We start from the raw sequence: 144,179 nt of genomic DNA on the forward strand, positions 1-144,179 counted from the left end.
TTGTTTCCCAGTTACCATGTGGGGATAGATGGATGTTTATGGAGACCCTGGATTGTGTGTGTTACTTTTTTCAGGAATATTGATTGACTTTGAAACTTCATGTCTCTGGTGTTTAAACAGAAGCATTAAAAATAGTGTGTGCTCTGTGTAGGGTTTTTTTTAAGATTTATTTTTATTGCTGTGTATGTGTATCATCTATCTATGTGCACTGTTGAGTGACTATGTGTTTACATATTTTAATCTCTCTTGAAGCCCAGCAGATTTGTGATTGCTAGTAAGATTTTTAAAAGTTATCCAATAAATTACAAGAAGAGACAGGGTTCTCTGTCTCTGAATCTTTGGATATTTATTTCTGTAATTGCTTGTATAACTACAATAAATGCTTGTATAAAGTTTATTCCTAATTTTATTTACTTTGGTGTTTTCTGCATAATAAAAAAGGGTTCTTAGTGGATCACCAGCAGGTTGGCTGACTTCTGTTGTCACGTAGCAGTCTTTGCTTGGATGTGACATATATTATTTTTTCTTGGAATGGACATGGCTACATATTGAGCCCAAGGATTTGTACCTTGCAGACAACTGCTCTCATTAGGCTACAGCACAGGCTCTGGCAGATGACCTGTGTTTCACCTTTATATGCTCAGTGGGTGATGTAATGTGCACACAGAGGGGAAAATGGGCAGTAAACTGGAAAAGTAAAGCCATACAGCAACACCTTCTTCCTCTTCATTGGTGACTTTTGTCACAGATTAATAATTGAGTTTGGGGGGGGGGGCCTGTTTGTAAGTGATCACAATTAGCCTCTGAAGACTCTGTGTGAGCCATAGAGGCTACTTTTGGTTTTAGGCTAGGGAACATGTGAAAAGAGCGCCGAGTTCCTGGATGGGCTACCAGGAGTCCATGTCCAAAGCAAATAGACAAGTATTGCTGATTTCATTGTTTAATGGTCTGCTATGGTGGCCAAGGGCCACCTCCAGAGATAATGTTCCAGATGAGTGGGGTGACACATCTACTATGGGAGGCTGGCTTCATCAGCATGCCAGCATGCCATTTGGAGTAGTGGCATGCCGAACAGGTGGTGCTGGAAACCCAGCCTGACGTTCTGGATGGATACAGGCTGTACAGCTTGGGCTGTGGGTCATCTTTGGGGTTGTGGCAGGGCCCAGATGCTGTGATAGCTAGAGAAGACCTTGAAATAATAATCCAGGGTAAGGCTCTGAGGCTTTCTGCAGTACATCACACCACAGTTACCTATTTAATGAATTTTGTAGCACAGTTTCAACTCCTGGCCCTGTGCGTGTGAGGCAAGCTCTGTGCCACTGACCTACACCCCCGGCATAGCACTTTTCAATCTAAATATCTTGATATGAGTTTCTTGAGTCTGATCATTTAGAAGAAGTAGATGATAAGCCCATTTTATATAATAAGCCAATTTTATATTACAATCAAAACATCAAATTATTATTTATCTACACATATTTAGAATTAATTGTTTGTCTTGTACATTTTGTGCTTGCTGCAAAAGGGAAACCTATTATCATGATGCATTTTGTAAATACATCCTGATATGGAATACATTAAGTGACTTTTCTTCCAAGGCTGATCTGTTAGCTGAATTGAAAGTTGAATGTGAGCGGTCACTCTTCCCATAACCCCTACCTTGACGCGTAAGGAGCTACGGAAGCTGGCTCAGGGCAGCTACATAGGGAATATAGTTAACTATTTTGAACTGTATAAATAATTGCTTTCCTGTACTTAAAAAAAAAAGACTTGAGGCAGGTGGTGTAATCTCAGTGGTAGAATGCTTGCTTGTTTAGCATGTACAAAACCTGAGTTCAACCCCTAGTATTCAAACAGCAACAAAGGAAGCTTAAATGTCGTTCTCACGGCCAAGGGTTCTTAAACTTAAGCTCTTTCTACTCCTGACACCCCTTTTCACCCACGAAATGATTAAGGAAGATACCCAGGCCTCCTCCTGTTTTGTGGCCGTTTTTATTTTCATCAGAATTCATAAACCAAATTGCTATTTCTACAAATGTTTATAGTCTATATCTTTTCTTTAAATCCCCCTTTTTACATTTATTTAACTTTTTTTTGTCGTCATTATGGTATTACTATGTAATATATCCAAAGAGCTAATCTTAATTTCGACTTTTCTCTTGAGTGATGTTTTCATAATGTTAGCGTGTTCCCTGCCAGCTTTCCCAGGAAAGAATAGGTTTGCTGAATTTGCACATCTGAATGTCTGTTAGGTTTGTCATTTGTTTATCGCAATGACAATGCTGTCTGAAGTCAAATATGTGCATGTACATTTATATGTGTTCACAAGTGTGTTAGAGTACACACACACACACACACACACAGAGAGAGAGAGAGAGAGAGAGAGAGAGAGAGAGAGAGAGAGAGAGAGAGAGAGAGAGAGAGAGGGGGGTATGTATGTGGAAGGCAGACTTTGATGTCAGATGTCTTCCTCTAACACTGTCAACCCTAATTTTTGCCTGGAGCTTGCCAATTCGGCCAGATTACTGGCAAGGACCACCCCAGGACCAGCCTGTTGCAGCCTCACCAGTGTTGGGGTGATGGGTGGGTGTGTGCTACCTTGCCTGTCTTTCTTGACATAGATGCTGGAGATCTGAAATGGCCCCCTCCTGTCTGCAGAGCAAGCACTTCACACACTGAGCCGTCTTCCTGGCCCTGGGCCTGTTTTTCTCCGCTCTTCTCTATCAGCTGGCATTTTCTTGTGTTACAGTTTTGGACTTCATTGTTTTTAACTAAAGGAAGATGGAGCCTAGCCTCTTGTGGGTATTTTAAGTTTGCTGTGCCTTCCTGCTTCCTAACTTCTGGTTCTTGAAATTCAAATTGCCCTGAGGTCATATCTAAACCTGGGTCTCTTGCCCTTAATACAATTCCTCATGGTGTAGTGACCCCAGCCATAAAGTTATTTTGTGGCTACATCATTACTGTAGTTTTGCAACTGTTGTGAATCATACTGTAAATGTTTGGTGTGTGACTCCTGTGAAAAGGTGGTTCAACCCCCGCTCCCCCCCACACACACACAGGTTGAGAACCACTGCCTTACATGGTGAGCCTTTTGTGAATCGTGCCAGATTGCTTGTCAGTTCTCCTATCCTCTCAGTCGTATTTTTATCTCATTGCTTTGTGTTGTTCTAACTGGAGTGACATGAAATCACGTTAGTATTTGTAGACTGTGTTTCTGCTTTCTTTCTCCCCCCCCCCACCCCCCGAGACAGGGTTTCTCTGTGTAGCCTTGATTGTCCTGGACTCTCTTTGTAGACCAGGCTGGCCTTGAACTCACAGTGATCCACCTGCCTCTGCTTCCCCAGTACTGGGATTAAAGGCATGCGCCACCACGCCAGGTGTGTTTCTGCTTTCTCACCTCCATGATTAGCCCCCCTACTCCCACCTTTAAAACTGATTTTCATCTTTGACCTTTCTCCTGTGTGTTTTGGGAGGCTATAATGAATGCTACACTGACATTCCTAGTTTGATCTTCGGTGTTAACCCATTGTCATTTGATTTTCTCCAGTGTCTAACCTTTTGTTGTCTCCAAAGCAGGTTCATCTTACATATTTTTGGAGATATGGCTTCATGTGCCCCTGGCTGACCTTGAACTTACTATAAACTTAATGATGACTCTTAAGTTTTCTGATCTTCCAACCTCTGCCTACTGAGCACTGGGGTTCCCGGCATGCACTGCCACACCCCATTTGATTTAGTGTTGAGAATGGAACCCAGGACTTCATGACCACCAGGCAAGCACTCCACCAACTGCCCTACATTCCCCAGCTCAGCGTGTTTTAAATCTATAATTTTTCTACTTTCTGATAATTTTTTTTCAGACACATCTGTCCAAGCTCCTTGTCTTTTTTGTCACCTCCTAAGCTCCTTTTAATGCTCTATTTTTATTTCATGGAGAACTTAAGATGAGATTTATATAAAACATCATAATTTGGCTACTTACTAACAATAAGAGAAAGCATATTTTTGCACACTGTTAATATAAAAAATAGCTATCTTCTGGGCGCTCAATCTTATCAGCTATTATTCTTAAGGCTTTCTAGCCATTATTTCATTTAACTCTTCAGACATATGAGGTCTAGTTGCTCTCATTTTACTAAGGAAATCAATATTTTAAAGGGATGTAAAGAAAACCGGAGGTCAACACATTCCAAAGTTAGTGTCGAGTCAGAATGTAGCCGTTCTAACCCCTGATCTCCCATTACGCTTTCTAGCTCTTGCATAAGTAGCTTGAGATTTTTATTTTTAACCAAATATGTAGAGAAATGGCACTCTCCCCTTTGCTACTGACATTTATCATGGCTTCTTTTAGTCCAATTTCTATTTATCCGCATCTCTATTAATTCAACCTTGTAATCAGAAATTAGCGGGTTTGTCAGGTAAGAGAGCACACAGATGCTTATGGAGTTATTCTAGTGTGCTCTCTCTTCCTCTCCTCACCAATACGTCAGTCTATAGACCAGTTACAATATTATTTATCGCCTGAAGATATTACGTAATGGCATTGGGTTAAACCCAGCTGAATCCCCTCCTACGTGGGCCGCTCTTGCGAGTGCTTCCACTCCACTGAAACTCTCAACGATGCCAGACACCCAGTCAGGTGCCTAGTGGGTTTATCACAGTTCAGGGAAAGTAACCGACACCAGGGAATATCCACAAACCAAGCTGTTACCTTTAAACTCATCGCAGACACTCGCCCTCCAGGCTGAGGACTCGTGGGCCTTCCCAGAATGCACCGCTGCACAGCCTGCCTCACGGCTTTGAAGACGCATCTCCTCAGGGCGCAGGAAGGAGGTGAAGAGAGCGAGGGAGTAAGAACAGGTGAGGAGTCCCTGCAGGCGCTGCCCACATGTCCTCCCAGTCATGTGTATGCAGCACAGACCCACACAGGACCGGTATTTCCAAGGCCCCACACCTGGTCAGGTCAAGTTGGGTCCCATGTTCCCTAGAGGCCCAGAAGCCCTTGAGGCCCATACTGGCCAGGTGGATTTCTAGCCCTGTACAGGTCAAAGCGGAGTTCCTTTTCTCATAAAGGCCCAGGTAACCTTGGGCTCGTGATGGCTAGACAGATTCCTGACTCTGCACAGGACAAACTTGTGCCCCTAATCCTTAGAAACGCAGGGATTCTTGGGCCCACACATACCACACAGGATCCCTGTACCCTACAAGCCTAGACCCTGTGTCTATACTGCCCAAGAAGGGCTCCTGTTCCTCACACAGGTAGGAGCGATACCTCTGGCATCTCACAAGCTAAATCTAGCACCCTGCAACCCCTTCCACTCCCTCACCCCCTCAGCCCCCCAAGACTAAAAGTCCTTGTGGTTGCACAAGTGGAACTAGGGTCCAGTCTCAGGCCCCAAGTAGGGTCAGAGACAGTATAGCCTCCTCTCTCTGTAGGCACTGTGCACTCAACCTTCCAAAGGTCCATTAGAGATGTCCCGGGCTACAGTGTCTAGGGGTCTGTGTCTTTGCCTGCACATGCCTTGGGTTTTGTGATGTGAAATGTTATTGAGTCGCTTGTCTTCATCTAGGTCAGTGGATCTTACTCAGATTTCTCCTGAGTGCTAAGACAGAGACTTTAGCGGGAAGCCTTGGGGACTGGCTGGGGGTGGACCAGATTTAGTTTTGCCCTTACATGCCATGTCAATGTCTTTGTGCTTCCAGCCCTAAAGGCTCCATCAGGGAGCTCTGCCTTTCCTCAGTTCATATTCTCTCTGTGCCACAACTCCACACACACTGCAGTTATCCCTTTTTGCTGAAAATGTATCAAGATCTAGGATGTATGTTCCAGGGACACACCACAATTCTAGGTGCTGGTACCCTTGAGGTAAGCAAGACACCCACACTCTTGCTTGGAGTCCCAGTGTAGCGGCCTAAATCATTCTGACACTTGCTGTTTACCCAACCTTGTCTTTCATCTCATCAGAAAATGGTTTGAGGATGGGAGGTGTAGCTCAGTGGTGTAGACCCTAGATATAACCCCGCAGGGCCTCATCCCAGTTGTGTTCCCTAAAAGAAAGAAAGCAAAATGTTTTAAACTCATCTGAAATCACTGAGGAAAAGTCTAGGTGGCTTATAGAGTTGTAGAAATGGTCATTTAAGCCATTGTAAATCAACAGTGGGTAAGAAAATCAACTTAGGAGATTTAGACTTTTTTTTTTTTTTTTTAACTAAAGCATCCAGAATTGCCACTTGACCAGGATAAATATATTGCGTGTGCGTAAAATACCTCTACAATAGTAACAATCTACCTTCTTTACATGATTACGACAGTGGTGTTTTGCCTCTGAGTAACTCTGTGTTTTACATTGGATTTTCATAGTGAAGGCATGCATGTGTTTGCTTATCTGACCCATTATGATCAGCACAGAACATTTCTGACAAGTAAGGAATGGCAGAGCTGCTTGAATGTGTGAGTCACTGTGCTGGTTGGCAACTCCGGAAGCTATGAGCCATCTTTGTTACTATGAAAGTGTAAGTATGTGTGACCTACCTCTTTTGTTGTCTAAGTATGTGTCCCTCTTTTGTAGCCATGTGTGGAGCACACGGCTCTCTTTACTCTGCTTTGTCTCCACTGAAACCCAGTAGAGATATTCAGTACTAATTTTCTGGCTTTCTAGTTATTACTTTCTTGGGAAGCTTTGAGGATAAAGGGATTTCATTAGTGACAGTCTGGGAGTTTTTGTTTGGTCTGATGCTAAGGATTGAACCCCTGGGCCCTGCACACGCTAGGCAAGGCTCACTATGTAACTCCGGCTGCCCTTGAACTCAAGATCTTCCTGCCCCCACCTTCTGAGTATATGGCTCATTTAAGTACTGATGAAAGAGGGCTCTAATTTTAACTCAAGTTTAAAGTATTTAAAACTTATTGCTATAATTATTTTCACATATTATAGTCTTACTTATCAATAGATTGGCTGATCAATTTTGATTTTTACAGATTTTAAATAGCTAAAACTTTGTGCCATATTTCTAGAAGAAAATTTCCCAATGTATTTATCCTATTCAATAAATGGCCAGGATGCTATGTTGTATATGGGCCTGATAGACAATTTAACATCGTCAAGCAAACTACTTTTATATTTTCCATACTTACTAATGCCATAACTGCTATGACACAAGTGCAGTAAGTGTATAAATTAGTAAATATTATAAGTATTTATTTAAACACTTTATAACACTCAATGTTCATAAGCTTTGGTTTTGCATCGGGTTTCCTTTTATAAAGGCAAGATTATTTCATGGAAACATCTAAAACGAGATAAACAAATATATATCATCCTACCCTGCAGAACACTTCCCACCACTGCTCAAAGGAAAACAGATGAGATGACATGAGTATTTCTACGTCAAAGCCAGTGTCATGAAACAGATTTTCCTTATTGAAGGTTCCATGAAAGGCAATAAAGAACCCTTCATAATCAACGTGCTATGTAGAGTTCTGTTGACATACCTTAGAGCCTTCCAAAGCAGCGGGCCCTGCCTTACTGTAGTCATTTGGCCCATTGATAGGCTCAAGCAAAGGTAACTTCATTCGAGAAACAAAGCTGCAGCTCAAAGTAAGCAGAGAGCAGGGACTTGGTCTGTGTGTGGCCTGGAACTTACCTACCTTCATACACATAGGAAGCATTCAGAAAATAGACTCACAGAGGATGAAAGCATAGTGGAAAGAGGGAAGCACAAAAGGAAGACTATAAAGCATCAAACAGAGAGGGGAGTATGGGTACCATGAAATAAAGTAACAGATGATGCTGTCATGGGTAACAGTTTGTTTTTGTACTATAATCCTGTAATATTTCTTGGGGGAGATTTGAGCTCAGTATTGACAGCCTAGTAGAGGCAGGGCACATGCATACATTCCCCCCCCCCTCTCTCTCTCACCCACTCACATCCATGCCCTCCAATCAACTTGTATTACAGCAGTAATTCATGCTGTAGTAGTCAAGAATGACACATCTAAAAATGTGGCTATTTTTAGGGACGTGACAAGGAAGAGAAGGGTAATGGAAGAGACAGTGTCCTAGAAGAAATGGTAGGGGCTTGGATAAGGAGCCATCCATGGGGGACGATGCCAGGTCAGAGTGAGTACTGTCTCTGAGTCAAGTACAGGGGAGATTAGTAGTGACACCCAGTGGGGAACAAGGTGGGAATCACACTGAGTGGCAAGAAGTAAGCAATCATAGAGGTTCAGATGTGACGCAGCTGGCATAGAGAATCAGTAATGTTGGGGCTGGGCTATATTTCAGTGGATGGAGCCTTGCCGTCATGTGCAAAGTCCTGGGTTCTAGCCCCAGCACTAGACAGACAGACAGATAGAGAACAGACGATAGGTAGATAGATTAGATAGATGGATGGATAGACAGACAGACAGACAGACAGACAGATAGATGATAGATAGATGCTCAACTTTAGAGCAGGTAGCTTTATAAAGGGTACAGCCTGTGTGTGTTGGAATCCATCTCAACACCATTTTCAGTCATCTTGGGATGTTCGGGTTACCACAAATGCTTTAAAAGCTCCAACGCATCAGAGCAAGGGGAAGGTTTAAGTTAGATCTCTCCACCAGGGTCTGGAGATTATCAAAGAGTGACATATCTCACTGAACAGCCACAGTCGTCAAGCTCCCTAGTGGCCTCTGGCATAACCACAGCCTTTGCCAGTAAGAAGTCAACAGATAGAGTATCATGTTCTTGGGACTAGTTCCTGGGTGATTCGCATCATGACCCTTGGTTCAATTTATGTTTTTCATAGTGCTCTTTGTTTTTTGTTTTTAATCTCATCAGAGAATCTATATAGGCTGGAGAGAGGTATCCGTTCTTAGGGACCTCTGATTTCTCAAGGTGTGTGTGTGTGTGTGTGTGTGTGTGTGTGTGTGTGTGTATAGGTGGCACAATAGGATATGGGATAGGAAGTGGAGTGAGAAGAGGGAGGAAGTAGATCATATCGCCTCAAGGTCAGGAACACTGTGTTAATCTCTGTACTCCAAACCTCTTGTGTTGGGTGAAAACGGGTCAGTCACTACAATGTGTTTTGTTTCCTCGTCTTATTCACTTATGACATGGCATTGAGTACCCAAAACAATTTATTCAAGCACTAATCCCTCTTAACCACCCTTCTCTCCTACTGGCAAGCGCTTAAGCAATTCTCTTGAGCCCATCCAAAGCACACGATGCTCTGGCACAAGTCAGGGAGAGGGACTGAAAACGCAAACCCTAACTAGCTCTATCTACAAACTGAGAACAGGCAAGGAATTAGTTATGTGAGGAGGAGAAACTTTATCTGCACTCTTTTATCTGTTTTTGATCCCATAGTAGGTTGTCTGAGTTCTTTCTTTAAAATCCATGTCTCGTACATCATGCTTTCATGTGGGATTTGAAGTGGTAAACATTGAAGCACCTGTCTTCTCAGCCGTGTTGGAGCATAAGAGTATATGCACCCCACAAATACATATGGATGTTTTCCCTTTATTCCTGAGATCTGTAACTCCTTCAAAATAGATGCTGCATCTGGCACATAGCATGAATCTAATAACAATTAGCCAAGGGAATAAGCTAGTGAATATGACATTCAGAGGCCAGAAGTGGGTGCAACATGGAGACTTTATACAGTTGTCACACTCGAGATTTAACTGGATAAACTAATTCTAGATACACAAACTAAAACCTGTTACAAAATAACATAAGCATAGAAGCCTCTACATTCAATGCATCAATCATGATTGCTAGCTATAATTACAGCTTCCAGTCATATAGTACCATTTAGGAGTTTATTTTATATAGGCTGACTAATATTTTGCAGCAGTAATGATATTGCTATTGAGACTGTTTTTCCATTCAGAAATGTGAAGGTCTGATGAGCTAAGTGATTTATCTTTAGTCACACAATTAATAAAAAATAAGATCCCTTTTTATGAGTACCAAGTAGGCCTTAGCAGCCAAAATTTTCTAGAGGAACCAAGTTAAACCATGCCTTCTTTAGTCATGGTCGCCACATATGGCCAAGGGCTGTGTGCACAAATGACTGTGACCATTTGGCCAAACACTGGCCATTAGAGATAGTTGTATTGACAAGATGCATACATGAAGATGTGGTCTGGCTTACATATAACAGCACAGACAGAATGTGGCCAGAGTGATGCTAAGAGTCATTTCTGTCAAGTCCTCGGTGCGGGGCCAACTTAAGTCTTCGAGGGAAAAATTTTCCCACCTCTTGGCAAAGCCCTAAAAGAACTAGCCGTCTTTGTGATCTGCAATAATCTCTTTACGTTTTGAGAGAGTCCAGCGGCTACCTTTGGAAAAGCCAAATACTGTGGTAGAGAGGAAGAGGTGAGATGGAAAATATACAGAAAAATAAACTTCTCTGCTGCCATTGCACTCCAACGCTGACAGGAACGGGTCATCTTAGCCCCCGGGGGATTCAGCAGTGGGCAGGCCAGGCAGAAACCCCAGCCCCAGTTAGAGGAGAGTAGGTAACTCAGGGGGGAAATGGTACAGGAGAGTTGGTGGGTTTGTGCCAAGGGAAGAAAAGGGTTTGCCAGGGAGGGTGAGCGCGTAAGAACTATCTCTCCTGGGGCTCACTGATGGTAGACGGACCTCGTGGGTTATACACTAGACAGCCTTCTACCACCAGGCCCGGGTAAGTGTGGAAACTGGGTAGAGTGAGAAGAGAAAGATGACATCCAGGTCTTATAATCCTTTAATTCACTTGAGGATTTGTGTGAGTCAAAATGGGAGAGGTGACTGGTTTTGACATATACGGTTTAGCTTTTCTATTCTTTTAGCGTAGATGTTAATCCAGGGACAGCTGTCCATTAAGAAATCCCATGGTCAGGTGTGATGATTCAGTGAGTAAAGGTGCTTGCAAGCAAGTTTGATGACCTAAGTTTTATTCTGGACCCCATGTAGTAGAGAGAGAGAGAGAGAGAGAGAGAGAGAGAGAGAGAGAGAGAGAGAGAGAGAGAGAGAGAGAGAGAGAGAGAACTGACTTGGGCAAGTTTTCTTCTGACTTCCGCACATACATGGTGGCACAAGAACACACACATATTTGGGGTTGTTGTTGTTGTTGTTTGGTTTTTCGAGACAGGGTTTCTCTGTGCATCCTTAGCTGTCCTTGACTCATTTTTTAGACCAGGCTGGCTTCGAACTCACAGCAATCCAACTGCCTTTGCCTCCCAAGTGCTGGGATTAAAGGCATGTGCCACCACACCTGGCCTTATTTGGGATTTTGAGACAAGTTTTTCTGTGTAGCTTTGGCTGTCCCGGACTCGCTTTGTAGACCAGGCTGGCCTCGAACTCACAGAAATCTTCCTGCCTCTGCCTCTCCCTCCAGAGTGCTGGGATTAAAGGTGTGCACCACCACCACCTGGCTATAAAAGTATTTTTAAAGTTGTAATGTAGTGGGAATCGTGGTACGAATGTGCATTTTGTTGCATCTTGCAGGGGTGGCACATATATGTGCACTGCAGGCTTCTGTCATTTTGGTTCAAAGCCTTGTCTATGCGCAAACCTTAGCATCTGCAAAGTGTGAAAACATGACAAGACTAAACATTATATGGAAACAAAGTTTGTTGACAGTGACACTCGAAAACATGTGCCCAGTTAGATTAGGAACATTGGCAGGAGAACACGGGCCCCTTCTGCCTCTCGTGCTCTTTTCTGGGTTCAGAGTATCACGTGCAGCACAGCTTTCTCCTGCCCTTGGCTCCTGAGCAGAGCCTTTGGTGCAGTTCCCGCTGAGTCCCAGCATCCATCTTCCCGTCCCCTGCTCTTCAGAGTTCACGGGTAGCCCTCCAGAATCAGAACTGGACTCGCCTCTAGTTCGTCTGTTTCATTCTCTGCTTCACTATGTGAATGGATGAAGTAGGTAGTCACCGCACTAAGACCCAAGTCGACATTTGACCACTGGCTTGTTCTCTGTGTAAGAAGAACTAGGCAGCTTTGTAACATGTCTCCCTTTGGCTCCCGGAAAACTCCTCCACTAGAAACCTGCTTCGTTGTCTACATTTCATTTGTCAGAGATGTGATAACCATTTTCTAAAATGCTCTCTACAATAATTAATATTCTGTTTGACTTCATGGCTTAATATCTGTTACTAAAGGTTCAAAAGATAACCTGGATTTACTAGTGCCACTCACTCTTACAGTTCACTCATAAATGAAAGAGCTGGGTGTCACTTAAGCCATGGCACCCCACAGGCACCTTGTTCTGTCTGTCATTCTTTGGAGGTTCTCTCTTCTATTGACAGTAAACAATTAAATACACTGTAGTAGGGCACACATGAGAAACTAAAGAAAGAAAGGAAGTCCCCGGAGATACTTTCAGGGGCTCCTGTTCCTGTTTGTGGAGCACCCATGCTCTGGAGTCATCTTCCCAGAGATGGCACAGCGAAGAACACTGACACATGGCTTTTCAGTTCCAGGGAGGCCAGAAGTGACAGATCCTCACTCTTCTTGTCCCCTCCCTCTGGTGTAGATTGTGCAGTGTGTCCCTGAAGAAGACTGAGACTTCTCCTTCACAGTGACTCAAAAAAAAAATCAGGAAATGGTGCCAGGGCTGAGACTCGGTAGTAGACTACATACTTAGGCTATACAAGTCCCCAAATTCAATCCTAAGTCCTGCCCCAAAAGACAGTAGCTACTAACAAATTATTTTCATTATATAGGATGTGTTAAAGTATGTCTAGTAATTCCTGTATGACGCAAACATAATATTTCATTAGGAGATAATAAGAATTTTATTATACAAGGGACAAAAAAAAAAAAGTGAGTCTGTAATATTCTTCTGGCTTATTTAACGAGGGCATGAAGGACCCAGAATATTATTTAGGAGAGTGGTCTTCTCTCTGATGTCTCTGGAGTGAAATGAGTGTGGAGTTGACTACTCCTGGGGCTTTCGAGCAGCTGGGCACTGTGCTCAGCCCCTGGATAGAGGCACTGAAGGCATGGCCCTTGAGGGTACAAGGCGAAGCAAACGCGGAAGCAGTTAAGCTGAGCAGCTGGTGTGGGACACATGCCTAAGGACAGCAGGACTGCTGGCTAAGGGATCCTGGGAGAGCAGCCAGAGCGAAGGGCGCAAAGGGCAGCCCCAAACATCCATGTCATCTTGGTTTCCGGAGAGGGAAGGGCGGAGGACATCCTAGTGCAGGCTACTCTTGATCGCATAGCGGGAAGGGCATGGTTTAGCAGCAAGAGCGAGGGATGAGAAAGAAGGAAAAAGACTTTAGCTAGGGAGGTGAGCAACGGAGCAATGGGAAATTGGACTAGATCTGGAAAGCCATGCCAGAGAGCCAAGTGAGTCCATAGCAGTCCCCAGAGAGCCAGCGAAAAGACCTTGACTGACCACCTACCCTTCTAGTGTGACCTTCTGGAGTTCAGCCCTCATAACTAAAGATGCTTGTTTGCCTTGGCTTTGTGAGACAGAGTCTCATTCTGTAGCACAGGCTGGCCTGAAACTTATTATGTAGCTCAGGCTGGCCTTAAACTTTGTTGATCCCCTTGCCCTTGATATGCTGGGGTTACAGGCGTAAGCCACCCACACTCCTAATAATGTGCCCACTTCACTAACTTTTCAATAGAAAACAGTCTGCAGAAAAAGAAAAGTGTAGGAAGAACTGACTGACAAGTGTTGTATGAAAGGGCACAGTCAGTCCTCTTTCTGTGAACTAAATCCAGCAGGAAATTTTGAGAAGCTTCGGAGTTGCTGTTTGTTTGAAACTGGCATCTCCTTTTCTCTACTTCTGGCCCTTTTAAGTTTTTCTGTCATTTATCAGCTGACAGAAAAAAAAAAAAAATGAAAGGCTTCCCTGAGTTGGAGGCAGCTGTGGCGCTCTTGGGATCTAGTCTGAAGAAAACGTGGTGTTGCAGAAGTGCCCAGGATGCCGTGTTTGGTTTACCAGCGTACATGAATCAACTTGTTGGAGCTCTCTTACTGTCAAAGCACCTTTAAATAACGTAAGCCTAGAGCCAGTTCATCTCCACAAGAGAAAGTGGAGCTTCCCCCTTCTGTCCACTACCTCATATAAACCCTAACCATGTGTGCACACCCCCTCTAGAAACAAGTGCTTTGAGCAGAGTGGCCCCGTCCTGATACCTACAAATAGGGTCGTTTTTCTTTTTGATGGTTGCTCTTTGAGGCTGAAGCCAAAACAAGGGGAATTACATCTTACTTCTCTAAGAAGAAAATATTGTCAGAGTATTTAATTGTTTATTTTGATTGCTATATATTTTTCTCTAAATAGATTTTGTCCCCCGTCACTGGAAAACAAGCAGAGAAACCACATTCTGTGGTCTAAGGCTCCTCCTTCGTGGATGAGTCTTATGGTGTAGTGGTAGTGTTAGTGATGACGGCTTAGTTAGCCAAAATCCCTGCCGGCATTTGCAGCTACTAGAGTGTACTGTAAGTTGTCAAACCAGCTCACAGCAGATCGCAACCTGTCGACAGTGTTTCGAGTCTCTCTGTGGCTGGCTAAGCCCCTTCCCTTTAAAGTGTAACAGCAAAACCATCTTGTTCCCAGGCAGACTAACACCTGTGTATACCAAAGGCAGTGACGATGAGGCAATGGATGCATTTGTAATTCAGTGTCTCACCAGACTCCAGGGTTTGCTTCTCCCAGTGGTTAAACAGGAAGTGGCATCCCGTCTGGAAGAACCTGAAGGTGCCATCCAGTAGCTTTGCCTCACGTGACTAACTGCCCTCAGTCAGAAATCTTGACTTGCAACTTTCTAGGGTGGGTCTCTGCAGGAATGTCAGGGCTTACTTATAGATGAGGTGTGTTGCTTTCTGACGAGAGCAAGGCTGACTGGAACAGGAAGGCTGTCTGCTCCTCACAGGCCGAGGGGCATCTTGTGCAGACTGACGACGCTTTGGGAAGGTAAGTGCCAGCTCTGTGATGGTATTAGCGAACTTCCATACTTTCTCCCCCCCCCTTCTCTCTCCTCCCTCCCTCTCCCTCCTCTCTCTCTCTCTCTCTCTCTCTCTCTCTCTCTCTCTCTCTCTCTCTCTCTCTCTCTCTCTCTCTGTGTTAGAAGAGAAGAAATGAAACTACTTGTTTTTGTTGTGGTGTTGTGGGAGAGATTCAAAAAGAGGGCTTTCAGCCGCCTGCCTGGAGGCTTTGAATTGAGCAGCACTCAGCAGATGTGAGGAAACGTGGAGTCCGGACTTCTGCTCCGGGCTCGCCCTCTTTGCTGTTGGCTGATTCACAGCTGCTCCATTAAAGAGATGGTGAGAGTGGCTTAGGCACTGAACTCACACACAGCTGGGTTTTGGTTATTAGGAAAACCTGACTCAAGATGACATGAGCAGTGTGGCCTCGGTACTGGCTGGGTAGCCTGTCGGATCCATTCCAGATCATGTCACAGCACCTTCAGCTTAGAGCTGGCAGAACTTTCCCATCCTAGTGACAAACTTTTATAAGTTAGTACTGCCATTAGGAACATAATACTCCTTGTCATGCCCCAAAGAAACTAGCTGGTTTATTAAAGCAGCTAGCCTCATGGAACAAAACAAAACTTTATTTCTCCTAAATTGAACAAAGCCTTAGGAAAGAAGTTCTTATAAAAATGATCAATTTCTGGAAAATCTTTACACAGCTCTAGGGAAAGAAACATTTGGGACTCTCTAGGTGGTGGATATTAATTCACTTGTTATTCATTGATGTTCAGTGTCCCTCTTCTATCTCTGCCTCTGTTTCTTCCCCCTGTCTTTCTCTGTGTGTCTCCCTTGATCTACCTGTCTCACTGAGGAAGGAACCCAGGCCCTTATATAAGCTGAGTAAATGATGTGTCACAGACCCACAGCCTCGGCTCTTTAGCTACTTTTTCCACCATGCCTGAGAGTCCGCACTTTTAACTTTCTTCCTTTTTACCCTCCTATAAGCCTTCTTTTGTTTTTTACCTCAAGAGGGGAATTTCAATTCTAATGTCATCCATAGGATTGCTGGGCAAAAGAAAAATGCTTTGAGATAATAGGCACATATATGGGTAATAACTGTATAAAAGATTTGTAAAATAGCGATCCAATTGATTAACATGGTTTTGAAGACAATTCTTGGTAGTGTATAAATTTGTTATTGATGATGTATTAGTTCTAAGCGCCAGTTAGTTGTATTGGCTACCATTTCTGTTATCCGCTCCTTCCTGCATGTATATGTATCTTCTCATGTAATTAATAGAGATAGGGCTTATAATGAGCACCTTCCACATGAGAAAATTTAGTTTCAGGGCTGGAGAGATGGCTCAGTGATTAAGAACACTGGCTGCTTTTCCATAGGTCCTGGATTCAATTCCCAGCACTTATGTGGCAGCTCACAACTGTCTGTAACTCTAGTTCTAGGGGATCCAAAACTCTCACACAGATATACATACAGACAAAACACCAATGCATGTAAAATAGATAAATAAATCTTTTTTTAAAAAAATAAGAAAGTTTAACTTCAGTGGGGTCTAGCCTGGTTTAACTCAGTGAGAGAGCAAAGCTTTGTTTCTTTATATACCAAAACACAGGCTTTGAACATCTTCCATTCCCAATTTCATTAGCCTTCCTGTGTCGTTAACATAGAGAGAAAATTTCAAAACCTGTGATAACATTTAAACATTCTAACTTGAAATCATTACATTTTTTTTTAAAAAGTAGTGTGAAAAGCAAAACTTTGCCTTGTGGTATTTGTATGCACACCTAATTTTAGTTGGCTCCTCTCTGCCATCTCTCTGCCCACCCTCCCCACTGTCCCTTTCTGCCCTTCAATAATTCTGTCTTCATGTCCAATTGTCCTTATTCCACCTTTAGTCCCTTTCCTCTCCATAGACCCCTCTTAACTCTCCGGCCACCCAGTCCACACCCAGCCCCACATGAATGTCCTATGTAAGTGAAAACTGAAACTAGACTGTGCATCTGAGGGAAGAGGCAGTAGTTGTCTTTCTGAGTCTGGGTCACATCACTTAATGTGATACATTTTTAATGACACAGTTTATTTCTAACTATGTGTGCATGCGTATATGCCTGTATGAAGGTATCTGCCTGTAAGTGTAGGTACCCATGGAGGCCAGTGGTTGGATTGGCTAGAGATGAAGTTATAGGTGGTTGTGATCCACCTGAGATGGGTGCTGGGGAACTTGGCTCTTGTGCAGGAGCAGCATGTGCTTTTAACCATGGAGCCATCGTTCTAGTTCTTCCTGAAATTTTCTTTATTTTATTTTTCTTTACGGCTGAATAAAATTCTGTTGCCAATAGTATCCCATCTTTATTGTCCATTCATATATTGGTGGAATCTAGGCTGGTTTCATTTCCTGGACAGAGCAGCAATGAACAACAAAGGCATGTATGGGTCCCTGGCTGGATATAGCATCCTTCGGGTGTATGCCCAGGAGCAGCACAGCTGGGGCCATATGGCAGTTCTAATTTTAGCTTTTTGAGCAACATTCACTCTGATTTCAGTAGTGCAAGGTTTCTCTTCCCCACATTCTCACCAGTATTTGTTGTCATTTGTTTTCCCGTCGGTAACCATTTTGGCTTGGGTAAGATGGAATCTCAAAGGTTATGGATAAGGGTTATGATTATTTTTAAGAAATATTTATTGGCCACTTGTATTTCTCCTAAGAGCTGTATGCTCAGTCCTACAGGCCAGTTATTAATTGGCACATTTTTGTAGTATTTTTGCAGTTCTTTATATATTCTAGACATTAGCCCTGTCAGAAATATATAGCTTACAAAGATTTTCTCCCATTCTTTATACTGCCTGTTCATTTTACTAAGAGTTTTCTTTGCAGTGAAGCACCCCTTCAATTCCATGCAATCCCATCTGTTAATTATTGGACATATTGGGGCCATGTAACAAAACTTTCCAACTTGGTGTCTTATAAAAACACAACCTATGGATTGTTACAGAGTGGGGTGGAGGTGTGGTGTGCTGGGCAGAACACACACAGGGAAGATTTGAATGTGAGTCACGGTTTCCTGCTACCCCTGGCCTAGCCAGGCCAGTGAAATTCTTTCAAGCCTTGATTTCTTCATCTGTAAGCATATTATTTTAATGCCGATTGTGTCAGTTTGGGTGTTATGATGAACAGGAAGGCAGACATTAGACGTCTCCCTCATGCCTGGTAACTGTGGCTCATGGTAAATAGTACTTCTCCATTTTGTGACCATGCGTGAAAGCTCTCAGTGTGCTCTAGGCTCAGGAGTGCATGCGCAGATGCGTGTGCGGGGACAGGGTGGACAAACCTGCCCCCGCGGAGCTGGCTGTCCAGGCGTGCTGCTTTTTGATAGTCTAGGAAGTTTTTGAATGCCACATTGTGCTTACTGAAATCCTTCTTAGTGGAACTGATCCATCCTTGAAACTGCCTCAGAGAAAGGTAGCGAACAAGTGAACGCTGCATTCTAAATCACCCTCAAAGCATAGTAAAGGCCAAGTGACAAACTTAAATATAAGATATTTCTTTTCTAAAAGTCAGGTTGCCGTGTTCATCATTGCAAAGTGACAGATCAGGAAAGAAATATTTTTATACACATACCACACACACACACACACACACACACACACACACACACACACTTCTGATGCAAGTTTTCCCAGGCCCCAAAGCCATTACAGAGGTACTCCTTCTAGAAGCTGGCAGACACACGGCAAAAGGGTGCCTGCAGCTCCCACACACCAGCTTTAGGCCAGGAATTCTCCAGTGTAGCTGAGAGAGGCAATGTGACGAGATACACACACACACACACACACACACACACACACACACACACACGGGGGGGGGAGGAGAGAGGGGGAAAGGGAGACGGAGAGGGAGAGGGAGAGGAAGACTTTCACTGGTCTGAATAGGCCCCAGTTAGCAGCAAGTAGTGACTTACTACAACACCACAATATCGTCAATAATTGACACACACACACACAGACATATATGTGTGTGTGTGTGTGTGTGTGTGTGTGTGAAAAGATAGACTGTGGACAAGAGGGATTGCTGCATTCACAGGCAAGAAGGCTGCATTTGAATTTATTTGAGTGGATCACTTGGCATAAAGACAAGTTGTTTGGGACCAGCAAGATGGTCCAACACCTGTTCCAACAGTCTGACTGACTTTGCCCCACATAGTAGAAGGAGAGCAGTGACTCCTGAAATTTGTCCTATGATCCCATACATGTGCACTGGGGTATATTTAAGAGTATGTAACACACACACACACACACACACACACACACACACACACAGAGAGAGAGAGACTGAGACAGAGAAAGAAACAGAGAGACAGAGACAGAGAGACAGAGACAGAGAGAGACACAGACAGAGACAGACAGAGACAGAGACAGGGGGGGTGGTAAATGTAATATGTTTTAAAGAATAATACTATTTTAAAAGATACTGCGGGAAACTCCCTCTGCAGCCTGCCATTTTGCTATTCTCCTGTCTCTTTGAAAATCCTCCACGTTGTGTGTACCTACCACACTGCCCTCACACAGCCCAAGTTCTCCGTGGGGTTTTCTGTTGACAGCCAGTGTATTCCCCAGAATTTTGTAGCACACCTGAAAACCTAAGAAAGTCCAGTGATGCTAAAGTGTAGCTGTGGGAAGCGGAGAGTGTGGTCTGGGTGTCCTTCAAACAAAATTTACCTTTCCTAAGCATAAGAATTAAAATGGGGCCAGGCGTGGTGGCACACACCTTTGAATCCCAGCACTTGGGAGGCAAAGCCAGGCGGATCTCTGTGAATTCGAGGCCAGCCTGGTCTACAAAGTGAGTCTAGGACAGCCAAGGCTACACAGAGAAACCCTGTCTTGAAAAAATAAACAAAAAGAATTAAAGTGGTTTTGTCTGGGTCTGCATGCTTCTCAGATATACAGTTGAGGGCTTTGGGTTTGCTCTGATGACCATTTGTTTTCACCCTCTCATTGGCATTACTGCTGGAGAGTCTACAGGGAAGGCTCATGCTGGTTTTCCGATTTAACGGAAAACTTCCCTTTTACTGTTCCCTAAATGCATTCATTCTTTTCTTCATTCTTTCCAATAGTGGAGCTCAAACCCCAAGGTCTAGTACATGTGCTTTGCCCTTGAGCTATACTGTTCTTCTGAATCTCTCTCTCTCTCTCCCTCTCTCTCTCTCTCTCTCTCTCTCTCTCTCTCTCTCTCACACACACACACACACACATACTTCCTGAGATGGACTAGCCATGTGTCTAAGGTTGCCTTGACCTCACTATATAGCCCAGGTCTGGTATTTATTTAATCTTCCTGCCTCAGCCTGTTGAGATCTAAGAACTGACATATGTACATACATACATACATACGTACATACGTACATACATACGTACATACATACATACATACATACGTACATACATACATATCACTACCATCAACTAAGATTTTTTAAACCAAAGTCCTCAATTTTCTCTGCTCAAGATTGACATATACAAACACAACCTGTATGTATATGTTCAACTAGAAAATAAACCCCAAAGACATGTTTATTTCTCATTAATGGGAAAAATAAAAAATCACATGCAGGCTGCTTAGGTTAATTTTTAAAAATCAGTTATTATGCTAAGGGATTTGAGAATATTATTTGCTATGTCCACATTGTAAAATGAAGTACTTTATGAGGAAAATTTCTGTGATTAAACCATTTCCCCACAGGGTACTTGTCTGCTGGAACAAGGCCCATTTGTCTTACTTCGATTCCTTTCTCAGGCTCATTTCATTGGACAGACAATAAGTACTTGTTGGTTAGATTGAGCCTGACGTGGGCTAGTGGCAAGCTAATCATTTCATGATTCAAGCACAAAATTCTCAGAAAAAGTTTTTTTATTCCAATGAAGATTACTTGAGTTCAATATCTCACTTGGCTTCAATTTCTTCTCTTCAAAGTTTGTTTTCTTGTTCAACCTGGGAGTAAAACTATAAAAACGTAAAATATGCTGATGCAAAGAAAGCATAAACTATACTCATCTGCAATGTTTGCTATGCACACTGCAGGATCTTTGCCATATTCTACTTTGGGTCAAAGTTACAGACTTTCCTAATGAACTCGTCCTGTTCCATTAACTGCCACTGGCCTTACCTGGACGGATTGCAGCAGCAATCCACTTCCAGTGGCCTTCTAGTCATGAACTGTGTGAGAACAAGAAAGACACGTAGCTCCCCGAAATGATGACTGCAAAATAGCAGGCAACTGTGTGTCTCATAGGATATACCATCGCAGTCACTTTCAGACGTCTTTAACCATAACTGATAGTAAGAAATATTTTCATGCAAGTGGTACTTTAGTTACTATCTAACCCACTGCCCTTACACACACACACACACACACACACACACATTTCTGAAATAATATCATAAGGAGACACTTGATACACAGACCTTAACTTTTGTCTTCCTTTGAACTTTATAAAGTTGCTCTACATGGAGATGGCTCTTAACACTGAATATGGACATGAAGTCACCTGGGAACTTTGACGGAGGGGTGCAGCATGCCAGTAGAGTGGACTGGAGATTATAGGGACATCCGCGGATATTGGTACTTGTGACCAGTGATCCCAGTACCACAGGAAATTGGGAGCTCTTTGAATATGCATGTGGAAAGAAAGATTGTTGCCCTAAAATGTATACAGATCTATCTATTGGTCTAGATGTTGCAGGCAAGACAGAATAACATCTAGGCCTATGTGGGTCTGACAATGAGGCTGGCCTAATAAAGATGTTGCTTAAATGTGAAAAAGGCACAAAGCAGATTTTATAAACTGTAGAGAAAGCATGGGGCTGGCAAGATGGCTGAGTGATAGAAACACTGTCTGAATAGGCCCTGAGTTTGGTCCCTGGAACCCGTGGTGGAAGAAGAGAACCATTCCTGCCATAGTCCTCTGACCTCCACAAACACGCCACACACTGATCACATGCACACCATACATACCATACTACTAGTGAAATATATAGTATAAGTGATAAAAATATAAAGCATCTTATTGCTAATTGCTGAGTATACATTAAAATGATATTTTGATGTATTTGGGTTATATAAAATGTTAAAAATAAGTTTCAGTTTATTTTTAATTTTAAAAGATAAGTAAAGCTACATGTGACCTCCATTTCGTCTTTTACTGAGCAGCATTGTTCTCCATGACAAAGGTAGAATATGTTTATGACCTTGGTATGGCCAATGGTTTTGGACTATATTATAATGAAGAAGTCCAGTTTCTTGAAGTATACCACTGAGAGGGAAAGACGAACTGCAGAGGGAAAAGAGACGTGTGTCTTCTATATAGCTAACAGACCCACATCCAAGACATGCAAACAAACCAAAACATTTTGATTGTTTCCAGCCAGCACACACACTGAGGCTGCATTACGACAATTTCATTCATATTTGGCTCATACTGGCCTACCCCCCTTAAACAGATCCATTCTGAAAGGTCAATACAGAAATAAAAAGAGCAAGAGTCTAAACAGGTGCTACACAGAAGGACAGCCACATGCCCGAGAACACGGAGCATTCCCAGCATTGTTAGCTGCCGAGTACTGAAAATGGAAACCCCCATATAACACTTCTGTATGTCTGCGCCCCAGAAAGGCTTTTTCCTAAGAGTCCAACAGAGTGCTGGCAGAACTCCGAGATACTTCAGTGGCAGTATCAGTGGACACATTTGGATACATTTTTTTGTTTAGATATCTATTGGACCTGATTATGTGAACAATTTATGCCCTGGCATTTCTGCTACAACACATATGAATTATGGACATGTCTACATATGCATTTATAAAGAAATAGCCAAGAATATTTATATATATATTGGCATTATTGTTATAGCCCTAGACTCAGGACAGCACACATTTGCACCAATAACAGTGTGGGAAGAGAGTTTACAATAAAGTCACAGTGAAATATGAAACACCAGTGAAAATGGGCCACACGGATGCATCTCAGTCCTCACCATTGAAGGAGTCCAGACACCAAGATGGGGATTCAGGGTGAGTCTGGTTAGCAAGTTCAACACAGGCAACATAACCTGTGGTGCTGGGAGTCGGGATGGGATAGATGAGGACGGTGGAGGATTGTGGGACAGGGGCACAGAGGGAGCGACAGGACGTTGGCAAGATGACCATTTCCTATGCTTCACAATAGTTACAGTGCTGATCCTGGCACTGCTCAGCCAGAAACCCTCATCTAATTGATCTAGATTAGGGAAAAGCATAGTCCTAAAATGTCTGCCAGCAACTCGCCTGCAGAACTGAGGCTGAGAACCAGTCTGTGAACGTCCTCTACTGTGAACAAGCCCTCACTATTAAACTTGTATGCAGGATCCTCTCACACAAGTTATCCTGACTTGAAGGGCTAGTCCACAGTGAGAAATGCCGGTAATGTAAGGCTCCATGGTGCTAAGTGCCTGGGAAACTGCACGGGCACCGAATCAGCAGCCTGTCAGCTTAGGAAATGTTGCCCTGTTTAAGGCCTGTCACTCAGGTGGCCATTGCGAGGCCTAACTTTTCCAATAAACCTGCAAGTCCGGGTCTCTGTGAAAATTCCTAAGTGTTTTGTTGGCTTGTTTTTGTTTTTGTTTTGTTTTTCAAGACAGGGTCTCACTGTGTTAACCTTGGCTATCCTGGACTCGCTTTGTAGACCAGGCTGGCCTTGAACTCACAGCGATCTGCCTGCCTCTTCCTCCCGAGTGCTAGATTAAAGGCGTGCGCCACCATGCCCGGCAAAAATTTCCAAGTTTTAAATGTTGGCTCACATCAAGTTCTGCCATCAACTTGGGAGCTAGAAGGCAACGTATGCTGATCTTTGTATAACATAACATTACATTTCTCTTTTCTTCTGCTTCTATTGTGGTGTGAATTTAAACAGTGCATCTAAAATATGCACTAAAATACATGCATGCATGTGCACACGCACACGTGCTCACTGCTGAAGTAGAACAGCATTGCATACCCTCAAGGTAATTATCACCTTGCTTGTTTGGATGCAATCTTGGGAAGTTACATTGTGGCTCAGAAGTCCATTATATTAGCATTACTTTTCACATCCTGGGGAGGAGGAATACCCCAGCGAGGCAACTACCCTGTAACTGTCTATGAGGTTCAGTAGGTTCATGGTCTTCCCCAAAGGGGAGATGTTGGGTAGACCTCTGACTACTCTGAGGCCCCCCATCCCCACCCACAACCCAGGGCAATACCCCATTAAAACTTCATGTTCTCATGGTAGGGAGGGCTGTCTGTGCCGTCTGTGCTTCTAGCTTGCAGGTTTTAACCTGTCAGGAAGATCCATTCAAAACCACTTTCTTCAAAAAATCATAAAAAGTTGTAATAAAAACTGATCTTCTGAGCTGGGCATGATGACACATGCCTATAATCCAGTATTCCTTGGGTTAAAGCAGGAGGGTTGTGAGTCCCTGGCTAGTGTGGGCTACATAGTGAGATACTGTCACAAAAGCAGAACAAAACACAAACAAGAAACCAAACAAGCAAATGAAAACAATAATAATAATAACAACAACAACAACAATAGTAATAAACAAACCTGTGCAGTGTAAAGCTATGCAAATCAGTTTGATGAAAGGCAAAACGAGGCACTAAGAGGTCATATTTTGACCCTTAATACCTGACTTTGACATTTGACTCAGTTTTCTCAATTTGGGTCTGTGCCTGAGCGAGTCCCTTCTGCTCTCTGGGCTTCATTTTTCTTCTTCAAGTTGTAGGAGTAATTGTAGGGTGCAGCGCAGGAACACCATGGGGAACTGGCACCTGCAACGTGCTGTACGCTTGGTTTCATTTAATGACCATCTAGCAGTCTGATTCCAAACCCTTAGCTGTAAAACAGGTTTGGATGGGCAGCTGACTCCCATCTTGTCCTTTCCCTTGTGCCTTGTATCCCAGGTTTACGAGGGCTTGACCTCACCTCCCATTGTCCAAGGACAGCCAGCCCCTACTAGGGCAGTAAAGAACTCAGACAGGAGGGGCCTGGACCTAACGCACTGGCCACTGAGCCTGCTAGTTCCCCTGGCTGCTTTCTGTGGGAAGTGAGAGTGAGTGGGGGAGGTAGATGAGAAGACCTAGGAGGCCTCTGTAAGCCGCAAAGTGCCTACGGACTTCCTGATGAGCTGGAGGGAGCTTTCTCGGACAAGTGGTGGCTTAGCAAGATTATCAGAAAGTATGAGGATTTGGAGCCCAGCCTGAACAGGTCTTTTATGCCCAGAGTTCCTGAGACTTCAGGAGTTGCAGACCTATATGGGGCTTCTCTAAGCAGGCCCACCACACATTTTATAGATGGCCCAGGACCAGAGTGCCAATGTCAGCTTAAAGCCTTCAGCTCAGCCCTGTGCTTCCTCCCAGCTACTGTTTCCTGCTTGGTATCCAGTGTGTGTTCGTGCTCCTTTCCATCTCTCTTCCCTGGGAATATGAGGTGATGTCACTTTGGGGACAGAGGCCAGACCTATAAAGATGTCACACAGGACCCTTCTCTGCAAAGCTCACAGTCATCACTTGTAGCTGCACCTTCTGACAACTTTATATTCTGGCAGAAAAAAAAATTCAAGAATACTCAGTAAGCTTTATTTTATTTTTATTATTAATGACATGTGTGTGTGTGTGTGTGTGTGTATGAGTGTGTGTGAGTGCGCGTGGGCGTGCATGTGCAGATGCAGGTGCCCACCAAGGCCAGAAAAGGGCATTGGATCCCTTGCTAATTTTGCCCACCCTTTTATGAGTGTTGGAAGCAGAATTGAGGTTCTTTATGAAAGCAAATGCTCTTAAACATGGAGCTGATTCTTCAACTGAGGGACATCTAGGTTGTTTCCACATCCTGGCTATTATGAATAGGGTTGCTATAAACATGGTTGAGCATATGTCCTTGTTGTGTGATGGAGCATCTTTCAGGTATATTCCAAGGAGTGGAACAGCCAGATCTTGAAGTAGCCCTATTCCCAATTTTCTGAGAAAGAGCCAAATCGACTTTCAAAGTGATTGTACAAGTTTGCACTCCCACCAGCAATGAAGCTGTGTTCCCTTTTCTCTAAATCCTCGCCAGCATGTGAGGCCACTTGAGTTTTTGATCTTAGCCATTCTGATGGGTGTAAGGTAGAGTCATTTTGGTTTGCATTTCTCTGATGACTAAGGACTTTATGGATTCCTTTAAGTGTTTCTCAACCATTCGATACTCCTGTGCTAAGAACTGTCTATTTAGCTCTGAACCCCATTTCTTTTTTTGTTTTGTTTTTTGTTTGTTTTGTTTTTTGAGACAGGGTCTCTCTGTGTAGTCTTGGCTATCCTGAACTCACTTTGTAGACCAGGCTGGCCTCGAACGCATAGTGATCCACCTGCCTCTGCCTCCCAAGTGCTGGGATTAAAGGTGCAATTGGTTTTGTTGTTGTTCTTGTTGTTTTTAAGATTTATTTATTTATTATTTAATACAGTATTTTGCCTGCATGTGCGTCTGCAGGCCATAAGAGGCCGCCAGATCCTCATTATAGATGGTTGTGAGCCACCATGTTGTTGCTGGGAATTCAACTCCGATCTTTGGAAGAGCAGTCAGTGCTCTTAGCCTCTGAGCCATCTCTCTAGTCCCTGAGCCCCATTTCTTAATTGGGTTATTGGATTTGGTGGTGTTTAATTTCTTGAGTTCTTTATATATATTGGATATTAGCCCTTCGTCAGATGTAGAGCTGGTGAAGCTCTCTTCCCAGTCTGTAGGCTGTCACTTTGTTCTGTTGACGGTGTCTTCTGCCTTACAGAAGCTTCTCAGCCTCATGAAGTCCCATTTATTAATTGTTGACCTTAGAGTCTGGGATATTGGTGTTCTGTTCAGGTAGTTGTCTCCTGTGCCAATGAGTTCAAGGCTATTCAGTCAAAGAATGGATAAAGAAATTGTGGTACATTTACAGTATGGAATACTACTCAGCTATTAAGATCAAGGAAATCTTGAAATTTGCAAGAATTAAACTAGAAATGATCATCCTGAATGAGTTAGCCCCAACCCAGAAAGACACACATGGTATATACTCACTTATAATTGGATACTAGCCCAACATGGATGTCCTCTGAGAGTCTTCACTCATAGGGGATTGGAACAGATGCTGGGATTTGCTTGCTATTGGGACTCCAGGTAAGAGAGGTGTGGAAGAATATGGAAATAGAAGGACCCAGAGGGTCCTGGAACCATACACGAAGACCATCAAAGCTGGTGGATCTGGACCCAGGGGGCCTGCACAAACTACTGTACCAACCAAGGACAATGCATGCAATAAACCTATACCCCCCTATTCAGGTCTATCTAATGGACAGCGCCTTCTCCACAGTTGTGGGGAGTGGAGACTGGCTCTGACATGAACTCTGGTGCCCCCTATTTGACCACTTCCCTTTGTTGGGAAGTCCTGGTGGCACTCAGAGAAAGGAGAAGCAGGCTATCTAGATGAGACCTGATAGGCTGTGATCATATGTTGGGGGAGGGGTCCCCTTCTGTCACACGTCTAGCCTAGGGGAGGAGAATAGGGTGAAAGAGGGAGGGAGGGAGGAACAGGGAGATACAAGTGAGGGGATAACAATCAGGATGTAATCTGAATAAATTGTTTTTAAAAACAAACAAACAAACATTGAGCCAAATCCAGCCTCAAGAGTTTGTTTAAAGATGCACTTTTAGTTTAGTTTATTCTTTTGAATGCTGGGGATGAAACTGAGGCCCTGGCACATGCTAAGCACATATACTGCCTATGACCTATATACCTTCGGTCAAAAAAAATTTTTTGAAAAGAAAACATAGGGACATCTAGACTCTATATCAGTATTGATGGAGGAGTAATGAGAACCTCACATTGCAGAAGGGGCCTCGGTAATGTGCAAGATGTGCTGGGCTGGGAATTCCCTCGGTTAGCTCAGCTTTGCCTCACATTTGTACCAGCTGATTTTCATTAGGAGGCAGAGCCCAGCAAGATAGAACAGTAATTATATAAATGCATGTCAATGAAATTGGAGGATTACCTTTTTAAAATACATGTACATCTGCAGATTCTGGCAACCTGGAGAAACATTTATTTCTAAGTAATAGGTTGCTTTTAAACAGAATACTCAAGTTTGTTTGTATTTTCCCCTTGCATCTTTGTAAGCAAAGTCTCTCTCAATTTAAAGCAATAGATTTGCCCTTGTCCAAGTGTACTGAACAATAAAACACATCCTCTAAACTCCCGGCCTTTTAGATCAATCCAGCATATATCTTCTGTTCCTCCTGCCTGCACCTTCTTAAAATGGGAGCTTTACGCTCTTCTCCTCCTGAAGTGGATTCTTGCATTAAAACAAGCTCTTTCCAACCATACCTTCTTATTCTCCCTTGGCAAATAAATCTCAATGGCTGAGGCCACAGATGGAGGCAGTAGCTGCCTGACCACAGGAGAGAAGTAAACAAATGGCAAGGTTCTGCCTGAGGAATGAGAGAATGTGGACTGTCCCCGGAGAAGTCCAGCCCTGGGACTGTCCCCAGAGAAGCCAAACTCTCAGCCCACCAATACCAGAGATTACGGTCAGAAGAAAATCATGTTTTCATTTTCTAACTTTTCTAAGGATTTAGCAGACCACAAAGAAAGTAGCGCCCTTCTCTTTGTCTCGCCTTCCCTCTTGGTTTACACCCAGCACATCACTCACACCCCAGGGTAACTAGAGTCTGCCATCTTGTTCCTTCCCAGCAGGGCCCTTCACTCTTCGGGGACAGCTGGCTGTACTGCAGGAAACCCTGCCTATAGCCATTGCATAAGCCCATGTTCTAAAATATTAAAACCGGGGACTTACTTCATCAGAGCACGTTAGTAATCCAGTCCCTGAAATTGACTCACTTCTTGTGTATCTGGGTCTGACAACAGACAGACATTTCTACTTCCTGCTTGACTGAGGTGTGTCCCCACATTCTCCCCCTAGGCCTTTTTCTCTTTTACAAAATGATGCATTTGATGGCACCATCCAAGAAAATGTCATATATATAATAAAAGTCTTCTTGCCCTGAAAGCATGTGACTGTCAGGTCATTCAAAAAGTTGTTGCCAAGCAATGCCTGCTACAGTTGACCTAAATACAGATCTGGTTCTTCTCGCAGACCCAAGACGATGGCTGGCCTTTGAGCATTGGGAGGCCACAGTGCCATCATTGAAGAGAGGTGGGTGTGAGCACAGTACTAATATGTACAGCTTATTGGGCACTTATTACACGCAATCAGATGCTACAACAGAGCTAGGTCGCCGAGAATGCTTACATTGTAGATATTATCCTATGTGATTTAGATAGGTGGCTTCATTTAATCCCAACCCACATCTTACAAAATAGATACTACCGAATGTACTTTAGAGATGAACAATTCAAAGCTTAGGAAATGCCACTTGTGCTAGGTTGTGTACCTAGAAAGAGGTAAAGATGGATAGATGACAGTCACGTCTCCACATTTGTACTCCTAATAAGCTACTGGGCCTTGGTTGCTGTATGCTTGGCCCTTATAGTCTATTTCAGTGTTCTGGGGTGGAGAGGTCTGGGCACCCCCATCCCACCTGCTGCAGGAAATCCACCAATTAGAATGTTTGAAACTGCTTACACTGTGACATGCAGTCTGTCCAGGACTTGATCCCAGACGTTTTGCTTACCACGGCTGGCGTCTATTATATAGGCTTCCCTTACTGTAAGAAGAATGTAAAGTCAGCTATTGATGCCCAGCCTGAGAGATATGGTGACTATGATAGGGCTGGAGGGGTTCCCCTCCTTTATTCTCTTTGAGACTCTTGGTAACCATAGTGTCTAATCTTAGCATTTAACGAAACTTGCAGCTGAATCTTTCCCATAGCCAGTAGGTTAGAACAGTCAGCTGCCATCACAGGTAGCATCCACCCAGCACTGTAGTGTGTCCGGGTCTGCCTGCAGAGAAAATCACCCTAGTCCTGTAATCGGCCTTTGCAGGTGAGCAAATGAGAGTTCAGAGAGATGAGGCTGCCCAACTTGACTCAGTCATTCAGTGGCAGGTCTGGCCCTCAAGCTATATTTCCCCTGGGGCAGGGGGAGGCCATATTTACATTTTAAATCTCTTTTAATTTGGAGGTTCTATGAAAGCCGTGTGTCAAACACACTTTCATTTTTTTGTTGACTTATTTTCTGCTTTTCATGTTACCCAACAATTACCAGCTCGCCTTTTATATGGTGGCCTTACTGCCTGAGTCCCCAAGTCTTACCCAGAAGAGAAGGACAGCACCCTTGAGTGGCACACAGGGATCTTTGAGGACAAGAGACTAAATAGACGTGGAGTCTCTCAGGTTAGGAAACTGAGGCAGAGCCAACTGACTCACCTTTGGTCCTTTGTGAGTCACAAGCAGCAGGTTCCTAGTCCCCTGGCTCTGCCCAGCCCACTCTCTTGTGCTGGGAGACTAAGAAACACAATGACCTGTGAAGTAGGTGTGACTCACTAGGCAAGGGAGGGCCTGCAGGAGAGGGCCACAGTGTGGGAAGGAAATGCTGACAGACCAAGATGTCTGAATGCCCTGACACACTGTCTAGTTGCCCAGGTGCTAATTTACATTTTAGTCTCTTGGATGGAACAAAAGAGAAGACAAGAAAAGGTGATTAGTGAAGTTCTGCCTTCAAGAGTGGCATTGCCAGCTCCGTGAGCTTTCTCAGAGTCCCTCTGCCCATCTCTTCTTTGAGCTGTAATATTTACATCCTCCTGAGACTGCTGCTTTGTTCTGGAACCTGGCTCTGCCCACATCCCATTGCATCATGCCTGTTTTTCTGTGGGTTTCTATTCCTGTTTCCAGACTAAGGCTCCTTACCTCCCTCAGTCCTGAGTGGGCTGTACCAGTATTTGGCCAGGTGATGGTGGGGCGGGGATGATGCAGGATTCAAGCAGGCAGGAGGAAAGCCCTCAGGAGGAGTGTTTGGGAAAGCTGCCTGCAGGAGCTTCAGGTCCTGTCTGATTCTGACTCCAATTATTGGTTTGTAGGTAGATCCTAGAAGACAGTCAACTAAGTCAGTAAAGAAGCACATTTTAGATTTTCTCTAAAATTGTTAGAACACAAGTTTCCAATAGTTATTAATCCATGTGTTTAAAAGGAGTGTGATAAATGTTTACATAGGTAATCGACATGGCTTATTCAAGTCACCCATCAGTTTTTGTATATGAAATATTCACTTTAGAAGTTAGCATCTTATGAAAATATTAATGCAAAATGGATCAACTTAGTAGACCTATTAGTTAGGGACCTGAATGTGTAGGAAATTACCAGCTGCTGGGGTTTCCTTAGATGAAGCAATGAAACAAGATTGTTTGATCTGAACTCTTAAATAACCCTATTATAAATAATCTTATATTAAGTCAACAGTAGAAAAAATTAAATATTTAAATAAGCCAGAATTGAAGGATGTCCATTTTACAGATGGGAACACTGAGATCAGTTAGTTGTCCAGAAGCTCATGGCTGGTGTAATGTCAAAACACAGCTGTGGTCCCACTGGATCTAAATTCCCAAGATTGGCCATTTTATTATTCTACCTCCCATGGTAAATGTTAGCCATTTGCTTGCTGGGTGCAAAGTTCTAGGTGCAACTCTGGGCCAGTAGAGAGTAATGCCTGTTTTTATGGGTCTTGTAATATAGGAAGGAAGGCAACTAGACTCAAAATCAAACCAGTGTACACACAGACGGTTACAAATTCGATGTGAGTTGTGGGTTGGGGGAAGCAGGGAGCTCTCCAGCATCTCATAGGAGTCCTTCTTTTGCTGAGCTTTGGGGCAATGGGGCAGTGGGGTCCTAGAGAATCTGGATGGAGGCTTTCCAAAAACACAAGAGAGATGTGATAGAGCTGGAGTGGGAGAAAGACATGTGGGAAGAGTGTACTAGGCAGAAGGCATGCGTGTGTTCTGAAGCCACAAAGACCTGTCTTTTCACTCAAGGGTGAGAGAACAGATCCACTTCCTGTCACGGGTGAGTACAGGGCAGGCACTGGGTGACTGGAGAAGTCAACAAAGCTCTCAGCATCCAGGGAAGTGCTCAAGCATCTTAGCTCCAGGAGACTCTGCAGGGAGAAGTGGGGCTCCAGGTAGGAGAGAGTCACTGTGGGCAATAGGATTCTACTGGAGCCTTGCCCAGGCAGCACGTTTCTGCACAGAGCCTTTCTAAGCAGTCCGTGTGATTGACAGACATTTCCTGAAGTCTTTGACACAACTTAGAGAAGAGAAGAGAGAATCACTTGATCCTGGAAAAGAACTTGACTCCATACAGGTTCCAGGTATCTAACTGACATTTTAGTGGGTTATTAGTTTTACTAGAAAAATATCATATTGTTAGTAGTGAGTTATAAAAATGTCCCTATGGAAAGCTTGGCTCATGGACATTAAGTTTTGGAATTTACATGAATAACCTCAAGTCATCACCAGAGCCCCAAACAGAGAGAAGAAAACTCCAGGCTTTTGATTTGTCAAAGAGACCATAGTCCTCTTATCTAATATTAAAGATATATAGATGATGCCTTCACCCATCAGGGTGGGCTGGACTCATGAGGGATTGGCCTGTGGGAAGAAGTCTGCAGTATAATACATGGGGATGGCAAGAAGAAGAAGAAACAGTCGCTACCTTAGTGACCCACAAAAGATTTAGAGGGCTGGGATACAGAGAGGAGTCCTGAGGGTGCCGCAGAACATGCTGAAAACCGCCAGGAACTTACCGTAACATGGCCACTGGGGTCCATGGGAGAGCTGTTCCTCAGAGGGAGCTAGCTCACTGGAGACCTCATTCTGGAGGAGGGGGCACCCTGGCTGCTAGGGAACCTGGACAACTTCACGACAGACTCTCCAGAACCTAGAAACAAAGCCCCATTCTCTCTAGATGTATCTCCACTGCCTGGGACCAGATGGCAATGGGGACCTATATCACAGGGTTAGATTTACTTTTCCAAAGGAGGCAAAATGATGTTTGAAGTGGAGAGACCTAAAGTCATAACTGGCAGAAGCTTCATACAAGAAAGCCTACAGGCAGAGTAAGGCCTTAGACACCCCTCACTAGGTAAGAACAGTAATGGAAACCTAGGTTCGCAGTTGATTTGTTAGGAAAGAAGCCCTCTGGCTTATTTTTATTAAGCTTGATATTTTAGATGTATATTACAGATACACGTTCTTGAATAGAGAATATTTCAGATATTTTATCCCCTTGTGTAGCTTGTGTTTTGATTCTCTCCCTGGGATGTTTTGATGAGTAGGTATCTCCAGTTTTATAATCCATTTGAAAGCAATACAAAGAATAGTCCATGCTCATGGCTCCTTTATAGTCTTCCCTAAATAATAATTAGAGTTAAGGCCTAAGATGCAACACAAAGACTCGGTTCCATGCCTCGGGTGTGATGGGTGCTCATGTCTGTTGTATAGACTAGCTTAGCTGTGACCGGAGCAGAACTAAAGACCCAGTTGGCCTGAAAGGTTGCTCTTGTCCTGCCATGCTCATCTTCAACTAAGAGAAGGAGAGAGCAAAACCAGGGCATGCAGCCTCATCTATTGGGAAGTGACCTAAATTAGTTCCATTCCTGTGTTATTCATGTGGCTGTACACAGCTGCATCTCGCAGAAGGGAGGCTGGGAAACGGTGCCTCACCTGCAGGGCAGCCACATGCCCAGGAGTGTGGGCTGGCAATGAGGTTATGGACTAAAATGAAATGAGTGGGTATGTGGGCACGTTCAGGTGCCCATCGAGGACATCCGCCAGCGGCACTGCAGTTTTGTCGTATGTATTCTACACGTTTGGTTTTTAAAATCTCTAAGTCTAAACTGGAATTCCTTGTGGCTTTAAAGGAGTATAATTCAAATGTGTTCTGAGAAGATTGCTTTAAGTTGTCTTGGGTTTGGGGGGTGTGTGTAAGTTACCTGCTTCTCTATAGGAAATATAGGAGGGTCCCCTCTCGTCCTGATTTTTATTTTCTCCTTCGTTTTGCAATGGCTATAAGCTCAAGCAGTTACAGTTGTGATTTCTTTTGTTACTAGTGTGTGGGGAGTGTGTGTGTTGTCTATGTCTGTGTGTATATGGTATGTGTTTAGTGTGTGTATGTGTATGTATGTGTAATGTGTGTGTGAATATGTGTATGGTGTGTGTAGTATGTGTGCATGCATGTGTGTAGTGTACGTGAGTGTGTGTATGTATAATGTATGTAGTGTGTGTATATATGGTGTGTGTGAGAGAGTGTGTGTAGTTTGTGTGTGAGTGTGTGTGGTGTGTAAGGTGTATATGTGTGTGAGTGTGTGTGGTGTGTAAGGTATGTATGTGTGTGAGTGTGTGTGGTGTGTAAGGTATGTATGTGTGTGAGTGTGTGTGGTGTGTAAGGTGTATATGTGTGTGAGTGTGTGTGGTGTGTAAGGTATGTATGTGTGTGAGTGTGTGTGGTGTGTAAGGTATGTATGTGTGTGAGTGTGTGTGGTGTGTAAGGTATGTATGTGTGTGAGTGTGTGTGGTGTGTAAGGTGTATATGTGTGTGAGTGTGTGTGGTGTGTAAGGTGTGTATGTATGTGACTGTATGGTGTGTAAGGTGTGTGAGTGTGTGTATGTGTATATGGTGTGTGTAGTGTGTGTGTATAGTGTGTGAGTGTATGCAGTATTGTTTGTGTATGTAGTGTGTGTGAGTGTGTATATGGTGTGCATGTGTGAGTGTGTGTGTGTGGTGTGTATAGTATTTGCATGATGTGTGAGCATGTATGTGTGCATCGTGTGTGTAGTGGATTATGTGTGTGGTATGTATGTATGCGTGTGTGTAGTGTGTGTGTGAGTGTGTTTGTGAATGAGTATGTATCTATGGGGTGTGTAGTGTGCAGATGCATGTGTGGTGTGTGTGTGTGTGTGTGTGTGTCCACATGTGCACATTAACAGTCACAGTACACTTCTTTAAGGGTTAGGTGTTTATGTCATATGCGTGGTCCTGCTTGTTTACCTGCAACTACCATGACTTTTGCTGCTTTGAGAGAATGGACAGCAGCTCTGTCCCAGGACTGTCCACAGGAAGCAAAGAGCTGCTATGATTTTCTTTGCACCTTATCTTAAAGGCATAACCAGTTCCTTGGGGCTGAGTGTGTAGAGTTAGTATCAAAGAAAACACAAATCAGTAATGCAGACAGACACGTTTACCCGACCCGAGACCCAAATTGTAAGGATTGTTTTGCAGTTAATAAAATTGAAGATGCTGGTAGATAGTGACTTACATATCATTCTGACTATAGTATCACTGCTATAGTCAAAAAATATATCCTAGCTCCAGTCAGTGGCTCACGGCTCCTGAGGGTCTGCAGGAGGGAAGCCCCGTAACAGCTGTAGCTGTGTCCCTGCCGTTCAGCTGGCGTTCTCTTCCTAGAGAGCCTGTCCAGCTATGACCTGCTGGCTGCCCAGGCAAAGAGCAACTTCTAGTGACCACATAAGAAATCCATGCAGCTGCTTCTGGGAGAATCCCAGACAGACATGCTGAAGAACTGTTGGTTGGGTTTCTTCATTTGGTTTTATATCTGTGTTGCACAGGCTGACCTTGAACTCCTGAGCTCAAGCCACAGTCTTGCCTCAGAGACTAAAAATCTGGGAGTAGACAGGACCCTGCTGTAACAAAAACTGTTAACAGTTTTGTTTAACTTCCAGAAAGTCTAGAGTTAAGCCAAACAAGTATAAGATCTTAACATGGGAGTAAGTGGGCTTCTCAGAGCCACTCTAAAAAAGGTAATGGGTCACAGCCAAGACCCCTAAGTGACAATATTGTGATTTTTAAAGGTTGTTCTCCCTCCTCATCTCTTCCCACCATGATGATAATGGGCTGAAGCTGAAAGCCAGCCCCAATTAAATGTTTCCCTTTGTAAGAGCTGCCTTGGTCATGGTGTGTCTTCACAGCAATAGAAACTCTAATTAAGACACACACACCCTGAGAAGCCACCTCCCATCCTCTCAAGCCAGCAGTTTCTATGGAGCTGTTTATTCTAAACATTTCCAATCCATAAGCTCATAAAGTCCATGCTGTTTGTATCTGGGTCTTTTACCTAAGGTAAATCTTCAAGAGTCACCCACATTACAGCATGAGTCATTTAATTTTCTTGCTATCTAGGAGTGATGGGCAGTCTCAGGAGCAGTGCCTGGGGGCTCTGGCTTCTCTACAGCCTATCAGTGTTTGTTGGGCTTTATTATAACCCTCAGTGCTGTGAAGTGGCAGTTTGAGTTTGTGCTTCTTTTATCGATAACGTCAAGCATCTCTTCTTGTGCTTATGAACCATATACATGTCTCAGCAGAAATGTTTATTCAGATACTTTCTAAAGATGGCCAATTTGTCTGGCTATTAGTGGGTGTAAGGATTCTTTCAATATTTGAAACATGTCCCTTATCAGACATACTTTTCAGACAATCTCCTCTTCCCTGTAGATTGTTTGCTCATGGCCTTGGTGCTGTCCACTGATGCATAGACAAACTTTGATCTTTTTTGATCTACTTTTTGTCTTGTGGCTTCTGCTTTGGGTGCCATCTCCGAAGAGCTGGCTGGAGACAAGTTCACCAAGATTCACTCTAACATAGTACTCTAAGAGTTGCATGACTTTGGCTCCCACATTTCAATCTGTGCTTCATTTTGAGTTCTTGTCTTTGGTATGAAGCAAGCATTTTAAGACCCCTGAATCTGCAGTCATCAGGGTTTGACAGCATTCTTTCTGTCTTCCAGTAAGTTGTTTCTTTTGTTGGATGCCTTTCTTTTGTGTTTCTGGGCATTAAAGTTTCTGTTGTTTTCAGCAGACCTGAAGTCACTGCTTGCTTCTAGCATTAAGATGGGACTTACTCCCATGTAACCTATAAGTTGCTTGAAAAGGTCTTTTTCTCCCAAGACAGAAGAATTCCTGTTGCTTTGAATTGTGTTTTAGGGGTAAACAACTTATTTTGTGAAGTAATTATTAAACATTATTAGAAAAAAAACCCAAATAATTGCATTGCTGTTTGCTCCCAGCCCTGGTATTTTAATTATTCTCAGAGCCAATAATGCCACAAATCCACAGAGGCAAACTTCCTCCCAAATGTGTTTGTCTTTACATTCACACCTAGTTCAGATTTGGATGATGAGACCAGGCCTGGTGAAAGGTTTTAGCTTGGGTTGATTTCTAAAATCTCTAAGAACTGGAGATTGATTCAATGCCTATGTTTACCCTTGTTCTGAGCTGTACCTAGGCATGAAAAGGTGTGTAGCTATGTCGTGGGTGGTGGGGGAGGTGTGCTGATGTCAAACCCAGGGCAGAGCCTTGAGTGTGTGACAGAAGTACTTTACCACTGAGCTACATCCTCAAGCCTACACACACCTCTCAGTTTCCTCTATAGGAAATTTTATCAGATGCCAGAGAAACTGAGCTCAACTCCTCAGTTACTTTACCAAATAGGTTGTTGGCAAATATTAATGCCCCCAACTTGTCCCAAGAGTGCCTAAGTCTATCAAGTATCACTGCCCTTCCCTGGTTCAGACCACAACAACTCTGGCTGGGCTGTAATCTCCCTGAAGTCTAGCATCCCTTCTTCACCTTTTTTATTAATATTTTATTTTTTACATATACAGTTATATTATTATACATATATAAAATAAACTACATAGAGCAAGAAGAACCACAAAACAATCAGGAATTATATTAATGCTACATTCATAGTGTTTTGGCTATTTGTATTTGGCAACCTTGAAGAAAACATTTTCCTATCTTGGTGAATCTAAAATTCTGAGTGTAAATCAATATCTATCCTATCTCATCTCTATCAACTTAAAACATCTATCTAGACCTAAAAACATCTTAACCACTAAACAACTAAGCTTAATTGTGAAACTAACCTATTTGGTCTTCAACCCCCATCAGAGACTTGAGAAGGAATAAAATTAGTTACCTGAGTGAACAGGAAGAACAGGTTAGCAGCCTCTAAAGTGAAAATGACATTTTGCTGCCTGAGCAGTCACCCATAACTCTCTATAGTGTTGGAGCATCATCTTCAACCTTCTGGCCCAATATATCTGACAGACATATTTGTGAGGCAGGAACTACTGAGGACTTCCTTACCCTGTCTTGGTAGAGTTTGACCATCAACGCTACCTGTATCCAAGCTTGCCTATTTTTAGGCAGAATTCTGTCTGTGGTTGAAATGAGGACATTTTGCCCAGTGGTTTGTTTGCCACATTTGAAGCCAACTCCATAAGGAGGTTCTTTGATGTTCATCATCTTCTTTGAGGTAGGCTGAGTGTTGCCAAGAGTTAACTTGCCTTATTGTCAAAGAATCTTTAAAACAATAAAAACATCTTTAAATGCCATATTCTGTAGGACTCTGAAGTTTTTGAAGACCAAAAACCTACCTAACCAGCCCTAAGGGACATGGGGTGTCATTCTCTTAGGTTTTCTTCTGGCTGATTTGGGACAAATAATACCTTTTGGGGGGCCCAAATAAAATTGGGGAAATGGTTAAACAAGCTGGGAATAGCATTTGTGGTCCAGTTTCTAAATGTTGAGAATTTCCAGGCTTCATAGAAGGGTGTGACAGTCTGAAATGCTGGACCAATTGGGAACGGAAGTTTTCTTTGAAGCTGTCTTGGGCACTGTCCTCTTCTGACGAAGAACAGCAACTGAAGCACTTGGTGCTGGATCATGAAGGATGCAGGATGTCAGTGTCCATCATGCTGAGAGGAACGAATCCTTTCAGGTCTGATCCAGCTTCAAAGTCTGATTCTTTTGTTCTGAAAACATATACTTTCTCACACGTATTATACAATCCTAAAATTATAAGTGTATGAGGTGTGTGGGATGCACAGAACAATTAAGGCTCTTAGCCTGAGCAGCAGAAAGACATCTATAAATCTTCATCCATGCCATACGAAGAATGGCATCTAATCCTAAATCACAGGGATTCTGTAACTAATAAGAAGCATTGTCTATGCATAGACATTCATGTCCCAGCCAGTCTCAGAGCTATTCCCATGTAGCGGGATTAAGGATATAAGTTACCTGCTTGTTCTGCGGTTTTAATTCTTTATATCCCAATTGTAGTCCCCTCTCTCATCACTGCTTGATCCCACCTTCCCTACCTCATCGCCTCTCCCTCCCTCCCCTAGCCCTCAGAAAGGGGGCCCTTCTCCCCTAATATCTGATTTTAGCTTATCAAGTCTCATCTTGATTCACATTGGGGAACCAGAGGCCATATCATAAGTAGTCCCTACTCCCCCTATTGTGGGACCCACAAGGAGACTGTGCTGCCTATGTACTGCCACTGGCTAGAGTGTCTAGGTCCTTGCCATGCATGGCCCTTGGTTGGTGCATCGTTCTCTGCAGCAACCCCCTCCTCTACCCGAACTTTTTAAATGTATATTTTATTTATTATAATTTATTCACATTACCTCCCAATTGTTATCCCTTCCCTCTTATCTTCCCATTGCCACCCTCCCTCCCTCTTCTGCTTATTCCCCTCCCCTAGCCTTCTGGAAATAGCCTATTATGTCTCATCAGAATGGCCTCATCCCCTTCTATTCTGTGCCCACTAAGCTGTCTTGCCAAGGGGTAGTGACCAAATAGTGGGCACCCGAGTGCATGTCAGAGGTTCATCGGCAGTTCCTCCCTTCCCCCCAACACAGAGAATCAGCAGTTCATTGGCTACATCAGAAAAAGGGATCTTGGTTCTCTGAGTGCATTGTCCTTGACTGGTGCATGAGTTTGTGCAGAACCCCCTGTGCCCTGATCCGCAGGCCTTAATGGGCTCCCTGGGGAGCTCCTGCTCCCTCCTGGACCTTCTATTCCCCGACTCTTCTCTACAACTCTCAGCATTCTGCCCAAAATCCAGCTCTTAGACCCAGTATCTGTCCTGTTTAACCCCCCACTGGGTGGAGTTTCTCAGAGGGCATCTATATTGGGGTAATATCCACTTAAAAGTGAGTATATACCATGTGTGTCTTTCTGGGTCTGAGTTACCTCACTTAGGATGATCATTTATAGTTCCATCTATTTGCCTGCAAACTTGAAAATTTCCTTGTTTTTAATAGCTGAGTAGCATCCCATTGTGTAAATGTACCACAGTTCCTTTATCCATTCTTCAGTTTAGGGACATCTAGGTTGTTTCCAGATTCTGGCTTTTACAAATAAAGCTTCTATGAACATAGTTGAGCAAATGTCCTTATTGTATGGTGGGGCATCGTTTGGGTTTATGCCCAGATGTCTGGGTCTTGAGGTAGAATTACTCCCAATTTCCTAAGAAAGCATCAGATTGATTTCCAAAGTGGTTGTACAAGTTTGCACATCCAGCAGCAGTGCAGGAGTGTTCCCCTTTCTCCACATCCTCACCAGCATGTGTTGTCACTTGGGTTTTTGATCTTCTTCATTCAGATAGGTGTAAGATGGAATCTCAGAGTTATTTTGATTTGCATTTCCTTGATGACTAGGGATATTGAGCATTTCTTTAAGTGTTTCACAGTCATTTGATATTCCTCTGTTGAGAATTCTCTGTTTAGCTCTGATCCCATTTCTTAATTGGATATTTGGTTTGGTGGTGTTTAATTTTTTGAGTTCTTTATGTATTTTAGATATTAGCCCGTTGTTGGATGTAGGGCTGGTAAAGATCTTTTCCCAATCTGAAGGCTGTTTCTTTGTTCAGTTGACAGTGTCCTTTGTCTTTCAGTTTCATGAGGTCTCATTTATTAATTGTTGATCTTAGAGCCTGAACTGTTGTGGTCTGTTCAGAATGTTGTCTCCTGTGCCAATGAGTTCTAGGCTCCCTCCCACTTTTCCTTCTAACAGATTTAGTGTGTCTGGTTTTATGTTGAGGTCTTTGTTTTGTTTTTGTTTTTGTCTTTTTTGTTTTTTGAGACAGGGTTTCTCTATGTAGCTTTGGCTGTCCTGGACTCCCTTTGTAGACCAGGCTGGCCTGGAACTCACAAAGATCCACCTGCCTCTGCCTCCCAAGTGCTTAGATTAAAGGCGTGCACCACCATGCCCAGGTCTTATGTTGAGGTCTTTAATCCACTTGGACTTTAGTTTTGTACAGGGTGATAAATACGGATGTATTTGTTTGTTTGTTTGTTTGTTTTTACAAGTAGACAACCAGTTAGACCAGCACCATTTTTGTTGAAGATGCTGTCTTTTTTCCATTGTATGGTTTTGGCTTCTTTGTCAAAAATCAAATGACCATAGGTGTGTGGATTTATTTCTGGGTCTTCAATTTGATTCCATTGGTCAACTGGCCTATTTCTATGCCAGTACCATTACGTTTTTATTCTGTTGTCTATAGTACAACTTGAGATCAGAGATGGAGATTCCTTTGGAAGGTCTTTTATTGTATAGGATTGTTTTAGCCATTCTGGGTTTTTTGTTTTTCCATATGAAGTTGAGAATTGATCTTTCCAGTTCTGAAAAATATTGTGTAGGTATTTTGATAGGGATTGGCACTGAACATATAGACAGCTTTTGGTAGGATGGCCATTTTTACTATGTTGATTCTCCCAATCCATGAGCATGGGAGATCTTTCCATTTTCGAATATTTTCTTCAATTTCCTTCTGCAGAGACTTGAAGTTTTTTTTTCATATAAGTCTTTTACTTGCTTGGTTAGAGTTACACGAAGATATTTTGTGTTATATGTGGCTACTGTGAAGGGCGTAGTTTCCCTAATTAGTGACCAATGATTGTTGGATCCTTTTATTGTGGAGTTGGTGGTGATTGTGTGTGGCTGTGCCTGGTTTGGTTTTGCTATTGTGAGATTATCTATATACTGTGTTTTCTTGGGTGTTGGATTCTTCCTTCTACTGTCTTTTATAGAGCTGGGTTGGTGTTTAGATACTGTTTAAATTTTGTTTTGTCATAGAATATCTTGTTTGTTCCATGTATGGTGATTGAAAGTTTTCCTGGATATAGTAGTCTGGGTTGGCATCTGTGGTCTCTTAGTGTCTGGATGACTTCAGTCTGAGCCCTTCTGGCTTTCATGGTCTCTGTTGAGAAGTCAGGAGTAATTCTGATGGGTATGCCTTTATATGTTACTTGGCCCCTTTTCTATGCTGCTTTTAATATCTTTTTTTGTTCTGCAGATTTAGTATTTTGATTATTATGTTACAGAAGGAATTTCTTTTCTGGTCTAGCCTATTTGGTGTTCTGTAGGCTACTTGTATGTTCAACGGTATCGCTTTCTTTAGGTTGGGGAAGTTTTCTTCTATGATTTTCTTGAACACCACTTCTTCATCTTTTTCTTTTTTGCATCGCTGAAGCCCAACGGAAAATGCAGATGTGTTGGCGGGACTCTTCATTTGACATATTGCATGATTTGGCAGCTCAAGTTAGAGAGTCTAGTGGGATGATAGTCCATATGTGCACCCACCTTTCTCCAGATGCACAGCTGTGTTAGTGTGGCTGCGAGGGTTGGCATCCCTCTGGCAGGCCACTTCTTTCAACCCTAGGTGCAAGGTTGTGAATCTAAGGACAGATTGACCTATGTTTCTGGTGAAATATTTAGTTTCAAGATGCTGGAATCAAATGGCCACTACCCAGATGGTGAGGTTAAAACATGCTGGTGATGTGAGTAAGTGCACACTCCCTGGTAAACAACTTCTAAGGCCTCTGTTTCTGTTGAAATCTCTGAAGTGGCAGTGTGCTCTTATGCTAATGAGTTGACTGGTAGCTGATGCACTAGGCAGGGCACAGAAAAGACCAAGGCAGGATTTGAAGGTTTGTGCCACCAGTTATACCCCTCAACTTCTGGGGAGAGCCACAGGGCTGAGGGCTCAGTTCTTTGCCATTGGCCAATGGCTTAATCATGCCTAAACAATGAAGTTTTGATAAAAACAATGGACAGGTTTCCAAAAACTCCAGGTAGCTTAATATGTGGAGGTTCTTGGAAGATGGTGTACCTGCAGACAACATAGATGAGCAGTGTCCTTCCGCCGTGCTTGGCTCTTTCTGTCTCTTCTTCTGTGCCATTGGTAAGAAACCAATGCAAGACCGTGCTTCCTGACTCTGGGGGAGCCACTCTCACAAATTAGTTATAATTAAAGATGTTTTTTGTGGGGCCCCAGGTGTGTAGCCACTTGTCAAAAACACAAGTTAAACAACCGGAAGTTTGAGGTAGACATCTGACCTGAGAAAGGGCTAGCAGATTTGAGGTTGAGCTCCTAGGAATTTCAGACTTGATTTGGGTGAGAGGTCACCTAGCAGGTGTCCATTGCAGCAAAGCTGCCTGCTTGCTGCTGGAGAGGAATTCTTGCACTTTGCGGTCGCAGATGTTTCTGGCTTGGCTCTTGGCACAGCAAAGGGAAGCAACAGACTCCGAGCCTCTGTGCTGCTTGCTGGTCAGCAGCTTGCTCTCTCTCCTGCCCTCCCAGGTTCACTTCCACTTTGTTGCACATCATCTTTCCTGCACATGTGTCCATTCTTGCCTCACAGCACCATGTAGTTTTATTTTTTATTTTCTGGTTAGGTTTCTTTTATGCTCCTCTTCCTTTTATTGAAAATAGTTTTGTTTTTATTTTTGCTTTTTGTTTTTTTTGTTTTTTTTTGAGCTGGGCATGGTGGCACACGCCTTTAATCCCAGCACTTGGGAGGCAGAGGCAGGTGAATCGCTGTGAGTTCGAGGCCAGTCTGGTCTACAAAGTGAGTCCAGGACATCCAATGCTACACAGAGAAACTCTGTCTCAAAAAACCAAAACAACAACAACAACAACAAAAAGAAAATAGTTTTTTCCACATTTTATGCTGAATATTGTCCCTCTACTCCACCTAGTTCCTCCCTTCCTCCCCTCCTATACAGACCCACTCCCTTTCTCTCATTAGAGAAAACAGGCTTAGAAGGGATAAAAATAGAAAATAAGATAAAACAAAACTAACACATTTGGATTGGGCAATTTTTAACACATAAAAACATGTATCAGAGTTACTTATTTCAGTCAGATTTCCCTTACCTACAAGACTATTTGGCTCTCAAGATGGGGTACTGCTGTGTACCCCACACCAAGCACAGTGCTTTACAGATAATGCACTCTCCATAAATATAGTTACTAACATGAAGCCATGCCAGGTGGCAAAGATTTGTAATCCTCGCTATTAGGAAGCTGAAAGAGGAAGGTCACAGGTTCAAAGCTTGCCTGGGCTACAAACAGGCACAAGGCTCGTCTCTGTGATTTAGTAAGAACTTGCTTCAAAATGAAAAGGGATCCAGGCAAATATGAAGAGGAGTGTGTTACACTTTGGTTTCCCAGGCCACACTCTAAGCACTTCTGGGAGCACTGGGTGAGTCTTCCTTGTTAAATGCAACAGAGGGCGGCAGGCGCCAGTGTCCCCTCTGTTCTTTTCAGAGTCCTGCTTTAGGGGTTTTCAAGGACAGAACTCGATGCTACTGACGGTCTAAGTGCTGATTTGACAAGACTAACATATTCTTTTCTTCCTTTGTCTAGAATGTTCCAGTCATTCAGAAAATGGTTCTGGTCGGAGAAATTCTGGCTCCCTCCGACAGTGAAGTGGTCAGACCTGGAAGATCACGACGGGCTCGTCTTTGCCAAAGCTTCCCATTTGTACATGGCGGTTCCATATGCCCTACTCTTGTTGGTCATCAGATACTTCTTCGAAAAGTGAGTGGTGCTCGCGTGTCTCCCTCCCCATTCCCGTCTTTGCTGATGCTATTATGGTAAAGTCCGTTGTCATCTAGTCGTCATGAACCTCCTGCTCAGAGGCTGCGGGCTGCTGGGCGGAGTCTGTGCAACCAGGCTCACAAGAAGTGTTATTCGCAGCTGGAAAAGAGGTGTGACTACCGTGGGGGCTTTACTTTTACAGCAAAAATCCAACAAGATGGAGACAGGCTGAGAGAAGGTAGACAATCATGATGTACACATATGTGGAAGCATCACAACGAATTGTATTGATTTGTACAATTAACGCTACTAATAGTAAATTCCCAGAGGGACAGTGTTAGAAAAACCTATTTCTTGAAGATGAGCCATCATTCTAGAATGCCTAGAAAATACCAGAAATGTCTCATTAAGGAGCAAACCAAATACCTCTGTACAGCAAAGCTTATTTTCAAGTTGTATAGCTGTCCTTTTCTTCCCAAGCACAAGGCAATCAGAAAACTATGCCAATTTTCTCTCTCAGAAAATAGTAACCCATTTTCCTGGTTTAATTTATATAGATATTTCTATATACTATATTTCTATGCAAACCCATATTAAAATTGTATTGGTGTTCTGACAACAGGAAGCAAATGTTCATGTGTAGTTTGTGCAGTGGCCTCCACTCTTGAGCACCTTAGCTCATCCGAAACAGGAAAAAGCATTTGTGCATGGCAAGAGCTGGAAAAAGTTAAGGCAGCCCTGAGAAAGACCAAGCAGTCCAAGTGTTTGTAACTGTCCTCCTCTGGAAAGTCTGTTTGACCAACTCTATCCATAGACTCATCCAAAGGTTTTTGTACAAACAGCAGCTTCACTTGGGTCAAAATGCACTGTTGCCCTGGGAAAGGAGAGGCCCCTGGGCTGCCCCCAAGCTGTGCTTGAGTGCACTTGAAAAATCCCTTAAAAATGATTTTTAAAAATTTAAGTGTACATATCTACGACACATGTATCTGGGTGTCTACAGAAGCCAGAAGAGGGGGCTGGATCCCCTAAGACTGGAATTATAGGTACTTGTGACCTTCACGAGGTAGGTGCTGGGAACTGAATTTGGGATCTATGACATTACACTGAACACATCACCTCTGTAACTGTGTGTGAGTATGCACACTTGCACGCGTGTGGACACACATGTGCAAGCGTGCGCACTCGCCTGTGGAAGCCTGAGGCTGACAGAAGTCTCCCACAATTTCTACTTTATTAATTGAGTCAAGGTCTCTCAGTGGAACCCAGAGCTTCACTGTACAACTAGTCTATCTCTCTAGCTTGCTCTGGGGGGGCCTGCAGGTACATCTGGGGGCTTGTAAATAGATGATTGGTGTCAGAGGGCCCAGCCCACTGTGGTCAGCAACTGGACAGGCGGTGCTGGGTATACAAAAGAGCTAGCTAATCACCAGCCTCGGAGGAGGCCAGCCGACAGCATTCCTCATTCTTTGCTTCCAGGTCCTGTTTGAGCTCCTGCCCTGATGTCCATCAGTGATAGACTGTAACCTAGAATAAACCCTTTCCTTCCCGGGGTTGAATTTGTTCATGTTGTCTCCGCCTTCTGAGTACTGGAATCACAGGCAGGCAGGCAGCCATGCTCACTTGGCTTTAAGGATCCAGTGTTAGACCCTCATACCTGACATGGCCCTTGCTGTATCCAATGGGTCATCTCCTCAGGCCCTCATTTGAATCTTTCTTTCTGTTGTCCAGTCGGGTGTTGAACAACACAGTGCCACTGATCCACCCACCTCAGCCCTCCAGGTCATGGTGGCTGGAGCTTGGACCACATACTTAGCTTCACACACTTGTATTTTTTAAACTCACATTTACTGAGTTTTTTTTTAATCTCATACAGTTCATTAAAAGATTGATGCAAAAAGTCTGACCATTAGCACCACAATTGTGATATAAATGTCTATCAACCTAGACACTTCAGTTTACCCTTTTCTACTTACTACCATTGGCAAGCTCAGTCTGCTTTCTACCATCATGACTTTATATTTTTACAAATTTTTTTAGAGCTCTGTCTCTCTAGCTTGTTCTAGGGATAGCTTGTGGGCATGTCTGGAGTTTTTGTTAATAGTTAATTGGTGTTGGAGGTCCCAGCCTGCTGTGGTCACATCTACAGACCTATAGAATTACATCTACAGACCTATAGAATTACATCTACAGACCTATAGAATTACATCTACAGACCTATAGAATTACATCTACAGACCTATAGAATTACATCTACAGACCTATAGAATTACATCTACAGACCTATAGAATTACATCTACAGACCTATAGAATTACATCTACAGACCTATAGAATTACATCTACAGACCTATAGAATTACATCTACAGACCTATAGAATTACATCTACAGACCTATAGAATTACATCTACAGACCTATAGAATTACATCTACAGACCTATAGAATCACATCTACAGACCTATAGAATTACATCTACAGACCTATAGAATTACATCTACAGACCTATAGAATTACATCTACAGACCTATAGAATTACATCTACAGACCTATAGAATTACATCTACAGACCTATAGAATTACATCTACAGACCTATAGAATTACATCTACAGACCTATAGAATTACATCTACAGACCTATAGAATTACATCTACAGACCTATAGAATTACATCTACAGACCTATAGAATTACATCTACAGACCTATAGAATTATAGGTTGTAACATTTTGCCTGATTTTTTAATTTAACAAACATTTGAGATTTTTTTTCATGTATTATACATATGTATCAATGTTACCCTGTTATTGTTGACTAATCTTTCCACATATCTAGACATCATAAAAATGTATTTTAACTAGTTGATGGAAATCTGTGCTGTTTGCATTGTTAGTCCTTTATGACTAAAAACACTGACCATTTGAGTGTGGGAACATGGCTGCACATGTGCTTTTGTTTCTCTAGGAAATGATCTAAAATGCTAGCTTTTAAATGGCATGTGTGTGCCTAAACCATGGGCTGTCATTCAGCAAAACAAGGGAACAGACTTGTTGTCAGCACATGCTGTGACATAAGTGACCCCAGAATCATGCTCAGTAGAAGAAACTGGGTATAAGTAATCACATATTATCCATTTTAACTTATTAAGTATCCAGAAAAGCTTAAGAGAAAGGTAGAAAGTAGATTAATAGTAGCTTGGGCAAGTTTGAGGAGAAACAGAAAGTCATTGAGTTATATATTTGAAAAGGCTGAACTATTTTATACATAGAAATAGCCATAATAATTATTGTTAAAGACAAAAAATCAAGTTAATGGATAAGCAACAGACTGAGAGAAAATGTGTCAACTATATATCTTATAAAGAATTTAAATTTAGAATATGAGACAAACTGTGTAACTCAATAGTAAATAAATAAGTGGATTTTTTTTAATTGACAGAAGAGTTGAATCAAAGAAAATATACAGATAAACAGTAAGCACATGAAAAGCTAGTCAATATCATCATCTATTGGGCTGATGCAAACAAAAAACCACAGTAGGCAAGGCTGAGGGACAAGCCAGTGAGCAGAGGCTTTCTGCTTTGGTGTGAGAACCTGAATTCAATCCTAAAATTGCCACACATGAGTTTACAGTGGTACATACCTGTAATCCCAGAGCTGGCGAGGCAAAGACGGGCAGATCCTGGGGCTTTCAGGCCAGCCAGCTTAGCACAATCAGTGAGCCCTGGGCCAACAAGAGAACCTGCCTCAAAAAACAAGGTGGCTGGCTCTTGGGGAGCCACACATGAGATGCTTCTCTCACCTTCACAATCATGTGCACGCACATTCAGACACACTTGTGCACCCACATGAACACATATGACTCCCACACATACATGTGCACACACATATGTCCATGCATACACATGTATACATACAGTACACACAGAAGGTTAGCAAAAATGTTGTAAGGACCTCTGAAATTTTTTTTCTGCATAAAAACAGCTAAAAGAGCCAGGCATGGTGGCGCATGCCTTTAATCTCAGCACTCAGGAGGCAGAGGCAGATGGATCACTGTGAGTTCGAGGCCAGCCTGGTCTACAGAGTGAGTCGAGGACAGCCAAGGCTACATAGAGAAATCCTGTCTTGAAAAACCAAACAACAACAACAGCTACAAGGCTAGCAAAAACATTCAGAGTCAACATTTTTACAAATAGACAAAGATTCATAATGACACAGGGAGTGTTGTCTAAGAAAAAGAGTTGAGTCCTGGCAAGAACATTGAAATTTATGGAGTTTTTGCTGCCCTTTCTATCTCTGTGATGCCCCCAACAGCCAACAGCTCAAAACACACTGCTTTAATCTCAGCACTTGGGAGGCAGAGGCAGGGGGATCTCTGTAAAGGCCAGCCTGCTTTAAGTAGCTAGTTCCAGACCAGCCAATGCATAGCGAGACTCAAAAACAAACAAACAAAAACAAACAAACAAACAAAAAACCCAGTTAAAACAAAATAAATCCCAAAAGCTCATCCGTGCAATGCTTGGAGTCTGGCAACCACTGAAAGGAGACTAGCATCTTCCAAAGCATTGTTAGCGGAGAGTTGTCATCACCCGACTGTCTAGTAAACACAAGTCACAATGCTGTGGCCTATATTACACCCCCTCACTGTTTACCCAGTTTTTTAAAAAGGTATTTTCCTGGGAGTGTGGTTATCTGAAAGAATTAAAGGTAATTGACTACCCAAGGAAATAATAATAACTGATTCCGCAATTAGACTAAGCCCAAAACTAAAATAAGCAGAGAGCTGAGACGTCAGGAGGGATGGAGCCATGAAAAACTCTGACGTATTCTTGGAAATCCTGAAGGCCAATTTGATGTTTAACAGTTTGTTCAGATCCAGGCAAGACTCCAGATGTCCCTAAGCTCTCATCTCTCTGTGGCTTTGATGCACTCTAATCTGAAGGTAGAACACTAAGGCGTACTCAGGGTGCCTGATCCCACCACACACGCAGAGCCCTCGGCAGACTGGGAGGCCTGTTGGTTCTGGCTGTTGAAGGAAGCCTTTGTCTTGTCATCAGCCAGGTAGCAACCTGACACACTAGAGATTTCGGCACTCACACGTGACAGACCAGGCATGCCGATCAGGTTATCAAAGTGACTAAACTCACAGATGGACAAACAGGGCAAAACTGAGGTGGGAGGCAATCTGAGGACATGCGACAAAGCCCGAGCATGTCCATACCAAAGTTGGGATATACACAGAAGACAGTGTCTCTGGGAAAGCCCAGATGTTGGATGTACTGGACAAAGCTCTTAGAATTTGCTGCTTCAAAACATTTTCAAAGAATTAAAAGCAATGATGGATAAATGTCTTGAAAAAGAAAAAAAAAAGTACTTTGCTATCCATCTGAACCAGGATGCTATAAATTAAGATGTATCTCATAGTTCCAGAATAACCACTGAGAATAAGTAGGCAGGAGATTAGAAAGAAAATGGGTTTAAGCACTATAAACCACCAGACTGAATAAGCATCTCTAGGACTCTCTATGCAAGAGCAGCAAGCCTGTGCTCTTCTCTTGTGCACAGAGGGCACACCCCCATGGCATGCCCTGTGCCAGACCAAACACAAGTCTCAGTGAATGTGAGGGCTACGGGAATGGCAGCCACGCAAATGAAGTGAACCTAGAAACCAGTAACGGGAAGAAACCGGACATTAGCAAGTAAATGAAAATTACAACAACACACTTCTTCATAACCAGTCAGAGGAGTCACGAGGTGAACTAGAAATCTCTGTAACTAAAAGAGCGTACTAGACAAGAACCTTCTGGAATGTGGATGTAACAGGGCTGGAAGGAGTTTTCAGCTTCAAGCCCCTCTATTTAAGAAGGAAGAAAGCTCGGTTTGATACATTTCTACCTTACAAAACTAGAAAAACAAGATGAAACTCAACTTAGAGCAGAAGTTCGGAATAATAATTCTGGTAGGAAATGAATAGAAGCAGCTACTCACCCGGTATGATTTCAGCTGCTGACAAAACCAAGCGCCTGGGGGGATCTGGGGTAACTGGAAACCTGACACGTTATTGAAAGAAATGTAAAATGGTACAGCTACTTTGGAAAGCAACGTTTCAGTTGCTTATAAAACGTGGAACACTTTATTTAACCCTTGGGAGACTTAAAGTAAAAGTCTAAATACACCGGTTCATCCTAATCCCTGAGTCTTGCACATAGATTATTTGGATTCACATAGAAATGAATCTTAAACTGCGCTGTATCATGCACGCTTAAATTGTTGCTTGCGTGTAGGTCTGAAAAATTATTCTCTTTGAACTTATATTTGGGATGTTCTGTTATTGTCATTTTGTTTGTCTGTCTTTTGAGACTATGCAGCATAAGCTACTCTGGGATTCACTGTGTAGCCCAGGCTGGCCTCAGATTGACTGTAATCTCTCTCCTTCACCCTCCCAAGTGCTATGGCATAGTCGTTAGCCACCCCCCCCCCCCAGCTTTCTTCTTAGTGCTTTTGGTGGGCAGAGACAGGCTGTAGGCAGTTCCACTGGCCATGTGTATTAGTCAGATTTCCATTGCTGTAACAAAATATCATGAAGCAATTCATTTATAAAGCCAATGTAGGCTCCAGTCTGAGGGTGAGTGGCCTAGAGCTTCAGCTCTGGTGAGGTGTCCTAGCGGGAGCATGTGGTGGAGCAGATGGACTGCTCATCTCAGGAGAGAAGAGTCTGGGGTCCCGTGACGCCCTTGGACGACACCTTCCAGTGGCTTCAAGACTTCGCACTAGGCCCACCTCTTGGTGGTTTACCACAGCTCCTAACAGCACAGGCCCTGTGGACTAAGCTTTTTAATGTGGACCATTTTGGGCAGGTTCAGCATCCAAACAATGTGAGCAAATGCCCGGACTTTGCCTGGACACCTAAAGGCACAACCTGGCTTTGCTGGTACAGTCGTGGGCTTCTTACTTCTCAAACCCCTTTTTCATATTTTATAGGTTTGTTGCCACACCTCTAGCCAGTGCTCTTGGCATTCAAAAGACATCGCATAAAGTTAAACCAAATGCCGTCTTAGAAAACTTTTTCAAGCAGTCCACAAGTCGCCCGTCACATGTAAGTACAAATTCTTTGCTTGTAGACTTAAGGACATCCTTTCTTAACGGTTTAGTCATCTTGACTTACTTTGTTCATAAAAAAAGAGAGCTTCTGTTTGACTGTCAAAGGATTTGGTTCATTGGCTACATTTCTTTGCTCTGCTGACAGACTCAGGAGCACCTCAAATGTGCTGAAGCGTAGATACATATTGGAAAGTCACTGGCTCAGAGAAGGCACTGCTTTCAGCTGTAGTACCAGACACTAACAACCAAGTACACCATTTACACATAAAGATAACAATGTAAGCTCGGTGCTATGGCTTATGCCTGTAATCCCAGGTCTGCAGAGGCTGAGGCAGAAGCATCATCATAAGTTTGGTTCTAGCATGAGCTGTGTAGTGACTCTGGGGAAAGCCTGAGATACTCAGCAAGGCCCTGTCTTAAAAGCATAAATTATTATGAGTAAGTCAAAATATCACAATTGCATTTTAATGCTAGTTTTTAAGCATTTGAGTGGAGAAGGCGACACCTGATGCTTTTGGTGGGTGTGGTCCTATCAAACTACATCCTGAAGTGTCCGGGAAGTCATTGTTCACACTTGCCCCTGTCTTATCCAAGGCCCCAACATGCCCAGAAACATGCCGGAGCCCTGCTTTCTTCCCAGAAATAGGATTTTCAGGAGCATCACAATTCTCTCCCAATACAGAGCATCCTTGGGTGATGCAGTGCGCTGAAGGCTTACATATCGCAAACATTTTTTCATAGTTATAAAGCCGATTCCGGGCTCCACATTCTTATTATATTGCATAGTTAAAATGGTAGGCAAAACAGGCCTTCTCCCAAAGTTGTACTCTTCTAGAGTAAATAAAGAAACCTACCACCTATCCTTTTAACAATCAAGACTATGCGCTACCAACATTTTAGGGGAGAGTTTCTGAGCCATTTAAACTGCGTCTGATGGATCTGGCTGTGCTTATCAGCTGGGGTGTCATTGCTTGTTCGGTGAGGCCCTTGTGCAGGAAGATATGCTGAGGCGGGACACAGAAGAAGGCCTAGAGTGTAATATGGCTCACGGCTGCACAGCTGCCCAAGCTCTTTCTGCTCTTAGCTTCCGCATGTGACTGATTTTATCAAGAAGGACACTTTGACAACCTGCAGCTACTTGTTTTCCGTTTCCATGCACTATTCTTAAGTGACCATAGTCACCCATCTAAATAATTCTTTGGTTTCCACTGGTGATGTGTTAGGAATTAGGACTCTTGTGAGGAGTCCTTCTAGTCATGTTTCTGTTTGGGAATACCTAGTGTCCATTATACCTTGTATGAAATGTGTAGCTTCTGTCAGTTGTACTTGCTGAGACCAAGAGCTCTAGATCATTGGAAAGGATATTGTGTGTGTGTGTGTGTGTGTGTGTATACACAAAGGCTGTGGTGTGAAGATCAGAGGACAACTTTTAAGAGTCAGTGGTGTCCTACCCTGGGCTGCAGGGATTGAACTCAGGCTATCAGGCTTAACTGGCAAGCGCTCTACTGAGTCATCTAGACACCGCTGAAGACTAAGATACTTAAAACAATTGAGAAAGCTTGCTGACTATGGAAAGAAAATAGCTATGAGGAGAACTAGACTAGGTGATTGATGTTCATTACTGGGCTGAAGAAATGAAGGCTCAGCCAGAGGAAGCCAGCTGCCATGCTGTAAGCAGCCGGGCCAGAAGCAGAAGGCCAGCCCATAGCAGCCCATACACCCCAGTGCTCTTTCAGCTCCACCCCAGAGACTTTGTTGTCGGTTCACAGCACAGAAACACTTATTTTAAAAGCAAACACACACATTGTTGGAGTTGTGTTTGATTCAACTCCACAGTCAGGTTCAACTTGACATAACTCAGACATGTCTGTCAAGTGAGAGAAAACGCACCACCCTTCTTGTATCATCCTTGGCACATGGACGTAAACACCAGCGATTAGTAATTGAGGTCGATACCATCCATTTTGTGTCTGTTGCATACCAAGTTCTATGGACTATTTTAAAAGATGCCCTTTCAACAATGAAGCGACTTGCTGCTTAATTGTGATTGTCTCCATTCCTAAGGGAACTTGCTTTGTGTGTTAAGAGACTGGGTCTTAAAGTTTCTGTGTGCGAGGCTCCCTCTCGAAAAGTTGTAACAGTGTGATGCCAATATTGTCAAGATGGGCTTTCCACTAGGTGATCCGTACTCCAAAACAAGAAAGACAGCACGCGTTATCTTCTAGACGCACTAAACAACTCTTTGTAGGACTGATCGAATAGTAACAAAACTGGGTTGGTCGAAGATCTGGGGAAATTCCAGAAAGAAGGCAAGGTCTTGTTTGCTTTGCTCAGTCCTGAATCTCTAACATTTACACTTGTTCCTGGTCTATGAGTAAGGAGAAGCTCTTTGAATGCTTTTGAGTAAGTAGATAAATAAAATATTTAAACAGTAGAGTGAGACCCAAGGGGATTTCACTGTGAGAACTAAGAACACAATGCACTGGCCACTCAGAACAGCCTGTGGCAGAAGATGGACCACGCGATGGAATTTGCATTACATCCTGTTTGAGGGAATCAATGGGCTGCACACTGGGGAGAGATGACACCAGTGGGTCGTGAAACAACGAACTCTTCTATCGTTCCCACCACATTAGCTGAGTTGTTGGTCGATCTGGGCCACCAGACAAGGACTCTGGAGCCTTGTGTCTTCTGGCAGCCCCGAGCAGGAACTGAAGCAGGGTTTTCAGGCATAAAAACTGTAAGTTTCCAGGCCAAGCTACAGCTATAATTTTTACCAATCAGAACTCAGGAGTTAGGGACTTTCCCAAGTGTTCCATCGTTGTCAACTGATAATGAATGCAAGTGTCTTTGCCCAACCAGTCAAATTCATTTGTTCTTTCTGTTGTCTGGAGCAGGCATTATGTTTTGGGGGACTATTGTTGCTTAGAGAGGGAATAAATCAGTTTAGGTAAAATGGAGTCTGAAGTCAAAATGGCAGTACTTAAGACAAGTTCCTTTTGTCTGCTCCCAACACAGGAATCCATGACATATAGAAGGTTGTTAAAAGGAAACAGTGATATTGGCACGTTCTGTTCTCTGTTGTCTCTTTCCTTCTCTTCAGGATAGTGAAGGGCCAGCCACTCAGTAGAGATTTGGAACCACAGACACTCTTCTGCCAGTGCTCAGCACGTGGCATCCAGTGTGCTGTAGTCCTGGCCCCTGGACAACTGTATCCACACCAGAAGCAATCCGGCTGGTCAAAAGCTGCTGAGTGACCAGCCATCTGGCCGGCAAGCCAGCTTTGTTTAGCACCCAGAATGCTCATTTGCAGTTAGCCTAAATTTGCTGTCAGGCTCTGATTAATCATTTAAAAAAGTGGTTTCACATCAAAATCCCAGGAGTGTATTTTCTGTCTGTAAATGTTAGGGCTTGGTCTCAGCTGGCCCTGTAGGATGGGATCCTCTGTGCCATGATTTTTGCTTTGTTCACCAGCTGTAGCTGTGTCTTGGACAGAAAGCTCCTAGTTAGCTTTTAGGCAGTTTGGCTTTTTATTTTGTTTTTGTGACAGAATTAAGAGGAAGTTTTCTTACATTAGAAAATGAAAGATGAAGAGATCAATGCCACCTCAAAAAACAGTACAGAGCATGTTCCTTGTGGAAGTGGCGATTATTAGCTGCCATGGGTCTAATGCACAGAAGATGCCTGTTGAAATCCCACTGTGAAGTGGACCTGGCCCTCTTGTCCATTCCGGTTTCTTCCCTGACTCTAACAGACTTTGGAATGTGTAACCTTTGGGCAGTAATCCATCATCTTTGTTATTTCCTATTTTAAATCATAGCCTATAAAACTTCTGCTTCCCAGAGGAGAGGTAATCATCATTATTATGCTTTGTAATCATTATTTTAATGGTCGGAAGTAGTCTGGAGTGTTTTGAAATCGGCTGGGTACCAGATTGATGGTGAATGTGGGCAACCACACCTGCTGGGGGGTTTCTTGGACCATCTTCTGTAAGTACCAGAAAGACTGCGTGAAGTAACAGAACCCCACCAGCCTGCGCCCTGTCAGCACGGGACTGCTATTTCCATGTCCTGCACAAGTCCTAGCAACTCCCAGGCCGCTGCTGTGTCTCTGTAGGAAATTGTATTTGATTGATATTTTTTCATTTTTATTAAATATTTTTTACACATACATTTATATTATTGCATATATATACTATATATAATTATATATATAATATAATTATGTATATAATATATAATAAACTACCTACAGCAAGAAGAACTATGAAACAATTAGGAATTATATAAATGTTACATTCTTAGTGTTCTGGATATTTATATTTGGCAGCCTTGAAGAAAATATCTTTCCTATCTTGCTTGGTATGTCTAAAATTCTGAATGTAAATCTATATTTATCATATCTCATCATTATCAACTTAAAACATCTACCTAGACCTAAAAACATCTTCACCCCTAAAAAACTAAGCTTAAAAACTATCTGGTCTTCAACACCATCAGAGACGTGAGAAGGAATAAAATTAATTATCTGAGTATACAGGGAGTGCAGGTTAGCAGCTTCCCAAATGAGAAGATGACAGAGACAGTTTGCTGTCTGAACAGTCTCCCAAAACTCTCTATAACATTGGAGTTTTGGGAGTTTTCAGCCTTCTGACAGACATACTTGTGAGGCAGGAGCTCTAGAGCACTTGTTTGACCTGTGCTGGCAGAGTTTCGCATCGACTCTGCCTGCATCCAAGCTTGCCCTTTTTAAGGCAGAATTCTGTCTGCAGCAGAAATGAGGACATTTTGCCCAGTGGCTTGTTTGCCACATTTGAAGCCATCTCCATAAGGATGTTTTTGATTCTTATCATCTTCTTGAGGTAGCTGTGTGTTGTTAGGAGTTAACCTGTCTCATTGTCAATGAATCTTTAAAATAATAAAAATATTTTTAAAATTGATTGACATTTTAAACTCTACTACTCCATCCTGCACCTAAGATGCCCTAAATAAATCTTAGTGAGCTCACATATACAACTCTAACATGTGGACTGCTAATCTATAGATAGTTGGTCTTCCTCAGTAATCAACGAGCTAGGATTCTCACATTCTCCTTTTTCTACTTGCTTTGCTTTGGCTTGGGGTCTGTGTGTGTGAATGTGATTTCACAAGCAATAAAAATGAATACCCTGGCTCACAGTCTTATGCCTGGCCATCCCTTCACTGTGTGGCATCTGACTCTGCTCTTTACCTAGTTTTTACAGTTATGGAGAATGTATAGTTATGTGTGTGCATTTGCATGTGTGGGTATGCATGTGTGGGTGTGCATGTGTGTGCATGTGCACATGTGTGTGCATGTGTATGTCCATGTATGTGTCCATGTGTGCACATGTGTGTGCACATGTATGTGTGTATGTGTGTGAAAGCGCCATGGTAGGTTTGTGGAGGCTTTCCTCTTTCCACCATGTCCTGCGTTTACCTGCTGAAATGCCCCGCTGCCTCTCTGCTGCTTACTGTTTGTTCATCCATTTCATCTTTTCAGACTGATGTTTATGGACTGGCAAAGAAGTGTAACTTGACAGAGCGCCAGGTTGAGAGATGGTTTAGGATTCGGCGGAATCAGAACAATCCTTGCAGGCTGAAGAAATTCCAGGAATCTTGGTAAGAAGGATGGGCAGCTGATGGAGCACTGTGGTTTTAACCAACAGTGTGACCATGGCAGGGAACACACTGACACTGGAGGAGAGGAAGGGGCCAGGCACATTCTCCACTTTCCATAGGGTCTTTCCTGCTTGGCATTTTTTTTTTTTTTCAACAAAAGCAAGTTTGGTTTATTTGAATGGCTTCATTAGCTACGTCTGGAAAGGTAACAAGCTGAAGCTTAACAACCGGAGTTAGTGCAAAACACACAGGGCACGGCTGCTGAGAGACCCTGGGGTTTGTGTTTGGGTTTAAACATGTACACTGTTAGGTACCATAAGGAAAACATTTATAACTCGGAAAGAAAAAGATGTTATTCTTAACCATCCTTTGCTCTCCTCTTCTAGGAGACGCCACACTCAAGGGGGCCAATGCCTGTGCAGACATTATGTGCTTAGCCTGAAGCCCAGAAAACCCATAAGCATGTCTTAACTGGTGCTTCTCCCCCTAGGGCTGAGGAGAGAATGCCTTGTGTCTGCTGTATTTATGGTTACAGGAGCAGGGGATTTGGGAATGCATCCTAGTGCACTGTCCTCAGAATTCATATGTACATACGTACGTACGTACATACATACATACATACATACATACATACATACATACATACATACATACATAAAAAGGACTTTGATCATATCCACCCTCAACTCCTCCATCCCATCCCTCTCCCAGGACCCTCCCCACACATCTCCCTCCCACTGTCCAGGCCTCTTTTTTATTGTAAGGAGCTACCCTGTGCAGTAAGCTCTGCCCACGGGTGCATGGGTGCACCCGAGCTGGAGTAACATCCCAGCGGCCATACCTCTGACAGTAAATGACTCTTCTCAGGAAACCATCACCTGCAAAGAATTCTGCTCCAGTGGAGCCTCATGATCCCCTCCCCCACCCAGGCTGGAATGGTAGCCAGCTTGATCCTGCATTGGCCCTTGTGCTGCCGCAGTGAGTTAGTGCACGCTGTTTGGTAGGGGGAAGAGAACACTTCTGGCTCGCCTCGGTGTACTCTGCTTCTTCCTTCTCTCAGCCCCCTCTCCTACAGTGCTCACGGAGCCTCGTGGCAGGCCTTGATATAGATGTCCCATTTAGGGCTGGGAACACCCAGGCATCACTTACTGACCAGTATTTAAGTGCTGGCTGCTGCAAAAAGAAAGTTTTCCTGCCAATCTCGAGAGCAGCTCTAAACTATGGCTTTCAACATAAATATTTGGAAGGCATTTCATAACACGTCCATTAAGCAAAGCAACAGGAGCAGATTTCTCCCAAGGGCCTACGCCCCTCCCCCAGCCATAGGCCCTTGATTGGATTTATAGGAGCAGGAGTGAGGCCCCTCCCAGGAAGCCCGCCTCAGTTGGCTGCCCTATTCATAGGAGGCAATTCATTTTCTTTTCTTTTCCTTTCTTTCCTCCTTTCTTTTGTTCCTTTTTCCTTCCTTCCTTCCTTTCCTTTCCTTCCTTACTTTCTTTTTATTTTGAGAAGTATCTATTCACCTTGTAATCCTTTTCTTGACTGGATGATCTGTTTTGTTTGTTCTTACACTTCTTCATGTTCTCTGGGCAGTTGCCCTCTGTCGGCGAACACTTGGTGTCTCCTAAGCTGTCTTGCCCTATGTTGTTTGTTTGTTTGTTGTTTTGCTTTGTTTGCTGTGCAGAAACTATAATTTCACATCATCCCATTTATCAATTCTCATTCTTATTAGTGGCCTGAGCCCCTGGAGTCCACTCAAGAAAGCCCTTGCCTATGTTTATATCTTGGAGTATTTTTTTGTTTTGTTTTGTTTTGTTTTTTACATACAGTCTCCTCTAAAAGTCTTAAAGTTTTGGATCTCAGATTAATACCCTTCATAATTTTGAGTTGATTTTTGTACAGGGTAAGAGATATAAATCAGATTAAACCCCAAGTGTGGATATCCAGTTTCTCCAGTACCATTTATTATGGGGCTGTCTTTTTTTTTCCAATGTACATTTTTAACATCTTTACCAAAGGAGTAGTTGGCTGTATCTGTGACATGCCCATAGTCCACTGGTCTACATGTCTGTCTCTTGAGCAAGCGTCATCATACTTTCACCGTTGTGGCTCTGGAGTGGAACTGAGATCAGGTATTGTAACGTGTCGGGCATTGCTCTTTCCACTATTGAATTCCATGCTTCCATGTGGATCTCAGGACAAAATGACAGCATAGGGCATAAGCATATACTTGTTTGACTCTAGGATCCATGAACTTCAAAGTCTCTTGTATCAAATTCCCTTTTCCCTACATGCTGATCGCTGTGATGGAAGGCTGAAAGCATGCTGATCGCTGTGATGGAAGGCTGAAAGCATGCCGATCGCTGTGATGGAAGACGACTGAAAGCCCTCTCTCTCTTTCTTTTGGCAGCTGGCGGTTTACATTTTACCTTGTGCTAACTGTGGCTGGAATTGTATTTCTTTATGATGTAAGTTGTCCTTTTCACATCATTGGAATTTATCTTTAATGTAAAATAGTTGTGCCTATGATTTCTGTCAATGCAAAGGTCTCACCTCAAAAGGATAAGACACAGTTTATTCTGGAGCCAAATAAAAGTGACTGTGACCCAGCAACACAGATATAGTTTACCTCAAGATCTATGTTCCAATGTGGAGATGGTTTCCTGGAGGTTTATAGTAACAGAACAAAGCAAATCATAAATGGAAACACTTTTCAAATACATTGGTAGAAACAGCAGACAAGCAGGCTACAGCAAGGCAGTGGATTCTTAGCTATAAGCCTAAGCACCATAAGGCAACACTTTTAACCTTTGGTTGGTAGAACCTAGGGGTCTGTTTGTATATTCCAAAGGATTTACCTAATAGCCATAAAGATGCTGGGTCACATATAAAGGTGGACAATAAATGGCTCACTATGCCCCAAGATACATCAAAATTAGGCTCTGACCCACAACATTCTAACTTCCCCACAGTCTTTGAAGTTCTAGTCGGTTGATCAGCCATACAGATCACCCCAAGTAAATAGCCTTTCCTCCCAGGGACTTCATTCGTAGTTCTCTCAGGGCATAATACTCCATAAGTTAGTGAGTTTGAGAAATGTCTCTCCAGAGCTGAGATGTTTTTCAAGCTATGGATGTAGGTAAGAGATAGAACTCAGGAGCAAGGCCCAAAATAGGCCTCCTGATGTTTTATTGCTGTAACCATCTCAAGGCATTTTTGCCTTTTCATTTATTTATTTATGTGCTTATTTTTGTCCCTGTTTTTTTTTTTTTTTTTCTTGGAGACAGATTCTCAGTCTGCATCTGAGGCTGGGCTGGAACTCACCATATAGCCCATGCCAGCCTTAGACTTAGCCTTCCCACCGCAGCATCCTAAGTGCTGAGCTTACAAGCAGTTGCTACTAACCCAACTCAAGGTTCAGAAATTACTTTGTTAGCATATTTATTTGTTCCAAACAGTTCCTTCAACAAGACAGTCCTACTACTGACCCCAGATTCACTGTAAGTAGTGCATTTCATAGCCTTTTATAGGAATGTGAATCAGGGCTCACAGAGGGAGAAATGCAGGCAGCAGAGGAAGTGGAATCTTCACAAGAGAGTCAGTGTGACAGTGCACACACAAGTGGGTCAGTGTGACAGTGCACACACAAGTGGGTCAGTGCAGCAGTGGACACCACCACAAAGAACTGTGCTTCCTGCTGAAGCCAGCTTTCGGCTGACAAGTTGTATCTTCTCTCTTGGCTCCCGTTTTGCAGAAGCCATGGGCGTATGACCTCTGGGAGGTCTGGCGTGACTACCCCACACAGGTACGTCCTCCCTAGTGAGTCTCTCGAGCGTCAACACCAAGATGAGGTACCTCCCCAGATCTCAGTGGGGTTTTGTTTTGTTTTGTTTCTTGTTGGTTGGTTGGTTGGTTTTGCTTTTGTGACTCACTCTTATTAGGCAGCTCCGGTTGGCCTTAAACTGAATAGATACCTAGGTTGGCCCTGAACTTACAACCTTTTTGCCTCCATTTCCAAAGGAACAGGCTAAAATTAGTCTTTTTTTAAAAAGCATGTTAGCCTCAGCTTAACAACAACAAAAAAATGGCAAAGTATGCTGGAATGATGGCTCAGTAGTTCAGAGCATTGGCTGCTCCCCCAAGAAGATAAAGGTTTGATTCCTAACACCCATATTGTGGCACACAACCATCCATATCTCCATTTCCAGGGATCCAGTGTCCTCTTCTGGCCTCTGCAGAAACTAGGCACACATGTGGTCCATACATACATGCAGGCAAAACATCCCTACAAATTAAATAAATAATAAAGTAAAACAATAGGACAAACAAACAATAGTGCATTGAAAGAAAAGTCCTATTCATTACACAGGTCATCTCTAGTCCTATTAATGCTACCCCATTTACCCTGCTCACAAGTACCAGTTATCCCTTGGTGCATAACAAGCTATCTGCAAGCCTACTGCCTCACTGCCAGCCATTGGTTACTCATGGTTTGGGCTGTGTGGTGTCAACTGAGATCATTCATACATTTCACATCAGTTGGTGGCCTTACTCCTATTTTTACCAGCTGGCACTTGAATAGTCTTTTTTTTTTTCTTTTTTGCCTCTTTGGCATGAGAACGCAGCTTTCTTAAACAGTGCTCATGAAGTCTATGCTAGAATTATATTAATTACTTTCCCCTTGCCAAATACCAGGAACAAACCCATAGGTATTGTGGGAGGAGATTGAGTAAGGCCTTAGATAGTAAAAGGCCACATGCAGTGGGTACCTTAAGAAAACAGTCCATCACAGTGAGCAACATGTCTCAATTAGCCTCAGTGTCTCAACAATTCCCTACTATAAGAGTGCTTACAAAACATTCTAGCAGACAGACAATTTTAGAGTCCTTAAGTAATTGCATATCTACCATCACTCACATTTAGCTAAAATTGGGCATTCATATCTATAGCATTAAAAAAACTTTTTAGTCAAAACATTCCATTTGATTTAGAATACTTCTCTACTCTTTCAAAAAGTAAACACCTTGACAGGTTATCTGTGATTCTTTTGGGGGAATTTAAGAATTTGCTGTCTCCTGCAGTTTTGTGGGGTTTGGGTGAAATAAAGTGTGTTGCTCGTGAGGGCGCGTTTGCAGGAATGACTGTCTTCCTGTCCCGTCCCCAGCCTTTGCTGCCATCTCAGTACTGGTACTACATTTTGGAGATGAGCTTTTATTGCTCACTGCTCTTTAGCCTGGGCTCGGACACCAAGAGGAAGGTGAGTGCTGCATTTACAAAACCTCTTTTCTGTATTGCTTCTGTTTCTTTTCACTCCTTTATCCCTAATTCCACCCGTAAACTGTATCTTGCACATATTTGGCTCTGTCTCATTGGCTGTCTTTGCTTTTGATCATGCATAGACTAATTCAAATTATCATCATCCTCTGATGTCTTGACAAATGCCTGCGGTGAAACATAGAAACTTTAAGTATGAAGCTGTGCTCCTGGTCAATCTGAAAATAATTCTCCTTTCTGTGTCCTTTGGCTTTGGAGGGCAGTGTCCTCTAACACAAAGGGAAAATGTGTTCGTGTAATAACGTCTTTTACTTGATAGAAAACTATATAGTCCTTTCTAATGTTTTCAGAGACTTGAGAATACTCCTCCCGATTTTATAGTTATCCTTAGGAGAAATCTTGTTTGAAGCATAAGTAACTTTGCTTTATTTACAGGGAAACTGAGTTGCAGGCATTATTAATGTCCCTGTGAGGTCACAGAGTGGTACATTTCAGGGCTGTCTAGTTTACGACATTGCTGGGTCAGTTGCCACATTAGACCCTGAGCGCAGCCTCAAGACTTTACTCAGCAAATCAAATCAAATGAGAAACAGTGTTGGTGCCTTAGGTCCTCATATACTAATCCAGTGTGGAATTCTAACACACAGAAAAGTCTGCTCAATAAGTAAAGCTAAAATCAACCAAATATTAGATTAAAGGGAGCTGGCTTGATTAAATGCTCGTTGAGCATGTGCCCATCATGAGCAGTACCCAACACTAGTAAGTGCACTGAAGTCCACAGATATCCTTAAAGAAAACTCACAGAATCCAAGAACATAGTGTTTGCAGCCATGGAGAGAATATCAGAAATTACAGGTAGATGACAAGTGGTCAGCGCTGTCCCAGTGCTAAATCATTTCACCAGTTAGAGTACTACTTGGCCTGGCTCCTTCACAAGGACTGTGTTAAGAAAAAACATACACATGTGTATATATAATACTAAGTATATATTATAAAATATATATGAATTCCTAAGTCAGAACATGCAAATATAAGTTAGTGATACCATTATTATTTTCTCCTCCAGTCACTGGGAAATGCCAGCTGTTGCTAAATGGCTTCCATTTCTCTCTCATTATGTAGGATTTCCTCGCTCACGTCCTCCACCACCTGGCTGCTATTAGTTTGATGAGCTTCTCCTGGTGTGCTAATTATATTCGCAGTGGGACCCTCGTGATGCTTGTGCATGATGTGTCTGACATTTGGCTAGAGGTAAGCGTTTGCCATTCAAAAAACAATGACAGTGCCATGTCCTGGCTTTCTGTCAGTGCTCACAGAAAGAATTATCTATGAGCGACTTGGCGGAGCCCTCTGTCCTGAAAACAGCCAACCACTAAGAAGGTACAGGCTCCCCGACCCTTGGAGATGAAGTCTCTTGGTGTGTAGTTTCTAGTCTCTACCCTGTGTGAGCAAGACACTGGTTTGTGGGTCTGTAACCATGGAAGCTACTGCCCATTGGGGAAGTGATATGAGATACCTGAATGAGAAACAAATTCAGGGTTGCTTTTGTTTTGTCTGTTTGTTTGTTTGTTTGTTTATGAGGCAAAGCTTGGAACTGAATTCTCAGAGTTGGACAGCACCCTCTGCTACTTAAGCTAGTGGCTGGCTGCACAGTGAATACTCACCTTGCTCTTTCTCCAACCCATCTCTTGCTTTAGGGACTGCCAACTAGTGTTTGTAAAATGCCATTCATTTTCTAAGGGAGAAACAGGGCTTAGGGCGTGTCTTGAAGCAGAGAGCTAGGTCAGAAGTCTTCCTGTTTCTATTCTCTCGGCCTTTCCATTAGCATCCATCCCGGCTGCATGAGGGCTGTGGTTGAAAGGTCCCCTCTCTGTCCAGTCCCCTGCTGTAGCTACATCACCATTTGCCAGGACCAGTGTTGACTCTCTTCAGTGTACTCATTATAACAAACCCAGGGAAAAGAATTCTAAACTACTTCACACTTGGGATTGCTCCTTGGAGTGCTAATCATTGAGTATAGGTTGATATGGGAGAAATTAAATATAATAGAATTCCATTCTTCCAGACTGGGGTTCAGTCAGCTTTTGATAAGGTGCCAGAGACTAAATCTACTTTGGTGGACTTCATGTGATTTCTGTCTTATATTCCTTTTGGTGTTTTTACCCCTTGCTTTTATACCTTTTTACAAATATACCCCTTTCAAACCATTCTTAATGCCTGGCCGGCTGTAGGCCATGAAGTGGAAAATAATTTGCCCGATCCTACTTGAGAAGTAACCAGAATTCATTTGCAATCAGCAACTGGCCTCTGAAATATTTGTAAGCCATTCTCAGCACAGTGCTAGGTAAGGTTATCATGCCTGTTTCAGGGCAGCAGGCTCAGCAGAGCAGGGCTGTGTCAGGGCTGTGCCTTGCTGCTTTCTGAACACAGTCGGCTCTGCTCAATCATCTCAGTGACCCTGGCTGAAAAGTAAGGCTGCATCAGGCCTGAGTGAAGAATTACACACTCATGTCTCACTTCAGAACATTCATTTGCTCAGCTTTGGTGGGTGTCCAATATGAAAACACTTCACTGTATTTAGGGGAAAGGTAGATGTTAAAGCTGGGTCTGGATGCTTGGGTTTCTCAGCGTTCCCTCCACCTTGTCATAGACATAGCATAACTCCCAGAGAGACTTGGGCAAATTACTTATTGTTTTGTTTTCAAGCCTCAGCTGTAACATGAGAAGTCATGTCAATCCCTTATGGTATATTATAATATTTAGCTCATGACTGTTTGACAACTTTCCAAGCCCTTAGGTTGAAAAACAGGGGGAAACGGCATGTCAGACGTCAAGGTCCCCTCAAGGTTAAATATAAGCGCAGGCTCATGTTGTTACTGACCATGACTCGGTCTTGATCCATAAGTCATGATCTAACTCGAGGCTCGTACTCAAGGCTAGTGCCTTCCATCAACAGCTGAGGGTAGAGGCAACCCTGCCTGGTGGTGGCAGCGGCCTCTTTTTGGTTTTCTCCCAAGGACCTAGGCTGACAGTTTCTTTGAATAGTTGTCAAGTGTTCGTTTTCTCAATCAAGTTCTGATTGAACCCAGACTTGGCACCACCTTTGCTGGTGTAGACTTTCCCTGAGTTGGAACCTGCTGATTTTTGTAACCAAGGCAGGTGGCACATCTCTTAGCTCTTTCTTTGCAACAATAAAAATCTCTCTCCACACCTACAGTTCTTTCTTATACATGCCCTATTTATTACCTTTTCTTGGCATCAACATTTTAATGTATCCTGATTAATACTTAGCATTTATGAAGGGCTATCATTTGTATTTCATCATTACACAGTCCAGAAAGTGTTAAGGGTTGTTCTGCCCAATGGTGCCACTTTGCCCTCATGAGTGGCCTCACAGAGATTCTGATACCAGTTCACATATCCAGCTCCCCACCTTGGCATGGCGTCTGACCTTGAAAATGTCCTCCACTCTAGTCATTCTAAGACTCTGGTCTTTGCCTCTTACCCAGCCCCCATTCTCTGGGTACACTGGCTTTCCATATTAGCTGCCAAAGCTAATACAGAGGGGTGCCTTCTGCTACCTTGACAGGATGTCACAATCCCTGGTAAGTTTGGGAAAGCAAAATAGGATGTTCATGTCATCTTTGGTAAAATTTGGAAAGCATAGGAACTGCAGTTCAGACTCCCTGGAGCACATACATGTTGCCTTTTTATTCTGGGAAGGCCATGAGCCTCTGAACTTTTCATGTCTGAGCCATGTTCTCTTGTATTAATGACTTCTATGTTGGCATGGCAAAATATCATGGTGAAAAGCAATTTAAGAAAGAGTTTATTTTGGTGTAGGTTCTGGTTAGGTATTCACAATAGTGGAGAAGACATAGCAGCAGAAGCAGGAAGCTGAGAGTTCATATTTCACTTGTGCACAGGAACCAGCATGACCAAGAAGTGGGCAAAGGCTATATACCCTCAAAGCCTATACCCAGTGTTGTACTTCCTCCAGCAAGCCTCCATCTCCTCCTAAAAGCTCTATAACCTCCCCCAAATGACATCACCTACAGATAGCATTCAAATCCATGAGCTGATGGGGGGATTCTCCCATTAAAACTACCACACCCCCTAAAGGAGTGGTCTGTACTCCAGGAACTTCTACCCAGGCCTCGCCTTCCACTTCCACCTCAGCCTTGGGCTTCATGGGAGAGTTCAGTAGAGCACCTTTAATGCTGTCCTGGCTGAAGCATCCCAGCCAGGCCCGCAGTTCCCTCCTGTTCCAGGCGTTCTCCTGGCCAGCTCCCCTCTCAAAGAAAAGGATATGTGACATAGATATTCATATAAAATGTATGCTAGGATTCATCGTGCTGACTTCTGGTGTTTTAAAAAGACAGGGACCTTGTTATAACTATTTGACATATCTCTTTAAGGCACTGTGCTATAGAAAAATTTCAAACATAGAGAGACAGAGCACTCATCTACCTTTGAGGATTATCATTGTGGCTCGTCTCATTTAACATATGTTCCCATCCGCAACACAGACCTTTCCCCAGGCTGCTTTCAAGCAAGACCTCATCCAGTTGTTTTTAAAATTGTGTCACAAGCATTTTAACTAAATGTCTCTTCTTCTTCTTCAGTCTGCTAAAATGTTTTCTTATGCTGGGTGGAAGCAAGCCTGCAATGTCCTGTTCATCATCTTCTCCGCTGTATTCTTCACCAGTCGGTTCATGATTTTTCCATTCTGGTGAGTAGACAAGGTGCCATATCCTGACTGTTGGGACAGTCACATCCCTTCATCCTTACATTCTTTCCAGTTATTTCTGACAAATTAAGCTGGATAAAGAATGTGATGGATTCATTTTTATAGCTTTACTAAAAAAAAAAACACACACACACACAACATTGTAGCTTATGTTTTTATAAATAACTAAACCAATTCTTTACAACGTGGAACTATCACAGAGGGAGCTGCAGGGTGTAACCCAGTGGGTGGGCAGTAGTTCTCGCTCTCGATGATCCTGCCTCGTGAATGTGGGCCTTTGTGTGTGTGTGTGTGTGTGTGTGTGTGTGTGTGTGTGTGTGTGTGTGTGTGTGTGTGTGTGTGTTCAGCAGTTTTTCTGATCACACAGTAAAAAACCAGTGGCCAGACCCTAGACCTCAGGGTCCAGTGTTGCAGTAATCATAGCTGCCTCATCGGGGTCAGACACTGGACTAAGTTCTATCCATATCTACATTGCAGATCACAGAAGTGGGTGTTGTCACTCTACTCGACAGATGAGGACCCTGGTTATTATTTCACCCTCCATGGCCCTGAGCCCAACATCTAGGGATCTTTTGACATTGAGTGGCTCTTGGTTCATCTCTTGATTTCAGTTAGCCATAGGATGGCTGCAAGGGAGGTCACGATATGATATCTTCCATGATAGTCCAGTCTTAACAATCATAATTCCATACATGTTGACTGACAGAAACCAATAAACATGGGCGAGCATCAAATGGCCTGGAAGGAAAAGTCTAGAAACAACCTCCATTTACACTAGACTGGGGGCTTCAGCTCCTCTCAACAGAAGAATGTGGAAACAAATAGACTCTAGTTCTACACCTCTTTCTTAGGTAGATGGGCAATATCCCTGACTGGCATCCTGGGAGGTCTGCCAGAATGGTCAATGGGAGCTGTCTTTGCCGAGGAAGCCAGGCACATTCTGTAAACTAAGACTACAGGGTCTTAGATTAGCATTTCCTGGAAAGGAGAGGTACAGGGCAGTGGCTAATATGAAGGCTGGCAATCAGGCTGTAATCAAATCCTGCACTACACTTCACTACCTGTGTGGTTTGGGGCGGGTTAGATCATCTCTCTGTGCCTTCTTTGTCTCATCTTGTAAGACATAAGAATTAGCATGAGGCTTATCTGAGATATGACACACGAGAGAGTTTTAAAAAAGCCTCTGCTACTTAGTAAAGACTCAGTAGGCAATGGCTATATTATTAAAATTATTAATGAGAATTTAATCTAGAATCAACGCCAAGCCTCATACATTCCTTGTTTGGTAATTTTTGTTGTTGTTGGTAGCAACTTTTGTTCTTTTACCCTTCTGTGCATGTACACTATGAATTTGTGTGTATAGTAACCCACCCACCCCCCATCCCTCCCATTACACTTCCACCTCTGTCGGCCCCTGTGCCTCCCTATCAACCTCTTTTGCCTCTTTATTAGTTTTGGTTTTGTTTAGTGTCTCACATAATTTAATTAGGGTTGTCTGTATGGACCTGGGATTAGACCAAATACCAGACCTTGGTGGACTCGCTGGTGGGCACACAGTTGGTACCTTATCTCCTTCACACAGAGTGTCAGTTGCCAACAAATCTGTAGTATGTGGTTGGGCCCCATGGGTCCTTTCCCTGTCCATAGCTGACTACTTGGAGGATGTGACTTCTGTAGACCCAATGGCCGTGTGCACAACCACTGTCAAGGTGATATTTTGCAGCCCCTCTTTCCATCATTTAGCTTTTACATTCTTTCCACCCCCCCCCCCTTTGACGGTGTTCCCTGGGCCTTACTTAAGGGGGTAGTGTAAATGCCTTGTCCAGGGCTAAGCTCTCAACTTTCCTTTCTTGTCTTTTATAGTTACAGGCCTTTGCCTTTATTTCTCTTTAGTACAAGGATCAGCTTCTGTGTTTAAGGCTGAGAAGAGCCTTTGTTTCTGGGTATAAACATATGATTTACTTAAGAGGTGCTTGCTTTGATGTGGTGTCAATTCAGCTAAGCAACCATGCTAAGTCCCCCACACCCCCTACATAGGGCCTAAGACCTCTTCAGCATGGGTTTTAGACCAAGTTAACAATATTAAGCACGGATTCTCTCTTGAAGAACAAGCCCCAAATTGAATTAGAGAGTGGTTGGTCACTCACATAATAGTCACACCACCATTGCATCACTGGGTCTATCTTACCTAGCAGGCTGGTATTGTAGTTCATGAAGTTCAGAGTTGGGCTAGGCAATCAATGTCCTTAACCCCGAAGCAGCTTTCATAGCAACATCTGGCACCATGAGATCCATCCAGCAGGGAGCAACCTTCCAGCCCAACTCCTGCTTGATTTCTCTGCATCATGCAGCTAAGATGTGTGATGTCCATAGAAGTGGGGTCTTACCAACTAGTACTGATGAGTGACCAAGAGCAATGACGAGAACTTACAATGTTTTGGGGGCTCTGAAACCTCCCTGATCAATGACTCCAATGCCTGTATTCCACACTTGACACCAAGGTTTTTGTTTAATGACTCATTGCTTCTAGACCTCCATTGCCTCATCTTTGCAAGGTATCTGTCTTCAGATTTTTGTAAAGTTTTTAACTGAGTTACTAGAAATTCAGTTACCAAGTGCTTTTCTTATACTTGCTTCATTTTGTTTTAGCCTTTGCCATTCCCTCATCATCCCTACCTCCCACCACGCCCTGCTTGAACCTTTCTACACCAGGATACCCTTGTCCCACCCTCATCTAACCTACTAGGTACAATATCTCATGATTTAGGCGACCTCCCCCGCACTGTCCTCTCTTTCTAGTTTCTGGGTTCCTAAGATACTCCAAGGTAAGCACACAAAACCAAACCATCTAAAAACACCATGGTATTGGTTCAAACGTAGACATATAGATCTGTGGAGTAGAATACAGGACACAGATATAAGTTCACACAACTGTACCTACCTGATTATTTTCACAAAGAAGCTGAAAAATATATGCTGGGGAAAAGAGCATTTTCAAAAAGCAGTGCTGGGGAATCTGGATGCCAACATGTAGAAGAATGAAACTAGGTGTCTGTATCTCACTCTGTACAGAACTCAACTCCAAAGAGATCAGAGACTATAAGATAAAACCTGATGCTTTGAAACTGCTAAAGAGAAGAGTAGGGGGAGTTTTACAACACATAAATTTAGTTTAAAGGTTTTCTGAATATGACTCTAGGACAGGACTCTGGCACAGGAAATAAGAGCCACAACCAACAAACAGGATCTCACGAGACTAAATAGCATATGTACAGCAAAATAAATTGTTAATCAAATGAAGAACCAGGCTAAAAAATAAGGAAAAAATATTTGCCAGCTATACAGTTTATAGATGAATAGCAACTAGAATATAAAAACACTAAATTCAAAGAAAACAAACAACCCAATTAAAAACAGGGCTGTGGAACTGAATAGTTTTCAAAAGAACTACAAATGGTTAGGAAATATTTTAAAGTACTCAGCACCATTAACCATCTGGAAAATTCAGATTAAATCTACTTTAAATGTTCATTTTACCCAGGAAAAATAGCCATCATCAGGCATACAGATGACCACCAGTGTCAGATGTGTGGAAAGGGGAACACTTATGTGCTATTGGTGGAAGAGGTGTGTTGTAGAAACTAGAAATGTCTAATAATGTTTATTATTAAATACCTATAATTATTATGTAAATATATCTAACCTGCTATCATAATCAATAAAAGACACAGACACCTGTTGTATTTTAGAATAAACCTTATTTTACCTGGAGCTGGGCAGATTTTTAACCCCCTAAACTACCTTCCATTATCTCCCAGCCCCCATCCCATGCCATCTGCTCTAATCATTTCTATCTGGGCTAGTTCCCATCGATAATCTTCAAATACTTACTTATATTGTTCACCTGGGCTGCTTCTTTCCCTGCAGAGCTGCAGAGTCCCTCCTCCTGGCCCACGTGGCTCTAGTCTATCTCACCGTGATTCTCCTCCTCCTTCCTCCTGTGGTACCAGTCTCCTACCCAAGATCCTTCTGTCCCCAAAGCCCACACATCTTTGCTCAGCCCCTTCCTTCTCTCCTGCCCAGGTGTAGGCCTTTTATTGGCCAAACAGAGAAGCAAGGTTATACAGCAACACTTGGAGTACATGACAGTCTGCTCATAAACAGTAGGAATCTCAGGTGGGTGAGTGCCTCTGCTCAGGTTGTAGTCTGATGTTTCTGCCCAGGAAAATTGCCTGGACGCTGAGTGATTTAAGTCAGAGCTGGTCAAACTTGTTCTGGTAAGGGTGAGAGAAGAAATATTTTAGACTTTGAGAGAACAATATGGTCTGTGTCGCATATTTTTCTTGGTTTTGTTTTGTCTTACAACTCTTTAAAAATATATCAAGCTATATGTAGACCGTTGGATGTAAAATAAAATACCCATCTTGGACCAGATTTTATCCACAGGCCAGTTTGCAGAGATCTCCTTTGAATCGTTTGTTAATCATTGTCACCTCTGCTAGTTCTTGGGCATGATTGGCCTTAGCCAGGTGGTTTCTCCTTAGAGTCTCTCATGTGGTCACAACCAGATGGAGGCCAGGCAGTTAGCAGTGACTACTAGAAAGTTGGAACTTTCTGGAGGCCTTCTTCAGCCACATGCTTGAAGAGATCCATGTAAGAGCAGCTACTTGGTGACACTGGTTTGTGACCATCACTGGCTAGGTCCTGAGCTGGGCTCTTGTCTGGAACATTTGAAGATAGCCCCCTCACTTGGCCTTGGCCTCCTTATTCCAAGGGTGAATGTCCTGGGGGAAATCTAGGCATACACTGCATTTCCTTCTGTAAGCTAAGCCTCAGAAGTTACTTCCTGCTATGTGATGCACTTTGGAGCCACACCCCAAAGGTTGGAGCAACAGTCGAAGAAAGGAAATTTTACTGTATCTTGGTAAGACTGGCTGTAAAGTCTGGGCAAGCGTGTTAGGGGCACAATCCGTGGAAGCCCTCAGTTCAGGAACCTCCAGGAAGCTTCTGTAGCATAGTGCAGGGCCTGGCTTTTGGTGCTGCAGTAGAGACTATTGACCTTAGACCCTTTCATGATATCTAATAAACAAACAAATAGCTTGGGTCCAGTGAGACACCCTTCACTCATGGCCGGAGACTATTAGCAGGAACCAATGCCATGATGGGCTTTCTTCTTACTCTTTGAGCAAAAGAGAAGCAGCACAGAGTGAGATTGGGCCATCCTTTTGTGAGACCTGAAAAGTGACAGACAGTGGCCAGTACCACATCGGTTCCTCCCTCCGTGCCCTCTGGTCTCCCATGGGGGATGTTCAGAAGACACATACCACTCTGCCCTCCTCCTAGCCTGATCTCCACGCCAAGTGGTTCCTTCTGGGTAGAGCAGAGCATAGTCAGCTCGCAGCTCAGAGATGGGCCTGCTCCCACTGTGTTCCTGTTTAGGAGAGGAGGGCTGAGGAAACAGGTGAAGTAAAGACAGAGTGACAGCTTTCCTTGCTCATCCTGAGATCTTACAGTGCACTGAGCCCACCCGCAGGCACCAAGGTCAGTGCCTGCAATCCCCCCAGGAGGTGGGCAGGCAGTTCTCATTTTACAGCAGAACTGGGGCCCAGCTGAGCTGAAGGCATGCTCTGAAATCTGTGACCTCTGACCTGCATCTCCCAGTCTCTCCTGTGGCCCCACCTCTCTTCCCAGGCTAAGCTCCCTCAGAAGCTTCTGCATTTTAATGGCTGCTCTTTCCTTTCCAAGAGCCCTGCAAGTTTGCCAGGTTGGCTGTGGGTTTCCCCGGAACTTCCTGGTCACAGGGGGGCAGTGTGTTCCACCCCATGACTAAGGAACTAGGGCAAATGGCATCTTGTCAGGGATCCAGTGCTCAGGAGCTGAGTCAGGTGTTTCCATACTTTCCTAAAACCAGCTTTCCCTGTTGCTCTTAAAAGGAAGGCTACACCCCCGACTTACCTGGTTATGAAAGGCTACCTAAATATCTCCACCCACCTCTGGAGCCACTGCTCAAAGACCTTCCCTGCCACCTCTTTCCTTTAAAGGAATTTTAAGCTACAGAGCTCTCAACATGGAGAAAATGCCCCTGAGGCTCTTTCAAGTGCCTTCCTGGGGGATTCTACATGTGGGGGAGTCCTCTGCTCTGCCCTCACTTTCCACAAGGAGAAGTTAGTGAGAAACATCTCCTATGCCCTGCTCATTCTTCACACGAGTTAAAATGAGCAATGTATGTTTGCTAGTTCACGTTACCTGGTAAACTGTGAAAAGAATGTTTTTTGAGTATCTTTGTCAGTTTTGGCACTGACTGGTTTCTGATAGGGGACCGGGGAAGGGGTAAGGACCTGGGGAAGAGAGGAGAGCCCAGATGACTACAGCTGCAACTCTGGCTTCAGGAATCTGCCTGCTGGTGAGGCACACCTGTGGGACGGCTGTCACTACAGAGCAGGCTAAAGTCAGGCCAAATGTTAAGACCAGGGACCCAGGGGGAAAGTTATAAATCCAGGGGTAAACAGAATAGCACAGAGACTATGGAGAGGTGAACAGACACAGACATCTACAAATGTCATGGTATGGACTGAGTGTTAGTCTGTGAGAGAGTCTTGCTGAGCATGCACAGGGCTGTGGGTTCAATCCTCAGCACTGGAAGAAGAAAAGAGGGTGTAGCAACTTGTACTTTACCCACAATCAGCAAAAATAACCTCATATCCATGGGAAGGTCACTGTAATTAAGTTCATTATTTTAAACAATGAATATAGGCTAACATATTTCTTAAGGGAAAATAGTGAGATATCATATACAAACAGTCCACAAAAGAACAAATGAAAATAATAACCTGTAAATATAGTGGCCTCATATAAGGTAAAATGTCAATATAAACAGTCAATGCTCTTTTCTATGGAGACTAACAGAAGACGGCATTGATTGGGATCCGAGAAAGTGGTGCCTCCATCATAGTGGGCACAAGAACACAAGTTGTGTAGTCTTGCAGGAAAGCAGCTTAGTGATGCAATGAGTGTAGTATCTTTTATGTTTAATATAAGAAAATTATAATATGCCAAATACTAAGATATTAGATTATATGAGGTTTACTAAGTGAGCATGGGGAGAGAAGGACAGAGACAGAGGAAGAGAGAAAGGGGATAAGAGGTAAGGGGAGGGGAAGAGAGAGAGAGAGAGAGAGAGAGAGAGAGAGAGAGAGAGAGAGAGAGAGAAGAGAGAGGGAGAGAAGATGTAGGTCTGTCCTTTTATATACTGGCCAGGGCCACAACCCCACGGCTGGCAGGCAATGACATCACAGGTAGGTGGGCTGAAGCAGAATTTTAACAGTATCTGACTGGTCCAGGATTTTAGCTTCTCTAAAGGGAGACTTGAACAATCTTAACATGTTTCTGAAGTAATTCTCATCATGTTCTTTATAGTTATAATGAAAAGTTGGGACGAACTTAACTGTCTTATGAGAGAAGAGTTTGGATGCAGTGAGCTTGTGAAATGGCTCTTATGCAGCTGTTACATACAATGATGTGTGGCAGACATGGCAAACTATGGCTTAGGGTGAATACTAGTTGTCAATAAAGCTTTATTGGCACTTACCCAGCCACAGTCATTAATTTATATGCAAAGTGCCACATAGCTGCTCTTTTCTTACAATGGCAGGGCTAAGTAGTTGCAACAGAGACCACATAACCAGGGACCTGACATATTTATTATCCTTTTTTATTGTATTGTTTTTATTTTTTGAGATTATAAAATAATTTTATAATTTCTTTCTTCCCTTTCCTCCCTCCAAACTCTCTCATCATCTCTTCCAATTCAGGCTGTCTTTTTTCATTAATCATTGTTACATAATATTTGTGTTATTACCTACATATATATGTCTCAATACATAAATACAACTTGCTCAGTCAGTAGAATGGTATATATACATATGTTTTCAGCACTAACCATTTGGTACCGGATAGCCTACTAGTGTGATCTTCCCTGGGGAGGACTCTGACTCTACCTCTTAGCATTCCTTAGGTGCCTGTAGTTGTTTGTGTAGAGTTGCGGCTTTGCTGTCTTCCTCTGTCCCTGTGAGCCTGTCTGTCGGTGTCATCCTTGTTCAGGTTATGTTTAGGCCATCATGATGGTAAGGTGTATGGGCATAGCTTCTGACATCACAAAAAGACACAATTTCACAGCAAACTCCCTGATCCTCAGGCTCTTACAATTGTTTCACCCCCTTTTCAATAATCCCTGATGCCTAAGGGTGCTTTATCATAGATGTGTCCACTGGGACTGGCCTCTACGACTCTGCATTTTGATTGGTTGTGGTTTTCTGTAATGGTTGCCGTCTGTTGCAAAGAGAAGTCTCTTTGATAAAGGTTAATAACTATACTTATCTGTGGGCATAAGGTCAAACTGTAGACTGTAGGTAGGGATAAATTTGGTTTAGTGAAGTGGAAGCTGTAGGCTCTGCTTCCAGACCTGTGACGTCACGAGCCACGGGTAGAACAGACACATTTGCTTGCTTCTATTGTATCTGTATTCACTGATATGAAAAGGTTTCTGTGGCTGGGCATGGTGGTGCACGCCTTTAATCCCAGCACTTGGGAGGCAGAGGCAGGTGGATCGCTTTGAGTTTGAAGCCAGCCTGGTCTACAATGTGAGTCCAGGACAGCCAAGGCTACACAGAGAAACCCTGTCTCGAAAAACAAACAAACAAACAAACAAACAAACAAACAAAAATGCGTCTGTGATGTGGAATAAGAAAAGTCAAGCTAGCTCCCAAATCACATGTGCAGTGCTACCCCTGACATATAAAATAATTCAGGTGAAAGATAATATCCTAAAATGTATACATTGTGAGGTTTTAGGCATTTTTAAAGCTCTTCACATTTTATGTATATTCTGAATTTCCAAAAGGACAATATATTTTTGAGGTTAAAAAAAATAAACTTGAGAGATGTCTGCATGAAGATGAGTACATTATATAGTGAGTTTTGAAACAGGCAAAACCTGAGCTGGTATCTCACACAGGAGGAAGCAGCTGCCGAGCAGGTGTAGGGGAACCCTCCAAGGCCTATACACAACGCCTGATTAAATTGTCTTGAGTTTTAAATCAGCAAACTTCAAACCCACCAGGTACTGGTGCAGGGGGGGGGGGATCCAAATAAGCTAGTCATAAATTTCTGATGGGCTTATCATTTGTTGTTTTGGAAAGCAATATGCCCATGTTTGTTTGGTACTCCCCAGGACATCCCTTGGGCTTCTGCGCCTGTCTTGTATACTCAGAATGGATGGTCTGCTCTTATGAACATACACTTCTAAGAAAATCTCCCATTTGGGAAAGACTAGATACTTTGAGGTTTTTTTTGGGAACAATATAAAATGATTTTGGCATAAATGGATTTGAAAGTTCTCTTGGCTAAGAACAGACACCATGACTAAGGCAACTCTTACAAAGGAAAGCATTTTGTTTGGGGCTGGCTTAAGTTTTGGAGGTTAGATTGGTATCCTCACGGTAGGGAGCATGGAGGCACTCAGGCAGAGATGGTGCTGGAGACAGAGCTAAGAGTTCTACATCCTGACCCATAGGCAGAGAGAGAAACACTGGGCCTGGCATGGACTTTTTTTTTTTTATTGCACTTTTTATCTTATTGCACTTATATACAATAAACTACCTACAGCAGGAAGAACTATGAAACAATCAGGAATTATATAAATGTTACATTCTTAGTGTTTTAGATATTTATATTTGGCAGCCTTGAAGAAAACATCTTTCCTATCTTGCTTGGTGCGTCTAAAATTCTGAATGTAAATCTATATCTATCATATCTCATAATTATCAACTTAAGACATCTACCTAAACCTAAAAACATCTTAACCCCCAAACAACTAAGCTTAATTGTAAAACTAAACTGTCTGGTCTTCAACCCCATCAAAGACTTCAGAAGGAATAAAATTAGTTACCTGAGTATACAGGGAGTGCAGGTTAGCAGCTTCCCAAATGAGAAGATGACAGAGACAGTTTGTTGCCTGAACAGTCACCCAAAATTCTCTATATTGGAGCATCATCTTCAGGCTGCTGACAGACATATTTGTGAGGCAGGAACTATTGAGCACTTGTTTAACCTGTGTTGGCAGAGTTTGGCGGTTGACTCTGCCTATATCCATTCTGTCTGTGGTAGAAACGAGGACATTTTCCCCAGTGGCTTATTTGCCACATTTGAAGCTATCTTCATAAGGAGGTTCTTTGATGCTCATCATCCTCTTTGAGGTAGGCTGGGTGTTGCTGGGAGTTAACCTGTCTCATTGTCAATGGCTAACCCATCTCATTGTCAATGGGCATGGACTTTTAAAATAACCTTAAAGCTCACCTCCAGTGATATACTTCCTCCAACAAGGCCACACTTCCTAATTCTTCTCACATAATGCCACTCCCTGTCAACTAAGCATTCAAATATATGAACCCATGGGGGCCATTCCTAGTCAAACCAGCACAAACATAAAGCCTGTCAAGAACTGTATTTAACATGGAGATAGATATCTCTTCAAGACAATCTGCAATGTTGAAGAGGATGTGAACAGCAGACATAGGAGAAGGGTAGCTAAGCATCACCCACTCCAGCGAACAATACTTTACTCTCTGGTAAAGTTAACCCTGCACTTGCCATACACTGCACATGAGTTCCATCTGCCTATTTACCCTTCAGCAATGACAACTTCTGTTCACACAAAAACATGCGTGTGCGTATATGTGGTGAGTCGACTCAAAATGGTCAAACAGGAAAGCAACTCCCGTGCTCCTCATGAAGTGAACAACAGATAATGTGGGATCTGTCCATATGGCAAGATACCACTGAGTGACACAAAGAAATGCTACTGATTCCCCCTGGGGACTTGGTTGAGTCATAAAAGCTGTGGGCAAGTAAAAGACAACAGTCTCAAAAGCACTCTGGGAAAAGACATTAGTGAAGGGAGGAGAGCAGGTAAGTGTTTGGACTGGTTAAAGGTAGAGAGTACGACCACACAGGGCTAGATGAGCGCGTTCTTAGGCACAATGACCTGTTCTGTAACCTACAGCGCACTAAACTCTATGCCAAACCCCATCAAATTTGACTGTACGCTAATTTAAACTTTAAATTAAATAATGTATTGAGAAAAAAAGGAAGTTGAGGTATTTATAGTAAATATACAGTCTCATTTTAGAGGACAGTACTGTGAATATTTTTTTCTTGTTTTCCTGATTTAAATGAACAAATTATTTGTATAAGTAAGTATATGCCTATAACCCAGCCTTTCTTAGTACTCTAAAATCACAGGAGTATGAGGCTGGCTGAGAGAACAGATAGCCTTTTATGCTAGAGTAAGAACTGAATGCAACTTGATGCATCAGAGGCAGTGAAAACTGTGTCCAGGAGCCTGTGTATGCAGCAGACAAGGTGAACAGTTCACTTTGGGAAATGGAAGCAGTCGTGAAATGCGTGGGTGGGAGTGGGGTGCTGAGGATTGAGTGTGGGTGGGGGTGGGGTGCTGGGGATCGAATCCCGGCCCTGTGGATGCTGAGCACCTGCTTCCTCAAGTCATCACTGACACCAAATAAATGAAACCATGTCATGAGGTGCCACATGTAAACATGCATTGTCTCGCGTGCTTCAGTGGTTTCTCTCTTCCGGGAAGATAAAGAGGGTCCAGTGCAGCTTTTCTGCAGAGGCACAGAACTCTCAAGCCAGCAGTGGCGTGAAGCACCATTTGTTTGGGTTTTCTCTCAGGAGACAGGCTGTACATTTTGATTGCCTGCTAAGTGTGGGTTAAATGGTAATATCGCCTTTTTGTTCGTATAGAGAATTTTCCAGATGGCTTTGGAAATTAAGTACTGGTATATGTTGGGGAGAAAAAAAAATGTTTTATGGCTGAAATTCCCCAGTGCTTTGGCCACAGTGAGACCTCCTGCCTGTTTCTGCCCCGCAGGATTTTGTACTGCACAGTGATTCTGCCTCTGCATTACCTGGAGCCCTTCTTCTCCTACATCTTCCTCAACCTCCAGCTCATAATCCTCCAGGGCCTTCACTTCTACTGGGGCTATTTCATCCTGAAGATGCTCAACAGATGCATATTCACGAAGGTAAGTGCTCACCAAGTCTCAGGTCCTTCCACCCTGTAGTCTCGGCTGTCAGAGTAAACGTGAGGTCCAGGCAGTGGAGCACCGCGTTCATGCACCATTTTGTTAGCTTTATCGGTTGACAGGGAACAGAAGCCAGGCCCTTATGTTCTTGTGTTCTACAGCTAGGCTGTATCATTGGCGCAGCTGGAGTGAATGTCAGTGAGTATAAAACTGAATGTAGTTTTAACCATAATTATTTCTTCTTCTTAGTTTGATTGTTTGTGTTTGAGGTGCTAGGGATTAAACCCAAGATCTTTCACATGCTAGAGTTGTGCTCCACCAGTGAACTGTTGCCTGATTTTTATGATAAAGATGTTTCCTACAGTATAGTTAGATTGAGTGTCTCGAGGAGTAGCTTAGTGGTAGAGTGGTTTTCAGGCATCTCTAGCACTGAAGAGGAAGAAAGAAGGACCTTTATTAGAGGGTATGGCAGTTGGAAAATTTGTAATCCCAAAACATGGCTGCTACTTTGAGAATCCCTTGAGTCAGAATGTATTTGAGTTTTGAGATATGTATAAATGTATATATGTATGTGTGTATATGCAGCTGCACATGCATATGTGTAAGCATACATGTGGAAGGCAGAGGTCAGTGTCAGGTGTTTGCCTCAATCACTCCCATCATCATTATCATTATCATTATCATCATCATCATCATTATTATTTTGAGTTAGTGTCTCTCACTGACCCTGAGCTCACTGATTTGGCTACACTGTTTGGCCAATCAGATGCTGTCTCTGCCTCCTCAGTGATGAGATTACAGATGTGCACTCTGCCTCCTCATTGCTGAGATTGAAAATGTGCACTCTGCCTCCTCAGTGCTGAGATTACAGATGTGCACACTGTCTCCTTAGTGATCAGATTACAGATGTGCACTCTGCCTTCTTAGTGATCAGATTGCAGATGTGCATTCTGCCTCCTGGGTGATCAGATTACAGATGTGCACTCTGCCCCCTGGGTGATCAGATTACAGATGTGCACTCTGCCCCCTGGGTGATCAGATTACAGATGTGCACTCTGCCTCCTGGGTGATCAGATTACAGATGTGCACTCTGCCTCCTGGGTGATCAGATTGCAGATGTGCACTCTGCCTCCTGGGTGATCAGATTGCAGATGTGTTCCACTGCTTTGTGCAGCTTTGACATGGGTTCTGGGCTCTCAGCTCAGGTTCTCATGCAAGCATTTAACTGCTGAACCTTCTCTCTCCCACCCCAGACAAGCTTTTTTTTTTTTTTTTTAAGATTTATTTATTTATTATTTATAGAGTGTTCGGCCTGCATGTAGGCCTGCATGCCAAAAGAGGTCACCAGATTACATTATAGATGGTTGTGAGCCACCATGTGGTTGTTGGGAATTGAACTCAGGACCTTTGGAAGAGCAGCCAGTGCTCTTAACCTCTGAGCCATCTCTCCAGCCCCCAGACAAGCTTTTTGATGATGAGTGAGTAATATTTCAGAGCTTTATATTTCTTTGCTGAACATTCAGTTTGCATGTAATGCCTTTTCCGTGAGCTTGCTTCTGCTTTCGGAATATCGCCCCTCGTTTGGCTGTAGTTTGTTTCTGGAAACATCTTTGCTAAGTACAGCCACATATTGCTTAACACATTCCCATTCATAGATGCATTATTAGATGATTAAGTCATTGTGTGAACTCACACAGACTTAGTTGGTACTGACTACTCCATACTTAGGATATGTGGTGCAGCGTACTGATCCTAGGGTCAAGATAACACAGCATCATGAGGTTAATTGAGACAGAAGACAAAATGATGAGAGACACTAAACATTGAGATGGACGAGACAGGGCTAGAGCAACACAGCTTTACAGTATGCTGCTTCTATATAAATATGTAAAGGGTCTCACTGTATGGTGATGATAGCTATACAGTAAATACATAAAAATAACATTCACTTGTCATCATCATCAAGTGCTATATATTATGCACAATTATCCCTGCTGTAATTTTGTGCGCCTGGCAGTACAGGAGATGTGCTCACCCCAGGATCACCCCACCTGTGCAGCAACATATCACGCTTCAGTGTCAGGTCCGCTGCTGCCCCTCTAGACAAGGGGCTCTGGTCACCTTCTCTGCAGTCTTACAGGGGTAGCACATGTGACCGGAAATGAGATCAAAAGGGGGCGATACAACACACGACTACAAGTTCCTGATACCTTTTAGCTATTCACTAGTTTGTGTTTGTTTAGTTGGTATTTGGTCTGGACTTTAATTTCATAAATAGCAAAGGCAAGACTTGAGGAATGCACGAGGCACGATCACTGACTTCCGGGAGTAATCCACTCACTAGCAACACTGACAGCGCATGACATGGAGTGTGCTGACAGTGGTCCCAGGGCCTTTTTATGGAGGCAAGTCCCTGGCTCTGAGGGCCAGGGCAGAGTCTACTGAGTGATGGGGTTTGACTTGGACGTTTGAAGCCAGTATAGAAAGTCAGGCCAGTTTTTCTGTGCCTAAATGAACTTCATTGAGCATTTTCCAAGGTGACAGTTGGAGCTGGTCCACTCTGAGGTGCCACCACCTGTGTATAACAGCCCCGTCTCACCAGTGAGGAGTTGTATGTACCAAGTACCTGCCTCATCAAATCTGGTTTATTCATTTTACTGCTTTGGTAACCTTATGTGAAAGGGCACTGAGAGTGAACGAATGAAGTGGGCTTTGTAGTCACGGGCCTCTGAGTTCTCAGTCATCTCTTAGCCTCTAGATCTAGAGATCTGAGCTACATCTGGATTAATAGTTTTAAAAGCAAACCCTGAGAGGTTTTTGTTTTCCTTAAATTACTGACATTGGTTTTGTTTGGGGCCTTTTTTTTTTTTTTTTTTTTTTGAGACAGGGTCTCACTAGGTAGTCCTGGCTGGCCTGGAACTCACTTTGTAGACCAGGTACACTTCAAATTTATAGAGATCCTCCTGCCTCTGCCTCCCAAGTGCCAGGATTAAAGGCACATGCCACCACTTCTGGCTGCCTGTTTTTTTGAAAACTGACTTTCTCCTAAAGCTGGAGTGCCAAGAAATCAACTTTCACTGAATATTCTAGGTCAGCATTCTAGCTCATGGGAATTCTAAATATTTGCCTATGAAAATAGTATCTCTGCATGGCAGAAAAAGTTGCAGAAACAGACATGAGGTTTTAAGCTAGACAGTTAAACAGCTGGTGTTTGCAGTGGTTGACATAAAGAGGGGACCTTCAGCTAAACATGTTGTCCCATCTTCCTGGGCCTCCTGTCCCTGTAAAGAAACTGTCCTCATATTAACTGGTGAGTGACACTAACTCTGTGTCTGGGAGGAAGGCAGGGAGAGCCACTCTTAGAGGCCAATGATCACCCTTGTTTAGTTTTGCTGTTAACTTTCACATTTCTGCTGCATAACAGGTCATGCCAGAGAAATGCAGCAGCCTGGCAGACCATGAGCAAGAATCCGGGCCCTTCTCGTGCTGTACTTGGGAAAAGCTGTTTCCAATTGCAGTCTGACAGCAGCACGGCCCCACAGCCCTAATTCTTGCCGTGTGCATGACTTCAGCTGGCTTGCACATGCGATCTCTTTTCTGCTGCAGTGGCAAATCTGGCTGTGAAACCAGCAGACTCCTCCAAAGCCGTAAAGCCCCCTTTTAAAGAATGGCATTTGAAGGCAAACTTGCTTTGCGAAGGGAGAGAGGGGAGCTGAAAGTCTTAGAGGACCAGGGAAGCCAACTGCCAACTCTGTTTCAAAAGCATTTAGCATTTCACGCAACCTCAGTTGTTACTAAGCTGACTAATTCTTGGATACTTTAAAAATGGAATTACAGAAGTTTAGAGACCTCCAAAAATGTCTTTTAAGTTTTACAGTGGAGATTAAGAATTTGTCCCTTCAACTTCTTTACACACGTCAGGCTCTCAGAAAGTAATTTTGAGTATGCAGAGCAACGTAATTTGGGGGAAACAAGCCACTCTGTTTTAGGTGCTGTTGTGTGCCAAAACTTTTCCTGAGGAGATGCAACACACATCTACTCACCCCAGACAGGGAAGCAATGACAGACCAAAGTATGAATAACATTAAAGTCCAGCTTGGTGAACCAATGAGTTTAATTCAGGTTCCTTACAGGAATATGGGTGCAGGGCTACTTACAGGAATATGGATGCAGGGTTACTTACAGGAATATGGGTGCAGGGATACTTACAGGAATATGGGTTCAGGGTTACTTACAGGAGCAGAGATGATTCACAGACAGCTGCACTGTCAAAGCCCACCCCAGCTGGGTGGATTTGGAGCACACTGTATAGCCTTCAGGCAGCTCTTTGGGTTGTGGAGTGTCCTTTTCAGGTGCCTCAGTTGATCTAAACCTCTTCCAGGCATCTGGTCTGGTCTCAGATTCATCTTCACAGTTTGGCTTAGCTGGGTCTGAGAGGGACTAGAAGCTTTCATTGCTTACTCTGGCAGGGTGGGGCATAGTATGTCTGGTCAGTTTCTGGAACTTCCTGAAGGTCTTTGAGTTGGCTACCTTCCTTTTTAAGGATGGAATGTTTCAATCTCAGAGGAAAGTAATACATAACAGGTGGAAGGTTACAAAATAATGATTTAATAATTTGGGGGCCTGGTGTATTTGTACAGTAGTCTGAAAAGAAGGCTAAAACTAGCATGTTTTGTAATGGTCACTTCCTTTTCAACAGAGTCCTTGCATGTACTTAGCAAATGAAAGGCAACCATTATTTGCTTTTGTTCTTTATTATCTTAAAGTAAGAATATCACTAGAGGGGTGGGGGCAGAGAATCAGTCTGTGAAGGGCTTGCCTTGTAAACAGGAGGACCTGAATTTAATCCTGGAACCCATGTGAAGAAGTCAGGCATGACGACACATCTTACAATCGCGGTACTTGAGAGGCAGAGACAGAAGGGTCCCTTTGTTTTTTCTGACCAGCTAGTTTATTCTAATTGATGAGCTTTAGGCCAATAAGAAACATGGATCCCAAGGAGGTAGATGACATGCCGAAAGATGATACCCAAGGTTGCCCCATTCCTCCACACATAAACACATGCACTGACACACCTCTCCATACATGTGTACCCATACACTCATGGACATATACATATGCATGGATAGAAAAAAATATAGCTGTAATTTAAAGTGACGAAATAATGGATTCTGACACACATAGACCATGCTTAGCAGACATCTTCTTGCTTGAGAATAAGACTTGACATTGAAACTTGGTTCCTACAAAATGGACAGTTTTCTGATGAGTTACCAACCTACACACATCACACAAGGAGACATGACAAGCTGACGTATTCATCCTGTCATTCTCCATGCACACACTAGAAGGGCTTTTACAAGAAATTGGAAACAGCATAGCACACTTTTGTTTAACACGGTTCAAGGGAATTTGATCATCCTTAAGCTCTCATTTCTTCTCTCTTCATGTTATCATGGGTCCTGGCCAACTCAAGCATGTCTCTGTGACATCTCGTACTGGTGAGCAGCCAAGACATTCAGGAGGCGCCAGAGAACACAGCCGTCATAGCCAGGCTGGAGATGCAGCCCTTGGCAACCTGGCCCAGCCTCCTGAAACTAACAATTGGTGTCTGCTAAGTTCATAGAGTGACGCTGCAGGCTCTGCGCAGAGCTGATGAAGAATGGAACAAGTTAGTAACTTGAGGAAACTGAGGCTTAGACAGAATTCATGCAATGAGTTCACAGTAAAGCCAATGCTGGAACCGAGGTCTTTCACTGTGGAAACCTCACCTTTTGTCTTGTTTGCCACTTGATTTAAGTGTACAACATTAATAACCAGCGACTGAAAAATACTTGCCTAGAGTCAAAAATAGCAAGTTTATAAACATATCAGCTACTCAAACTATCAGCAGTGGTAGCGCACACCTTTAATCCCAGCACTCAGAAAGCAGAGGCAGGGGGATCTCTGTGAGTTAGAGGCCAGCCTGGCCTACAAAGCAAATCCAGGTCAGCCAAGGGTACACAGAGAAACCCTGTCTGGGAGAGAGAGAAAAAGAGAGAGAGAAAGAGACAGAGAGAGAGAGAGAGAGAGAGAGAGAGAGAGAGAGAGAGAGAGAGAGAGAGAGATTAAAAGGCAGCATGGGACTGAGGGAGTACCTCAGTTAGCAAAGTTCTTGCTGTACAAGGGTGAGGATCTGTGTTCAAGCCTCCAAACCAATATTAAAGTGCTGGCATCCACTTGTAATGCCAGTACTGAGGGGTGGAGGCGGGACAATTCCTGGGAGTCACCGGCCAACTGAATTTGACCCTGGCTCAGAAAACAGGAAGATGGTTCCTGTGGAACAACATCCAAAATCATTTTCTGGAGACCACACACACACACACACACACACACACACACCCCTAACCGCCCCCCCCCCACACACGTGCATGGATATACAATGCCCCCAAACACAAAATAATAAAAATAGAATATAATTTAGCACGTATCCTCTAATTTACATTTGAACTTACTAAAAGCCTAAGAAATGCTTTCTTAATTATTTTTATTCCAAGTTCCTTCTGTTTAAAGCAATCAAGTAGCTAAGAACACAGGTTCTGCAGATTCCGTCTCCAGCTCTTCCATTTGCTGGGTGAGTGATCATGGCCCTGTTACCCATAACCATTGCCTCAGTTTCCTCACTTGCAAACTGGAGCTGATGACACCAGTAGCTGTTCACACTGTGTTGGACACACTGAGAACACAGGGTGGCCTTGCTGCTGTCATCACTGCCACGGCTCCTTCAGCACCATCCTTGCTACCGACTGACTGAAGGCTGCGAGGCAGTTGACACCCAGTCAGGCCTCTCCCTTGGCTCCTACAGACTGTGCAGCAGCTGATGTTGAGTGTCAGGACCCTTGGCTTCCAACCAAGGCTCTAATGACAGCTTCCTAAGTTGTCTCCTGCCAGGTAACTTTTATGACTCACATTCCAGATGGTCCCTTCTGACATGTTCTCTCGATGGCATCAGGTTACAGAAGAAATATAAAATCCATAACATCCGAGTCTCCAAGGTTTTAGTAGGTACTAACAGATATAAAAGTACTCTTTGTTGGACAAAAATTCATACAAGTAGCACAAAGGGTTGAGATGAAATAGCGAAAACCACTCTCAACTTCTAGTTTCATGTTCCTGAATCTATCTGCAGATACGTACTGTTTCAACAGCCTACTCAAGAAACAGCCATGAATTAATAAATAGCTGTGCTAAGTTGCTTGGCTTAAAGACTTTCCAATTTAAATATCCCTCTAGATTATATATTTATTTCCACAACAAAATAGATTCCCCATAGGACTTTAGATCTGGAAGAGGCTACAAATGGCCTGCTCTGACAGCTGGTTCTCTTGCTGAAGGCTTTGTGCACCATAACGGTGACCACTTCCATTCACGTACAGTGGCTCTCGCAGTTCCTGAGTCTCCTGGTCACTTAATAAAGCCACGATGGCCCTCCTGTTGTAGTGGAAGAGAGAGAGGAGGGGAGAAGTTACAGGGCAGCCTGAGGTCACACAGCTCTGAGACTAACATTGTGAAGTCCGAGGAGTCGGAGCCTGGTTATAGCTCTGTGCTCGTCCTGCCTCTCCAGTCTCAAGACGTGCGTGCCCCACGTGCCTTCCCCGTGTCTCCCCGTGTGTTGGTCTGGCTTGGGCTCAGCTCTTTGACTTAGTTATCTTTCTGACCATTACTTTCCAAAATAATCAATGGGTGAACTCCCAATTCCTCAGAGAGGGTACTTGAGACATTTTTCATAAAGGCTGCCCAACCCATTCAGGGATTTTTTTTTTTTTTTTCTGGCTTAACATAGTCATAAACCTGTGGGGGTTTTTTAAGTCTTAAAGGGTAGAATTGCTTAAGGAAATCAACGTGAGAGAGACAGGTGTCTTCTAGATGTATGCAAATAAAGAAGGCCTGTATGGTGCATGTGGGCGGGGCCCACAGGAAAGCCCGCCTCTTCCCAGCGCTCTTTCATACTGACTTCTTGAATGTACTTTTGCAACTTGCTATGTAAATTAGCTCTCTGGAAATTCCCCCTTTGCTCGTTTCTAAGATTTCTCTATCTGTTGGAACAATACTGTGGTGTCTGCATGCAGACACAGCAGCATGTCTCTGTGGCTGACAGCATCCACATGTCCCTGCACCCTTTAATTCCAGGCAATCCAACCTCTAGGGAGAAAAGATTATATTCACGTTGCTTAAAGAAAACCAGGGGCCTTGGGGGTGGGGGTAGTAGAACAGCCCTTTGCCTTTTCAGTCCGTTCTGCTTTGTGGGAAGGTGTCATGGAAGGCAGCTGGATGCCAGAGATGGCCGAGGATGGACAGGCTCCCCAAGGAGTCTTCATCTTCTGGGTGTCCACGTAGAACCTCAAATCCTCCATCCCCAAAATTGCCTGCAGTTTAGCAAATCCCGTGCTTGCTTTCTTATGTATCAGCTCCGTATCATCTCCCTTAGCACACCCTTAAAATCCTGCCTGTTGCAGTTTCTGACATTAGCTTCAAAATGCCAGTGTTGTCAGTTTTTAAAAAATTGTCTTTAATTACTACATCTATTTCTTTCATGTGTGCATTTACCAGAAAGAAAGCTATCAAAGCAAACATACCTGTGGTGGTTGCATGCTCACATCCAGGCCCTCACTCCTGTCTCTCATGGCTCCTGGACCATGGATCACATCTTGCTTCAGTGAAAGAACCATGAGGGTGGGGAAGACCCAGGCAAAATGCAATCAGAGAATCCCTAACATTGCTCCTACCCATGACTTAAAAATCATGTCACAAAAATTACAGTGAGTTTCTATATCATTCTGAAAAGAGCAAATTGTCACCATTTTCTTAACAGAGAAACACATGCACAAAGAGAGAGACAGAGAGATGCGGGGACAGAGAGGGTGAGGGAGAGGGAGAGAGAAAGAGAGAGATATGTGGGTACAGAGAGAGACAGAGAGAGAGACAGAGACAGAGAGATGCGGGGACAGAGAGATACAGAGGCAGAGAGAGGGGGGAGAGAGAGAGAAAGAAAGAGGAGGGAAGAGAGGAAGAGAGAGAGAGCTACAGAGGCAGAGAGAGGAAGAGAGAGAGAGGGAGAGAGAGAGAGCTACAGAGGCAGAGAGAAAGAGACAGAGGCAGAGAGAGACAGAGGCAGAGAGAAAGAGACAGAGACAGAGAGAGACAGAGACAGAGAGATGCAGGGATAGAGAGCTACAGAGGCAGAGAGGGGGAGAGAAGAAGAGAGATATGATGGGGACAGAGAGATACAGAAGCAGAGAAAAAGAGAGAGAAACAGAGACAGAGAGACAGAGATATGCAGGAACAGAGAGATATAGAGGGAGAGAGAGAGAGAGAGAGAGAGAGAGAGAGAGAGAGAGAGAGAGAGAGAGAGAGAGAGAAAGAAAGAGAGTTTCCTCACAGATGTCTTCTATAGAATCCAAGCTTTAGATGAGAGGCTAGCCATAATTCATGGCTTGTTAATAAATCTACACAAACACACCAGGATGTGGATGTTTTATTAAGGGGCTCTTGGGCCAAAGAGATGGGTAAAAGCAGGTGCAAGGGAGACGCCATGCTGGTCACCACTGTCCTTGTTAATCTCCTACTACTCTCTGTGGCCACATCCTGTGTCCACCTCCTCAACCCCACTGAGTAAATCTCAGAGAGAGCTTCAAATAACACAAAGGAAATGCTATTCATGAGAACTTCGAGCAGGTAAAAGAAATTAGTTGTAAAATGCTTGGCTTTGCTTTACTGTGTGGGCTCTAGTGCCTGAGTGATTTACGGGGCAGAAGGCTTGATCCCGCGCTCTGTTTTGGGAGCAGCAAGCATGCCATCTGTGGCACTCTGTGCTCTCTCGGGGGCTGTGTCTCCTTGCAGTGGTGTTTCTTACCACATAAGAGATCAGGAAATCCCAAAAAGAGCAGCTCTGGGCACATTCTCTTCTTGTGACTCCACAGCCCATGGGCTCGCTATTGTTCTAACAACCAGTATGCACATCTGTTCTGACGTGAGCCTGCAAACATGGCTACATCATTCAGGGACATGGAACTGGCTGTCCTCTGTCATTTAGCCGTGTCTGACCCATCCTCCACCGGGGACCAGCTTCAGTAGCACCATTGACTAATGTCAGAACTGAGGCTATCAGACAACTGCCTAGGTAATGCTTGCACAGTCATCTCTAATACACCTGAAAAAGAAAAAAACATTTCTTGTTGACTTATGTAAGTATGTAATGGCATGAAGGATATACAGGAACTCCAGGCCTTTGAGATGACCCCAGGAAGAGGGGATGAGGTGGAAAGAAGGCTCCATGTAACTTCAGTAGACCTGAGCAAACAGTTCCCTTCCTTATGCTAGTTCAGTGGTGTGTGTATGTGTGTGTGTGTGTGTATTTGTGTGTACATGAGCATTTGGAGTACTCTGTACCCCCACATCTGTGATACAGTGAGGGCAGTGGACTGGGCAGGGGAGAAGTTGCAACAAAGGCTCCAGCCGACCCTACAAAAAGTGCTATAGCTAAGCGGCCCCTCAGAGGTATCCCCTTTGAGCCAAACCTATCGTTGGGATGGCACTGAGTGCGCGCTGCCTTCTGCAGTGGAGCCTGACTCTGGATCAGCTGGCTTTCTGCAGCTCAGGATAGCACAAGGCCGTGAGCCTCCCAGCATGGGGATATAATAGAACCTCCCCTCAGAGGGGTTCTGGGCAACGTAACCATATGACCTGTGCCTTCCCCGGGGAAACCTGGTACCAGTCCCAAGAGCATTTCATTTCTCTCTACCAGGCATCTCAAGAATCAGAGTGCTTGGAGTCCCGAGCACTTCTGCTGGGTGGAATCTTTCAGTTTTTCAATCTCCCTTTTGTTGTTGAGGTTGTGTGCTTTCCTTATGGAGTTAAGGTGAGGACAAAATGCTATGTGTGAACTCTCTATGGCAGACTTTGTGGCCTGGTAGTGGTATAGGTATGGGGCATTCAGCCAGATGTGCCATTCGGTCTCAATTCCAGTTATTCTGCCTGTGCTGCCTTTTCTCTCAGGCTGTTTCTCCTTTCCTGCGTATGTGTTCACACATGCATGCATGCAGAGGTATTCCTGTGTGAAGGAGACAGGATCCCATGTGGAGGCCAGCTGTCAACCTCTGGACTCCTTCTCCAGGCTCCGCTTGCCTTAGGTTTTGTTGCTGTTGTTGTTTCTGAGAAAATCAGTGGATGCTTTATTACTTCTGGGCTGTAGGCTCAAGAGCTGTTAGTGAGTGGTGTGAGTCTACTTCCTCCTCCTCTCCGCTGTCGGCCTCTGCCTGCACTGGGTGGCCCTGGCTCTGTGGATGGCCGCCTTGGACTGTCAAGGCAATGCTTGTTCTTGCTGCTGATGGTGCTGAGGGTGGCCCTCGTGTTCTTGTTAGTAGAGCTCTTTAAATAGGAAGTTTCTGGCTTTTGATGGTTCGATCTTTGCTTTAGGATCTTCATGAGCCCATAAATGCTTTGCCATTGACCATGGGCTCCATACCTACAGTCCTTTGACCAATTAGCCTGCTGTAGCTCAGGCTTTGAGATCAGCAGGCTCAGTTGTGTACTCAGTTATCCCTCAGGAACAGGTCCCGTGGCTGTCACTACTTATGCAGATGTGGCAGTAGCTCCTGGTGCTAGGGCCACCAGAAACACCCTTTTCTTTTCACTTCTTTATTCTTTTTTGGGAACAGGGTCTCTCTTTGCCCTGGCACTCACGTGTTTGGCTCTCTCTTTGGACTACGGGTCTCACACCAATCTTGTTAGGCTGGCTGGCAAGCAAACTTGTCTCTGCCTCCCCAGTTAGGCTTAAAGTGAGCTCTGAGCATTGACCTCAGAGCTTTGCACTTCCAGGGCAAGCGCTTTGCTGACTGAGCCATCTCTCCTCAGCCCTTCCTTATTTTTTCTCGATGTGTGGGGAATAGCTTTCTGAGCCCCAGCCTCCAGCAGTCATGGAGTCACTGTATCAAGGTCTCTAATGAGAAAACCTGCTTCTTCCTGGGCAGCAGGATAGGAAGGAGGTGAAGAGGCAGCAGCACTCATGTCCTAGGGAGCTGGGGAGGAGTCAGGCCTGCCATTGCCAGGAGGCTTCCGGGAGGCATGAAAAAGCAGGTGTAGGGGATGGGAGATGTGGGGCCTTTGCCTTCTCTGCTCCTTCTCAGTCACATGGAGGCAAAGCGTCCCTGTCCCCAGCTGCCACGGAACAGCTTTGCATTGGGCAGGGTCTCCCTACGCAGTAGGGCTGACTTCAGCTCAGGAGGCTTGACACTAGTCCAGAGCCACTAGCCATTTGAGAGCAGGCAGTCCCTTATTATGTGGCTCACCCTGCCTGTCGGAAGGTGCCTACCATATGTGAGCATCACCTAGTTGTGGAAACCTGAACTGTGTCCAGTTGTTGTCACATGTCCACTGGGGCAGTTGTCCTCATGTGTATCATGACCCACGTGTGCCTGAGCCCTCGACGTTCCCTCTTTCTGCAGGCTGGGTTTGTGTGCCTTCTTTTCCAAGTATAAACATGGATGCCTCCAGGGCTTTGTTTTTATTGTGTGTTTATTTATTCCTACCTCTTATGCTGTTATTATTTGTTTTATTTATGTAATTATAATTAAATTTAATTTTATAAGCATACATGCATTTCATCACCCCAAACCAAATTTCATGTTGTTATTTACTTTGTGTTGCAAGCAATTGTTTTCTAAAATGATCTTTAAAAGAGAATACTAATGTCCTTGACTTACCTAGGGACAACCACATCCACGCTCTGCACTCCTTCAGGCTGATGCATATACTAATCTCTTACCATCTTTTCTGCTTGTCTTTTTCCCCAGGAAATACTCATTTGTTTTAAGTATAAGCCTTTTGATCGTTGATTCTTACAGATTCTCTTTATATGAAATGACTTATTTTCTTCCTTGGTTTAAGAACATTTTCTTTGCTGAATTAAGGGCGGCATTGAAGTCTTGTCTTCTCTACTTCCCCTTCCCTCTCTTCTCTCCTCCTCCTCCTCCTCCCACACCCTCTTCAGACAAGTTTCTCTATAGTACTCTGGCTTGTATGTTGTCTGTAAGAAGTCTGCTGGATTCTTATCACTGTTATTTTACATACTGTATCCTTTTCCTGTGGCTTTGGTTTATTTTTTTAAGCTTCTTTAAACGCATGGATTCATAAATTTATTCAAATTTAGGTTTCAAAATATTTTCCCTGAAGTGCTGAGGAGCAAGTCCAGAGCTTTGTGTTTCTGGACAGGTGCTCCATCAGCAAGCTACATCCCTAGCACTCAGGCAGGTGCTCCAGCAGCAAGCTACCTCCCAGCCTCAGGCACGTGCTCCAGCAGCAAGCTACATCCCCAGCCCTCAGGCAGGTGCTCCAGCAGCAAGCTACATCCCCAGCCCTCAGGCAGGTGCTCCATCAGCCAGCTACATCCCTAGCCCTCAGACAGGTGCTCCAGCAGCAAGCTACACCCCAGCCTCAGGCAGGTGCTCCATCAGCAAGCTACATCCCTAGCCCTCAGGCAGGTGCTCCAGCAGCAAGCTACATCCCAGCCTCAGACAGGTGCTCCATCAGCAAGCTACATCCCCAGCCCTCAGGCAGGTGCTCCAGCAGCAAGCTACACCCCAGCCTCAGGCAGGTGCTCCATCAGCAAGCTACATCCCCAGCCCTCAGGCAGGTGCTCCAGCAGCAAGCTACATCCCAGCCTCAGACAGGTGCTCCAGCAGCAAGCTACATCCCAGCCTCAGACAGGTGCTCCAGCAGCAAGCTACATCCCTAGCCCTCAGACAGGTGCTCCAGCAGCAAGCTACACCCCAGCCTCAGACAGGTGCTCCATCAGCAAGCTACATCCCAGCCTCAGGCAGGTGCTCCATCAGCAAGCTACATCCCAGCCTCAGACAGGTGCTCCATCAGCAAGCTACATCCCAGCCTCAGACAGGTGCTCCAGCAGCAAGCTACACCCCAGCCTCAGACAGGTGCTCCAGCAGCAAGCTACACCCCAGCCTCAGGCAGGTGCTCCATCAGCAAGCTACATCCCTAGCCCTCAGGCAGGTGCTCTAGCAGCAAGCTACATCCCTAGCCCTCAGGTTTTTCTATCATCCTTCCTTCCTCCTCTCCCTCCTTCTCCTGTAACTTCATATATATCATATATATGTATATATATGACCTATTTGCTTTATGCATTTGCATGTATGTCTGTGTACCATGTGCATGTGCCTGTGTGAGAAGAGGTCAGAGGGCATTAGATCCTCTGAAATTACAATTATACACAGTTGTGGCTGTCACCTGGGTGCTGAGAATTGAACCCAGGTCCTCTGCAAGAACAACAACTCCTGTTAACTGCTAAGCCATCTCTCCAGATTGTACAATGACTATTTTAACACCATTTTTCTTCAAAATCTATATTTTAGACCTGTTTCTGTTAACTGTATTTCTCCCTGGGTATGTACCAGATCTCCACATTTACAACTTTTGTGATTTTTTTTTTTAACTCAAGACTAGCCATTTGAAAATTTTAATTGTTGAATGCTAGATTTTTTTTTTTTTTTTTTTTTTTTTTGTATTCACTGTGATCTTTTCAAGACTTAAATGCTAATAAGGTGAGGACAGAGCAGCCTTCAGTCTATGGCTGCTAAGTAGAATGCACAAGGACCAGGAGTTCTCACTGTAGCTAATAAAAAGACATCTAGTGAACTCCAACCTCTCATCTCAGTGGCCCTCTGTGCAGTGGGGCTGAATGCATTAATAATAAATGCAGAGTCAGTATTGCATTAGGGACAGAAATCCATGCACTTTCCCTCGGAAGCATTTAGCTAAGAGCAGGCTCCATTTGAATTCTCCGTTGTGCTCTCCCTGTGTCTTCTGTTGTTTCCTGTCTATCTGTCTGTTGTATGAGTCTGAATCTATGACTACTTGAGTGTTTGAGAGTCTTGAGAATCTGTCCATGTGTGTTTGTGTGTGTGTGTCTCTGTTGTCTGTGGTGTGCATGCACGTGTGTGTGTGTGTGTGTGTGTGTGTGTGTGTGTGTGTGTTGGTCTGTCCCTAACAAAGGATGCTCCCTCTTTTTTTGAACAGCTCAGGAAGCATCACATGGGGAAGGGATGAAGGTTGCTAAGGTTGCTTTACAGATTTTGCGTATGTATGTATGTATGTATGTATGTATGTATGTATGTATGTATGTATGGATGTTTTTTGTTTTTTGTTTGTTTGTTTGTTTGTTTGTTTGTTTTGTGACAGGGTCTCTCTATGTAGCCCTGGCTGTCCTGGAACTGGCTTTGTAGACCAGACTGGCCTTGAACTCACAGAGATTTGACTGCCTCTGTCTCCTGAGTGCTGGGATTAAAGATATGTGTCACCACACTCGGCCACTCTACAGAATTTTTAAAAACAGACTTTTACAAGAGATTAACTGACTCCAACTGACCCAGGCAACAAACACTATCCATCAATATTCAAATGCTGTTTCCAGTAGATAGACTTTATAAGGCTGCTTTCTGCTTCTCTGCTGTTTCCAGCAAATGCTTATCATAGCACACATACAAACACGCATGCACTACAATTCTCAGTACCCTTGTGGCAGCTCACAACTGTGCATGACTCCAGTTCCAGAGGACCTGATGTCCTCTGACCTCCCTCTGTACCAGGCACATGCACATGGTGCACAGACATACATGCAGGCAAAATGCTCATGTGTATTGAATCAGGGACATGGAAGAGTGCATCTTAATACTACAGATAGGCACCAGCTTAGATTGTATGGGAAATTCAAGGCACATAAGGTTGGTTCTTACATCGTTCCCTTAAAGGCAGGTTAAACAAAGAGGCCGAATGCAGAGTAGGATGGCCGCCTTAAGTCTCGTGTGACCACAAGGTGCATTACGAACTCAGTTGTGAGTTACTAACTCTGTGCTGTGCTTGTTAGAAACTGGATCTAAGAAGGCAATAGTAGAACTCGCCTTCATTTTCCTTCTCTCAAACTCACTCTGAGTTGCTTTCTGGGCCAAATCGAAAAAGTATTGTTTGATAATGCCTATCTAGTTTTTCTAGTTGTTTAATCTGGCAGGGCAATCCATCCACTATGGCCAGAAGCAGAAGTCGCCCAAGGTGCTGTGACTTCTAATTAACACTTCCCTGGATACTCCCAGAGGCTGCCTGTTTGTTCCCAGCGAAGTATAATTGTTCAGTAGATCCTTCTTTGTTTCTGATTTGTCCCTCGAGGGTGATGCTACCCAATAAACATAGATTATAAGCTACATGTACATTTTATTCTAACTATGCTTACAAGTGATAAGAAGGAGAAGGTGGTTCACTACATCTAAAGCCCTTGCCCAGCAAGTGTGAAGACCAGACTTTAGATTCCCAGAACCAACACAAAAGCCAGGCAGGCATGGAGACTGCCTGCAATCCCAGCTTACAGGAAGCAGAAACAGGCCACTTCCATAACAAGCTGGCCGGCCAGACTAGACAACCCACAAGCTCTGGGCTCAACTCAGAAGCCTGTGTGAATAATAAGATGGAAATCCAAAGGGAAAGACACCTGATACCAACTTCAGGTCTCCACATACAGATGCACACATGCATTTTTGCACCTGGCATGAATATATGTGGCTATAGTCACATGAGGGCACATACATACAGGCGTGCAAACCACACGCATAGCTACACATGCAAAAACTTACATTAAAGACGCGAGAAAATAACAACAGGCACAATTAACTCTCTCCCTAAGCTCCTGCCGCCATGGCTGCCATTTCTCATCTTGTTTGCAGTCCTGTGCAGAGCAAGGCAGCCCCAGCTGCCACTCAGAAACCCCCTTTCTCTCTGGGGCCATTCTCCTCATGCTTCTCTTGGCCTGTACTTCCATTCGGCTCTTCTATTAAAATATTTTTTATTAATTTATTCATATTACATCTAAATTGTTATCCCATCCCTTGTATCCTCCCATTCCTCCCTCCCTCCCACTTTCCCCTTACTCCCCTCCCCTATGACTGTGACTGAGGGGGACCTCCTCCACCTGTATGTGCTCATAGGGTTTCAAGTCTCTTCTTGGTAGCCTGCTATCCTTCCTCTGAGTGCCACCAGGACACTTTGGCATGAAAAATCCATTCGACTCTTGTCCAGGTCTTCCCAGCTCCCTTCCCTCCCTTCCCTCACTGAGGGCTGTGGGAACAGCACTGGGGTTGGTGAAGTCACTTTCTTCCTCCAATTCTAGAAAATGGCCTTGGCGACTCTGCAGTTCCTTTGTGGGAGGGAGGGGCTAGTTGGAACGAGGGGACCGAAGTTGTTCTTCAGTTCCCACAGGCCTTATTTAAATCACCTTCTGTACCTAAGCTGTTACTCCCTGCCCCCAAAGATGTATTTCCATATGTCCCTGATGAGTAAGGCTTCAGCAAGCAGTGTGAAACCGCATGGCATGCCCTCAGTGGCCACCGTGGTGGTGTCCTGCACCAATCTCAATCCAAGGCAAATGGTGTTTACTACACCCCCTAAGGTATGCTGTGGAGCCTCCCCGTCTGAAGACCTTCCATTTTATACAGAGCCTAGAGGTGTGCTCCATTTTTGAGATCTAACCCAAGACAAAATCAGGCAGATCTGTTGGCTGGTTTTCTGATGACTCGTGTGCCGATGTTGCTCACTTCTGGATGTATTTGTGCCATTAATGCACACTGAGCTGGGATTGAGGTCTTTTGTTTTTCACAGTCTAGTCACGTTGCCTACTAGTGAGTTGTATTGTGTTGGCCACTTGAAGGTTAATAAATTTTCTTGTAGTAAGCTCTGTTTTGCTTGATCAAGTTATCATTTGAGCCTTTCGTGCTCATTTGTGAGGACCTTCCAAGGAATTCAAGGGAGCTTATGGAAAAGGCACTGCCATCTCACCAGCTCTGTCACTGTCACTCAATCTACCTACCTGCAGTTTTTTTTTTTTTCTTGTAGGACTGAAAACTGAACTCAGGGCTTCCTGCATGCTAGATGGGTGCTTTACCACTGAGCTACAGCCCCTGACAGTCTATTCATGTGTTTTATGTATTCATACAAGAACAATATAGAATAAGGCATGCTGCTCATACCGTGAAGATTCTAGAATTTCACAATAACTGGCTGTGTGGACTACAATGCACTAGGTCAGCTTGTTAAACTCTGACAAAAACCAGGCCAGTCAAATCAACAAGACAAACGAGGTAGGCCCCCAAAACTGGAAGCCCTGGCAGTCCGTCTCCCCTCTTAGCGAAAGTGAGTCTGATTCACACCGCAGTGAGATCCACTAGAATGAACAGAGAGAACACTGCTGTCTCTCTCTTCCATCACTGAGGGGCACCATGGACGTATTTCCATTACTGGGTCTCCTTCCTACAACCAGAGCCATTTGTATGCCAGACCTTTGTAATGCCAGGCAACTCTGCTTCAGCAGCTCCCCCAGTCTGGAAGCTTGGACGAAAGCAGCACTTTTGTGCTCCAGAGGAGTTTTCTGCTAACAATGATGAGACTCTCTGAATGCAAACAGCACAAAACCTAGAAACAGATGTAAATGAGCGGAAAAAAAGAGTGAAAGCGGCATCCATTTCAGAAAAGGACTATTGTTATTTCTTTTTGAGACAGTCATACCCTACACTAAGCTAGCCTGAACCTCACTCTGTAGCCAAGGCTAGCCTTGAACTCCCTATGTGGCCCCAGACTGGTCACACACTGTAAACACACTGATCTTGCTGCCTCAGTTTACTGAGCCCTGGGATTATAGGTATGAGCCACTGTGACTAGCTTCTTAATTATTTTTAGAACCATTTACTATAATGTGAAGTATACTTATAATTTTATATTGCCTTTGTGGACTGGACAGTTAACCGAGAAATGTAAGGACTAAGAAAATCAAGATAACTTGAAATCAAAGAAACTCAGAAGGACCCTGGTGAGCCTTGGCTTCAACATTTTCTTTCCATGGAGAAAAACCATCTAGAGAGGATTTATGATTTAGCAAACAACTGTCCTAGCCAAATTAGGGTCTGTGGCCATCACCCTCACTGCTGCCCAAAGACCGTTAGGATTACAGCACCCCAGGGCTCAGCAGTAGCCCTGTGGCTGAGCATCTGTGGAGCTCCCAGAACCACAGATGATTTGTCTACACATTCAACATTGAGAAGCATTGGTGTAGAAAATTCCACATCACCAAAAAGAAAATGTCCATTTGTGGCCAGGGTTGAAAGAACCCAATTTAAATTTGGTGCAGTGTCAGCAAGGAGAAATACGAAAAGCAAAAATGTAACAGTCTTTTTCCTGTGACCTTGTCCACTTGGATAATGAGAATTAATATAACAAAAAGGGAGGTATTTTGCTAGTAGCTTAGAAAAATTGAACTCTTTGACTGAATGTGCTTTTTTTTTTAATACAGTGAAAGCTAAAAGTTTGCTTTTAAAATAGCATAAAATGCTTATTATAGTGTTCTTTGTTTCACTGCCAAGTGCGGCTTGAGACGTGGAGTCATTCACAAAGCAGTGGGACACTATGAGTCACTCACAGCCTCCTGGGCTCCTGACGTTACTGCAAAGCCCCAGATTCCTGAGCACTGAGCTTAGTTCCAGGGCTTCAAAAGCACAGCTACAGTTTTATTGAAGCTGTGGCTGCAGATGTCATTCCCTGCGAGTGAGGAAGTCCTGTGGGCAGAGATGACTCATTTGCTGGAGTTAGTATTGTATCTATTACATTAATGTGTAGGGGTATGTGTGTGTGTGTGTGTGTGTGTGTGTGTGTGTGTGTGTGTGTGTGTGTGTTTTCCTCTTCAAGTTTGTTTGGTTTGGTTTTCTTGCAGATGTGTTTGAGGAATACAGATCAGTTCTTGACCAATAGACATGTACACATGTACATCAAGTACAATTAATAACATATATTCTTGAATCAAAATGTACTAAAAATTATACCAAAGATTAAATATGAGTTTAACCCAGCGAGGAGCGGCGAAGAAGCTTGGATATTTAGGAATAACTGACAGATACGGCTCTGTCCATGCACTGTGCCGTGTGGTGGTTAATGTGTCATATGAGGAGCAATGGAAGGCAACGGTGTGTGAGTCTATCCTCTGTTGCTATAACAAGTACCCAAGTTTGGGTTCTTGATAAAGAAAAGAGGTTTATTTAGCTTATGATTTTCAAGCTGAAAAATCTAAGACCAGACACTCTGAGGACCCCCACCTTCCAAAGGCCAGGCTTCTCAAAGGTCCCAGGACCTCTCACCAGCTGTGTACTAAGAAGTGGCTTTCAGCACATGAGCTCATGAGGACTCACCACAGCTAATCCATAACAAGTGGGGATATTTAGTTGAAAGAGGAATTAACTATCTTTAGCTACTTTTTAAAAATGTTTGAAAGAAGTGTACTTCCTGCCCCCAGTAGCCCAAAGGGGTGAAACTTGAAAAAAAAAAAAAACCCCAGTAGAAACTGCAAGGAAAGGAAATTCAGCATAGTGTTAAAGAAAGAGAGAAAGAAAGAAAGACAAAGCAGGCACTCATGTCTGGAGACCTGCAGGCAGGTGTGGACACATCTTCTGCTCAGGTTATCATAAAGAGCACAGAAGCTTCAGAGCTAAGGGAACATGCATAGAGCATACAGACTTCTTGCTGGCTTGTCTCACAGGGTACCCACCAAGATGACCAACACCAACAGAGGTACTTTATTCTCCATCCTATCCCCACCATAAAACACACTAAGAGGCCCAGGAGCAGGGCGGCTCAACTGTGCTTCTCCCCCGAAGCCCCTCCCACACTTGAGAGTTCTTTCTTACTTTTCCTTAATGAAACTACACTCATTATATTTTTTCCTAATCTGTATTTCCTTATTCCTCTTGGGAATAAGTCATCAAACTTAGAAGGCACTGGCCTCAGTGACTTTGATGGCCACTGAGTTTCTAGGACCCTAATGCCCCTGCATCCCACCCACCCCCATCTCCTTGAGTTTAGCCAACCAAGAGCCGAGAAAGCATCCATTACCCTCAAAACTCCACACTGGATCAGAAGGTCACTAGAAACAGGTGCCTCCTCCGTCCTGTCCCTGATAAGTCCGTGATACCTTGTGTGGTGCTTCCCTGTGACTTGCTATTGAACATGGGGCGTCTTTGCATATGCACTGTTCCCTCTTTCTGAAATGCTCTTTGCTTCCCCATCACTGCTACTCCCACTGAAAGTTCAGGTCACACTCAGAGCCAATCACATCAGTGCTAGCCACTCCCACCTGCCCACCAAGCACAGTCCTTGCTGTCTGTAGGGAATATTGTTGGCCACAGAGCCTCTGGCCTCTGGATCAATGTTATAAGGGAGACTTCCTCATAGAAGAAAATGGACCAAGGTTTCTTTGTGTTGAAACAGCTTCATTCAGCCTTACAGTGAGAGCCTAAGACAGTATCTACCAACCTCACCCAAGGTACCTGAAAATGATGTGTACTGGGCAAACAGGGGCAAACTGAGGTGAGATGGACTCACCCAAAGCAGGAAGAAGTGAGCAGAGTGACTCTAGGTGCCCCAGGTGCTGGCAGTATCAGCTCTCAGGCAGAGCTACCCACCAAGGCACTAGAGACTAGGGGCCAAATGACTCAGCATCATCTCCACCCGCCATGGCTCCCGGGTTGGGGGTTTCTGGATTAGAATAGCTTCCAATGATGGCCATTCTGCCAAGGCTCCATAGGGAACAAAGCATTTCCTATTCCTTTTTGAAAGTGGGCTGGTAGACTGGGGTTGTCAAATCATGATTTGTCTGGCCCTAGAGGAATGCAGGCATGTTACTTCTGAATTTTCTTTATTCAGAAACCTTGCCAACAACAGCAGCCCTGCTCCTCTGAGATGGGAAAGTGGCACTGTCCAGCAGGAACTGTCTGCAGTGTGTGTCCCAAGTCTGCTGCCAAAGTCTGCAGATCAGTAGGTGTCGAGGGACACATGCAGCTGGGCCTCGGCTCAGCTGACTGCTGCGCCACTCGCTCCAAGGCCACAGGGCCAGTTCTGAAGCTGGAACGTGGCCACAGAGAGCTGAGACAGGTTGGAAGTAACTGAGACAATTTCTGGAAAGCTGATGATTGCAAGGGCCTGGCTGAGCACAGCACACTGGAGAACAGGGTCTCTTGCAACAGGAGGACGTTGGAGGATTTGCTCTGTGCAGCTGAGGGAGTTCTGGTGCCATTTGCTGAAAGATGGAAGATCAGATGAGAACACAAGAACTTGATGAGATAGTTGGACAGCTGAGAGACTAGCTAGCTTGAATATTTGAGTCTGAAGCCTAGGGGACAGGTCCCTGTTATGGATATGAATATATAAGTCATCTACACTTAAATGGCGAAGTATTGTCAGGGTATAGATTCATTTCTTTACTTACTTGGTCACTGAACAAGTGACCATATGCCTGCTAAGGACATGATGGAATCATTCAGGAGAACACAGCAAAGGAAGATCGTTTATTGCTGTGTGTTCTGACTCTTCCTGTCCCGTGCTTCCCCTCACCTTCAGAAGAGGTGTGCACTCTTGAGGCCGTGTTTTTGTGTCATGACTATGCTTGGCTGTAGGCCCAGACTTTTAAGACTCTTTAAGACTTTCCCTAAGTGGCATTATCTGGTATATAGAACGCTACACCTGTCCTGTGATGGTCTCGTCATTATTCATATTAATACGCTTCCTCGTGGCCGTGGCTGTGGGCATCTCAGCTGGAGTTGCCAGGCAAGCTTATTGGATGCTGCCGAAGGATGCTTTTGGAGGCTTGTGTGTGAGGTGTGTTTGAGTTTCTCCTTCCTTCTTCCTTGTCACACCTTGCTTTTGACCAGACATTTCCGTGGTTGCCAGTTTGATTAAGTGAGGTTTCATGTCCTTGTGTTGGTTACAGTTCCCCCGTGAGTACCTTGTGCAGTGCGTCAGTCTGTGGTGCCGCGCCTTCTCTGCGCTGCTGCTCACGTCCCTTGCTCTCCTGTTAGGGTTGAGTTTTTCATTCTCAATGGTACATGTGGAGTCTATGGATTTTTTGTTTTTGTTTTGTTTTGTTTTGTTTTGTTTTTTGTAAAAAATTTTGAATACTAATATTTAAAATAAACTTTACCAATTAAAATTTAAAACAAAGCTTCTGGACTTAATCCTGTTGAGCCAAGGTATTCTCCTGTCGTAAATCCCAGGAAATTTGATTGTTTTGTTCCAAACATTTCTCTGCTCAGGTAGGGATGAGCGAGTTTTAGCATAGGATCCACAGGAGGCATAGCATGGCCATTTGAGAGGACTGGATTCCAAGCGCTAATCTCCACAGCAAATCATATTTACTTAGTGAAGTCATTCCAAACCCATCACCAGCTGGTGGCCACCAGAGTGTAGTGTGTTTTTATGGATCTGAAGGGAGTGACAGAAACTCTGGGTCTTTTGTTTCGTTAGTTTTAGAAAAAGGAAGGAAGGAAGGAAGGAAGGAGGGAGGGAAGGAAGGAAGAAAGGAAGGAAAATTGGAAAATCTAAAGCTCCCTAGTGTATCCTGGGCTGGGCTGTCACCAGGCTGTGACAGCAGGAAGTGTCTAAAATCTCCAGTATTTTTCAACTTTGAAAAATGAAAATACCATTTGGAATCTGTCTGACCCTAAAGATAACTCTTTGTTTGAAGTTTATTGGCAAAAGTCTCTAGGTCTTAGAAAAACAAAACAAAGTTTCAGGAATTAGAAAGAAATCAAATAACAGATTATAATGTGATAGCACAATAATTAAATTGTACTTAAATGAAAATTTGATTATAACTTCATTAGATTGTGTTCATAATTTAAGGAAATAAAAGTTTCTTACTCTATATTAGTGAGTTGGGGGCAGAATAAAAAGAAGCGTTTATATCTGCCCCTGAACCCAAAGAGAAAGCATCTTGTATGTGTGGACCAGCACAAAAGCTTCCTGTTTTTTCTTCTGCAAATAACAAATGATCACCAGATCATTCTTGAGGCCATGTCCACCCAAAGCTTAAAAACCTTAAAAATAACAAAACTGGAGCCCTTACTTGCAGATTTCCAGACTTACCACAGGCATACACCTAAGAAGGCAAGCATGACACTGCATGAAGCAGGTGCACATGTCGGTGACATGAGAGAGCACAGAGGTCACTTACCCTGGACAGACCGTTCTGCTACTGAGCCAAAGAGGCACTCAACAGGAAAGAGCGGTTTCTTCAACAAGTAGTTATGGGCAGTTGGATGCTCACATGCCAAAGAATGAAACTTGACTCTCAGGTCTCACACTGAGCTAGTCTTTAGATGTGTTCATCTTTATGCCTTGCTTCTAGAACATGCCGTGTAAGGACCACTTTTTGTTTTGAGAGGCCTTAAGCCAGAAGGTCAGATTTAGGCTTTTTGCTCTCTGCTATGTATGGGATATTCTGACACTGGCCTTGGGTTTCCTTCATAGTCACTATGATTTCAAGTCTGTCCTCTGAACGCACGCCTTCTCTGTCCACATGATCTGCTCAGATAAGTGCATTTGTCGGGGCTTGTTCTGTTTAGTGATGTGAGGACTGCAGAGCTCAGCTGACAAAGGCACAATTAGTTCTCACCTCACACTTGTCCTGAGCGTTTTGTGGACACAAAGGGGTTTGTTGACATGTAATTCCTTAAAAGACCTGGCAAAACTGATATTTATTGATATTCATCCATCTCTAATTGTGGAATAAATATTAATAGCTTGTTCTAGAACAGCAGTTCTCAGCCGTTAGGTCTTGACCCATTTGGAGGTCAGAGGACCCTTTTACAGGGGCCGCACATCAGATATCCCACATAGTGCATATTTACATCATGATCCACAAAAGTAGCAAAATTATAGTTGTGAAGTAGTGGAAAAAATAATTGTATGCTTAGGGCACATCACAACATGAGGATTGCAGCATCCGGAAGGTGTAGAAAAAGTGTTCTAGAGGAACCAGGCAGGTTTTGGAGAAAAGGTTAGCTGAATGCTAGAAAGCTGTTTGCTAATTCTAGAAGCAGGTGATGTCAAATGGTAGGAATATTAACAGTCTCTGGCGGGGACTGCCCAACCTTAGGGTGGGGGCTGGCGGTGAGGAGCACACGCCCCCGTATGCCTTGGTGAGCGTACGGCCCATGCAGAGTTTGCAGAGCCCTGTGGCTGCTGAAGCACAGAGCCACCCTGTACTCTTCAAAGGTTTGGATCCTTCTGTATTTGCTACATTTTCTTGGGTCTTTAGTGAGTTGTGGAAGGTCCAGGGCCAACAATCTGCACGAGCCAAGTTCTAGTGGCCCAGAAGCAGAACCTGGCATTTGGGTTGGAATACAGCAAGTGAGAAATATGGTAAAATAAATGGAGTTGGTTGTGCCAAGACTGCTGTATGTACAAGGCAAGTGTTGACGCTGAAAGCATACAGGTAGTGTTCTAGAGAGCACTGTTCTTTGCCACGTGTGTACACTCCTGCAATCCCTAGACAAAAGAATTTGGGTTCCTATTTCTATTAGGTATTTTAATTGCTGGAAAGATTTTTAGTTGTGTTTTCTTTCCTAGAATATAGATTGTGTTACTTACGTTTTTCTAACTCCAGCTCACTAGAGAATTTCATTTGTCTAGCATCTCTTAGCTAGTGTCTGTCATAATGGTGCCTATTACTAATGGTAAATCATTAATAAGTTAACAAATCTTGCCCTAAATCTTGACCATAGTGTGTGTTGTGTTGCTTATTTGTGTGTATGTGTATTCTCTCTCTCTCTCTCTCTCTCTCTCTCTCTCTCTCTCTCTCTCTCTCTCTCTCTCTCTCTCCTCTCTCTCTCTCTCTCTCTCTTTCTCTGTGAGAAAAACCTCCACTGTCCATCTTCACCTCCCATATTGTTTGAGACGAGGTCTCCCATAATTACCCAGCCAGGCTGGCCAGCCCACATGCTTCTGGGGACTCTCATGTCTCCCCTCCCTTCTTGCTATAGCAACATAGCAATAGCAGACTAGTTGGCATCTCTCTCTCTAGCTTTTTGTAGGATCTGAGGTTCCAAACTCAGACCATGAGGCTTGTGCAGCCAGTGCTTTAGCCACTGAGTCATCTCTCCAACCCCTGAGCATCTTTTGGGGTGTTTGGTTGTTTGGTTTTTGAGACAGGCTCTTGTTATGTAGCCTTGGCTGGCCTGGAGCTTGCTCTATAGACCAGGCTGGCCTTGAACTCATAGGATCTACCTGCCTCTGCCTCCTAAGTGCTAGAATTAAAGATGTGTTCCACCACACCCAGATGAATGCCCATTTTAATTGAAATATAATGAACATGTCAGTGTTTGTCTAGCCTAATAAAATCATTTATTTGGGGATGATTTTTATTATTTTAAAATTTACGCCTAAAGGCCAACCCTGATGGTACCAAAGTCAAGGTCAGAATGGAGGGATGAGGAGATAGCCAACTCTCAGCCAGGGGGTGGGGAAAGCTGGATCTTTCAGAACTGAGTCACAGGCCTCCTGGGTCTGCTGTCTCCTGGTGTTTACACCACCTAGCTCTGTCCAGCAGGGGACTGTAGAGCACCATGTTTAGCCTGTGTAGCTCCTCGCTGTATGGCGGCTTTGTCAAAGTCACCTACCTGCCCCAAGCCTCCTGTACTCACCGGTGTTATATTCCTGACTGTTAAGTAAAGAGGATGTTTTGTAAGTCCAGTGATCGTGATGGAGAATCTTACTGTCCATACTGACTGCTCGGTTCAATCTGTCTCTTGGGAAGCCCGTTAGCTGTCAGCACTGCTAGGTATAGTAAAGATGTTACATGTAAAATGAAAGAGAAAATAAAGTGATGTTTTGTTAATATTTGAATAACACACTTTTGAATATATATTACCAGATCTTGTCAGCATACGACCTAGCAGAGTCTTATCGGCAGGAACTCCTAGGACTCCTGTCTGGGCTCTGACTCATTATCAGAGCTAGCAGGTCTTAATTCTACCAGACACACGGTCTTTACTAGCCTTGGCTCAATTCCTAGGTAATAGAACCCCTCAAAACATACTTTTAAACAACAACACAATGGCCTAGCTGTCATAAAATGAAAGGCATTTCCAACAACTTTGTACACTTATGTGTGAAATGTGTGTGGCTATGCCAGAAAGCATAACATATTCATACACTTGCATGGATGGGAAGGCTGTAAGCACAACTGACACAGGTGTGTGTTTGGTGGCTCAGATGTCCCTGGCAGTTTTGTCATTAGTAACCTGTCTTCAGGAATTTAAAGTTCTGGACAAAATAGAATGTAATCTTTTGGTTACATGTACAGTTGCATTTCTGGGAAATTCAGAATATAGCTATCTGTCCCTCCATATCTGCAGATCTTGAAAGAGACAGCTTCCCTTCCATGTTGCTGTTGCTGCTTCTTCCTCCTCTTGCTCCTCCTTCTCCTTCTTTTATGCTGAGTTTAGGAAAGACACTGTGGATTGGCCAAGCACATGACCTGAGGTAATATCAGGCACTGGAGTTACAAAATTCTTTTGTTTTACTAAATTATACAGTATTTTATTTTTCACACTGAGGCCTGATAGACAGACACTCCACCCTCCTTTCCAGGGGCAGTGTCAGTCTAGGAGATTTCTGTGCAGGATTACTGTAAGAAGCTAGGAGAAGAAACAGAACCTCAGTTAAGAATTGTCCTCAAAGAAGCTTTTTATTATATAGTGAAAGTAGAAAGCACTCTAATTATTGACAGTAAAAATGTCCTGACAACTAAATGCCTACAGACTAATACTTTACTTGGAAAAAACATTATTTCCTTTCAGTTTTATATGGTTTTTTCCCCTTCATGTGTGAATATATTTTTAATCAAATCCACCTCTCACTCCCTCTTTCATCTTCTCTCAGGCTGCTTCCCTATATTCCCTTCCCAAACTCATGTCCTCTGTCTGTAAGTCTGTCTGTCAGTTAGTCTATCTGCTTGCCTGCCTGTCTTCCTGCCTACCCACCTATCCATCCATGCATCCATCCATGTATCCATCCATCCATCCATCCATCCAAAGCCCACTGAGTTGATTCGTGTTGTTCATATACACATGGGTATAGGCAGAGCTGTCCACTGTACCATGGGCAACTACCAAGGACCCTGTGGCTAAGGAAAACTGACTTTCTTCCTTGGCAGCCACCTACTAGTTAGAGCTTCTCAACTAAGTGTGGGGCCTTCTGAGCCCCACTGCCCATCCATGCCAGAATGCTGACTAGACTAGTCATGAGCAGGTCTTATGCAGGCAACCACAGCTGCTCAGAGCTCATATGTGCAATGCCTGTTATGTCTGTAAGACTCATGTCTTTCACCTGAGTCTTTCTGTACCCTCTTCTGTGATGTTCCCTGGGCCCTGGGGAGAGGGGACGTGATATAGATAGGCTGTTTAGGGGGGCATTCTGAAGCCACTTGCTGTCCGCATTTTGATCATTTATGGTTTTCTAAGTGAACCTCCATCCACTGCAAAAAGAAGCTTCTCTGCTAGGGTGTGTGAGCTGACTGGCCTTTGCAGATAAGGATAACCATTTAGAAGACAGTTGGCTGCTCTGTCAACTTAGCAAGGTGCCAGTAGTAGGCTCTGCCCTCTAGCCATGCATCCCCAGCAAGGTTTACAGTGCCAGGCATGTGTTCCTTCTGGTTGAACGGCTTTAAATTCAATCAGATAGCTTAGGCCACTCTTGTACCAATGGGCACCTGGAATCTTGCCAGATGAGTACTATTGAAGTTCATAGAGGTCACAGCTGGGCAACGCTGCTGCTGTCTTTCTCCCCCCTGCAGCCTGCCCAGCATCTTGACATGCTAGGACCATGAAAGCTGCCCTTCCAGCAGGAAGCCTCCGGATCAGTGCCAGCTTGACTTTTGCAAATCCTGTGACTGAAGTGTCTATTGCCTTCAACAATAGGCTCTTACCTACAAGTTCTGTGGACAACTAAGTACAATGCTAATAGCCTCTATTGTTTTGTGGTCTTTGGGCGCCCCCAATAACTCAAAGGGAAATAGTCCACACCAAGGACTAGGCTTTTTGTTTAATGTTTGATTTTTACAGAAAAATATTCAAATAGTATTAATAAAATGGACACTTTAAAATTACATTCATGTATGCAGGGGCATGTAGCATTGTAGGCATGCATGAGTCAGAGGACAACTTGTGGGAGTCAGTTCTCTCGTGCTAGCATATAGGGCCTGGGCATCAAACTCAGGTCTCCAGACTGCTGAGCTATTTTACCAGCCTGAGGTTGAGTTTGGATGTGTGTAGGGGGAGCGGTACCCATGGGAGCCAGAAGAGAGCATCATATTCTCTGGAGCCGGCATTATAGATTGCTGTGAGTCATCATGTGGGTGGTGGGAACTGAACCTTGGTCCTCTGCAAGAGAGATACATATTCTAAATGACTGAGCTCACACTCTGGGCCCCAGATTTCAGTCTTTAAAGTCTATTTCTGACTTGTGCTGTGGTGTGCCTCTGTGGTATGTGGCATTTGGGTTCTTTAATGGGAGCCAGCTTTCTAACCTAGACCCACATGCGTGCACGTTCATGGACTACTATTAGAATGTTGTCACTCACAGCCCATTCTTTCCTTTATCCAGAATATACAGGATGTGAGAAGTGATGATGAAGAGGAAGAAGAGGAGGAGGAAGAGGAGGAAGAGGAGGAGGAAGAGGAGGAGGAAGAGGAAGAGGGCACCAAAGGCAAAAAGACAAACTATTTGAAGAATGGCCTTGGAACCAACAGGCATCTCATTCCCAACGGTCAGCATGGCCGTTAGCTTGACAGCATGCTGCCAAGACACTGGGAAGCCCGACCGCTCCTCCATCCACTGCTGTGAGCCCACAGAGACCCCAGCCTGCCCTTTATTTTATTTTAGATGGAGTCTCCTATGTCACCCAAGCTGGCCTGCGACTCAGTCTCCCTGCCTTGTGATGACATGTTAAAAAGTGGGTTCCCATGGATTTCCCAGCAGCTAAGCTGAACGCAGAGAGTTCAGCCATCTCCCCAGGCAGGTGCCGGTTCTCCTTGTTTCCTCCTTACAGATTTTGAAGCAGTTGACTTTCTCAGGAGCTCCTTTTGTTTGAACTCTCTTACCTTCCCACCTCGTGCATGTTCAGGGTGGTTTGATGAATGTCCAGCAAACCCACTTTCTCCAGGTGTTTGGCCACACTAGTGCCTCATTTTTCCAAAACTGTTTGAAGGGGCCAGTGGGCAGTTGCCGAGCCAAAGGAGAGGCCAGGCCTCCAGGGCTCACGAGCCACCAGGGGTGGCCGAGCTGCTTCTCTCTACAGTGTTTCTGATGGCATCTGGTCTACTACCTCACAGAATTAGGGTACGGATTGTAAGATAATAGAAGGGGGTGTCTGTGTCTCCTGCAGGTGTTAGTGACCCTCTTTGTACTGATTCCAGCTTTGACAAACAAGACAACCCTGGCTGAACTTGGTGTGAGAGCCCTCATCTTAAAAATGGCTCTTAATGTATAAGATACCTGGAGGTCCAAAACCTGGAAACCTGTTTCTGTTTGGATTGGTAGCCCTCTGATAATTCTTAGGAACGATTCTTAGATGACCCCCCCCCCCAAGAACCTTCCTGGCAGGGGCCTGGGGCCCAGGGAAGGGCGCATTGCTGGAAAGCTGCCCCATGCTGCCAGCCCCGAGCCCCTTTCTCAGGCTTGCAGAGATGCCATGGGGTGCAAGGGTAGCTTGGGGGCCACTGAGGAGAGTGGGAGCCAAATAAGGTTGCTCTCTGAGCCATATCACCCAGGAAGCCAGCCCCAGGGCAGCAATGCACCCTGGGAGGAGCTTCGCCCTGGGAAGGAACTCCTGGAAGTAGAAAGAGGAAGCCACACTGTGTTCTTAGGATCCAGCTCATTCTGACTACTGAATAGTGGAGCACACAGTAGGTTGCCAGGCACCTTAAGCAGCAAGAGTCCTGTGCACACTACATGGTCTGAGAGTTTCAGTTCTCACTTTTTAAAATAGTGTGTGTGTGTGTGTGTGTGTGTGTGTGTGTGTGTGTGTGTGTGTGTTTAACCTTCAGGCTAAGTGAAAGCAAGCAAGTACACAAACAAACCAAACTCTTCAGAATTCTGTTCCCAACAAAATGTCTTGTTAAAGAATTGGAGGAAAGACAGAAAACAAGTCTCAGATTAATATTTGTTTTTTATGAACACGCCACCATGTGCATTATATCTGTAATGTGAGCTCATATCTAAAATGTCTCTACTCGTGTTAGGGCATAGCTGTTGGTTTATTGTTTTTAACTTTGATGAAAGGTCACACTAAGATATTTTTATGTGTCCAGTTGACAAAGTATTTCCCCTTGATTTATTTTGGTTTTCTTTGATTACAGAATCTTTTCTTACTTATAGTGAAACACTGTTTACTGCTATCTCCTCCAACTCTTTTTTCTGCCTTTGACTGTGGAAGGTAAAGCTGATCTGCTAATCTCAGCTCTCAAATAGCTGAAGCACTATACTTCAGAAGAGGTAGAGGTATGCTCTGGAGCAACATTGGCAGGCTCCTATGGTTAGGAAAGCTGCTCCCCCCTTTCCTATAGCAAACAAGAGGTCAGGACTGTGTAAGGTGACTTTGTAAACTACTAAGCCACGGTGACTTACAATAAAACAAAAACAACCCCCACAGTGCATGATGACTGAGTAGTTTTGGAACACATCACATGGCCTCAGAGAGAGAACTACAGATCTATATGCATAGTGCAAACAGAAACACACCAGTGTTCGAGAAAGATCCTGCTGGAGATATGAGGCAAGCTGCAGAGAAGGGAGCTTGGTGCAGACACATACTGCAGACGTTGGTGTTCCAGCTGGCAAAGCCCTGTCCTGACAGGGTAGAGAACAGGCCTCCTGGGCATTTGTTTGTGTAAATCTAGGCATCTCAGACTCATGAAGAAGAATGTTTACCTCTGCACCTGTAAAACTGAGCCGCCTCCTGGCAGGACAGCATTGGGGCCCTGTGCAGAGACAGCACGGGTATTACAAGGCCAAGGCTGGGAAGATGGCTCAGCAGGTAAAAGCACTTGCTGCATGAGCATCAGGATCTGAGTTCAAATCCACAACAACCATGTAAGAAAGGCTGGGAATGGCTGTGTGTCCCTCTGACTCCAGTGTTGGGATGGAGACAGAGCCAAGAGGATTGCTGGGGCTTGCTTCAGGTTCAGTGAGATCCTCTGTCTCAAGGGAATAAGGTGGTCAAACAGGACATGTGGTGCCTTCCATGCTCACACATCCACATACCACATGAGGGATGGGGGGAGATGCACAAGATGGAAAGAAAACACAACAGGTAGCTTCTAAAGGAATTTTATAGCCATGTTTTCCACATCTGCCATCAAAGGCTGTAGGAAGATAATTTGCTGCCTATTAGAATTATTGATGGAGCTTTAAAAAATTACTCTTTGCAGCACCTTTTCTCGATACTTCTGGGATGAGAGATAGTCCGGCACGTTAGCAGAGCCTTGGGTCTTCTGAGAGCTATCCAGCGCTGCTAGCTTTATTCATGGAAAGAGTTTCATGCACTCAGAGCTGAGGCAAAGCAAAAGTGCAGAGTTAGTGAGATGGAAAGAAAAAAATGAAACCAGCAGGTGAAGCCAACAGCGCATAGTACAACAGCAGCTGCAATGGTGGATTTCAACAGCAATTTATCGATAAGCACCAAGTGTAAAAATGGAGCTCCAGATGAGATTTTTTTAAAGAAAACATCTCAACTACATATTGCTTAGAAGACATGCGATAAAAACATCAGGGTGCAGGGGTGGGATATTAAAAGCCAGGCCTCCTTGTGCAAGCCTGTGATCCCAGGTCCTTGTATGCCAAGGTAGGAGGAGTTCAAGTTCAAGGTTGCATGGGGCACAGAGTGAGTTCAGGGCCAACATGGCCAGAATAGAAAGATCAAAGATCCTGTCTTAATAAAACAGGGCTGGAACACAGCTCAGTGTGTTAGTGCACTTACTTTCATGAAGCCTTAGGTTCCAACACACACACACACACACACACACACACACACACACACACACACACACACACGCACATGCACATGCACACGCACACGCACACACACACACACACACACACACACACACACACACACCCTGAGTCAAGAACTAAAAGACAGAATGGCATAGTGTGCAGACTACTACCCTAAAAGCTGCTATAGCTCTCCTGATGTCAGAGAAGGGCAAGGAGAGCAGTAGACAGGGAAGGAGAATATAATAATAACAAATGAGATGAACTCACCAGGGTAATATTTAAAACCCATCTGACAATAGAACCTAAAATACATGAAGAACATTTCACAGAATTAAAAGGAGTAAGGAGCCAAGTCACAGCCACAGCTGCCTGGCTTGAGCACCTCTCTCAGGATCTGACAGAACAGACAGAAGTCAAGCGGAAGACTTCAGCAGTGAAATTAACAAAATTCACCTGCCACATATATGGTACCCCACTCAATAACTGCAGAATACCTATTATTTTCAAGTGTACCTCAAGCATTTTTACCAAAATTGACCATATGATGGGCCAGAAACCAAATCTCCCCAATTTTCAACAGTATAAAGTCAGTGATTACTGTAAAATTAAACTGGAACTCTGTGATACTAGGGTAAACAGAAATATTTCCACCTATTTTTAGCCTAAATAACAGAATAAAGAAGACACAGTTTTGTTTGTGGATATCAACAAGCCTGTTGTAAAACTGGTTTGGAAAAGTATGGCCCTTTGAACTGTATTTTGAAAATACTCAACTGGGAAGGACCACTGTGGTGGTGGGGAGGGGGAGGGAGGATGTATAGGCCAGTGGAATAGAACAAAGAAATCTCCCTTGGGAGTAGCTTGGTAGTAGAATGCCTGCTTAGCCTGTGTGAGGCCCCAGAAGCCATCCCCCAGTTTGGGGAGTGTGTGAGAGAAAGAACGAACCCCAAAACACATCCACACAAGTAGGGCCAACTGGTTTGCATATCTTTTAAAGCAGCTGGATTTTTACAAAGTGCAAAAATAATCCAGTGGTGCATGAATAATTTCAGTAGTATGTGGTAGAGCAATGGCACACAGAAGTGAGCCCTGACCCAAGCATCATGCTACACAAAACTTAACTTAAAATGGATGATGGGCTTAGATGTAAAATACAGAACAACTCTGCTGCTTAGCTGGTTAAGGTCTTGTCTGGTAAAATAGCAGACTATAAACTTTTTGTGGTTCTAGGGATTGAGGTGCTAGGCAAGGGTTCTAACACTAAGCTACATCCCAGCCTTTGGCTTTTTGATAAAGGGTCTCATTATGTAGCCCAGGCTAGCCTGGAATTCATCTTATCTTCCCTGTCTCAGCTTCCAAAGTGGTGAGATGACAAGGTATGTGCCACTATGTCCATCAAGACCATAAACTTTTTTTTTTTTTTTTTTTGGTGGGGAGGGGAGATCACTGGACTTCATTAAACTATTGTTTCTGTAAAGGTATCAGCTGTCGTAGGGTTAGTATTACTGTGATGAAACACCATGACCAAGGCGACTCAGGGAGGGAAGGGTTTATTTGGCTTAGGCTTCCACAGCACAGTTCATCATCAAAGGAAGTCAGGACAGGAACTCAAGCAGGGCAGGAACCTGGAGGCAGGAGCTGATGCAGAGGCCACAGAGGGGTGCTGCTTCCTAGCTTTGCTCTCAGTGACTTCCTCAGTCTGCTTTCTTATAGAACCCAGGACCCCAGCCCAGGGATGGCCCCACCCACAGTGGGCTGAGCTCTCCCACATCAATCACTAAATAAGAAAATGCCCTACAGGCTTGCCTGCAGCCCAATCTTATGGAGGCTTTTTCTCAACCGAGATTCCCTTCTCTCAGATGACTCTAGTCAAGTTGATGTAAAACTAGCCAGCACAATTCCCTGGCAGATGTAAAGAGAAGCTAGGCTCCGAAGAAAAAGATCTGTAACCGCATCTCCAAGCAAAGGCTTGGTGCTGAATATCTGATAGCTTCCAAAACTGCCCTCACCCACAGGGCGATTTGACTGGACAAGGACAACGGCCAGCGATTGCTGAGGCTCTCTGGGTGAGAGGGGTGGGTCGGGACTTCCTGTTCGTGTGTGTGTGTGTGTGTGTGTGTGTGTGTGTGTGTGTGTTGTTTGTTGTAGTACTGGAAATTGAACCTCAGCCCTCTTGCATGCTATACAAACGCTTGCTCTATTACTGAATGGGGCAGTTTTAAATGGTTGAATGCCTAAGGCCAGCAAGAAGGGCCTTTCCCAAAGTATCCATACTGGTTGGCCACAGTTTGAAATTTGAATGGGCCCTCCATCTGCTCACTTTGCAATTTGCTTGGCTCATTGTCCCTTTAGTGACAGCCATTTCCTACCAAGACCCTCGCTTACTGGCTTCCCTGGGTCACAGGCAGATAACCCAGCCTGTCCTCTCAAAGCTCACACTGAGCACATCCCTATGAAGCACTGCTAGACTGTGATCTTGGCTATTCCCTAAAACCTGTTGCTTTTATTTTACTTTACTGATTTATTTTATTAATTACATTTGCTCTTTGACAATTTCGGGCATGTATATAATGTATTCCAGTTACCCTCACCCCAACAGGCTCTTATCTCTTGCCAGGCCCATTTAAGCTCCACCCACACGCACTTTGACTCCCAGCAACAAATCCCTTTTTCCCTCATTCCTGGCTCTTTGCTTTGTTTTTATGGCTCACCGAATTTTACCAGAGATGTCTATGGGTTCAAAACCTGCTGGGCTCACCAGTAGACACACAACTAAGGACAATGGCTCCCCTTTTCCAGATCCAGTACCTTGGTAGTTCAGCAAGGAGGGAAGGGGGCCTCGAGCCCCTCCCCCATTCACAACTGATTGACAGGCCCAGCCTTGCACAGGCCCAGAGCATAACAGTAGTAAGTTACTCCCTAGGCCCCATCCCATGACCTCTCAACCATTGATGCTTTTATTGGCTTTCTAGTGCCTGGCATGAATCCTCACTTCTAGAGTGGCCCTCAGATCCAACCAGAAACAAGTTTGTTGCTAAAAGCCTGCCCAGTCTTACCTGTTGTTCTTGCTGATAAAAACTTCCACCAGGTGGCTCTCAAACTCCTGTTAAGAAAGAGAGAGGGAATGGGGGGAGGGGTTACACAGGACAAAATCCATAGATTTTGATAAGTAAGAGAACATGAGGCTGCAAGATGGAAAGACCAAGAAACACAACTGAAAGCCCCAGTTACTTAATTGTTAAGCCCACAGTACATTTATTTTTTAAATACATTCAAAATTATGTGTATAATGTGATCCATAGACTTTCACCCAAATGATAAATGACATCGTTCTGGGACTGAGGTGCTGGAAATGCTTAGAATGGAGTTGGGCTACAAACTGGATATAGGGCCTCAGCTAAGCAGCTCATGGCTTTGAGTCTGTTCCTTATCTGTAACAGTGGTTCCCTTTGGAGTATGCTGCAAGTGTACATGAGATGATAGAATATGAGGCACCTTGGACATAAAAGAGTTCAGAAAGTGGGCACACACAGCGGCACACACATAATGCTGGCACTAGGAAGCTGAGGGAGGAAGACTGTGAGTTTAAGGCTAGCCTGAGCTACACAGTGGAGGTGATACATTGGCCCACAGGAAGAAAGACCCTGTTTCAACTTGACCCATACCACACCACACACACACAAAAAAATATATGACCAGAAAATATGGCCTTTACTTCCAAAGCAGTATGTCAAGGAATATTTATGTCACTTAACTTGAAAATGCTAAAGCTTAGATTTAAGAGCACACTGCGGGGTGTTCTTCAAACACGTGCTCTCGGCATCGATGGGTTAAAAATAGTTGCCGAGGCTCACACAACATCATGTCCATCCGTGGGATTCAAACAGACAACAAAGGACACCTCTTCTCTGCTCCCACTGAGTGTAGTTGATAAGAGTTGTTAGAAATACACCCGACTTGTCAGCTTGTTAGAGTCCAGCCAGGGAGAGTAGAAGCACACTAGGTACTTCAGAGGCAAGAAGTTTAACGCAGGGGATTGCTTATGTGAGTGTCAGAAGGCCAAGAAAGAAAACCGGTATACTTTCCCCAAGTATACTAACTACAGGAAGTAAAGGTAGTAATTGGAAGCTCTGGGGTGTAGCTTGGTGGTAGAATGCTTGCCTAGCATGCAAGAGGCAGTGGGTTCAACCCCCTAGTACTCAAAAACGTAAGTGATTTGGGGATAAGCCCTACAGCATTGTGCACAGGTAGGTTCTGTACAACGGGCCCCCAAACTAGGGGGCGGGACTTGGAGGACAGGGGACTCTGTGGCTGGTGACCTCTCAGACAGGAACTAAGAAAAGTGGATACTAGGAACTTCACCAAGGAAGCCGGGCTGTCACATGAAGGAATACCCTTGCCAGGGCATGAGTGACCCTATAAAAGTGGCCAGAGGAACCTTCACCTTTTCTACTACCAGAGAACACAGCCCAAAGCTTCTGTCTGTGAACCGGTCTGCACCAGACTCAGGCTGTCAGCATCCTGATGCTGAGCATCCAAGAACTGAGAGAAAAATGCATTTCCACGCTCAGTCCCTACTACAACAAATAAACCAACAACAAACATAGCAGGGAAGGTGGGTACCTGAGGAACTTCCTGTGTGGTAGCCATATTGTGGTGTTCATGTGTTCATTTCTTTGTGGTTATTCAATGTCATAATTCACATGTTGCCCATTTTCCCATTTGTTGGCTAGTGATAAAGACTTTTGAAGGCTATGACAAACGAATGTTCTGGAGACAAAGTCTGATCTGGCCACTGGGTTCCCTCAGCATCTCAAGGACCTGTGGCAGAGTCCTGGCTCCTCCCAGTGTTTCTCACACCCACCCCCTCCCCTAAACCTCCCCAGTCCCTTCCCTTCCCTCCCTTCCCTTCCCCCCACGCAGCTTCTGATTCTTATAAAATCCAGCCATCTCATCCATGTTCTATCTTGATTTCTCTTTGTCACCTCTTTTTGTCTTCTTTGTCCTCTTGGTTCTTGGCTCTTGGCCTGGTGTCCCCTTCTCTTTCTTCTCCCTCCCCCTCCCCAACCCCAACCTCCTCTCATGGGCTGGGCTAGTCTGCTGGCCATGTTGAGTCTGGACTCTGAGAGATGTCTCTGACTATTCTCTCACTCATGTGTCTATAGTAAAAACCTCCTCCCCAGCCATCCCTTGGAGTGGCCATGTCCTCATTTTCCTTCCCCTAGTGGATGGCTGACTGCTTCTCTCTGCTTCTAGGAGTCTGGTAGGGATGTGAGAAGAGGGCGGCCACACTAAGAGCGAGCGGGTGCCCAGTAGCCTCTGCATTTCCAGGCGGAATGAAGTGTCCTCATCCAAAGCCACATTTTCAGCTCCTGGGAGGGGAAAGCTCAGCTGAGGTCTGGCAATACCACACAGCTTCCGGGCCAACCCTGGAAGGGGCTCCTGCTTGTCTACCCATCTTAAGACCAGATACGAAGGAAAATCCCACTCTTGAGGCTCTGGATTTGTCTCACCCCCAAGGAAGACGAGGACAGTTTTAGAAAGAGAGCACCGCAACAAGTCTATTTGGGGATTGGCAAACCCTAAAATTCCATCTTAGAGCAGGAACTTGGCCCGTGTCCACAGGATTTTGCCAAACCCCTCTTTACCAAGATACGATAAATATACAAAATGCTCTGAGTGTCTCCTGTATATAACCAAGTGGTCAAGCCCCTCATTATAACTTGAAGACATTGCTCCAGATAGTGTGGCTTGCAAGGTCAAGAAAGACTTAGTTTAGTCAGAAAATGGGCTGTTTGTGACAAGACAGTTCCAGGAGGTATAGGGGTAATTTAAGGACGTTAGCGAAGAGAGCTGGGGAGGAGCTCGGTGCATACGAGCTGTGGCGGCATGCAGCCAAAACCCAGCGCAGCCAGGAAGAAGCCAGTGGGTCCTGGGAACTGGCTGGCCCACCAGCATGGTACAAACAGTAAGCTTCATGCTCAGGGAGAGACCCTGTCTCAAAAACCAAGAGCATCGGTGGCACACGCCTTTAATGCCAGCACTTGGGAAGCAGAGGTAGGTGGATCTCTGAGTTCCAGGCCAGCCTGGTCTCCAGAGTGAGTTCCAGGCCAGCCAGGGCTACAGAGAGAGTGGTAGAGGAAGACACTGCCCTTTTCTGGCCTCCACAGATGTGTGCTTGTTTGCACACACATTTGCACGCTCCCACACAGCCAAAAGCCCAAACAAACCAACAAAAAAACCCAAAAGACGTTATCAAAACAGTTCAACAAACATAAGATATTATCAAAATGAGATATTCAGAGGATGAAAACAGGGCCAAACAAGGCAACAAATCTGATGGTGAATGGAAAACTAGAAGCACTATAAGGCAAAGAGGTGGAAAGTTCCTGGGACTTAGACCAGGAGGACAGAGATTGCAAGCTGGATAGAACAGTTTTGGAAAATATATCAGGCCTGATGATTCCTGACTGTACTCCCAGCGCTCAGGAGGTGAGGTAGAAAGAATCGTCACAAGTTTAAGAACAGACTGGGCTATACAATAAGTTAGCTGCAGACCAAACTTGAGCTAAAGTATAAGCCATGCCTCAAACAAGAAAATCGAACAAAAAGGAATTTAAGAATTTCAGTATTAGCCAGGAACACGCCTGTAATCCCAGCACTAGGGAGGCAGAGACAGGCGGATCTCTGTGAGTTCGAAGACAGCCTGGTCTACAAAGAAAGACAAGGACAGGCAGGGCTATGCAAGGAAACACTGTCTCCAAACAAACAAACAAACAAATAAACAAACAAATTTAATATCGAGGCTGGCAAGGTAGCCCAGCAGGTTAAAGGGATTGATGCAGGAGCCTAAGGATCTGAATTAAATCCCTGAGCCCATGGAGAAAGGCCAGATGCGATGGCACACACGCCCCCTGCTGCCCATCCCCAGGTAATGCAGGAGACCTCCCTTGAGGCCCATGGGCCACATAGCCTTAGCACCTAAAAGCCATGTACACAGTCAGCACCTGGGGACAGGGCTCAAGTGACAAAAGCAGTGACTGTGCAAGCATGCAGACCAGAGTTTGAGCCCCCAAAATTCATGTGAAAGCCGAACATGGTGTGAGGAGCTGTAATCCCACTGCTCTCATGAGAAAATGGGGGCCAAAGACTCACGAAGCTCCAGAAGCTCATGGGCCAGCCAGCCGGGAGAAGGCAGCAGAAAAATAACAGAGCACTGTCTCAGACAAGGTGGAAGCAAAGACTAACAGCTGATGCTATTCTCTGACTTCTACATGCATGCACATGTCTGTCCATATTCATATACGTCATATGCATGCAATATACATGCGTACACACACACATGCAGAAAACAGAGACAACATCAGGAAGGGGAGAGAACCCACAAGCCTTGACTTCTGGCTAAGGGTGAAGGACCCCAAGGTCCATCCGGTCCACCTGCTTATCATTCAGGATAAGCTAAAGAACTACGGCGTTAGAGGCTCGTTTAAGGGACCATGGGAACAGTCCAGCATGCAAAAGCACTTTCTGTGGAAGCCTGAAGACCCATGTTCAATCTCTAAAACTGTGGAAGGAGAGAAGCAAGCTTCAAATTTGGAAGCTCCCAGCCATAGGAAGATTTATGTCAGATCAGGGAATCAAGAGACAGGTCCAAGAAAAATCAATTGCAAATTTGAAGGTGACAGGTCAATCTAATAGAGAAAAGTTTTTCTTGTCCCCTTACCTCCCCCCCCTTTTTTTTAGGTCTCAGGAACTGGATAACTATATGGAGGAAAAAGGAATGTCAACCAACCATGACTTTTGCCAGACAAAAATTAATTGTAAATGGATTATAGACCCAAACATAAAGGCCAAAATAATAACGCTCTAATAAAACATAGGAATATGCTCAAACTTGCTCACTGCTGGTGGGACCACAAACTATTATGGCTGCCTTGGAAGACAGTTTGGCAGCTCCTTATGAAATGAAACATGTTCTTATCATCTGATCCAGCAATGTACTCTTTACTACAGTCACATAAGTTGTAACTTATATCCACATAAAAGGGAGCACATGGCTATATATAGCAGCCCTCTTCCTAACTGCCAAAGCCTGGAAGCAACCCAGACATCCTTCAGTGGGTGGAGGGATACATAAACAGAGGTACTCCCTGATAATAGGTATCCTTCAGCACTTGAAGAAATGAGCTCTCAAGCCAAAACGACCTAGAGGGACTTTAAACGTGTGTATTAGTAAGTAAAAGAAGCCAATCTGAAAAGGCTGTGTTCTATCTGGTTCCAACTGTAGAACATTCTGGAAAGAGAAAGCTGTGGAGGGAGGGAGAAGGTCAGTGGCTGCTAGGATGCGGAGTGCGGGGTGTGTGCAGCAGGACCAAAAGTTGTCTGGAGGCAGTGAGACTCCTCAGCAGGATACTGCAGCAGTGGTGCCACAGCACACTGTATTTATTTGTAGATACATAGACTTTCCCACTCCAAGGATGAGCACACACGCTGAATGGTAACAGCTTGCCAGTGTGCGCTTATGTGCTGTAGTAAACGTAAATACTTTTATGTGTAAAATGGTGTGTGTGTGTGTGTGTGTGTGTGTGTGTGTGTGTGTGGTGTAAGGGTATGTGAGAATCTACTTTTCCCCCTCAGTTTTACTCTAATTTAAACTGCTTTTTAAAAAGCACTAAAATGCAAGAAAAAAGTTCACAACCCCTTTAGAACTCAATATTATATTGATGAGAATTAACAAGTAGGAGAAAAATAAGAGAACACTGATGTCCAAGTCCAGGTAGCGGTGTCTCTTGGTGGAGAAAGAGGTGCATACTCGAGAGAACATGGAGTGCTGTTTCTAACGGAGCAGATACTGTGCCCTAGCAAGGGTCACAGATTTTGTTTTTAATTATTTTTTATGTAAGTGTGAAATTCATGTGTGTTTGTGTATGTGCACATATATGAGGAGGCATTGGATATCTTCTTCCTCGGGTGTTCCTCGACTTAGTTTTGAAAATAAGGTCTATCACTGAACCTGGAGCCCACTGACTCAGCTGGGCTAGCTGGCCAGCAAGGCAATGCCAGGGATCCTCTGCACTTGCCCTGCCCCTGCCTCTGCCTCTGCCTCTGCCTCTGCCCCTGCCCCTGTCCCTGCCTCTGCCCCTGCCTCTGCCTCTCCTCCTGCCCCTGCCCCTGCCCCTGTCCCTGCCTCTGCCTCTGCCTCTGCCCCTGCCTCTGCCCCTGCCCCTGCCTCTGCCCCTGTCCCTGCCTCTGCCTCTGCCCCTGCCCCTGCCCCTTCCCCTGCCTCTGCCCCTGCCTGTGTTGCAATTACAGACACACCTCTGTGCCAGCTTCTTACACAAATGCCTGGGATAGGGACTTGGATCCTCTTTCTTAACATGGCAAACACTTTACAGACTGAGCCCTCGCCCCAGCCCCTCATTTTATTACCTCTTTATGATAAATACATTTATTATATGTCAATTATGCATTTTCACTTTATTATTTGAACAATGCCTATATCCTTTTTGTGCTCTTCTGTATATGTAACACATCTCAGACGTTAAAGATTAAAGCAGACAAGGCTGAGGGAGCCAGAAGTTCACAGCGAGAAAATCTAAACTCTGGCCACCACTCTCTGGGTCCTGGGCAGCTTCTCACAAGGCACAGGAGCACTTCTTTGTCCTGACAAATCAGGCATCAATAAATGTTGCAAGTAGCATGGCTGAACAGAAGCTGCTGTGGATTTTGGGGCTCTGGCATGTGGGAAACAACGGCAGGAAAGGTGAGCTCCTTGTACAGTTCAGGGTGACAGGAAGAGTGTGACCATGGCTGGCGGGCAGTTCTGGTGGGTCCCTGATTCTATGAATTGACCTATGACAGCCATCTCATTTTGTTAATCACTAACAATTATAATCATCTAGAGCAATTCAATAAAGTAAGTCAAAGAGTACACATGCCCATACAGAGCAACTATAGGTGATCACCTTGTTTAGAGAACTTAGAAAGATGTCTGTCCCTGGGACTCCCAGAGGGAGAGGCAGCTGCTGCAGGTGCCATTTCTGTTCTGCCATGGGTAGTTCACTACCTCTTGTGTGCAGGAATAGTCCATGCCTTGGAGTCAAAGTGTGTGTGTGCACGTGCACACACACACACATACGTGCACACATGCTGCGTGCATATGCATGCATATATGCCTGTGTGTGTGCATGCACATGTGTCTGTCATAGGTGAAAGGGAGAAACAGAAGATGAAATTCAAGAGGGAGTAAACAAGAGGAAGGAGTTTAGTCAGCGAGCACCAGAGAGGTGACAGGCATAAGTGGGGAGCTCCATAGGAGCCACACACCCCAACCCGACTCTTCTTAGCTCTCCCTGTCCGTTCTGTGCCCTTTGATGTGCTAGCCTTCTTCCTTTCACAGCTGTAATGTGCCCATGACTTTGTCTACATGAAAACCTCTGGGAAGTGAATGGTTGCTCCTGTACGGTGGGAAACGCTTTCCACCAATTATTATTTCCATACAAAAATAGATGACACCTGTGGATGCCTCTGCAAAGGCCCCAGCACCAGCCAAGTTCAAATTCTGTCCCCCAACTCCTCACTTCCAGTAGGAGACCCCAACAGCCCAGTTACTAGCCCCGTAAAGGAAAAGCTTTGTGGCGAGGCCCCGATGGCTGTACCTGCATTATGGAGCATGCGGGTGCTTGTATAGAAGGGCCTCAGCCACCTCACTTGGTCCCTGTGACTGGACCCTGGCAGAGTGCTTGGGGCACCTGTCCCACAGCTCAGGCCCCAGGGAAGGTGATAAGGAACACTGACACTGCATGTTTGGGACACTGCACACTTGGTCCAGGTCCCTAACAAAGTGGCTTCAATGAGGGAGCCTAGCTTCTAGCCCTGCCTTTAGAAACCCATCTGTAGCCAAAAGCACCATAGGGCACCTGGGGCTTGTCATGAGCCCACACTTGGCCCAGTTTTCTCCCAGGTCTCCTGTCTCTCTTGTCTCTGCACCAAGTCTGAGAGGGTCCCTGGGAGAAACAGAGGTGAAAGGGACCATGGAATCAAGCCCAAAGGGGGGGGGGGACAAGAGCGACAAAGTGATGGGCTTCTCATCTTTTGTTCTTGGAAGGAGGCTCCAGGGAAGGGGAATTTGATAACCATGTAACTTCACCCTTAGATAGCCCCAGAGCAGTCTGGCTCCCAGCCAAGCCCTCTGGGAGGGAAACTGCCAGTGATGTCTTCAAAATCCATTTGTCTTCTCTTCTTGTGGCCCGCCCCCGCCCCTTACCCCCTCCTCTGCCTCTGGCACCCTGTCCCCCAGGATCTTAGCTGAACAGATCTGGTTTCATCCTACTCTGCCAGTTACAGCCACGGAGCCATACCAAGGCTTTCCTTTGTTCTTTTATTTTTCTCTTAATCCCTCATCTTCCGCTCCGTAAGAGAGGACACCGATCTGCTACATATTTGATACCCTTCGCTGCATCTACCTGCCATCTTTATACTATCACTTTGAACTCTAATTACATAGGAGTGTTGGATCAGATTTGTATCCCATCACTTGAATTTTTACCTTCATCATTGGTTTCAAAATTGCTCTATAGAGATTTAAAGCTGCACCTATTTCAGGTTCAGAACTTATGATACACGTAAGCACCCCTCAAATTATCACTGTGATTTTCAATGAACGTACTTATCACCCCTAAATTTTCTTCCTGTCCTTCAGAATTCTTTCTCTATGTACTATCACTATCATAATAGTTTGCATTTTCTAAAATAAATAAACATGAATAAAGCCATACACTCCATGCTCTTGTTTAGTGTGGCTTTCTTCTCTAGTACCAACCGTTCATTCCCCTTTGTAGCCAACTCTAGTGACCCACTGGGGGATGGCCTTTCTATACTTTATCTGTTCTCCTGTTAATAGACACCTGAGATGTTTCCAGTTTGAAAATATTACAATAAAATTGGCATGGCACCCTTCATTCACAATTCTCTGTGTGGATATGCAAGTTTGTATATAAGGGTGAAATAATGGTGTAGGTGTGTGCTTAATTTTCAAAGAATCTGTCAAGGGCTGTGGCCTTGGTTTAGTTGAGAGAGTCCTTGCCTATCCTACTAGACATCCTGGGTTTGATCTAGCACACACCTCAAAGCACGGGCATGCCTGTAGAGCCAGCACCCAGGAAGCAAAAGTAGGGCGTCAGAAGTTCAAGGTCATCTTCAGCCACATAGCAGGCTCAATGTTGAGACCAGACTGGTGTGTGTAAAGCCTAGTCTCACAAAATAATAAATAAACACATAGTAAAAATAGTCAAAATGCGTTCTAAAGCACTTATACTATTTCAAAGTCTTACCAGTTGTGTGTGTAAATTAGGGTTCCAGTGACTCCCTACCAGAATTTGTTTGATGTGTTGTTTGTTGTTAACCCTTTCTAATAGGCATATAATTGTCATTTCATTGTGATTTTAAATTTGCATATGACCAAAGACAAACAACTCTTACCATCTTTATATACTTTATTTTCCATGTGTCTGTCTTCTTAGGTAAGATGTCTATTCAAGTCTTGCTTAGTTTTAAAGAACTGAGTTGTATTTCCTGTGTGTTTTATTGTGACAAAAAAAAATTTTGTAACAAAGAAGTCACCATTTTAGCAAGCATCTTTACGATTCAGCAGCAGCAAATGCATTAGTGACGTTGCACAACCAGCATTATTATTTCTAAACCATCACTCTACACAGACCCTCTGTGCCTACTGAGTAACACCTCTCTCACTCCAGCATCTGGCAGTCTCTATTCTATACATTGAAACATATGGTGACTTTATATTTAAATTTCTAAGACACTTCTTGATTCTGCCAAAGAAACTGAAGCATGTCACTTCCCCACCACAAATGGATGGACCTCAGTTTCCCCATTTCCTCATGGATAACACTGTTGTTCCTTGCAGTGGTCAGTTTTAGAACATGGACAAACAGAGTATAATAAGCAACCCCTCTGTGCCCGTTTGAGTTCAGTGGAGCTCTGATATTAGCAACTAAGTGTATTTAACCAATACAATTTAGTTACAGAGATACAATTATGGTTTTCCTCTGCTCAGCTATTTCTTTCTTTCTTTCTTTCTTTCTTTCTTTCTTTCTTTCTTTCTTATTTTCTTAAGACAGAGTTTCACTGTGTAACATCCCTGGCTGTCCTGGATTCACTCTGTAGACCAGGATGGCCTTGAACTCACAAAGATCCATTTGCCTGCCTCTGTCTCCCTGTGTGCTGGGAGTACAGGAGTGTGCCACAGTGCCTGGCCAGTTTTGTTTTTCAAAGCATTCTTGATCATGGAAGAACACTTTGAGTGGCATACATAAGAAAGGAGATACATCACTGAACTGCTGATGGCCAGGCAGATGTTTATTAGTGTACCCTATGTATCAGCAATGCTTGGGGTGCTGGGTACAAACATACACATTAGAAAGATAGGGTTACTGAAATAATGGAGACCTTCCATGTCCCATCTCTTTCTCACTAGCAGAGGACTTTTCAACATCTGGCCCCTGATCATTGTTGCTGTTTTTAATTCACCAACGCACATGAACTTGCCTGACTGAAACTGGTCCAGACAAGAAAGAATGGCAAACAATGAATGGAGATGGGCATGGTTTCATGCTTGCTTAGCACATTTGACAGCTGGGGTGCTGTGGGGTATTCATCAGAGAAGACTGCTTGGACATGGGTTTAAGCCAATAGAAAGTCTTCATTAAGCTGTCCCATGATTACACTGGGTGTTTGCGGTCCTGGTATAGCCCAGAGCCTTCCTCACAGTGAGCTTTTAAAACACAGAAACCATTTCCTGGGTTGCCATACTGTTAACAAGAATACTTAGTTAGCCAGAAGCAGAACTAGAGAAACCAAAAAGCCAGGTTGATACATTTAGAGAGACTCCCATAACTGTGGGCTTTGGTGGATTAGGCCTTTGTTTTCATTTTGGAAGGTGTGTGTGCTGAGTTTTACAGACTGAATGGTACTTCTACCATGGAGTAAGTTATGCTTAGGTCTGGGCCCTGCTAAGGGCTGGGCCTCTGCTACAGGAGGAGTCTTTGAAACATCTGATTTGCTAGGCAGTGGTGGCACATGCCTTTAATCCCAGCACTCGGGAGGCAGAGGCAGGTGGATTGCTGTGAGTTCAAGGTCAGCCTGGTCTACAAAGTGAGCCCAGGACAGCCAAGGCTACACAAAGAAACCCCATCTTGAAAAACAAAACAAAACAAAAACAACTGATTTGATCAATGGCATTTCTTCTTTTATTATATATTCAGTAAAAATAATCAAGTGCCTATGATATACCAGGCATCTCTTAGGCCTTTGTTTCTATGTTCAAGAATGGTCCAAGTTATTAGAAGTTCACACCCAAAGAGAGGCAGCAAAGTTTTAGCTCCTTGATTTACGGAGGAGAAGCTGAACACTTGTACCTATGCACCTATGGGCTACATTTTTCTTTTTCCTGTTTCCCCCATACTGGTTGAGGCCATGGTCAAGTTCTCAAGCTCTGGGTGAGGCAAAGCTCCTCTCATAGCCACCAACAGACTCTGGCCCACGCTGCCTGGTAAACTACAGGTGCATCCTGTGACAAGCCTTTGTGTGGGGCTACAGACAACCTACTGAGACAGGGGCATCGAACTTTGGGAAGCTTGCTAGTGTTCACCTCATTTTTGCCAACCCCTGGCACTATCAATGATGCATCACTCCTGGCATAAACTGTCTTCTGAGAGGCTTCATCCAGCAGCTGATGGAAACAGACCCACAGCTGAGCAGTGGGCTGAGCTCAGGGAGTTTTGTGGAAGAGTAGGGGTGGGGGTAGGATTGAGGGAACAGAAGGGGTCAGGGACACCTCAGGAAGACATACAAAGTGAGCTGGCCTGGACCCTTTGGGGCTCACAGAGACTGAACCACAAGCTGAAGAGCACCCATAGGCTGGACCTAGGCCCACTATACAAGTGTAACAGATGTGCAGCTGGGCCATTATGTGGGTCCGCTAACAATGGGAGTAGGGCCCGTCTCTGATTCTGTTGCCTGCCTTTGGATCCCTTAGCCAGGATGCCTTATCTGGCCTCAGTGGAAAAGAATACACCCTGCTTGGACTTGGTGTGCCAGGGTGGGTTGGTACCCATGGGGGGTGGGGGGTGGAAGACCTCCCCTTCTTGAGAAGGGAGGGGGAAGGGAAGGAGGGAGCTGAGATCAGGCTGTAAAGCGAATAAATAAATACATAAATAAATAGGGAAACAAAGCCAACGGATTCACCTGTAGGGAGCAGTTAAGGGAATTAATTGGTTAGACTCTGCTGGGGAAATGCACACTCTTTCTTCTCTTCCTGAAAGATGGGGTACCGGTTCAGGCTCTGCCGCTCGGCTCTCCAGTATACCCTTGCTAGCCTCTTGCTGTCAACAGTGAGCTGCCCCTGACTTGAAGTCAGGATCACAAATTCAAGGCATGGCTCTGACAGAAACTTGCCCTCGAATTTAAGCAAGCTCCTTGAGTCCCCCCCCCCCCTTTTTTTTTTCCAGTTTCCCAATCTTCAAGGGAGTGTAATCATGCGCTTTCCTCCCTGGCATCTGTGTATGTAAAGACCAGATAGAAGGCAGGTGTGAATTCAGCTGTGCCACAAGCACAGGTCTGACTTTTTCCAGCCCAAGCAAATCAAAAGTAGTAGTCACTTCAATCCGTAACGTTTTCTGCTTGCTTGTTTTGTTTGTGTGTTTGTTGTATGGAACCGGTTGTCCTGGTCTCTCTTCCTGGAAAGCTATAGCAGCCTCTGGAGATGCTCTCACAACTGGGGGCAAACTGAAGACCTGCTTGGAGTCGTCCCTGCAGCTCCAGGATCCTGCAACCGGAGGTGGCTCTCGCCTGCCACCTGGTGTCAGGTCCCACCTACTGCCTAGAAACCACGTGTAAGAAAGTGCTTACAACCTAACTACGCACGTTGGTTTCGACCGGCTCTAACCAATACGAACAGGGAAGGCGGGGCAGAGGAAAGCAAAAGCCCAATCACCTCCCACTTTCCAAAGAGAAGGTGGGGCTTGGTATTTACCATGTTGGGTTTGTCCGCAGCGCTAATTACTTTTTCCAAAGGCTGCAGGGCTTCACTCTGGCTGGCGTCGCCGTCTCGCGCGTCCCTGCTCTGCCACTACGGTCTTGGGAGGGGGGCTGCTGGTCCCGAGTACCATGTGTGACGGCGTCCTGCTGCCCCCTCTCGTCCTGTCTTTGCTGCTGTTGGTGTGGGGGCTGGATCCGGGCACAGGTAGCGTCCCTAGCTCTCGCAGCCACCTTCCCGGTGACTTCCTGAAGCATCCTGGCAGCCGGGTGCTTGGATTGACGGCTGACAGTATCCCCGGAGGAGGGAGAGGAGGAGGACCAAGGCGGCTGCCGGAGTACTGGGCTCGGGTTTCTCCTTGGCACGCCGATTGCGCGCCGTCCCCGGGTGTGATCGGGTGGCTTCGTCGGCTTGGAGAGGCCCGGCTCGGGGAGGGAAGGGAATGCGGGGTCACGGCTGCGCGGTGACCACGGAGCCTTACGAGCCAGATCCGGAGCCGCTAGCAGCGGGAGGTTTGGTGGCCAGGCCGGTGCTGACGCGTGTCCTCTCTCCCCGCAGCTGTCGGCGACGCGGCGGCCGACGTGGAGGTGGTGCTCCCGAGGCGGCTGCGCCCCGACGACGTGCACCTGCAGTTGCTACTGGGAGCAGCCCGGCTCCCGCGGTGGCGGCGACCACGAGCATCTCCAGGTGGCCCTCGTGCGGGGTCGGGAGAACGCGATCTGCTGCTGCACCTGCCAGCCTTCGGGCGCGACCTATACCTGCAGCTGCGTCGCGACCTGCGCTTCTTGTCTCCGGTCTTCGAAGTGGAGGAGGCTGGTGCCGAGGGGCGCAGCGGACACCCTACCGAGCTGTGCTTCTACTCCGGACGAGTCCTGGGCCACCCGGGCTCCCTCGTCTCCCTCAGCGCCTGCGGCGCCGGCGGCGGCCTGGTACTGCCCGCGCCCCCTATGGGTCTGCCTTGCCCAGTTCTTTGCGTCGCCTGGGGTGGTCCCGCGGAGGGCTGGGCGGGAGAAGACCTTCCTCCCCACTACTTCACTTGGCCTTCCAGACTGTGCCTTCTGAGCAGAGGGGACGTAAAGGGAGGCCTGTCACTGTCCTGGCTTCTGTTGTGTGCTGAACCTGGCCGAGGTGGGGTTGCATTAAGAAATTAGCTCACCTAGGGGAATCCATATGAAACTGTCGGGTCTCACTCGCCCAGCGTCTGCACAGGTGTGTATGTTTCATGCACATGTCATGGTGGGGGAAAACACTTTTGTGTCCATTTCACCTGTCTGGGGAGGGGGTAGTTATGCACCTCTCTTCTATCCTTTGAGTCTTGTTTTTTATAGAGGAGGGGCCCCCAGGCAGACCATGGTTAGACTCCCGTTTGTTAGCTCAAAGGTAAGACCGAGAGGAAGAGTAGTTTGTATCCCCTTTTCCTTACCCTATAGCAGACATTTGTCTGGATCCACCCTCAGTGAGAACTGTGGGGTGCTCACCTGTCTCAAGCATGTAAGTCTTGCTCTCAAGGTTTATCTTCTCAAAGACCTTGCCCGCCTGTGTTTGAGACACCCGTGGCAAGTGCACTGGGAGACAAAGGGAGTTTGGGGTGGTTTTTCCCTGTTTGTGCTCCCACTTGAGCACTTGGCTACACTGGTGCCCGGCTGCTTCTTCTTCTTGGTGCCCCCAAGAAGAGCACGTGGTTGGCAGACGGTTGCCCCGGAAGAGCCTGGCATCACTAAGAGCATGCAATATACACATTGTTTCCCTGTATTTTGTCACAGTAGACCTATAGGATAGCAGTTTTTTGTTTTTGTTTTTGTTTTTTGTTTTTTTGGTCCTTTTTTTTTTTCTTCTTCTTCTTCTTTTTGGCAGCCCACCCTGGGCCAACGAAGTTGCGCCCTTCACTTATTTTGTATCACCACCTGGGTCCTCCGGCCCAGGACTTGGAAGCCCAAGACTCCAAGGATTTGCATGCGGCTTCTGCTTTCTTAGCATTGGCTTGGGTTTGGGGGAACCTGCGGATGTAATTTCCCGGGAGCAGCCTAATTTTCAGTGGTCTCATTTTAGGCTCTGGTTTACTTTTGTGTAACTGGGAGACATTGGCAGCCGGGGTAAAAGCCGGGCAAGGACGCAGATTGTGGTGATGGAGCCTGGTAGGCGTTAGTGTGGAACGCGGGGGCAAAGGGTGTGGGCTGTGGTCGAGGAGGCTTGTGGGAGTGACACAGGCTCGCCTCGTTGTAGGACTCGGGTCAGCGCTGTATCATGTTCTGGGAGGGACTCAAAGGCCCACATCATTTTTCCTGTTTTTGCCAAAGTGTTTCAAGTCTAGGTCACATCCCTGTACTGTACATGGGAACATCTGAATCCCATTTGCTGCGGTTTTGTGAGTTTCTGGAGAGGTCAGAGTTTATACTTCTTGGTGTAAAGTTTCCAGCGAGGAGCTATCTGTGAAGGAGCCCAGGCTGGAAATCTGGAGAACATTGATTTAAAGTCCTAGCAGAGTGATTGCTGAGTCTCCTCACGGATGGCACCCTGAGCCAGCTTTTCAGGAAGACTGCACTGCCCTTCGGCGCCATGTGAGGGCGCTGTGCCTTAGAGAAAGGAACCCAGCCAAGACTGAGTTCACCCTGAGCCAGTTGCGGGTGGACTTGTAAGTCTTTAGATTTTTCAATTCCAGTTTGAGGAGACACTGCTGTTGTTTAGACTGCCCTTATTCATCATGTTCATGTGAGCTGCACATTGGACACCCTCCCCAAGTACACGTAGGCAAAGGCCGAGAGCCGGTCCCTTAGCGTCAAGGTGGTTGTGGGACGCAAAGGAGAGAAAGTCTTTGACTTTACGCTCCTCGAGATTGCCCGGCACCCCATCTTTGGCTTAGTTACTCACCCAGGTGGGTGGTAAAGTTGTGCTACCTTGACTATGGTAGAAGCTTTCTGAAGTGTGCAGTTATGTGTGTGTTTGCCAGGATAGTCTCAGCTACAAGACATGGGTAAGGAGCGACACCCAGAGACAGCGCTTGGTAGCTGTGGGTTGGAGTATTTCCAAAGCCTTCTTGTATTGAAAGAATCATGTTAAGCAGTGATGGGCAGGCTTTTCCCAGAAAGGAGCAGAAAGTGAGTAGTTCAAGCTTGTGAGCCGTCTACTCTCTGTCACGTCTTCTTAAGGCTGCCCTTCTCGAGTGACAGCAGCTATGAAAGGTATATAAACGCGTGGATGTGGCAGTGCTCAACAGACTCCTGGATTCTGTCAGCATTTTGGTTGTTAGTACATTTTGCCATAGCTACTGCCCACCAATGGCCGTGTCTGCACAGGGGCAGGAGTAGTGTGGGCTCTGGCTATCTTCCTGGCATTTGTCAGAGATATTGGGAGTCTGTTTAAAAGGAGCTACGTTACCGGGATAGAGCACTGCTAAGTTGCTTATGGGCCACAGAGTATAAGTCGCCCACCCCACTTGCCCATCCCTGTTGGCCGCAGGCAGAGGTGTGGGCCTGTGCTGGTTTGCCTTCTCTGTCTTAACAGGAAGAGCTATGCCAGCTGCACTGTTTGGATCTTCAAAGACCCCAGGCCCAAGGATTAATTGTTTTCTCTTTCTGCTGCTTCATTTTATTTACATTTCACGGAGTCTTTAGATGTAGCGTAGTTTTGGCAGGATTCCTGTAACCATGGAACTGGAAGGCAATGGGCTTCAGGCTAATGGAGAAGGTATCTCTCCTAATGAATTTACCCAAGCCACCTGTGACTAGGATTGGGCGAGGGTGGGCCAGCAGGATTCCAAAGTGCACTTCATGGATAGGCAGGGCAGTGGGGGGCGGGGGGAGGGAGGCTCAGGGAGAGAAAGAGTGCCAATTGCAGCAAAGGCTCCTCATGGCCTGTCTGAAGTGAGTGCATAAAAAGACTGTTTTACGAAGTGGGGGAAGGTGCCGAAGGAAAGGCCACAGGCTACCGTTGAGTCTAATGGACTGAGCAGGAGCTATTCTTGAAGCTCTGCGGATCCGAATCTGTTCACTCCACTGTGGCTGAGGATGTGGTCCTCGGGGGTGTACTATATGTGAGCTGTGGGGCCAGAGGGGACACTAAGTAGCCAGGCCCATCAGACCAACAAGAGAAGAATGCTCCCAGGCATGCCTCTTCTGAAGTCACAGCCACGCAGACCAGCTGGAACAGCATGGTGGTGGCTCTGTCATGCTGGTTAGACACTGAATGGGTTAGCTTTGATCTGGCTGGTCAGCAAAGGCAACACCATTTTTGTGACCCACCATTGGGGTAGGTGCCTTTTACAAACAATCCTTTGTAGAGCTCTTGCGGTTCTCCTGGGGCCTTTAGAGTGTACACTTCGGTTTTTAGGGCGGAGGTGGGGGTGGGGTGGGGAGCATGTGCAGATGAGGATGGACGGAGACTGGGGCTCCCCAGCTAGCGAGTGCTCCAGCAGCAGCTCCCCAGCTAGCGAGTGCTCCAGCAGCAGCTCCCCAGCTAGCGAGTGCTCCAGCAGCAGCTCCCCAGCTAGCGAGTGCTCCAGCAGCAGCTCCCCAGCTAGCGAGTGCTCCAGCAGCAGCTCCCCAGCTAGCGAGTGCTCCAGCAGCAGCTGAGATTTTAAGAGACTGGCACTTGTTGTTCTAAGGAAGGCAGCTGCCAGTTGCAGGGCCCTTGGAATCGGGAGACAGGCTTGGGATGCCGTCCTTGCACTTAGACAAGATAGTATTATCCAACTGTCTGTGGTTGGTCCATGATTAAATTGCTGTGTTTTTGGTTTTGTTTCTGTTTGTTTGTTTGTTTGTTTTTGTTTTTAATGCAAAGTCTCTCTGTGAGTACAGCTGAGTAGGACTTGGTCTGGGCCGAACTTCTTAGAGTGTTGTGACTACTCAGAAGGCATCAGATAGCCCAAACTCATCATTATCATTATCCAAGGTATCATTATGTAATTGATCTGTGCAGCTGAGGAACTGGCCATGGGAAGCATAAATGCCCTGGGAAATGCAAAGCACATTCTTAGGTCTCTGTAGAAGGCAGCAGCGGAGTGGCTGCTAAGGGGGTGGGGGGTGGGGGGATATAGGAAGAAAGACAAAAGGCTGTTGTGAGGTTTGGAGCTGAAGATGGAATAATGAAAGGGAATCTGAACAGAAAATTCCAAGGCCTCTGGCCTCCTCTTAGAACACTCACACGGCCTCAGTGTGCCGACCTCTCCCTTGACCTCTCTCTCCTTCCATGGTATTTGCACTCCTCATGATCCTGCTCAGGAGCCTCACCCCACTTGGCAGATTTCCAGAACTTACCAGAACCTCCTAGGATGTCAGGCTCTGACTCCTTTCTGAGCATGGACCCAGGGGCTCAATTTTCTCTTTGGAATTCATTTCCTAGAAGGAAAACTCAAGGTGAGATGATGACCCCAAAGTCCTCTTAAGCTGACTGCATTCTTATGTTCATGTACCTGTGTGCTTGCTCATGCGTGTGTGCACACGCACACACATCTACGGCTGTGCATGTGTGTATGAATACTGGGAGTACAGATCCCCTATTTACACAAGTTTTGAGGATCAAACTCAGGTCTTCCTATTTGCAAGACTTATCTCCCTACTAAGCTATCGCCTCAGCCCCTAACTGTGTTCTTGAGGCATAGTCCCTGAATGTTGAATGGCAGCAACAGCCTGACCTTGGCTATGAGTGACAGGAAATGCCTCTGCAGCCTTTAGATCTGGAACAATCGTGGTCACTGGCTGGTCTTTCTTGGCAGGTTGGTGTTGTTAGTTTATACTTTTTTGCTCAGGAACACAAATGCACCACCATCTTGTTGTCATTTAGATAAAGAAACTGCCTGGTCATTTGAGACTTCGACCTCGAGTGAGCCCTTAACTCTTGAAGCTTTCGTCACCCAAAGCCATCCAGAGGATAAATGGCATTGGTCTTGCCCTGCTGTTGGTAGGATACGGAATCTGTGAAATCTTTCAGGGAGAGCCTGGCTTAATAAGGCCTTAAAACCAGGTTTCTCATCTAGGTTATGTCCAATTACAAATCAACTCGTCTGCACAGTGGATTGAATAAACCACCGCTCCACACCTGCCGTGTGCAGAACGCCTGGGTGGTCCCCTCCCAAGCCTTAGAGATAAATGTAACACGGCCCCATCTGAGAAGATGGCCCCCATGTGCATGGAAGGAACGCACACTGTAGTCCTCGGGGAAGATGAGCCAGAGAAGCAAGCTGACAAGGATGGACCTCATGTTCTAAGACAGAAGAGCTATGGCCAACCTACCAAGGCCAGGTCCTCCCAAGATGAGGGACCTCTGACTTGGTAGTGGTGTAGGTAGGGATGATCAGAGATGAACTCAATGGACGTGTTTGGGTAGGATATGATGGCGTACCAGACACCAGTCGGTAGCACATGAAACTTCCCATTAGAACAGGGTTTTTAACCCTGAGCTGAGCAGAGACCCTGCCAGGGTAGGTTAAAACTGACTGCTGAGCCCTACCCATGGGCTGTTCGTGGGTGCTGCTGCTGCTGCTGCTGCTTCTGTTGGCCCAGCTTTACACTTAGGTCTAGAGGTGACAGAGCTCTTTGTAACAGTTGCCTGGGTGCATTCTGGTGAGAGCATGGAGAGGAGGGCTGGAGGAGGATAGAATGGTGGGCTCGGGCCTTTGATGGACGGGGGTTGGGGATGTGTGGGGGTGTGAACACAGCTAGGATGATAGCCACACAAGGGAGCGAGTGGGCAGTCCTCGGCAGCTATCTGACTACTGTGTGTGGAAATGGAGAGGCCAGCAAGCGACCTCACGCTCTGAAGAAGAAGCTAGCATTGGTTGGAAAGATCAGGTGTCTGCATTAACATTTGCAGATGTGGTAGCAAGCTTGGGGGTACAGGTTGAAAAGGCCCTTATGTATCGGGGGGTGGGCTAGGGAGGCTTCTCATGCTGTGGTGGCTCAGGAGAATCTGGCAGGTCCACACCTCCCCTGTACCCCAACTAACCCCCTGTACACAGACATGAGGGTGTTTTCAACTCCCACCCTACACACACAGACATGACTGAGACAGCACAGGCCAGAGAATCCCTACAATAGCTTGCGGGCCACAGTGCAGTGTTACAGCCTCAATAGCCACGCGTGGCCCAGGTACCAAATCCAGGTGCTTGTAGATGTCAAAAGTCAAGGCAGGAGGTAACTTGAGTCTCCACGTCCTGTTAAAAGCTATCAATGGTGGTTCTTGTCCGTGGCTGTCCACGGAATTTCCTGACGAGCTTTAAGATAAGTAGCATCTGTGCTTGCATTCTGTGTATCCCCTCCAAGTGTGGGGCCTGGACGTCAGGGCTTGTCGTGTCCTACCGTGCATCATGTAGCCAGGAATGACAATTCCCAATCAAGGTCACTGTAGGCTACCTATTTTAGTGATATCTGGGCCATCCGTTTTGGTTCTTTAGGAGCCGTGGTGTGGCAGACTGGAGACCGATCAGAAAGGGTAGTTCGGATTCCGCCGCAGTGGAACTGTTAGGTTGCTCACATAGGGGCAAACACTGGACCTCTGGGAAGGGGGCTTGGGAGAAAAAGTGGAGGACAGGGAGAGATAAGGAGGGCTGGTGAGCACTTCAAGGTTGTGAGGTGGGGGACACAAATAGCATATAAATTCTTTCGACACAAACCGGACACATTTGGGGGACAGCAGAGCATCTTATTCCCAGGGCCTGTGGAGATTGGGTGAATGTTAGAAACAGCCAAGGACCCTCTACGCCAGCGGTTCTCAACCTGTGGGTTTCCAACCCCTTGGCGGTGGCGGGTGTCACCTAGGTCTTTCACAGGGGCATCCTGCGTATCAGGCATCCTGTATATCAGGTACTTACATTACCACTGGAATGGAAGCACAGTTACAGATATGAAGTAGTGACAGAAATCATTGTATGGTTGGGGGTCACCGCAATATGAGGAGCTGTATTAATGGGTCGCAGCATCAGGAAGGTTGAGAGCCACTTAACCTAGATGATAAAGCTAAGGCCCAGGGAGGGAGGGAGGGGGCGCCTTTCCATGACTGGCTCACATGCCAAACACACACACTTGTAAGGTAAGGACCCGTGAGGACCAGGAGCTGCCAGGCAAAGTTCCTTTATCCACCACACCAGCACTCCTCTCTCCTTACCCTAGTGGGAGGAAAGCTGTTCGTGGGAACCCCCCACCCCTTGCCCTACAGGAAAAGACACCCTGAGAAAAACTTTCCCTAAGCTAAAAGCTTTTGAGTATGTGAAGGGTTTCCCACTAGACAACATCTCTAGTTCTCAACCCTTACATCCAAGCTGGCCGCTCCATGATTTCCACACACTGCATGAGAAGAAAAACTGGCTTTGAGCTTGCTGGAGACTGGAGCCGGCTTTGGCCCTCCCACAGTCAGAGTGCTTCCAGAAGAACCCAGCCTCTCATTAGAGTTGAGGGCGGGGCTGCACTCTATACTCGAGCCTTTTTCTGCACTGTCCACCGCAGCCTCTCTCCCCTTCACACTCTCCGAGGAATCCGAGCGAGCAGACTCAAGTTTTTGCCTCCAAGGAGAGAGACAGAGAAGGAAGCTGGGCTCTCCTGCAGGTCACCCAGTGCCACTCTGAGACAGTTTCATTTAGGCAGTAAAATCTGAGTTGTTCTTGGCAAAGGTTTTAACGGGATGGAAATCTTGAACCCTGTTAAGACCTGGAAGTATGGTCTCGCACTGTTGGGAAGGCCTCTGGGTTGTAGGCGATCTGAGGAACAGATCTGATCTCCTTTCCCTGTGTAACGACCTCTGTGGGCTTGAGGAAGATGGTCCCCAGCTCGAGACAGAGAAGCTGCTAGTGTTGTGTGAGGGACAGTATCCTCAAACTGCCAGCCAGACCAGCTCAGTTACGACTGGGGACCTTGCTAGAAGGGTATGTTGTTGAACCCAACCTGAGAGCTTCAGGTGACGTTCTCTGTGGGGCTCGAACCCTTGCTTCAGTATGTTGCAATGTACTGAACACTTTGTGTGAGATGTCTGCACATACTTTGGGGTCAGAGGTCAACCCTGGCGATCTCTCCTTAGATGCTGTACACCTTGCTTTTTTTTTTTTTTTAAACGACTAATGGTCCCTCTATGGCCTGAAACACACAAAGTATGCTAGACTGACTGGCTAGTGAGCCCTAGGGACCGTGCCTCCTCCCCAGTGTTGGGGTTATAAGCATGTGCCACCATGCCTGCCTTTCATGCTTGTGTGGCAAGCTCTTTGCCAACTGATGCATCTCCTCATCCTCATCATAGCTTTAGAAATATATATATATATTTTTTTTCATTCATTCATTCATTCATTCATTCATTCTGGACTCTCTAAGGTGGGGTTGCCTGCTCTGAGCCTGTGCTGGCCAAAGTAGGGAGACGGGATGCTGCAAGGATCAGTGTGCAGAGTGGGTCCTTTCATCCTTGCCCGCTTCAGCTTCTGGTGGGAGGTTTGTCTTGTTTGGCTATCTGCATATAAGGCATAGCACGTACCCCAGGCGGGGAGGGCAAGCTGCTTCAGCACATTTAGCATTACTTCCAGGGAAAGCCCTCTGCATAACCCTCCACACCCTTCACATTCATATTTACCCTATTAAAGTGGCAAATTAAGCTGGGCGTGGTGGTGCACATTTTTAATCCCAGCACCCTGGAGACAGAGGTAGGTGATTTCTGTGAGTTCTAGGCCAGCCAGGGTTACATAGGAAGATCTTGTCTCAAAAAGAGGAGAAAAGTGATCAATTATAAAAGTACTCATTTTTAAGTTTTACATTTGATTTATAAATCTTATTAGATAGCAAGCATTCACACTCGATTTTAAGAGGATTATGGGTTATATTTAGGCTCATTTCCAAACGTGATTTTTTTTCACCTTTAAATATTTAGCGCTTTCTTAGAAATTTAACACCCAGTTTCACTTTCCAGTTCTTTTGGCTACCTGAAATCATGCCTTTTCACTAGACCATGAGATCATATAAGCCATTCTGCTAAGCCTGACAACAGCCGGGTCTCATAAACACAGGATGGCCTGAGGTCTCTTTACACGCTGCTTCTAAGAAAAACATTTAAAATTAGAACACAAAAGTCAAAACCTATCAGGTACTCGCCTAGCTCCTCCTAAGTGGTGCAAGTTTGGCTTGGGAGTTTGCAAGTCGCCACCCAGTCGTTGTTGGCACCCAGCCCCCACCCCGCATGCGCGCCTGAGTTAATGAAGACGACGATGCCTTATTCCCTCCTTCCTGTGCAGGTCGGCCTCATCCAGCTGGAGCAGGAGCAGGTGTCCATCCAGCCTCTCAACAACTCGGGGGGCCCATTCAGTGCGAGAGAACATCTGGTCAGACGCAAATGGGGGTCCTCCACCCCCAGCCCACCAACCGAGGCCGAGGGACCCCGGCAGCACTGCAAAATAGTGCCAGGTGAGTCCAGGCCGCCGAGGGGTTGGGATGGAGTCGTTAGTGAGAACTTGCCTTCCTCATACAGCCGCGTGCCACGTGACGGCAGGGACATAGTTGCTGAGGAGGATTCTATTGGTCGGTTCCCTTCCTGCATGGGCGGCATTATAGTTATGCACTTAGAGTACGATGACTGCAGTATCGACAGGTGGTAGACTCTTACAGGACCACGCTGTATGTATCATCTGTCGTTAACAGAGGCAGCGTTACTGGCATGATAGAATATTTTGGAAGCTGTACTATTGTCCCCAAAGCCTTTCTTTCCTGGTATATTAATTAGTATTGAGATTTAACGTGTAGCTGCCCTTTGAAAAAAGTTTTATTTCAACAAGGAATCCGGGATCACATCGGAATGGAGCCTTAGTTTTCTGTTTTTGCTTTTTCCGTGACAGGGTTTCTCTGTATGGCCCTGGCTATCCTGGAACTTGGTTTGTAAACCAGGCTGACTTTGAATTTTCTGTACTCTGATTAGACCCTCCTCTGAGCTCACCTGCCTTTTTTTTTTTTTTTAATAAGCTGATCCTCAGCCTTTGATGCTATATTGAGAGTTGCCTGGGCAACCTGTGGAACCCTGGGCCAGCAGCATCTGCATCCTCTGGGAACTTCTCAGTACTTATGTCCTTCCTCCTCATGTCAGACCTGCAGTGTCTAGAGTGCCACAGCCTGGTCCAGTCACTGGGGGTTCAGATACATGATCAGGTGTGAAAACCACCACTGACAGAGCACCATTCAGGGAACTGGGGAAATGGCTCAGTTGGTAAAATACATGACACGCCATCATGAGGACCCAGAACCCACATAAAGAACAGTATGTGGAGGTGCATGTCTGTCATCCCAGCACTCGGGTACTGGGACAAGTGGAGTCCTAGAGATGGTTGGCCAGCTAGCCTTGCTGAATTGGTGAGTGCCAGGTTCAGAGAGAGTGTGTCTCAGAAAATAAGGGAGTGACTGAGAAAATTGCCTGGTGTTGATCTCTCCAACATCCATGCTCATGCACACACATGCATCCGTCCATACACACGCACACACATTGAAAGTGTGGAGATGTACCTCTGGTCTGGGGTATGACTTGAGTGTCAGGGTTTAAAAACAAAATGACATGTAGGTTTTGGGTTAGGAACCTCTGCTCTCCATTCTGCGCCTCTATTTGAACAACTGTGGGTTATCAGGTGTTTAAGAGTGTTTTGTGGTAGCTGGGCGTGGTGGTGCACACCTTTAATCCCAGCACATGGGAGGCAGAGTCAGGCGGATCTTTGTGAGTTCGAGGCCAGCCTGGGCTACACAAAGAACCCTGTCTCAAAAAAGAAAAAAAAAAAAAAAAAAAAAAAAGAGAGAGAGAGAGAGAGAGAGAGAGAGAGAGAGAGAGAGAGAGAGAGAACATTTTGTGGTATGGTATGGACCATCAGTGTCCCAGTGTCCCTGTAAATGTTCCCTGGCAAAGTCGGATAACCTGCCAGGTAGCATTTCTTCCAGGCTGGGACCGGCCCTCACAGTTTAGAGTTTATCTTTCTACAGAGATGTAGTGTGACTGAGTTTGGTGTTCTAGTGACGCTGGAAATAAAGCAGGATTGCTTTTCAGTCCAGCTCAACATTTACCTGAGCCTTGCTGTTACCCTTCTGAGGCTGTCTACCTCTGGTGGGGAGGGTCAGCAGTGACCACGATGAGGAGAGAGATTGCTGCTCCAATCACGGGGTTTTTCTTAATTGCTGTCCACACACACCCTTCACAAATGTGGGAAAACACAGACCTCAGCATAAAATCAGTAGTCACTAAAATCCCCTTTAATGGGATCCAGGGGCTTTTGACCCATGGGTATGAACTTGATAGGTCAGTTTTGTTGGACTGTTTCTCCCCCGGTATCTGGCTTTTCATGAACAGCTATTGATCGTTGTTAAGTGTCCGCATGCTGTCTGCAGCTGACCTGCACACATGGCTTCAGAGGCTGCAGTTCTGCTATGCTCCTTCCCAGTCCCTTTGGTGTGTTGGCATCACCCTGGCCATCTCCTCGTGTCTATCTGGAGCATAACCTGCATCTGGCACGCCCCAGTGACAGTCCCCTAGGTGTTTCTAACATTTGCCTGGGGATGAACACCACCCCCTAGCTGGGATGCCTAAAAACTGTGGTATTGGCATATGATGTTGTCAGTCTGTGTGTTCAGAACATCCATGGTCATCCTGGGATGCATGTGGCCTGTAGGTTTGGACACTCCTGTGAGGATGCTCATTGGGAAAACAGTATCTGTGGGCCACTGAGAGTGAAATTTCTCTGTCACGTAGGGCCACACAGCAGAGGGCAGATGGGTTTTATTCTCCTCACTCAAGCCAGCACCCACCAGCTGCCACTCTGTGACCTGCAGCCCAGCATGTTTGCCAGTGAGCGAATAGGATGTTTATCTGATGATCCACTTCCGTCCTCTTTGAGGGGGCAACAACTAGATTGCTGAGCAACAGACAAATGGAGCTTGTGTTTGCACTTTTGTGCTCACAGCTAATTTGGGAACACATTTTGAGACTGTTTAGCCATTAATAGAGGAAAGAAAATGAGCAGTCAGGGTGGTGGATGTGGCATAAACTAAGAGCAGCTATGCAGGCTGAAGAGAAATCTGAATTCACCTCAAAAACGGTCTTTCCTTCCTTTTCCCCAAAGCTTACCCCATCATCCCCTCTAAGGTGTGGAAGCCCATGTAGGTAGCACAGGTTGCAGTATGAAAGCCTGTGGATGAGGTAGGGGTATGACACTAGAGAGAGACCCATACCATGCTTTTTGCTTTGCACGACCTCCTCAGTCCACGCCTCTGCTGTGATGGGAAAGACATTTGGCCTTTTATTGGATTTAGCTAATGAGACTTTTCTTGTTCGGATTAGCTCTCTAATGCTGGGCTTTAGAACTTGGGGAAACTTAACTTCCTGGCATTCTTGAAGTTTTCTATGAAGGTTAATCAGGTTAATCCAAGCGTTCACAGGGTAACGCAGTCTATGTAGCTGAAATAAGTGGCTCGAGGTCTCACCACAGTGATTCCCATATTGCCTCATTATCCCTTGGTCCTCACACTTGACCCTGGAGCAGCCTGACTAGCTCCTTCAGGTGAGGAGGAACATGACAGTCCATCCTGCATCACTGAGCCATCCAGAAAGGGGAACTTCTCTAACTGTGCAGTAGCTTGTGTCTGGATAAGGTAGGGACTAGAGGGACCGACACAGCCAGAGGCACCGGGAGGATGGACAACTTCCTCCCAGAGATGCTACTGTGGGTACACTTCTGGGAAACTGTGTGGGCTCCTGGTGAGCGATAGGCTAATCAGTTTCCCTCCTGGGCATTTCTGTTTAGAACTCCACAAACTGATTCACAAAATAAAACTCTAGTTTTGCAGCATGGCAAGAAAATATGGAGCTAACAAACTTTTTTTTTTCTTTTTCTTTTGAGTATGATCCTAAGGGCCTTTGGGCTGGTTTTGATAGCTGAAATGGCACTTCAAGTACAAATACAAATACAAAAAAATCCTTGGATTTTAAGTGGTCATTTTGACCTCAAAACTTTGTCTTTTTTTGCTTTGTTTTCTCAAATCTAGAATCTTCCACTGCTATCTTCGTGGGATTAAAGTACCAATTTGACTTCTTTACTATAGTCGGTGTCACATGCAGGCAGTAGAAGTTAAAAAAAAAAAAAAGAAAAAGAAAAAAGATAAGTTTGCAATGGAGCATTTTAAAAACAGGAATCCCATCACAGTTTTGAGTGATAGTGGGGCTTACTAGAATATAAATCCGCCCTAGAGTAGAATCCACACAGCACTGAGGTATTTTACATAGTTTTGTTATGTTTGCTTTGTGAAATTATTAGTTAGTTGTCTAGTACTGCCTGGTACATATACAATAATACAAAGTCACTTTTGATGACTGACTAGAAGATATCACAACATCTCAGAAATTTTATATTGCTAATTGGTATAAAAATTTGCATGGCTAATACATACACACACACACACACACACACACACACACACACACACACACACACACACACACACACACACACACACATACACATACACACACATGCACTAATACCCAGCTGGCCAGGACTTAGCCTTTCTCTCAACTTAAGATTCATTAGTTAGGAAAAAAAAGTAATCAAATTGGCTTAGACACTAGAAACGCTGGTCTGGGCTTACAGGGTTGATGGGTGAAGCAGGAGGCTGGACTTCAGGTTGCGCTTGACCTCGCTCATCTTCAGGTGATCTCTTAGTCCTCAGGAATACCCTCTCAGCTGACAGAGGCAGCTTCACTGATGGGTAAAGTCTCTACTGAATCGGGATTTGAAATAGGCCGCCTCGCATCATTGTCAATTCACCATTGCTTCCAGATGTGTGGAGTCAGGATCACGTCTGCTTCTGGAAGCAGTAGATCCCAGTCCCAGGTGACTGTGGGCTATCCCCTGCTATCCCTGGCCCGACTTCCTGCAGGCCACCACACTGGAGGCTAAAATATGGTGGTGTAGACTTAGGACGCTCCACCTTGGCCCATGCCATCTCTCTAGCCCCACCGCTGAGGATGTGGCAGCTTCCTTCCTATTTCCACAGTGAACAATTTAAGCTGTTTAACTCCTCCTTCCACCTGGACCAGGGAGAAGAGTAGAGGCTAGCCCTTACTCACTCAGGAGATTGCTTCCTCTAGGCAGTTCTCAGCCTGGGGAGTCCAATGACTCTTTCACAGGTGTCACCTAAGACCATTAGAAATATCAGATGTTTACTTTACAATTCATAGTGGTAGCAAAATTACAGTTATGAAGTATCAACAGAATTATCTTTACAGTTAGGGGGTTCACCCACAATGTGAGGAAGTGTATTAAAGGGTTGAGAACCACTGCTCTCGACTTTGAGATTGTTAACTCATTGGTGAGATTTTAGTAATAATAATTAATGATAATAGACAATGTATATGGGTTTTTTTTTTCTGATTTTGCCCGGTGTTTATTGTTGGGAACAGTGGTCTTTTTATGTTCTGTATCTTATCTGCAATAAGAAACATAAAGAAATGGGTGGGGCCAGGGCAGGTGGCTCAGCAGGCAAGCTTTGTCATGCAGGCATGAGAGCTGGAGGTCAGATTCCCTGTTCCCATGTACATGCCAGATGGGCACAGTAGCCTAGGAGACTTGCTGTGTTGGTGAGCTCTGGGTTCGAGTGAGAGACCCTGTCTCACTGTTTACATGGTAGAGAGTGACTGAGGAAGAGACCCTATATCAACTTTTGGCCTCTACACTCGCATAGACATGCGTACAGGAGGGCACAGTGGTGCGTGTCCGTAATGCCAGAGCTCAGGGAGGCAGAGATGGACGGACTGATGTGAGTGATGCCCTGGCCTACAGAGTGAGTCCAGGACAACCAAGGC

At 44.8% G+C, this 144,179-nt stretch overlaps 2 protein-coding genes across 2 annotated transcripts in view; both read left to right on the top strand.

The window, feature by feature from the left end:
• The first annotated feature begins 44,399 nt into the window (after positions 1–44,399).
• Cers3 (ceramide synthase 3) lies at positions 44,400–109,223 on the top strand. Its single transcript, XM_051148699.1, has 10 exons — positions 44,400–44,577; positions 51,552–51,666; positions 57,192–57,310; positions 59,721–59,778; positions 61,065–61,115; positions 62,475–62,567; positions 63,707–63,835; positions 67,210–67,316; positions 79,282–79,435; positions 108,947–109,223. Exons 1-10 carry the CDS (start codon positions 44,405–44,407, stop codon positions 109,124–109,126), a joined length of 1,179 nt encoding a protein of 392 aa, XP_051004656.1. The 5' UTR covers positions 44,400–44,404; the 3' UTR covers positions 109,127–109,223.
• Positions 109,224–128,388: 19,165 nt separating this feature from the next.
• Adamts17 (ADAM metallopeptidase with thrombospondin type 1 motif 17) overlaps positions 128,389–144,179 on the top strand; it is a 292,022-nt gene continuing 276,231 nt past the window's right edge. Inside the window, exons 1-3 of the mRNA XM_051148701.1 lie at positions 128,389–128,597; positions 128,949–129,319; positions 138,589–138,757. Coding sequence (XP_051004658.1) covers positions 128,522–128,597; positions 128,949–129,319; positions 138,589–138,757 — 616 coding nt within the window. The 5' untranslated portion in view covers positions 128,389–128,521. The remainder of the gene's footprint in view (positions 128,598–128,948; positions 129,320–138,588; positions 138,758–144,179) is intronic.

The sequence above is a fragment of the Acomys russatus genome, chromosome 7 (genome assembly GCF_903995435.1).
Source record: "Acomys russatus chromosome 7, mAcoRus1.1, whole genome shotgun sequence".
Lineage (NCBI taxonomy): Eukaryota > Metazoa > Chordata > Mammalia > Rodentia > Muridae > Acomys > Acomys russatus.

Coding starts and splice junctions, on each gene's coding strand:
- Cers3 (XM_051148699.1), top strand. CDS start 44,405: ATGTTCCAGTCATTCAGAAAATGGTTCTGGTCGGAGAAATTCTGGCTC. Junction 62,568..63,706: donor GCTCGGACACCAAGAGGAAG/GTGAGTGCTGCA, acceptor CTCATTATGTAG/GATTTCCTCGCTCACGTCCT. Junction 63,836..67,209: donor TGTCTGACATTTGGCTAGAG/GTAAGCGTTTGC, acceptor CTTCTTCTTCAG/TCTGCTAAAATGTTTTCTTA.